Source organism: Colossoma macropomum, unplaced genomic scaffold (genome assembly GCF_904425465.1).
Source record: "Colossoma macropomum unplaced genomic scaffold, Colossoma_macropomum, whole genome shotgun sequence".
NCBI lineage: Eukaryota > Metazoa > Chordata > Actinopteri > Characiformes > Serrasalmidae > Colossoma > Colossoma macropomum.
The window spans coordinates 14,802,152-14,906,350 of record NW_023494809.1 but is presented as its reverse complement, the minus strand read 5'-3'; the positions used below and the strand labels follow the sequence as shown (position 1 = coordinate 14,906,350).

Sequence of the window (104,199 nt, the reverse complement as noted above, 5' to 3'; positions counted from 1 at the left end):
TGCAGGGATCAACACGCTCACCCAGGGGTCTACAGCCACACTCCGGGGGTCTTTACTTCACTTTCTAACCCCCCTCTCCGTTCTCTACCAACAACAAACTGCGGCACATCTGAATACAGTTGCAGTTTGAACACCTACTGCTGAAGGTTTTTTATTTTAACTGCTTTCCACATTTCAGAATAACATTTCAGTAAAACACCAACAGAGTTCAGAAGATGTAAACTGTCAGGAGCAAGTGTAGCAGATTGTGGTTGGAACTGGACTCTGCATGAAGATGTATCTCCAGGATCAGACCAGGGGAACATTTTATTGCTCAAAAATGTTGATATGTGACATCTCAGGAGACTCTCACTATGTTTCCCTTTTTGAGCATAAAAGCATCTGGTAAAGGAATAACTATAAATGAATAAATATAAACGTAAATTAATAAATGAGTTAATGTTGTATGTTGTGTTGGAGGGTCAGTGCTGTTTGCTCTGTGCACCCCACAGCTGTTAATATGTTTAATCCAGTAAAAGACTCAGGACTAATTTAACTGAAGCTTCTTTGCCACCCCCCCAAGAGCACCACCAGCACTAAAGTCAGAACACAGTGAGTCTAGGAGCGGCTCTAAAGTCATTTACTGATGAGACCGCGGCCTGTAAAGAGAGACTTTGTGTTTTCTTGTTGTTTACAGACGCTTTATTACAGTAAAAGGGTTCAGCTGATTATACAGACGTGCAGACGACGCTTCATTAGTGATTCCTGTAAAAGCTCCATCATGCTGAGATGTTTAACAGTAACAGCGTCTCCTGAAGGTCAGCTCCGCTGCCCGAAACTGTCCGGTTAAAATACGGCTCAATATCAGTAACTACACTAAAGTACAGCATTGACTGTCCTCACAGCCACAAAAACACATTTAAAGGGCCCATATCTCACATTTTTCTTTTCTTTTATTTTTCTATTTACAAAAACTGTCATAATTCATTTCTACATGATCACTTTGCAACCTTTATTTATCCTTTTAATATAGAATTTCTTTAACATTGAATATCTCTTTAATACAGAATTACACAACCTGTGTCTTTAAGACTGATATAAATAATATGTAAATGAGCTCTGTTCTGATTGGCTGTCCTTGTGCCTCATTTAAAAAGCTGGCTGGCTGAGACACTTCTAACTTTTGCTAAGCAGCTAAATGTATGTAAATGTGTTGGGTTTTTGTGACATCACAAAAAAAACAATGAATTCCAAACAGGCTGTATTTATGTAGCTTAATTTTTATATGTGGACTGTATGGACTGGAGAGTGAAATTTTCTTTAATATGGGCCCTTTAAAACATCAGCTAGGCACTTTTATCAGAAATGCTGATTACTAAAACAGTAAATTACAGGATGCCTCATCAAACAGACAAACTCTCAGATCCATACCTCTCTGAAACTTATTAACCCCATTAAACTAATTATAGAGGTAATAAACTTTGTGATACACACAATTTATCTCACTTAAATATGGGTTACCTTACCTAATGTCCAAATCTGCTCCTAAACAGGACTATTTCTTGTTTAGGGTCACTTGGGGCTCTATGAGTATCATATTTTTACTATATTATTATTCATTTTCAGTCATTGTATTGGCATTAAAAGTATCATATGAAGAGATCACTGATGGCTTTGCTTCCAAAAAATCAAGACAGCAGAAACTATGCACACGTCACTTAAACACATTTTGCAATTTTTAGAGACAAAAAACTTTTCCTTAAACTGTTCCTTAAACTTATCAAACTTCAGTATTAGTATTAGTGTTATCCATTTTATTCTTGCATCCAATATAATATGATTGAAGTCAGTTGGCTCCCCCAAGTGTTTAGAAATGGCCCTCTCGCTTTCATCATTGCCCATCTGTTCAACTTAAAGGGGAATTCCACCACTATTACAAATTTTCTACAAAATGAAATAGCTGAAATGAAAAAAAAAAAAAAGTAATTCAAGGCGGTTTGGTGCGAAATGTTCTATTCTAGAGACACTTACAGATTTAAAGTGGTTCACAGTGGTGGTGATAGGAACCAGACGTCCACCTCTAAAAGCTCCCTCGCAAAAAGTTATTACATGACATTGTTATATATACGTTGTCTGAAACATTTTTACGATAGTTTTGGTCTAAAACATTTTTAAAATCCATGGTGGAGGCTACATGCAGGTCATTGTGAGGCTAAATAGTCCCCGATTCAGATTTTAACTATTGTACAATCATTATTACATATAAAACATATAAAGGAAGACACCTGTTCACCGGTGGTTTTGGACGGTAAATAAAATGTCTATATTTGTGCTGTACACATCGCGACCCCTGGTTCTCTCACCACCACTGACTTTACAATGAGTGTCTACAATGAACCATTTCACACCAAACCACTCTGAATTACTTTGTTTACGTCTCAACTGAATTATTCAAGAATTTTGAAATATCGGTGGAATTCCACTTTAACCAGTGCTGTTTACTGAGCCACCCACGCTGAGTGATAGGATTGCAGCGCCATCTGCTGGTTAAAATACCGCTATTTCGTGTTGACAGAAACACATTAAAATTAGGCACAAAATAATCACATACAAACTCGCTCTTACGTTTGCTGATTTATATTCTGTCGTATTATAATGCGATATGCGATAAAAATGTGATATATGATGTGGTAAACAACATATTGAGTCAACAGCATCAACAATGACAACAGAAGTGGCCTAATCTTAACATAAATGCTCTAAGTTATGGTTAGGAGTAACTGTGTGGGAAATTTACAAGCAACTCTTCATGCCTGCTTAATTAATTCATTTGTTTACTGAAAATAAAACATTCTGTAGTAATCATACACCACAAAAACCTCAATGTGGGTTTTATTTTACAGCCCAATATGACATGTACACTGTAAAAACATGATTCTTTACACTAAAGTTTACCTTATCTTGATATGTGATGTACCATCTGCTGTGTTGATCTGCTCGTTTCCCATTAAAAGGTAAAAAAAAAATCGCAACGTAAAATCTTACGGACCGTCTCGCGTGTCCTAAAGCGTGTGCCGTAGTTCAAGATGGCGACCACCGGTGTTCATAACGTGAGTATTGTGTGGATAAAATGTTTATTAAACTTCGGATTTATACACTAAAAAGTGCTGATTAATAGTGATGGGTATAATAAGCAGCTAATCTATTAAAATTTAAGAAGACAGTTCGAATAACAAGCACGTAGCTGGAGACCCCTTCTTATTTGTATTTTCCGTTCCACCTTAACAAGGGCCATAGTTACATACTGGCGCCTGGAGTGCCATACGGTAACCGTTGCACCATTTAAGGTTAAGCCAACTTCAACCCCGTAAACAAGCCAGCTTTAGCTCTTTTGTAGTGAGCTTTTTAACTTTTCTGGTGGATAATTGTCGTATTCATCTGTGATTTATTTTGGATTTGGATTTGGATTTGGATTTGGATTTAAACAAGACAAAACAAGAAATGTGATAATAACTTTATTCGTTTTATTTTTTCAGGACTGCGTTGATGATGATTTGCCCAAAGCGGTTCAGGTGCTCAACAAACTCACTGAACAGGTCTGAAAAAGCTTAAAATTGAAGTATGAGTCTATAAGCCTTAAACGTTTACAGCTGAAATATTAGTTAAATGTGCTAAATATACAGTTCTCTAAAGATCATCTTATGATTGTGCAGTTTTTTCACTTTATTACTATTATTGAGTCAGCCTTTGAAGGGATAGTTCACCGATAATTCAAATCCAGTTTGACTACACTTGGGATAAGGAGGAATCAGTGAAAACATTTTGTGTCTGACGTGTACTTTTTAAAATTTTGGCTGAGCCACGTTTCAGTTTCTATAAGGCTTAGGTTTTTTTACGTAGTAGGCTTGAAGTAGGTGTTCAGGTGAATGTTCTTGTCTCTAATTTCAGGTGGTGTCTGTCACAAGCCATGTTCGGGACCTAATAAAGAAAGTCCAAGAAAAGGAATATCAGACCTCCAAGGTTAGAACAGAAATCTTCTTGATTAAATACTTAAATACCTTCAAAGCTAAAAGTTCTCTAATTGTACTTTTTTGTTTGAAGGGTTTGTCTTTTTTGGACCTGAAATACCACCTTCTACTGTTTTACCTCCAAGATGTTACTCATCTGATGTGCGTTAAGACAAATGGACAGAGTTTGATCGACAGCGCTGCCATCCAGAGACTTGTCACCATAAGAACTGTAAGATTTTCACTGAGTGTTTATAGATACAGTGAAATATAACTCAGAAGAGACTGCAGCAGTCTGATTACTGAGTCTTTTCTTTTTTGTTATGACAGAGTTTTACATCTTAAAATTCAGATCCATCAGATTTGTGCTCCTCTAACATGGCCCTAATATTAGTTTGCTTGTGAAATTATTTTCTCTGCAGATTCTGGAGAAGATGCGTCCTCTGGATCAGAAGTTGAAGTATCAGATTGATAAGTTAGTGCGAACTGCTGTCACCGGAAGTCTGTGTAAGACTTATTTTTCATTATAAAGGTTTGATGCACTGGAATATCAGGCTGCTGCTATTCATCAATGTAACTGACTACACGGAGAGGCTGCCCCCAACACCTAATATATAAAACCTAACGCTTAGACCCAAAACTCTCAAATAAATACTAGATCAGGGGTCCTGCATTATCCACAAAGGTCCGATGTGGCTGCAGGTGTTCATTCCAGCTAAAAAGGAGCACCTCATATAACTATCCAAACATTTAAAGATGGGGAAGAAGTTGAATCAGATGTGTTTCTGCTGCATTGGAATGAAAATCTCTAGCAACACTGGCCCTTTGTGGATAAGATTGATAACCCCTGTACTGGATCCTAAACCCAATTTACTAGGCTCTAAACTTTAAATCAGAGGTCTTTAAATCCAGACCTCGAATCCAGTTTCCAGTTATGGACTGTGTGGATTGAAAAATCTCTGCCCTAAATACTATTCTCTGAACTCTAAATTCTAGCCCCTGCCACTGAACTCTAATCTCTAAATCCTTAACCCAAAACCCTAACTCTTAAGTTCTAGATGCTAAATCCTGACCCTTAAATATTAGGCCCTAAATCCTAGACCCAGATCCTAAATGTCAATCCTTAAATCCTACACACTAAATTCTAACCCTTAAATCTTAGACCCTAATTGCTAACCCTTGAATCCTAAACGCTTAGGTCCTAAACCTTAATTATTGGAAGCTTAATCCTAGACCCTAAATCCCAGCCCTTAATTATTAGACCTTAGGTATTAGATACTAAATCCTTTCCTACAGCCTCTTAATTAATATTCTGAGCTGTTTTTTTTCCAAGAGTGGAGTGACTAACATCCTGATGTTTCTGCTCAGGAACTTGTAGGCTAACAGAGATCTCTCTAAGGTTCAGTAGTTCTTGCTGCATGATTAATAAATCAGATTAATAAAATGTGTAAAGTTTTCTCTGTTTATTAATTCTACAGCTTACTGTCGAAGTAGTCTGAATCTGTCAGGATGTGCTGTTTTTGTTGATCAACTTGAATGTAATTACAACTTTAGAATCACTTAAGTCTCAGTTTATATTTGGTGAGGGATGTTCTGTGTGTTTAAGCTCCAGCATGGATTTATCTAATTAACAGTTTGTGTTACTGAAAAGCATCCCTGTTTCAATGAATTGTTGGAACTGCAGTTAAATGCTTTAGTAAGTTTATTAATTGCATCAGTAAAATAATCTATAGATTGTTTACTGACTAATGCTTAGCAGCCTTACTGTAGTTATATATGTGATGCTACATGTTTACATCATTACTGTGGTCTGATTCTGTCTAACTGTCGAATTTTATACTTTGTCATAGCTGAGAACGATCCTTTACACTTTCGTCCAAATCCTGAGAATCTTGTCAGTAAGGTAACAGTCATTCCTATCATTTTAACTTATTAATCTTTAACATTGTAAACATTTGTGTTTCATTGTCAGTGGTTGTTCTTTTACTTTTTCAGTTCAGTGAGCATGAGGAAGAAGATGATGATGATGATGACGATGAAGAAGATGGAGATAAGAAAGATTCTCAGAAAGCAGGGCTCACTAATGACAGGAAATATAGACCACCCAAGATTGCTCCAGTTCATTATGGTAAAATGTTTATGTACATATACACAAATATATATATATATATATATATATATATATAGTATATATATATATATATATGAGAGAGAGAGAGAGAGAGAGAGAAATTATTAATGATGTAGTGACTTTAATTGTGCAGTATGTTTTTAATAATTAAAAACATTTCATCTAGTTTCTCATGAAGATCAGACATGCTTATAGAAGCTTCATTAGTGACACTGAGATGATGATGATGGGTTTGAGTTTTGCTAGTGATTTTGTGCAATTCAGTAAAATTCTCCTGCGTGTTTCACAGCCGGGGATCTGACAGAGGCAGACAGGCAGAAGGATCTCGCCGATAAACAGAAGAAAGCGGCTCTACGTAGCTCTGTCATCCAGGAGCTCCGGCAGCAGTACAGCGACGCTCCTGAAGAAATCCGAGACCGCCAGGACTTCCAGACCGATAGAGAGATCCGAGAAGAGCAGCACAGGTGAGAGAGAGAGAGAGAGATGTTTGTTATTCATCAAATTAACAGTAATTGTGCCATAAAATGTGCAGAAGTATGTTCTATGTAGAGGATGAGTAAACATATTTGCACTTCAACCAAATCAACCAAACATAAAATTCAACCATGAAGTTTACTCACTTAATGGGATTTCTAAACAAAAAACTTAACCCAGAACTTTTTTTAAAGGAATCGTGTTGAGAAAAATGTCTCTTCAGCACATATTAATACTAATAACTCTTGCCATGAGTTTTTATTAGAAACAACAGAGGACTGAATACTTATATAAATTAAAAGAACAGTGAAATAAAGAGCTTTGCTTAACTTTTCACAGTTTAGTTGTTGATTTTGGTGTTGTTTATATTAATGACTATAAAAACAGCATTGCTGTCCTTGTTACCGTTCCTGTCCCTGGCCCATCTTCTTGTCCCTGCTCATGTCCTTGGCTCTGTTCCTGGTTACTGGCCCCTGCCTCATCTCTGTCCCTGCCCTGTCCCTGTTCTTGATCATTTATGCCTTCCTTTCTGTTCTTTATTTCCTAAGAAAATACTATGAGGAGTCCATGATGGTACGTCTGAGCCTTACACGAGACCAAAAGGCCAAAAAGAGGCGGATGGTGGGAATGACCACGCAGCTGGGCAACATCACACACTTCAGCGACATCACGGCACTGACCGGCAGACAGGCAACGGTAAGGGGGTGGGGTGGGGGGGATAGCAGCAAGCTGTGCCTTGAACCGTATACACTAAATAATCAGAACAGTTTTCCCTGTATGAAGCCTGTATGCTGTATAAGTAATGTACACTGCTCTCTGGTAGAGAATAGACTTCAGACACAGATTTAATCATAGTCCTTAGTTGAATGTAAAACACTACAAAGAAAAGCTTGTTTACATATCAAATTATCTAATTTACTATTGATTTTTTTTTTTAAACGTCCATGGCTATTTGACTTTCACCCATAAAAGCTCAGACAGACTTATTAAAAAAATTTTCATTAGTCTGATTGTCAAAAACTAAAATATTGTCTCTGTGTTTTATTTTAGGACTTGGACAATACCAGACCCAAGAAGAAGAAGAAAGTGATGAAGAAGAAAGCTAAAAAGAAAAGTAAGACTGTTTTCAATGAATATTCCACTTACTGTTTTCACAAATAACACAGTTTTTATAATCATAAAAATATTTATTTAATCATTGATTTTGTGGTACTTTTACTTTTCAGTGTTCAAGAAACGCAAGTAGGATTTTTCAACATCAAGACATCAAATATCAGTTCCTCTGGTTCACTTTTCTTTATCGTTTCAGAAATAAAACAATAATAAAATGAACAAGCTGTAATGTGTTTATCTGCCTCTAACTTTTTTTATCGATTTTTGATCTTCCACAGTCATAAGTGCTGTGATTAGCACAGGATTCCCAGCCTTAATCCTGGTGATATCAGGCTCTGCACAGTCTTCGGCTTTCTCTACTCTAACATTTAACTAATTAACAAGCTCCTGTTGGGCTGGGTGTGTAGAGCATGGGGTCAGTAGGACTGGGATTAGGACCTCCTGGTGCAAACACCAGTTCTGAATGTAAAGCAGTGCAGAACACAGACAGATGCTGCAGACTGTATGACTAAATTACAGACACGATACTGTACTGTATAGATTAGCGTAGCAGTGCATTCACACAGAGAAACACAGCAAGGTGAGTTAAAGGGCAAGTCCACTGATTTTTCAGAATTCTCCCATAGGTCAGTGGTTGAGATGGAAACGAGTCAATCAGAGTGGTTTAATTAGTGAGACTGGAATACATCTTCTGGCTGTGTCCAAAAACTTATAAAAACTTCATTTCTATTTTTACCTGATCTGGTAAACATGTGGATCCATAAACCCCTGAAGGGAAATTCCACATTTTTTAATTTCTGCATAATTTAGTGGTTGAGACGTAATCAAAGTCATTCAGAGTGGTTTGATGTGAGTCCATTGTAAAGACTCCAAAACCACCAGTAAACCTACACGTGTCTTCTGAGTTTTTATGTGTAATTTTTATGGTAAAATAACAGTAAATTAACTGAATATGTATTTTCTTTGGGAACTAGTTTACCTTTTTTAGGCCAACATCTCAAAACTACTGTAAGACAACGTCTCAGGCATCAGGCAGTGTGTTCATAACCATTTCATGTCATTCATTTCTGTAAGGGAGCTTTTAGAGGTGGATGTCTGTCTGGTTCCTATCACCACCACTGTGAACAATTCTTTGGAACAGAGCATTTTACACCAAACCACTCTGAATGACTTTGTTTACATCTCAACATGTCTTATGCAGACATTTTGGAAATCAGTTGGAATTCTCCTTTTACACCTCCTGTAATGCTGAAAGGGCAGATGCTGCATCATCACCAGGCCAAATAAGGTTAAATTTCCAAAACAATGTTGCATCTTTAATCTCCCATTCAGGAATCCTGCATCAGCTGTAATGTGAACACTGCATCAGTCTGTAAGGTTCATGCAGGAGAACACTGAGAGAGCAACACTGATCTTTTAAAACTCCACCATAAATGAGTAATAAAAACATCACTATACTCCCACCAAGTACAAAATAAACTTAATTTTTTAACTTTATGGATTTTGAATCACTTGATATGGATTAAGGCTGATCTAGGACTACATTTTAGTGTCAGTGGAGAGTTTTCAATGACATTTTTTTCAAGTCTAGGTTTAGGCTTGATCTAGGTCTGTTAAACTGGCCCACAATCTATTAGCACAGTATTCAATAGATGCTGAAGTTACCACACAAACATCAAAATCAAACTGCAAATACAATCAATTTGCTTCATAAAAAGAGTCTGTTGTAATTGTGAAGATCTTATGAAATGGTCTCCAGAAATATTTTACCAGCTGCTGTATTCATGTTGTATTCACTCATAACTGTCTTCTTGGCCAAAATGAACCTCTTCAACCTCCAGAGTGGCTGTGTGGTGCAGTAGAACTAAGAACTTTGCTGGACTTGGAGGTGGTTGGTTTGTTTCTCTCTGTGATCCCAGAAGAGAGTGTATTAATTAAAGGTTAAAGAGGGCCCATATCCTACACTGTTATTGTATTTAATTTGTGAGGGTTTACATACCAAAAACAGTAGTAATAATTCTTTACATGATTATTTTCCATCCTCTCCTTATCCCTTAGAATTAAACAGGCTGTTTTTGTTTCTGTGTCTTTAAGAGTGGTATATATGTAAATGAGCTCTGTTATGATTGGCTGCTCTGTATTGAAAAGGCAGTCCAGGCTGAAACCTTCCTTATAACTTCTGTGTGAATGGACAGGGCTAAAGCTAAATTGCTGTAGGCTAAATATGTGGATATAATTTAATGTAAAACAGTAAATGTAGAATGGTCTTTAGTATAAATATGTGGTCTGGAGAGGCAACAGTACGTTTGGAAACTTTAGGAACATTCAGTTTTTCATGATGTGGGCCCTTTAGTGTAGATCAGTGGTTGCCTCATCTAGCACAACTGATTGAACTCATTAACAAATTAACAAGCTCTTCATGCGCTGGGTCAGATGTGTAAAGCAGGAAAAACACAACAATATACAGGATAGTGGGTACTCCAGGACCAGGGTTGAGAACCTGTGGTGTATATGATGAGATCATGTGCAATAAGCTTCACCAGTTTCACCAGGACTGGTTCCAGACATCTTCTCCCACCAAGTGTTTTGGAGGATATACTTGGTTCTTTCCCAATTTAGTCACTGTCAGTTTGCTAGCTTTTCCAGCTGCTGCATGAGAAACATCACTTGAGATGGTTCCAGAGGAGAATGGTAACTGTCCAGCTCTGTGTACATGAGCCAGCAGTGAACTGCGAGTGAAGAGTGGAGCATGTCTCAGCTTCCTAAAGAAAAGTCTTGCTGACAGTAGATAGTATTTGACAATAGACAGTATGTCATCCAATTTTTCACAAAGAAAGGTGAGTGTAGTCCATAAGTAAATTAATCTGTTATCTCAGTCCATGGCCTGGTTCTGCTTCCTGAACATAATTAACTTCATATCTTTATTGGCCAGGTTTGCTTACACATACAAGGAATTTAACCAAAACCAAATTCCTTGTATGTGTAAGCATACCTGGCCAATAAAGCTTGATTCTGATTCTGATCTTCACAGTGTTTCACAGAGTAAACACATTTCACTCCTCTTGTAGCCAACATTTAATCAACTCAGGCAACCTTAGCAAGTTATTCATACTAAATTAGTTGTCCCTGCCCCTGCCTGGTGCCAGGCCCTACAGATGCAGCTTCAGGCTCAGCAGCCCTGTCTCCCCATCCCCACACAAATCTGACACACCTAATAAAGACCTTCAAAGGAACCTGGTGTGGTGGAACTAAACTCTGCAGGACGGTTGATCACCAGGACCAGGGCTGGATACTCCTTCTCTAATTCAGGGGTTTCCTGCAGGGAAGCACTAGACTGTCCAACACACCAAACTACACATACTATATTGCTGCATGTACTATCAATGGTGGTGTACTATTTTTACATACTATTTAGTATGGTAGTATATGGTAGTATTTAGAGCACAGCCTAAAATAGGCAGTCACCAGGACTGAGAAATCATGTAATTCACAAGCTTATCCTGAGTTACAATGCGAGAGAGCAGGAAAACAATAAAATGTGCAGAGCTGGTTAAGATCCTGCAGTCAAAAGTGACAGTTATTTCTGCTTAAAATTGATTTTATAGTTATTTTTTGATTCTATATAATTTTCATATTTTCACAGTCTCCCATTCAAACTGAACCCGACACAAACCCCTACCCCCAAACTACGAACTCCTCCTGTTAGTTAACATAGTTAGCTATCTATAACACCTAATGTTAGCTATATTAGCTGCTTCCTTTAGAGACTTTCATAACACCGACTCGGACAGAGACCACTGCTTACCATTGATTGGTGTCTGTGCTTACTCACCTGTTCGTTGCTGTTTTTGACGTTCTGGTCGGAAATTAGCATCTAGGTCGTGACAAACGTGCAGTCCACTGAGACTTCACAATTTAAAATATCCTTTAAAACATTTTACATACCCTTACAGTGCCCTATTATAAAAGTCGTCTTTTTCAGCAGGGGTAGATTGATTTTCCAGGGCTAGATAAAGAAAAATATATTTTGATTAAAAACTCATGTTGAAAACGAATTTTATTTAAAATATATCGTTCTTGGTTAGTTTAAAAACAACGAAAGCTTTATTCTGACTTCTTTACTGATGATCTGCGTAACGGCTGTGGCCTCTCCTTACACCACAGTTGTACGTATGGGAGACCCAAAACATATATACTATCTAGTGCTATCTTCACGGGCGGCCTCTGTGTCTGTGACCGACGCGCGCTCTCGCGATAGCGGGTCACGTGACCGGCGGGAGCGAGCATCGGTTCATAAACAACATGGCGAGTTTGGGACAGACAGATGTGCTTTTAAAAACAAATTAGACAAACAGTCAAGCAGAAAAACAGTTCAGCGGAGATTAATATCTGTGTATAAACTTTGTCATAGCGCTGTTGTTCTGTGATAAACGTCTGAGCGGAGAGCTGAGAGACTGCAGAGTTACGGTAGGCCCATTAGCATTCAGCTAACGCACAGCATAAACAAACATAAACGTCAACGATAAACGCTAATATTACGCGTTAATGAGGAACAGTAGTTATTAACATAAGTCATAAGCTTTATATTTAACAGTCAGCTATAACTCGTCGGTTGTCCTGTCGAATTTAATCTTGTATATAATGTTGTCAATAATGTCGGTTTTATTAAAGCTGTCAGTCTGTCATGACGTCCCATGTCTATTGAGTATATACAGCGTATTGTTTATGTTGGTATTGTAGCTATATTAGCAAACCAAACTGTCTACATATGGTTAGATAGGAATTCTGCACATTACATTCTATAATTCTGTAATAATTCTGTACTTTTGCTTCATAAATGAAAAACAACTGTGCTTTTGCCTTATAAATGCTAAATCAGTCTGTCCAGCTCCATCTGCATCACAGCTCTGCTTTGTGCCTTTGACAGTGGTGGTGATAGGAACCAGAAAGTTGTTACATGAAATGGTTATGAATATGTTATGGTTATGATGTTGGAGACATTGTTTTATGTTAGTTTTGATAAGGTTTTGGACTGAAACCTAATTTTAATATTTCTTAGTTCCAAAATAAAAATAATTCCCAAAGGAAACTTTTTTTTTCAGATTTACCACTATTCTACCTTTATCAGCATTACATATAAAACTCAGACGATGTGTACATTCACTGTTTTTTCTGAATAGTAAATACAATGGCTATATTTGTGTCCTTTATAGTAGTGGTTCCTGTCAACACCATTGTACAGAAGATCTGGGTTGGTAAGTGTCTTTACAGTTAACCATTTCATTGAATGACTCTAAAGCAGATAAGGACAGACTGAATTATATCAATGACTGAATTATGCACAAAACTTAAAAAAATAATGGAATACCCCTTTAACTAGTCACTAGGCTATATTGGCAGATGGAGAACAGGGGAACTTGTCTGTATTTTTAAGAAAGTGTCTTAAATAGCCATTGTATCATGCCTGATATTATTTATTATTGAAGATTATCTGCTAATTTTGTGACAGGTACTCAGTCTATGGGCTCTCAATCCAGTTCTGGGATGTCCGGTCGGGGTTCCAGCGGTAACCCAGACCAGTCAGAACCAGAATCCAACCAGAACTCCAACCAGAGGGGTCGCCGACAGTCCGACAGGCAGACAGAGAGAGTGACAGCGTCCGAGGAAGACGTAGACTTAGCACAAGTACTGGCGTACTTACTCAGAAGGTAAGCTAAAGCCTGTTATTATCAGTAGTAGGGGTATATAATTGCAACATAATATAATAAAATATACCAGAGATGACACAATTACTTAGTTAAACTCAATTATTTGATTTAAATAATCATAAACATTCACCTTCTTGATAAATTAATAATTACTTGGCCGTCTGCATGGCTTCCTAGTTTATCTTTTTCCAATTTGGGAAGTTTTCAAAGGTTCTGCATGCTTCTTGTTGTTCAGTGAAGTCAACATTTGTCATCAGATTATTTTTAATTATTTTTTCTACTCAATTAATTGTCCAAATGATTAGTAGATTACACGGCTACTGATATAATCAATAGCAGCAGTCTTAAATATAACAGTGCATATATAACATATGCATTGTTCAGCTTGCGGAAAAGCAGGTTAATGAAGTGTTAGAAGCAGGTATTTTGTGCTGTAATGTAGTTCTGTGCTCTATAAGGTGTGCTCTATGTTTACCTCTGCTGTAGGGGCCAGGTGAGACTGGTCCATGGCAGCGGAGCGACGGGGCTGCAGCTGGTCCAGTCTGTCTCAGACTCGGATGAGGACAGTGATGGAGCCTGGGAGGGACGGCTGGGACACCGCTATGATCCTCCAGGTAAATATACAAATAGATTCCATTCATTTGTTGGTATGGTAATTGTGTTGTTAGAATACTGTAATTATACAGACTTTTTTTCTCTGTTTGGGTGGGTTTCTTTGCTGTTATTGATCCAACAATTCTTTGTGTTTTAGTGGACTCCCACCCAGACACACAGGAAGTGGACCGCAGTGAAATTCGGACGCAGATCCTTCTGGCCACAGCCTCTTCAAACTTGAAGGGCAGACATAGCTTCACTCATATGCTGGCTCAGGTGTTGAAACAAAACATCACCCACCACTTATGTGCTCATATCTGCTCAGTAGAACACTCACACTATCTCAGGTTACCTTTCAGCCAATCTTTTAGAGCTCAGAACAGATCTTCAGAGGTTATGCACTGCGTACATAATTCCTGTTCCACCTGTTTTCCAAGCATCCCTGATCTTGAAACAAATGTAGATGACATGTTGTAGAAGGTGGAAACATTAGTGGATATTGCTTAGTTAGGGACAAGGTGGAGCATGAATACAGCACTTCTACATAAAATCTAGATGCATGATTTAAATAAAGTAGTAGTATGGATAGTGTAGTATAAATGTCTTGAAATTAATGGTCAGAAATGTTGCAGGAATATAATGTTCTCATTTGCCACAACTTGAGCTGAAAAATTTTCATGAATATAGAGATGATGAACATCTATCCTTACTAAAATCTGATTTTTGACGTGCAATTTGAGCAGGACAGATTTTTTGCAGTCTGAACAGCAAAAAGCTACTTGAAATCTGCATTTTCTAATCAAATTCAAGCCATATTTGTAGGTGATTCTGACTCAAATCTGATTTCTGGATATGTGACTCAGTTTGACCAATCAGATCAGATTTCATGTAGGTTTTCTTTTTTTCCTGTCAATCGGAGCATGGCGGTTTATGAACTCAGAATGTGCAATGAGAAAGTTGACCATGCAAATTCACATATTATTATGTTGTAGTTTACAGTGACTACTTCACTAAATGATTTGAACTTAAAGCTTGTCTCTGAATATCAATATAGAAAATATTATTGTTTCCATAACTAACATAACTAAATTAGAAACATTAAATGTTCTTCTTAAAAACGTCCTTTGGATCGAAGCGTAGCTGTTGTGTTCTGCAGAATGACTATATGTGTATATGCGTTACAGAGGGAGCAAGGTCGGTGTCGTGGATCCAGTTTCTCTCATGGAGAGTGCAGCCGTATTCGCTCACAGTGAGTTTGTTTACATGCACACACTGCTGTAGACTCCTCAGCATTTTCATTCCTTTTATTTTTATTGATTAATTTGACAGGGACAGTACAGATATACATTAAGTCAAGATGCAACAGAAATGTATATAGTTTGGGCATAACAATACACATTTTCATGTTTGATATGATTTTCGATTCTGTGGTCAAGATTAAACTCAATTTTTTAGGTGTTAAAAGTGTTATTGACTCTTCAGAGCTCTAATTCTATTTTAGACATGGGCACAGTGTTTAGTGTCTTTATGTTGCCAGCTGTTCAACACTAGGATCAATATACATTCATAAGATGATTAGCTTTCATTTACTGCAATCAGAGTATCATACTGTTTTTGCTGGCTGCAAAAAAGCATGTCCCAATGATTAATGCTAGTGACTGAATTTTTAAACTAACCAATTTTCTGAAAAAAAATCACAAATCTGGCAAACCTGCACAAGAAAAGAACCAGTGAATGAAACAAATGCATATTGGAAAACAGCAGTTTTTCTGGTTGTCATAGCAGCCCTGCATGCAACCGTTTTCAAGCTGTTAAATGCAGGTTCACTATAGCTTTTCTCAACCTTTGCACTGCCAGACATCTGAGCATGGATGTGTCCATAGCACAAGCCCCACCCTTCACCACACACGTTTCTCTGATAGGCTGCACCAGATGTCTAATTTTAATCATTGACAGTGGTTTCAGTAAATGAGATGCTCTGTAGAGAGTTTGGGTTGATTGAGACATATAGCTTTACGTTTATGTTCAGTGTTTTGTTCATAATCATTTATATTGTTTATTCGTAATGCATTGAAATCAGTACAGTCTTAAAAAAAAAAAGCTAATTTGCTGAAATAAGACTGCATGTACAGTAAAGGTTTGGTTGTAATCCATGTTTCAGATTGTTTCTGAGGTCCAGCATTAGCCTCATTTTGAACTGAAGATACATTATAGAAGATTTTCTGTTAAAGATTCATGTTTCTTTGTTGTGCCTTGTTTCTTATTTAAACACTTAATGTGTTCTTCAGTTTTCTGCCCAACTTTGTGGCCCATAAGGACACTTATCAGCAGAAAGCTTTCTGTGGAGTCTACAGTGATGATGGAAACTTGTTCCTTTCTGCATGTCAAGGTAAAGATGAAGCTCTACACTGTAATACTGCAGGGCTGCATGATATAGACAAATCAGTAATGTGACATGGTTAAATACTGCCCTGCATGATTTTAACCAACATAATTTCCTGTTGTTGGTTTAAAAGCAGCACATCCACAGAATCTCATCTGGAGCTGTGATTGGTCAGGATGATCTCAGCACACAGTAAACAAGCACTGTGATTGATTAGAGGCGTATTTGTGTATTGCGGCTTTCTGCAATATCAGTATTGACAGTATTAAAATAACATTTAACAAATGATATATAGTGCAGCACTGTAAGAATGTTTATTTTGTTTAACACACTGTATCCAAGCTGTGCATTTCTGTATATTAATTATTGTCACTGTCATAAGAAAGCCTTATATAAGAAAACCACACGTTTATCTCTGAAATGTTAAATGAGAATTCTAGCACTACAAAGAAATATAACACTTTATTTCTGTAGAGTTACAAATGCAGTAAAATGAATAGTGCAGTAACCCAGTGTTACCTAACATTCTGCTCAGATGTAAACATCCAAACAACGATGGCGACGTGATTTCAGTTTCCTTGTGCATCCCTGGTGACTTTATAGGAGAAGGAGAAAAAGTTCATTACTTTAATGTACTTCAGTATTTTCCAGTTAATTCTGGATCATTCCTATTGGTCAATTATTAATGTAAAGGGCAGCTGAAGTTTACAAACAGAGTGAAAAATTAAAACAGGAAAAAAAGAGACAATATGTAAAAGTGTTTATTAATGTTTCTCCATCCTGTTTTCCACTAAAGTGGTTTGTGTACTGATGAGCTTGTTTGTGTTTAGATCAGAATATCAGGCTGTACGACACCAGCAGAGGCGGGTTTATGCTGAAGCGGACAGTAAAGGCGAGGGACGTGGGCTGGAGTGTGCTGGACGTGTGCTTTACTCCAGACTCACGATCTATCCTCTACTCCAGCTGGTCTGACTACAGTAAGACACTCACATACATACATAGTCAGGTCAGCTGAGCTCAGCTGTTGCCCCAACACCACCTGATACACAGACTGAACCTGTAGCACAGACAATTCTAGCTCCTTTTAAATGCACACTAAACAATATTTGAATAGAATTTAATTAGGTATACATTAGGCTTAAGCTGATTGACAATTGTATTCAATCTACCAGTGATGGCTGTCGAGTTTTACGGTTTAAATGTAAGAAAACTGTGGTTTTAAGGTTCCTAAAACTAGACTAAATCATTCTGGTCTCAAAATCTGTGTTTTACTTTGTAATCCATGTTCTATACCAGATTTAGCAGCAACAGAACAGGTCAATAAAATATTACTCTATAGCGGTGTGCCAGTTTGAGCTAAATCAGATCAAACCTGTGCTGAAAAACATGAGCTCAAATGATTTTGAAGTTTAGGTCGCATCAGAATTATTAGACACAAACCCTATTTAGAACAGAAATAGGCTAAATAGAAATTTAGAGGGTAATTCTACTGATTTTTTAAAATTTCTGCATAATTAAGGGGTTAAAGTCATATAGAGTCTGGTATGAAATGCTTCGTTTTAGAGAAACTGAGTCAGAATTGTGCACAGTTGTGACAGAAACCAGACATCCACCTCTGAAAGCTTCTTTACAGAAAGTTATTACATGAAATGGTAATGAATACACTGCCTGATATCTGAGACATTGTTTTACAATATTTGTTTTTTTTATACTTATGTTTTTAAAAAGGGTTACATGCAGGCATTGTGAGGCAAAATAGTCCCCAAAGACAACTTATTCTTTCTGATCTACCACTATTTTACATCAACATTACATATAAAAACTCAGACAGTCTACTCAGACAAACAATGCTGACTTGGTACACTTCTAACTATTTAGTAATGCCAGATTTTTTTAAAAATTGGAGGAATTCCTTTTTAATGCATTCTAGCCTAGAAACAACAGGCTGTAGTACCAGTAATCAATAAGATAAATTAATCATCTGGGGTCTACGATGTGTCAAATTTGATGTTTCTATGTATGTTTTTTTTATCTTTGTGATAAAGCAGCACAGGAACATCATTCAAACATTTCCTGAATCTGTAGAGTCTGTCCTTTCCGTTCCATCTTATCACAATCACAGATGTACGTGACTCACATCCAGAGTTATGAGGCTCTGAGAAGGGGTTGAGATACACATCATCTGCCTCTTACCGTGTGTAATCGGTGGATTTGTGTGTCCATCTACAATCTGTGTGGAACTGACCAATGGGCACTCAGGCAATCACTAAGGACCCATCACACTGGAAACCCTTGTCTAGGGGAGAGCGGGGCACAATTTTTTGGTTTTTTGTTTGTTAAATAAGTTGAAAAGTATTTGAGGAATATTTTTATACAAGCAACTTGCACGTCTCTGTTACAAATGAAAACATAAAAATTGTTTGCAGCTCCTACTGTTTCTAAACATTACAGCCATGGAGCTCTCAGATTTTTTACTTGGGGTCCTTAATTCTAACTGGGTTTAGGTGGTAAACTAACCCGTTTTATGGAGGCTGTACTTTAGCCTGGCTGGCTCTCACTGTGAATTGTTTATCTGTTTCTAGATGGTGCTATATTACAGCCACCAGGAGGGAGATTACAATAATATAGGCGTGAATTCCATGAACTAAATGAAAACACTTTAAATGAAAACAGTTACTTTTGTTGCTTCAGAGTGAATCTCGAGAAAAATCAGTCTCACTGCTGTTAAAATGACAGATGACCCTGCGTTGGTTTGTGCCCTGCTCAACCTTAATCACTAATAATCACTGTTACCACCTCAGGGAAATTTATTTGGAGATTTAGATATGACTTCTTTTTTCCACTTTGTATTTTCTCCTTTCAGTCCATGTCTGCAGCATAGATGGTGAAAGTGAAACGCACACCGCTCTGGACCTCAAGTTAGTGTTTCCCTCATAGTACATTATAGCATTAAAACGCAGGTAATCACCTTCACAGGTCCTTTACTGTGGATGAGTGACAGTAGAGCACATCACCATTAAAACACATCCTTCATTACATTCATCACCTGACTGAGCTAGCCAATCAGAACACACGCTGGCAAAGTGCTTCTGCTGTTACTGCACAGGCTGGAAAAAAGTTCAAGTCATTAGTACAGGTTTAGTGTAGTTATATTTTCAGTGCTTTGCTGAAATACAATTTACCAGGAATCTTCTAGACAGTTTTATATGTAAAGGTTTAAGTTTTGCCAGTGTTTTTCTGGTCACCACTGTTTCTCAGCATGTTCCTGTAAACATCTTTAACGATTTAACTGAATTTGTACTTGAAATTACATTTGTTTTTGTGTCTTGTTGGTTTTAAGCTGTTATCAAAGGTAAACCAGTCTGCACTTCATGTAAAAATGTTAGTTCAGCTGAAGTATTCAGCTTGCTTGACATGATCAGACTTGTTCTCATAACTCAGTGTTTACAGAAACTCTGAGATTACAGCTCTGTGGAAAAACACCATTTAAAAGCATCACTGCAAAGCTTCAAAAAACTAAATATCATGATGCGTATTGTGTGTTGTCATAATGTCTCAGGTCACTGGTTTGAGACTAGTTAATGGGCAAAACACTTGAGGTGGTTTATTATGGTAAGTATGTTCACAGCTGTGATTTGGTTAAAGTTGATTATCTTAGCTCTGATTTTATTCATCATAAAATACTATAACCAATGTTCTTCTGCTTTAATACAACAGTTTTAAACAAGTGAATCAAAGAAACCCTGAATATTGTTTCAAAAGTATGTTTTTAATTTTGTTCCAGCAGCTTAGCGAAAAGCTACCATTATTGTTACTTAGAAACCAGGGGTGAGTGGAATGATACAGTGATAGTGAAAAAAAACCTGCTGTTGTGGGACACAACCTGAGTATTTCTAGCAAAGAAAACTGCCATGCAATAATGTCTTCCATGTTGTTCAGACACTAGAGGGTGCTCCTGAGTGAGTCCAAAATAAATGGGTTTCTAAGGAGCTTTCTTGATCATTCTTACACAGGAAAAATGCACTTGTTTATTTAACGCAAAACATCAGATATTTTTACACTGCTGAACTGCAGTAATGAGACTTTATAACAGCATCTTTTGTACCTTTATGACATTACTGAGTGCAAGCTGCTTTAATCAGTCAATGAACAATCAGCACTGAACAGCATTATTTCCAACCAAATAATGCTTACTAGCAGTAATGCTAACCAGTAAGTACTCGGTAGCAGTAATGCTAACCAGCGTTTCACTGTTCATTTTTAGCCATTTGGCTCCATTCACACTGATTCATTAAGGAGTTCTACAGTCATGTTTTTGGTGTAACAGGTCACACAGGAAGTAGCTCCCCTTAAACTAGCTCTGATTGAGCAACACAGGTAAAGCACCTTCCAGCCTTTCCGATTGAGCTAATTGCAGTACATAGTTTTCTGGCTATGCAGTAAAACAAAACATATGAGCCCACACCAGAAAAAGTCTTTAAAGGAAAAAGAAGATGCATAATTTTCATTTTGTTTATTCTACAAACTGGAAGAATATAATTTTAAGAAAGTTAGCAGTGAACTTTGCCAGCGTGTCCAGCCCATAATAACCGTTATATGTTCTAAACATCACCACCCAGGCTATAGATGGAGCCAGGGTTCATCTGCATCATTTTAGAAGCTGGACTACATGTTTAATGTTCAGGACTGGATGGTGATGTGATGATGATGGTGTTGATCATGTGAAAAAGATCATTTCTAGAACTCTGAAACCAAAAAAAAATAAATAAATATCCAGTGACAAAACACTGTGTGAATGTCATATTTGTTAGCTGTATGTATATTTTTTAGCAGTTTTATCTTGCTGGTCTTTCTCTTTTAGTCTTTATTATCCTTATTTTTCCCTCTCAGTCCAGAGGAACGGAGGTTCTGTGTGTTCTCTCTGGCAGCATCCACAGATGGGAGAGAAATTCTAGGCGGGTCAGTAACCTTCACCTTTTCTAATAATAATAATAATGCTCTGTGTAATGTGTGAGACAGATGAGGGTTTTTTCAGATGAGGGCAGTAAGGTACGTTTTGCTATCACTTCCACTGAGGAGTGACCTGTACCATACCTGAGAACCTGTTAGGAGTGGATATTTATTGTTATTGTGTTAATGGACTCTTTTCACATTTCCGTATTCAACTCAGCAGAAGTCATCATAATAGAAAACATTACAGCAGCTGCAGTGTTTCTGAATGAGAATATAGAGGGAGTCTGATGTAGAGGAGTCATTTATTTTAATGTTCTTATTAAGGAATTGACTTAATTTTTACACAAAAGATTTTGTTCACTTGGTGGAGCAGTTTTATTTTTTATGTGCAAGCTTTAGAAGGGCTACAAGCTTTTCTTTGAGAATTACCTGCTTGACCACAAAGGTAAATAAAGGATCTCATGACAAGTTACCCAGTGAGGTTAGCTAAAGTTAGCTGCTAATGTTTACAAGAATATAGTCGGTGTTGTGCAGGTTGGAAGTTAACACAGTCAGTTATAGCTCATCGACTGTTGGTCATTTTATGATTTAACTTTACATTTTTACACTTTGCCCTGTTTAATGTTAATGCTGTATTCCATACGTTTTGTGGTGGTACGAAAATTCACTGGCACTAGAATGTAACTGCTGCACTGTTTAAGGTGAGACTGAAAATTCAAAAAGAAGCTGGCTAATAAGAAGCCAACTTCAGCCTCATACTAATGTAGAAATTCACTGTGAAAAAGCGTCAGAACATGCCGATCAACACAGAACCCTGTTGCCAGTCCACACAGTTGGAAAAGTAAATAAACATCACCAAAATAAGGTAAAGTAAATGAGTCCTATTTGTTCTCATTTGTAAATGCTGCCGCTGCTGTAATGTTTTTTCTGTTATGACAACTTTGGCTGCGTCAAATATGGAAAAATTCGAAAAAAAATTGGAAGGTTGCAAATAGGTCACCAACTTCGGTTTCATACCAACGTTAGCATTCACTGTGGAAAAGCATCAAAACATACTGATCATGACAGTCAGCGAATACAACCCCTGACTGGTGGAAAAACACCTATAGATTGCATTTATTGATTGATATTTTGTGTACTGTGTGTGTTTGTCTATAGAGCGAACGACGGCTGCCTTTATGTATTTGACCGTGAACAAAATAAAAGAACTTTGAAGGTGAGTCCACAAGACACCAGATCTTAAAGCCACAAAAATTAAATTCTCCAGTCCCTGCCTGCTTTTGTGTCTGAAGATGGATAAAATTCAGGTTTCAAGATAGCCACTACTGTTTTTAGCCCTGCTAATGTACTGTGTTTATAGATAACAGTGGGTCATACAGTGTAAGAAACCACGTAACAAAAAACTGTTAGAGATTTACATGAAGGCACAAAGCTGAAGTTGGCTTCTTATTCACTTGCTTCTTATTCAGATTTTCCGTTCCACCTTAAATGATGCAGCAGTTACATTCTGGCACCATTAAAGGTGGAATAGAATTGGAAGCTGTTGAATATAATGGCAACTTTACTAACACGTTTGAGGCAAGTGTGTTATGATGATGGCATGCAGTTAGCACCATGCTAATCATATAAATAGAAAAGAAGTTAATATAGCTTCCATTGCTTGTTAGTTACATTAGCCTCGTAGCTCCAGTGCTAAAACTAAAGAAGCAAATTTTAGGCACCAAACATATCTTGGCTGATGGACTACATTTGAGGTACGGGGATAACTGGGCTAATTCGATTTTTGGCTATACTGTTGTTTTAAAACATCACAGTATGGTATGTATGTGTGTGCATTATTCCTCTCTCTCTTAGATTGATGCTCATGAGGATGATGTAAACGCAGTGGCATTTGCGGACAGTTCGTCTCAGCTGCTATTTTCGGGTAGTGATGATGCTCTGTGTAAAGTGTGGGACAGACGTACGCTGAGAGAGGACAGACCACAACCTGTGGGTCATCTTGCCGGACATAGAGATGGAATCACATTCATACACAGCAAGGTAAACAAAACGGAACATTCAACACACAAAAACACACAATGAGTCAAAATATTCACATTTTTGAACAGTCATGAAAGTTTAAAATACAGAATAGTAAATTGGCTATTGATAAGCATCACTTTAGCTTCTCTCTGACTTTATATGTTCTCATATTTAAGAATCCTGAGCTGTCTAAACTCTGTCCTCCACTAGAGAGCAGTGTAGAACTACTTCTTATGTTTTGGTCAGAGGTTCTAATTTGTTTAGTCTAGTGAAGGAAACAGAAAGAAGCCATCAGGCTTCTAAAGGCTGCTGCACACCAGACCAGAAACTCCACACCACACAGCAGATAGTACAGAGCTCAGCTATAGCACAAGGAGTTTAGTATCAGATAACTAACTCTTCACAAACTCGTTGTTTTAGAGCTGAAGAACACGTATTTCACAATATCAAAAATATACTGTCATGTTGCGCACCCCTTTTCCACAGTGTGATATGGAACTGAGGAATCCTTATAATATGATAGATGTGGGACTTTACTCTGTGTTGTAATGTTATGTGTGTTTGTATGCTTTACAGGGTGATGCACGGTATCTGATAAGTAACTCTAAAGATCAGACGATTAAACTGTGGGATGTGAGGAAGTTTTCTCCTAAAGAAGGTCTCGCTGCCTCGCGGCTTGCTGTTACTCAGCAGAACTGGGACTACCGCTGGCAACAGGTTCCACAGAGAGGTGAGGGAGAGAGATTAAAATTGTCATATAGTTATATAAACCCCTAACAAATACATCACTGGGATAAAAGTAATATTAAAAAATGCTGAAATGCAGAGCTGTTTTGAGTCTCTGCTTACATATTACTATGGACAAATTTTCCAGTATGCAGCCAGAGCTATCTTTACAATATACTGCATCCCATAATGGAATGTCATCATTTCGGGAGGACATAACCACTGATGTAACTGCCTGGTTTGCTCTGAACAGTTTAATACCCGGGTTTCAGTCTTATTTGTATACATAATCAAGTGAAAGGAAATAATTTAACCTGCTGCTGCACTCAGTGCAACACTGAAGCTCCATCAGGTTTCTCTGCAGTGGGTTCTTGCAGTGGGTTCGATTACTTAATGTAGTTAATAAAGTTAACTTACTGCATAGATGACATGGCTAAAACAGTAACTTACTACTTTCCAGGCTAACACTGCTTAATATACAGTCAAACTAGCTCGCGTTACCAACTACGAATGTAATGAAAATTAAATGAATGGTCTTTTAGCAAACAGAAGAAAACACAGATGTCCCTGGAAACAACAAGGGGTTACCACAGTTATTTTTGGCGTTTGGGTAGAAAATAACACCCACAACTCTGTTATAGTATATTTCAGAGCTCAGCAGACCTCTAACCCAAAATATATCCACATGACCCGAAAAGCTTGACTATCAAGGTTTATTAGAAGTGATTGGATGGCTAAGGAAAATGGAGAGGGTCTTGAAAAGGGTCTGATTGGCTCAGTCCCTGATGTTGGCAGGCTAGTCATGCCCCTGCTTGTATACGTTGTACAGTATGTATACAGGATATTATACTGTATACTACTGATGAAGAGTAGCATGCACTACACAGTAAATGCTGGTGGAGTATACAGCACACAGTATGCTATTTCAAATACTGCAAGAGTATGTGAGCTGTGATGGGTAATTTATCCCATTAAGCAGCCAGGACCTGCTGTCCAAAAATGTTGTGCAGTTACGTTATCATACAGAGACCAAAAAATATTGCACGGTCTAAGTATCGCACAAAATCCAAAATATTACACAACTATTACTGAGTACTGTACAGTTCAGAGTACATGATGTTAAGGGTATTTGGTCACATTATTTGTGTGGATGTTCAGTAGCTTAAAGGCTAGTGGTGCCTGGTCCATGTAGATGGAAGTAATTCAAAGGCACTGTGTTCTGCGTGTGAGCAGTCCTCAGTAATTTTCCCCACTCTGTTTAGCTTAAGTGTCCGGACAATTCGGTGAGTTGTCAAATGCATAAAATATAATACTTTATGGTTTCTTACAGACATCTATTGCTGAATTCCAGAGCAAGTCCTCTATAATGATGCATAACAATCATTTAGCCCATCTTGCAGTCTCGAGTTTCTCCAGTAGGGGATGTTGCTAGGGCACAAGTTACGATGAAACCAACAGGAGAGATTGCAGTAACAACTTTCAAAATGAAAAGTCCAGTAGTTTTCAAAAAATGGTTTAGTACTTTCAATATTATTTTTTTTAAATGTGTGCTTTTAATTAAATTATTTAATGTTTTAAAAATAAGCTAAAAATAAAATAGATTGTAAGTCTAAGCTTTCTGTCAAATTGTGGAATTACAATAGAACAGACGTCCTGAGAATAAATAACATAAAAAACTAAAATAAAAAGTTCCTGAATCTACCATAAGCCCCAAAACATAGGATCAGAATAATGTGATATTTTCAATGTCCTGCATGTAACATTCATTTTTGTTTGCTGTTTACTATTTGTCCCTCTGTTTGTTTTCTGTGTCTGTAGCTTTGAAGAGACATAAGCTCACTGGAGACACATCGGTGATGACCTACAGAGGTCACGGAGTACTGCACACACTGATCCGCTGCCGTTTCTCTCCGGAGTTTAGTACTGGTCAGAGATTCATCTACACAGGCTGTTCAACTGGAAAAATCATCAGTAAGTGTTCAGCAGAGGAACTGCTGTAGAGATGGCTTCATTATTTACTTAATTTATCTTAATTCTCTCTCTCTCTTTCTGTCTTTGTCTCTCACTTACTCTCTCTCTGCAGTCTATGACGTCTTGACCGGCCGTGTGGTGTCCAGGCTAGTGGGTCATGATGCATGTGTAAGGGATGTCAGTTGGCACCCGTTTCAGGACAACATCATCAGCAGCTCTGTGAGTGACCACTGTTGCTCTAATCCAAGAACACTGTATATCTGTATCTGCTGAGGGTGGAACAATAAAACAACAGAAATCTTTCAACGTCTACTATAATTTTTTATATCCACTTTGAATGATTGTGTTTACTGTGAATTATTCAGTAACTACAATAAATTATTTAGCATCTACTAAGAATTATTCAGCATCGACTGTGAGTTATTCGTCATCTACTAATAATTATTCAGTATCTGCTATTAATTATTCAGCATTTACGATGAACTATTCAGCATTCAATGTGAATTATCCAGTATCCACTGTGATTTGTTCAGTATATTCTATGAGTTGTTCAGTATCCACTATGAATTATTCCTTATTTTATATAAATTATTTTTGTGTTTGTTATTTTTAGTGGGATGGTGCTGTGCGGCTGTGGGAACACAGACAGTCTCACCTACTGGACGAAGAGAGCGACAGGCCGAGAGAGTGGATAAGCAGCCTAGGAAGAGAGGAGAGGATAGAGTGATGATGGAGAGGAGAATAAATATGGCAGAGGAAATCGTGCAATTTCACTAAACTCATGACATGGCCGGCGGTGTGATTTTTGAGTGATACAATATTGATTTTTTTTTCTTGTTGGCCAAAAGTCACTCTGAGGGTAAAAGTACAGAGTAATTAAATGTCCAGTAAGAGTTCATTCAGAATCAAAGTTCAGAGTGAAGGGCGAAATTTTCTGTTCTTGATGTTGAAAGTTTTCACTGATAGTTTAAATGCAGCTTGACTGTTAAACGACAGTTAGACACAAAACAACTGCTTCACTTACTTCACATACAGTAATAATAAGACGTATAATAAATAATAATAAAAAATAATAATGCTTTCTGTCCATGTGACAAAGCACTGTTCAAATGATCACATATTGAGAATTGAGATAAAATGGTGATATTTACAGGTGCTCTACAGAATGCTACATAATGTAAGATATTTTACTGCTGTTCATGTTCATTATTAAAGAGGAAAATCTTATTTTGTGGTTTAGTGTGAAAAGATTTGTGTTTTTGTTGTGAGAGTGAGGGTGAGAGTGTGTGTTGTTGCACAGATTTTGTTTTTGTGGGTCTTCTGAGTGAATTTGTATGCTTATGTCATTCATCCTGTCAAACTAAATTGTTTTACAATGTTAATTAAAACCCTTTTCAGTTTCATAATTTATTATTTGGCCTTGAACTCCTTCCAAGAGAATCAGAGCTTGTTTTATTTCACAAACAATAAATGACCTCTTTACTAAATTGTGGCTGTTTTTTCCTGTAGTTGTCGTTGTGGGCCGTCAGTTCTGCCTGTTATAAAAAATACATGACTATGAACAGCCAGAGAAAGTCCTTAGTGGATTGGGGGGGGTGGAAGGGGAGGATGTCACTACCCGATCTGTGTTTTAATTTTACAGCACTTTAGACTGTAGAGCATAAATATTGCCAGGAGAATAGTATCACGAATAGTTTCACGAATGTAGAAGCCATGATTTCATGATCTATGCAGTGCACAATATAGGGTTTTTGTCCATATCTAAATATTTTCGTTCATAGAAAGAAACTCCTAATATTAAACATGGAAAGAGATCAAGGCTGCTTATATCGTTTCAGCCTTAAAAACAGCTAATTTACTAATATGATGTAAAAAGACAGGCATGTCGGGTAGTGGTACAGATCGGGCAGCATCATAAAACGTAATGTGGTATATGCATGTGTGACAGTGGTGCACATGCATAGGGCAAATGGGGCAGACTGTCCCAGAGAATTTGGGTCATTTGGAATCCACGCTTTATTTTTTAGACTCATCATGTCTTTGACTGCCAGATTCTCCTGCTGTGCCTTTCTCACGTGGTGGTAAGTGATTGTAGACACACCTAGGGGCAGTATTTTATCAGCAGATGCCCCTTTTGACTTCTCTGTTTAACTGCCATTCTGCAGTGATACAGCTTTCTGTATATTCGCCAATGTTATCATTAAGAGAGACAGGGAATTGAGGAAGAGTATCAGCATCTACATTTGCCTTACCAAGATGATATGTAGAAATTAAAATCAGTCAACTGTCCAACCCAGAGATGCTGAACTGCCTCGTCTTGCCGTGCTGAGAATGTAGGTGAGAGGGTTATTATCTGTACATACAGTGTAAGTGGTAGAGGTAGTCTCTACATTTGTCACAGATTGCCTATTTTAAGGCTAAGAAGCCCAGCTTGCCAAAGTGCAGATGGTAATTTTTCTCAGCAGTCATGAGGGTCCTAGATCCATAACCGATTACACAAAGTTTACCTTGCTGATGTTGATAAACAGCTGCCCTTCTTTAGACGTATTTGTATGCAAGACACAGGACAGATTAAAGTCTGGGAATAGGCGGGTTGGTCAGCTTTTCAACAAGCCTTGTCACAACAGCACTGTGCACTGAACAGCATTCCGCAAACCTTCCAGGTCACCTTCTATGCATCCTTGAATCGCTGCCGGTGCATTACTTAAACCAAATGGAATCTAGACCCACTGGAATAGGCTCCACAGGGTGCTAAAGGCAGTGCATGGCTATCTTTGTGTACACGTTACGTACTCACCCCTGGTGCTTGTTGCCTAAAACCTCAACTTGGGTCTCATCTGACCATAGAACACAGTCCCACTGAAAGTTCCAGTAACGTTTGGCAAACTGTAGGAGCTTGAGTTTGGTGGTCCTTGACAGCAGAGGCTTTCTTCTGGCAACCTCCCAAACAACTTGTTATACAGGTGGTGTCTGATTGTAGTTTTGATGATGTTTTGACCTAACTAATTTCTGCAATGTCCCCATCTGAGATCCTTGGAGATTCTTTGTCCACTCTGACTATCCTCTTCACAGTGCGTGGAGTCAGTATAGACATGGCTCCTCTTCCCAGCAGATTCTTAAAATTTGCAGTTGTTTTAAACTGTTTAATTATTGCCCTGACAGTGAAAATGGGCATTTTTAACTGTTTAGCTATTTTCTTGTAGCTGTTTCCTGATTTTGCAGCTCAACCTTTTGTCACACATCCTTGCTGTATTCTGTGATCTTTCTCATGGTGATGGATGACAGAGGGAATTTGGCCTGTGTTTCATCTCATATACACCATAACATTATGACCACCTCCTTGTTTCTACGCTCATTGTCCATTTTATCAGCTCCACTTACTATATAGGTGCACTTTGTAGTTCTACAATTACAGACTGTAGTCCATCTGTTTCTCTGCATACTTTGTTAGCCCCCTTTTACCCTGTTTTTCAATGGTCAGGACCCCCACAGGACCCTCACAGAGCAGTTACTATTTGGGTGGTGGATCATTCTCAGCACTGCAGTAACACTGATGTGGTGGTGGTGTGTTAGTGTGTGTTGTGCTGGTCTGAGTGGGTCAGACACAGCAGTACCGCTGGAGTTTTTAAACGCCTCAGTGTCACTGCTGGACTAAGAATAGTCCACCAACCAAAAATATCCAGCCAACAGCGTCCTGTGGGCAGCTTCCTGTGACCGCTGATGAAGGACTAGAGGATGACCAACACAAACTGTGCAGCAGCAGATGAGCTGTCGTCTCTGACTTAACATCTACAAGGTGGACTGCCAAGGTAGGAGTGTCTAATAGAGTGGACAGTGAGTGGACACAGTGTTTAAAAACTCCAGCAGCACTGCTCTGTCTGATCCACTCGTACCAGCACAACATACACATATAGTAAGTGGAGCTGATAAAATGGACAATGAGTGTAGAAACAAGGAGGTGGTCATAATGTTGTGCCTGATCGGTGTATATTCCTTAGTGAAATAGAATATCAGAGCACCATTCAAGTGTTACTAATTACTGAGGTGAACTTAAAAACATAAAATCTGAGTGGGAATATACTTCAGTTAGATTTCACTCTTAAGAATTCATAGGGGTGCCAACAATTGTGGCACACATAGATTTAAGAAAAATTAATTCATGACAAGATTTAATTTTTTGTTTCAATCATTATACCTTAAAAAAAGGTTAGATTTTTGCTAATATTTTGAAGTAAAGATCAAAAGGACAAGTAATTAAGAATATTTTTTACAGCTCATTTTGCTCTTGATTACCAGGGACACCAATATTTGTGGAGGGCACTGTAGCTAGCTCAAAGAACATAGCCCCCCTGCAGACCAGGCCCTTATTTTGCGTTTTACTTCACAAACCTGACCAGCTGGTAAGACCTTTCTACCCCACTTCAATGGTGCAGAAAATGGCTTTTCTTCCATGGGTTGTTTTTGAACAACAGAGACAATTGTTTTATCAGCATGCTCACTTACATTCAAGGCTTTACTCAATAAAGAGCCTAAAATAAGGGTGTCGGGTGTTTTACAGGTCTCCCGAATCAGCTCTACCATTCAAGGCTCAAAGCAGTGGGCAGTCGAAACAGCTGTGGGAGACTAAATAAGGATCTTAAATGGTTATTCAACCTTGATTTATACTTTCAAGGAACACATCTATCCAGTCATCAAATGGAATATTTGAGCCTCTTGCTGCAATCACATATCGGGTTCAGAGAGCAAACCGTCAAGAGGCTTGATCTCCACATCTGGCTAGTTAGTCTTCAAACAGTATCTCCCAATGATGCTGACTTGGGCCCCTGTATTAAAAAGCATCTGTGTTTAAACCCCGGTGGCAACACATGAAACTAGGCATTTACGTCCGATCAGCTGAGCTGTGCACGGTACATAAACACTCCTAGACATAATAGCAATACTGTTGGCTTGAACTTTACTATAATCTTTGACTGCTGTGGCTGACAGGCTGCTGAGTGGCATTAACTGTGACTGGTCTACGTTTTGTCAGGGAAGAAAAATGCTTTACCCTTTCTGCTGCCTTACTAGTTGACTTCGTTATCTGCTCTAAAGTTACAATCTGCAACCTGAGAATCAGTGAGGTAAGGTTGAATATCTCAATGGATATTACTACTTTTTAAATGTATATCCTGTTAAATTGTGTAAAGACATACTCCCTATTCCTTTGTGAAGCTAGCAACACAAGTTGCATAAGAGCCTATAATATTCTATACACAACTGCTGTGGTGTTTCTTTATCCTGCTGCTTTGAGTTACTTTAATTCTTGAAAAAGTTCTGTGCGGTGCTACTTTTATATGTGTGACATAATAAGCCCTTTTTAATTCTCTTACTGTAAGATCATCTTTATTGGTGAGCAGAAAAGCTGCAACATCAGTAAATCTTACACTCGATCTGACACATTAAAGGGGACCCATCATGCTCATTTTCAATATTCATATTTTTATTTTTGAGGTCTAGAAAAGATTAACATGTTTTAATGTTCTTAAAACTCATTTTTCTCACACTGTACATCTCTATTCACCATCTGTAGTAAAAGTAATAACATTTACACACAGTAGTAAAATAGAGTGAAAGAGACTGACTGATGCACACAGTTAGAGATGAAATAATAATAATAATAAGAAGAATAATAACTGTAATTATTATTATTACCATATAAATTTGCATATGTGCCACAGCTGAGCTTGTGCTTCTCCTGGTCCAGCGGTGGGGTCAGTATTGACTTCTGGGCCAAAAGCACTCAATCGATTGCTCGCCCAGCAGACAGTTAATAAAGTGATTGACTGAAATGAAAAGTCAGAGCGAGCGGCTGTGTGCAGCAGGAGGAGTACGGTTTTACTCTTTGGAGGTTTTAACTCAATTTTGGCAGGTTAAAGCTGAAGTCTGCAGGATGTTTCGCAGTGAGGAGATGTGTCTGGTGCAGCTTTTCTTCCAGACTGAATCTGCTCACACCTGCATTAACGAGCTCGGCCTGCTGGGACTCGTCCAGTTCAGAGACGTGAGTACACACCTGAGCAGACTTGTTTGATTCATATTTGTGGTTAATGTAGCTCCTTTATCAGTTTCAGTATGTAAAAAAAAAGGTTATTTAAGTGATCATTTGATGAAAAACTAATTTTAACACTTTACTCTCTTTTAACAAATGTAGCCATTCAGCCAAGACATGTTTTGTGTTTGAAGTTTGCTTCTTTAATTTTAGCTCTGGAGCTACGAGGTTCGTGCAGCTATGTAATCATACACCCCACCAATTAACATGGTGCCTCAAACATGTTAGTGTGTCTGGCTTTGTATTTGGCTGTTTCTTATTCGAAGGTTGTACTCCACCTTAAACGCTGCACTGTTGAAGTTGGAATGGAAAGTTTGAATAAGAAGCTGCTTAATGGGAAGCCAACTTAAGCTTTGTGCCTCAAACCATGTGACTTGATTATTTGGTTTCAGTCACAGTAAGACATACTGTTATCTATAAACATGAACCAAATAAGGCTTCCAGGTGGCTGCTATTGTTTTTAGCTATGCTAATGCACTTCAGCCCATTTTTTGACTCCACAGTTCCCAGTATGAGCTGATATGGCAGGAGTTAATGTTAATACTTTGTTTTGTTTTGTTTGAAATGTGAATATTTGTATCTCAGTTGAATCCAGGTGCAGCAGCTTTTCAGAGAAGGTTTGTGAAGGAGGTGAGGAAATGTGAAGAGATGGAACGAATCCTTCGTAAGTCTGATCAGTTCACATCTACACTGCAAACAATACTATCTTGGCATGTTAAGATAAAATATGTAGTGATATGTAAAGTTAATATGTAAAGTCATGTAATGATTTAGGATTTTACCCTTTTCCTGCTGAAAAAAGCAAGTCAGCCCAAAATTCTTTCTTTAGAAATAACTGATTAAGTTAAAACTAACATATTAAACCACTTTAAGCTGGGTTGACAAAGCCATTGCTATGAAATCCCAAGGTGTTGCCAGGTTATTGCTATGGAATCCCATGTGGATGCTAAGGTGTTGCAGTGGTCTCTGAGGGGGGTGTTAAGGGCATTGCTGTGGGATCCCAGGTGGTTGCTAAGGTGTTGCTATGGCATGTTCCCTTTGACATGATCCACCTGTTTTTTTTCCACAGTTAAAATGACAAGTTATTCCACTTATTGGGATTAATACTTTTACATATAGTATTACAGATGTGTTTCTCAGTGCTACAATATTTTAATATGTGCTCCAACACTTGCTACATGCCTAGCACCAGTGGTCAAAAGGTTTACCTGCAGAGCAGATTATAAAGTGATTTTATTAGGTATAATTTCTCAAACAAATGTATCTGCCAAAGGAATAGGATAATTTAGTAGATAAAATAATTAAAAGTAAAAGTAAAAACATCTAAAAATAGGTTGAATAATCTCATAATATTCCTACAGCAATCTCACAATGAGAAATATTCAATATATTCTGGTGCTTTTTATGTTTTAGGATTTCTTGAAGCTGAAATCACTCGGAGCAATATTCCGGTCTCAGCGGTGGTAGACAGTGGGGGGGTCTCTTGCCCACGAGAGCTGCTAGAACTAGAGGTGAGAACACTCTCACGGATTATCCATACCAAAATATAATATTTGACAATATTCTGCTTCTCTGAGTATGCTAATTCAGTGCGTACGTGGAAATAACTCATATATCTGCCCATATGACAGAAACAATAAACTTTCTCACTTATATGAAAAGACTTTGATATTGTATGTAGAAGTTGTTCAAAGGGGGGTTTTCAGTTGTAGTTCTGGTTTCCTAGTTTTTTCCTAGTTTATTTTTCTTAGTGCAGTTGTTTGATATCTCTCGGATTCCTCTTTTGTCATTACAGCAATAATAAAACTCACATTTGCATCCTGCGTCCTTTTTCTTTACAGCAGTACACTAAGACACTGTAGCATTAAAGAAGATTTCCACATATAATTCTCTTTCTCTGGGAGTTTATAAAATTTATATGATCTTTGTGGTTAGAATAATTTTGTCTGTACAGCTGACTAGATTTCTGATTAATTTGTGTAATAATCTGTCAGCAAATCTTGATTGTAAATAGTTTTCCATGTCTGGTGATTGTTTTGTTTGTTCATGTAATGTATTTATTTTGTTTGTTTATGTAAACTACAGTGTAAAATTAAGAAGCTGGAGGAGGAGCTGAAAGAGATCAACGGGAACCATGATGTTTTAAAGCGAAACTTTACTGAACTGCTGGAGATCAGATCTCTGCTCAAGGTCTCCACAGACTTCTTTGAGGAGGTACATGTACACACACTCAAAGCAGATGTGTTAAGACAATGTAGTGTCCATACAGGAAAAATACACCCATTTTTAAAAATATTTGCATAATTAAATGGTTCAGATGTAAACAAAGTCATTCATAGTGGTTTGGTGTGAAACGCTTCATTCTCGAGAAACTTATTGTCAGAATTGTTCACAGACTTGAACAGGAACCATATGTTCACCTTCTAAAAGCTCCCTCACAGAAAGTTATTACATGAAATTATAATATTTATGCTGTCTGATGTCTGAGACATCGTTTAACAGTAGTTTTAAGAAGCTTTGGTGTAAAACATATTTTTAACTCCATTCATTGTGGAGGAAATCTGAGTCACTACAATGAACATATTCACACCAAACCATTCTGAATGACTTTTTTTTACCTCCAACCATTGAATTATAGTTTGAAAAATCTGTGAAATTCCCCTTTGATGTGCTTGTATTTCTCAACAGAATATGTAGAGTTTTAAAGTGAGTTCATGTGGGTGAAGTGTTTAAGGCCCTACAACAGTGGGAAGTTTTTATGAAGATTATAAAATTTCATGTTATCATATCACCTAGAAGAACCAAATCAAACATGTATAAAATGTTGATATTTTTTTTTAAATCAGACTGGGCTCAAATTAACCCCAAAGAATGCCAATGTAAACAAAAGGTGTAGTATGTTGAAAACATATCATCATGTTATGTTTATGCTCACCCAGTTGTCCCCATTAAATTACAAAAAATCATTAAATATATATTAAAAAAATCTCATTTTTTTAAGCTGTGAAACACTGAATAGGGTCAAATTGACCCCAAAGATAATAGTAGGGTTAACTTTTACCGTTACACTGTCTAGCTGATTCCCATTATGTTACAGTTCAACCAGCCAATTAAAAAAACAAATACAGCTATAGTTAACTCATTTCACAGCAGTGGTTAATGACTTTCTCTCTTAATCCAGATTTAGATCAATCCTTGTGTATGTGCACATGAAAGCGTGACTTATGATAACCAATTGTGTGAAACATGAGAAGGAGTCACCAAACAAGGAAAAAGAAATCACACTGCCTAAATTTGTAGAAAGCAAGATGAACAAGCAACAATGTCGCCACTGCCACCAGGGTTAGATCCAACTTATCTTAAAGTTAGCTGAGTAAGAAAGAAATACTGAGTCATGAGACAGATCCCTGGATCAAGAACCCTGAGAAAATCTGTTCAAGCTGTAACTTATTAGAACCCCAAATGAGCATCTGTTCATCAGCGGTCAACAAATTAGCCGTATTCAGACAGTTTGTGGTAGTCATTGTTTTAGTAAGCCTCTAATTTTACAGTATCTCAGCTAGCAAGATGGGGAAAACTCCTGCTTAAGGCCCCCAGAAGACTACAGCCAGGCCTGATTGTTGCAGTGTTAATGGCGCAGTACAGCAGAAAGCACAGTCTTATTCAGTGTGTGTGTGTTTACTGGTGTAACTTTAGGCGGAGTCCCAGTTGTCCTGTTCTGAGCTTCCATCTGAAGATTCTGTCTCTATAGCAGCTTCATCCCGTACCCTCAGCCGCAGGAACAGCAGCATCAGCACCAATGGACCACAGAAACTCGCGTAAACCAACTCTCTCTCAACCCCATTGTCCCACACATATTGACTGGCCACAGAAGCACTGTCAATATGAGAAGAGCTGCAGGCTTTTGGGCCCATAAATCATGAACAGATACAAGCACGTGTACCAATAGACCTGGGGGGATGGGAGGGTGCTTGAGCCCCTGCCCTTTTGTGCTTGTGCCCTCTTTATTGACGTGTATACTAGCTGTGTTTTATATGGCCTCAGTCTTAGCCAGCAACAGAGCTAGGTCACAGATACAACATTACCACAGCTCTGAAAATTCCACCAATGAAACACAATGTATACACACACACACACACACACACACACACACACACACACATATATATATATAAATTTTATATAATAAAATCCTTTAGAATTTATCAGGCTGTTTTTGTTACTGTGCCTTTCAGATTGATATATGTAAATGAAAACTAATCTGATTGGTGCACTGTGTTATAAACAGTAAATTCAAAACAGCTTCTGCTTAAAACGGTTTTGGTTTTCCATAATTTGGGCCCTTTAAGTAAAATTACAGCTGAATTACACACCATAGTGGGTAATGTTACAGTCTTGTATGCTGGAGCTTGAGGTTTAAATCCCTGCTTAGTCAGTAATGCTAGTGTTTTTGCCTTCCTTGGGAAAAAAACTCTTGACTCTGCATTTGATTCCCTCTGAAACATCAGTACACTGTCTGTCTGCATAAGAGTGTCTGCAATATGCTGTAAATTAAGTTTAATTTAAGGCCTGAACAAACAGTTTTCTCTGATTTTTTTCTCTTTTTCTTTTTCCTTGTTTTCTTCTTTTTTCTTCTTGCTTCTGTCTCTCTCCTCTGTTGCTCACTCTCAGGTTTATCGCTGGAGTCATTAAGCAGGATCGATTTCCTGCCTTTGAGAAAGTCCTATGGCGTCTTTTTCATGAAAACTTTATTCTGCGTCATGCAGAAATTCAGGATACTGAGCAGCAGACGGAGGTCAAAGAGAATCTCTCTGTAACTCAACCTATGATATACTTTGCACTTTTCTAATCTGAGAATCTGACATCGTTCTGCTCTTTCAGCAATGCACATTTCTCTGCATCACAGTCAGTATAAAGGCCTGTGTTTATTTATATAGTTTAATAAAGAGCATGTGAACATCGTGGTTGGATAAAAACTAATGAATAATACGTCCATTCACTTTACACCAGCAAGTATTACATCAAGGGTTCAATAATGATAATAATAATAATAATAATAATAATAATAATACACCTTGTTCATAGAACACCTTTCACACAGGCAGCACAAGTGTTACTGTCACAATGTTTCAGTGAAAATATATTCAGGTCCTTTCAACTGAAATCTCTTCAGAAATGTTTTGCTTTTACAGGACAGAAGGATGAAGAAAGATGCGTTTGTTATTTTTGTCCAAGGAGATCAAGTGCAGGGAAAAATAAAAAAAATCTGCAACGGGTGAGTAAAATAAATATCAGAAATGGTGCTGAATAGTTTGTGAATACATCATAATGTTCAGTTGATGTTGCTTTACATCACGGCTGCTGTTCCAGGAAATCAGTTCCAGTTAAATCCTTCATTTGTACATACTGTCTGTTCTATTTCTGCACGTGTTCCATTTGTATGAATACATAAAAGTGTGTTATATTTGTCCCTTTATAGTTTTCGTGCTAATCTGTACCCATGTCCCAACACCCTCCACGCACGAGAGGAGATGAGGCTGAACGTACACGCTCGAATCGAAGACCTGCGAATGGTAAAACAATTTACACACATTTATTGATGATTTAATACTGATCACAGCCTTTGCATATATATTATTTTAATGATCATTTTCACACTTCCAGCTTTTCCACCACCCTCCTTAGTGAGGCTAGCAGAGTTTTTCCATCAAATTTATCAAATTCCCCACCACATGCTTTCATCTGCATGATGTGTGGTGGGGAATTTCATCTGCAAGGGTGATGTATAGTATAAATGCAGATTATTTGTGTGACCAGATGTTAGATATGATATTGTTAATAGAGGAAAGGACCGTTACCAGATTGAGTTCCTAGGTTTATATCTTATCCAAACTCCAGATAAGAAAATAGTATTACAGAAACATCCTAACTAAACAAAAGTTCCTAAATGCTGTTCTAACTTTAAAATAAAGCCCAACAGTGTCTTAACTTCTGTTTCAACCTTCTTATTGAACCATTTGTTATTTTACTGAAAATAATGGGCCTCATTCACCAATATTCTCCTAAGTTTTTTCTTAAATTTGTTCTTGAAGAAGGTCCTAAGAAAAAGTCCATGTCAGATTCATGATGTATTCTCAAACCACAGAATTGTTCGCACCTTTGTGCTCTTGAGTGTGCGCAGATTCAGTTTTTACCTAAGAACTAATACCAAATAAGAAATCATTGGTGCATGTCAGAATCTTTGTGCATAAGTGGGTTTTAGGAAGAAATGTCTTGTAAAAACGGTTGGTGAATGAGGCCCAGTGTTAGTGTTTTTAGAAAACTGTTATGGGCATCACAACAGGCTCAGTAACATTAACAATAACAAGCATAATGGTGTTACATTTGTTCATATTGGAAAACAGTGGTTTTACTTATAAGAGTGATGTTTAATATTGACTCTGTGGTTAAAACAATCACAGTCATTCTTCTCCATTCCCTCTCGTTACCTGTACCTTTTAATGCTAATGAAAATTGGCCAAACAAAATATTACACCTATGGCGGTAAATAAGGAGGAGAGTTGAACATGTGGCTGTTTATTAGAAGAATAACGTTAGCACAGAGCAGGCCCACATTGTCAAACTGCCGGGGGGGCGCACTCACATGATTGTTATCATTGCTTCAAACCTCTAGTTTATCACACTTTAGTTTTGAATTTAAGTAAGTTGTCTAGCTAATGAACTTATTTTTATGTTATTTTGATTACATTTTCACGTTTCAGCTGTGTTGTGTGTGTATCATCTGTTGCTAGGTAACAGATATAACAGTTCAATATCGAGCTCAAATGAGTAGGTTAGAATTTCATAACATGCCCAACATCACTACCCGACCTCCCTAATGCTCTTGAGGTTGAATGCAATAAAATCCTCACACCAATGTTCCAATATCTAGGGTAAAACTTTCCCACAACATTAGAGGCTGTTACTCCAGCAAAGGGGGATAAACTCTTTATTAATACCCTTGATTTTGGAACATACTTGGATTAAATGCTTGGATGTCCACATACTTTTGGCAACATAGTATATGATGCCTTCATAACCCACTTATCTGCTGCAATTTTTATTTGCCCTTGGTCCACCACAGATAATATATCATCACAGAAGCAAATGGATAAAGCAGCAGTTTACAATGTATTGTTCCAGATAAGCAGCTGTAAATGAGTATAACTGATTGTGATTTTTTTTTCTGCTGTGGCTCTGCAGGTTCTGAGGAGAACAGAGGAATTTAAAGTCACAGTTTTAACCAAAACAGCTGCCAGTATTCACCAGTGGGTCACTAAAGTGAAGAAAATGAAAGCCATCTATTACACACTCAACCTGTGTAACATAGATATCACCCAGAAGCTGATAGTCGCGGAGATCTGGTGTCCAGTTTCAGATTTAAACTCTGTCCAGAACGCTCTGATCAAGGGCTCAGTGAGTACAACTGATTATATATAGTCTAATACTCTATATATCTTACATCACTCTCTTATTATTTACATTTATGACAGATTACCTGTAGAGCAGGGCTGCAAGAAGTTGGCCTCTGAGGATGTTTCATTGTAACCTGCCAAAAAGTTACTTTAATAATATGTTTATATTATAGATATCTTATTCAAATCCTATTTTTGAAACATTTAGTAATAAATTATTAGTGTAACAAAACCTTCTGTATATTTATTTATGTATTGTTTTTGGACAAATATTGCACTTAGACCCTCCTAAACAAAAACTTTGGAAACCCTGTGTGTGTGTGTGTGTGTGTGTGTGTGTGTGTGTGTAGGAGCAAAGCGGTTCCACTGTTAGTCCGGTCCTGAATCGGATCCAAACCCAGCAAATTCCCCCAACCTTCAACAGGACCAATGAGTTTACTAAAGGATTCCAGACCATAGTTGATGCTTATGGAGTCAGCAACTACCGTGAGATCAATCCAGGTTTATTTTTTATATTTTTTCATTGGAAGAATCTGTAATAATTCATTTATGGCCCTGTTCACACCTGGCATTAACACACATCTAGGGTGACCGGTTCTAACAATTTGTCCTACCCATCGAGTGGTCCTACTGAGCATGTGCATATCATTTCTATAGCGTAGTAGTATAGCGTTGTGTTTTTAATGTTAATTTTACAGACTCAACTTAATATTATGACTTACTCCCTGATAAAAAGATTACCACTTTACTGTAATGTCTTCTGGGTTTCTGAAACGCTAGAGGACGCTCCCGAGCGAGTCAAAGATGAATGGGTTAAGATGCCGCATTTAAACAAAATCATAGTTTATAAATGCTTAAACATTTTAAAAATGAAATAATACATGAATTTCCTGAACAAAGAACGGCATAAAACATTTTAACACCTCTGTAATATTTTTGAGAGCTTTTGAGTTCGAGCTGTAGGAGTTTGTTGTAAAACGTAATGCTAGTGTCCTGTTGCCCAAATCCTTTGCTGTAGAAAAAAGGACATATACAGGTATGTCTTCTTTGCTTTTTTAGTGAAATACATATTTCTACTTTCTAAAATTAAAAGAAATGCAATATTCAAGTTATTATAAACTATTTTAACTTTTCATTTTTAGCATTTTACAGTCCTGTTTTGGATATAAGAGGAAAATAGGAAGTGGCCAGGCTCCTCATAAACTGGCTCTGACCTGATCTGAAAGGAGCAATACATTTGCCTTATATGAAACAACCACTATGGCAGTGGACTTGGAACTGTATACTGACACCTATCGGCGTGAGTGATAGGGAGGGTTTATACTGCCCCTGGTGTTGTGGAGGGGCAGTCGCCCTCTCCTCAATTATTAGTAGAACGAAAGTCAGCGGCTGCGTTATCAGCGTTGTTCAAAAGTTGTCAGAGGTAAATTACTGGTAACTATAAGGCTTGTTTTGAGATTCTGTGTAGTCAGTAACTGACATGGCTGTTGTCATAAGCAGTTTATGGTTATGGTTTAACTGGTAGAGATATTTCTGACTTCAAATGTAAGTCACTCTCTGTCTTTGCTGTCATTTGCAGTTAAAGTTGATGTTACTGAGAAAGTGTGAGATTGATGGCAACACGACTTAGTGAATTATTTACTCCTCCTAATTAAGACCAAGCATTACATGAATGCTAAGTGCTGCCAAATCTTTTTAGATTTTTTTTAGATTGAATGTGTTCACTCGGTATGTAGCAGGCATATTTGTAGCTTGTATGCTAGCACCAAAATACTGTTGACGCATATTACTTTAAAAAAAATAAATGGTGTAAATTTTTAGTCACGTCAAAAATGCCTGACAACAAATAAGTCCTACCTTTCCAGCAGAAAATAAGCAACTTTTGCATCACTCTGAAGTACTCTGTTCTTCATGAGGGCTTCCAGTTGGAAAATGTGACACCGATGTTTATCCTGGTTCTGCAGCTGACGCTGGTCTCTTATGCTGAATCTCAAACTGCTTTCTACTCCCTATATAGTGCACTGCATTGGTCATGAAACTATAGCTTCTGCACCCAAATAGTGAACTAAATGTTAGTTAGATAGTCATACAGCTTATGGCTAAATATAAATAGTCTTCTGTTGGACATTTATTGTGCTATTTGGGTGTAGAATCCATTATTTCTTGACCTTAAGAGTGCACTACACAGGGAGGAGGGAGCCTTTTAAGATCCAGCCTTAGTTTTAGTAAATAATCAACAACAAATAAAATGAATGATAAATAAAACTTATTTTTATTCATCAAATATTATTGGAGTAATACTGTAGCACTCACCGCTATTAAGAAAGACACTGCTTTCACACAACTCGTGGTGCTTTATTTTCCAGCTGTTGTTGGCCACAGCCACACCGTACATAAGCAGAGTTTTTCTCTAACTGCTCGCTCTCTAACCAGCTCACGTCTCTCACTCTCTCTGTTCACACACACATATACACACACCCCTGGGGCAGTTCCTAGCTCCACCCTCTACAAAAGAGCCCACAGAAAAATGAATCAAGTGCAATAAATGCATGAGAATGCATAACCCAAAACTAACATGCCAAAACATTTCTTGAACACTCTACAATACAGTAAAAATTCATATATATCAAATTTGACTGAAATGCCTATTTCTACTTTTTCCTCTCCTCATCCGTTTGTTTGAGTTGTGTTTGTGCTCCTTGTGATGTAAACATGTAAAACAGCTCATGCATTTATACCAACAAGGACTCACAGCACATTACAAACACAGACAGAGACTGATACTGTAAATGTGGGTGGTGTCCTTCCTCCATATACCAAATCAGATCGTAAGTGGTCACTGGAGACTAATCTGATCCACTTATTTTCAGACAATCCAGTCACTTGAGACAAATGTTAGTACCAGGTGTGAACTTGGCCTATGATTGATTCAGATGGTTAAAATTCTTAATGTGTATTATGTTTCAGCGCCCTACACCATAATAACCTTCCCCTTCCTGTTTGCGGTGATGTTTGGAGATTGTGGACATGGGCTTATTCTGACACTGCTGGCAATTTGGGTGATAAAGCAGCAGGAGCAGCTGAGCCGGTGGAAGAGTGAGGTACAGAAGGTGTTCAGAAGATTATTGTAGGGTATAAAAAACAGCCCATTATTATTTATCATTCATCACTTGCAGTAAACATCATCTCAAACTTAAAGTTTCCCAATGCAGGTTTTGTCCACTGGGTGGTGACAGTGAACACTTTAACCTCAGGGTCAACAAAAATCAAATGGTCTGTTTTCATTTTCAGGAACTCCTTAGTTCATCTAGCGTCTATTAGCATAGCAACTAAAGTTTGTCAGACTCTTCTATTGCATCACTGTGGTCTAAAATAAAATGCTAAAGCTCAAAGTTAGAGTTGTAAGTAACAGTAAAGCAGTTCAAGAGCTGAATGAAATTAACACCAAAAAGTGCATTAGGAACTAAACGTTAATGACAAAAATAAAACTGAGGAAAAAGAAGGTCAATTAAAAGTTAGCATTTGAAAATACTCAGGAAAGCACAAATCTATCAAACCTTTTCTGAGAGACTTGGAACTGAGTAAATGGAACTGTGCATTTATGATCTGTTCTGCTGGTGCGAGTGTTTACTGGTGTTGTTTTTTTACAGCTTTGGGCTCTGATTCTGCAGTAAAACTTTTTATTTTCCTCCAGTTTGTGGATGTTCTGGTTGGTGGACGCTTCATCATCCTGCTGATGGGCCTGTTCTCCATTTACACTGGCCTGATCTATAACGACTGTTTCTCCAAATCTTTCCGCATTTGTCGCTCGTCGTGGAGTGTCCGGCACATGTTCCAGCCCAGTGGACCCTGGAGGTCAGCACAAACACACACACATGCTCATACAACTAATACACTGAGAGCAAAAAGAGAAAAATAGGCTGTAAAAACACATTTGAAGATACAATTTGATCAATCCATTTAAATAATATTCATAAAGTGTGTTTTTATTTTTTTGAACCCAATAACATTCTCAGCTATTTTTAAAGATATGAATGAAAAGTGGTGTAAAGTTTGTATTGTTTATATTTACTATTATCTACTGTGTAAATAGTTTCTCCACTTACATTTGTGTATTCAGTGCACTATTAAACATAATTTTGAATGGTCCAAAAATAATTAGGGATGCATCGAAGCAGAGCAACAGTGAATATTTTGGCCATATGGAACTATTTCACGGTTTCTATGATGAACATTAGATACAAGATTTATAATCTCTGTTCATACATAACATTAAGACACTGAAGAACTTCTCCACTACAGGTTTGATAGCACCTGACAACACAACTTGATACGCAGAATACAGCAAAACAACAGAAGCAGAAAGGAATGTCCCTGTGAGCACGGCAACACCATCTGTACTGTTTATGAAAGCATTCATAAACTACAAAGAAATAACAAAGAATAACTAAAAATAATGGAGTTTATTGACCTGGATAACCAACTGTTCTCTGTTGTTGAGTACTGTCTATCTTTTATATCTACGTCTAATTAATTTGTGCTTTTTTACAGCAATAAAACTCTGCATGCTTTTGGTCATCTCCATCTGGACCCTGAGGTCCCTGGAGTTTACTCTGGCTCTCCGTACATGTTCGGCATTGACCCGGTCAGTTTACACTCCACTACAACACAAACTCACCTGATAAATAAAACTACGTTATATTGCTTTTGTATTGAATTATTCAGTAGTGTAATGTTGTAGTTCAATATTCTGTCCTCAGCACATTTATATGTTTGATTCTGATTTCTTTACAGCCAAACTGGACTTTTTTTTTTTATTAAGCTGTCACTGTGTGGGGTAAATGAACACATGTAGCACACTAACACATTTTCACAACTTTAGTCCTGTCACAATAATTAACAATATTAACTCTTTAATGAGCCAAAGTGATATTGTGAATTCTTAAATGGTCAATGATTTGCCAATTTAAATAACATGATTATAATAAAGAGCTCCATGTAAAGCTGTGATGTTTCGGTTCAGATTCAGGTGTAGCAGTAGCTTTCAAATACAGCACGGTTGCTCTTTCCTGCTCTTAAATACCTTCTAAACCTGCAACACAGATCTGGCAAAATAAAAACAATAAATAATAAACCAGATGACTGTGTGTTTAGAGCAATCGTTCACCCTGTTGTACACAGTTACAGGAAAGCAGCTTTTTGACCCACATAGAGCTGGACCACTTGCTGTGTTGCTGTTTTGCTGTGTGCCCACTAGATGGAGATACTCCAGTCAAATTTGCCTTGTTCCATATAACTTCATTATTTCTGTTTTACCAGTGTATTTTTATTTTCATTTACAGGTGTGGAATATAGCGTCGAATAAGCTTTCCTTCCTGAATTCATATAAGATGAAGATGTCTGTGATTTTGGGGGTCAGTCATATGCTCTTTGGGATGGCCCTCAGTTTGGTGAACTACTTGTATGTTTTCATTTCAGTTATTATGAATAATGTTGTGTTAAACTGGTGAAGTTTTACAATTGAGAGATTTTTAAAGTAATTCACTGTTACTTTGTTTCTTTTAAAGGCATTTCAGAAATGTCCAGAATGTCCTGCTGCGGTTTGTCCCAGAGCTGGTCTTCATGCTTTCTCTTTTCGGATACCTGCTCTTCCTCATCCTCTTTAAATGGACTGTCCGGCTGCGGGCAGAAACAGCTCCCAGCATCCTCCTGATCTTCATTAATATGATGCTCTTCAGCTACCAAACCGATGATAAATTCCTATACAACGGACAGGTTTTACTCCCTTCATACTATACACTAAGTATAAACTATTAGTTCATTTATACATCAGATCATATACTAATTATTATTACACTGTTAGTTTATTTACATGTCCAGTAAAGCACTTATTATTATTATTATTATTATTACACTGTTAGTTCCAGTAAAGCACTTATTATCATTATTATTATTATTACACTATTAGTTCACTTATAAATTAGGTAATATGTGGATTATTGTTACCATTAATAGGGCTGTCACGATTATGAAATTTTAGCTGATGCTAAATTGTCATTTGAATAGTTATGATTAACAATTTATTTGTTTTTTCTTGTTCATTGTTTGCAACTATTAAAACTAAGGATGCATCGTTACCATTTTTTCAGACCAAGTACGAGTACATATTTTATAGTAGTCGCCGATACCAAACTGAGTAACCTGTGCGATTTTAGAAATCTTGTTTTTTGGTGAGCCACACTGTACATTCGAATAGTCCATCATGTACAAACAAAGCCTGTGGTTTATATGCTCAGACTGTGTGAACAGGTTCTGTCTGATTGACATGCTATGCGAAACACAGCTCTTACAGAAAGATGGCTCTGTCTATGAACAATTTCAAGTATAGCTTTTTCATTCAAAATAACATGCTGCGCACCAAGTACTGAGCAAAGAGAATCTGAGGAGCGTTGCTAACACTGAGCACTGAAGCTAAAAGCAGGCAGTGATATACACGGTAGGACAGTACGGTCTGTCTACAGCCTATTTTACAAAAAATCACTGTATTAACACGTCACTCAGTCAAACAGAGTAAAGTTTGGCTTATACAGACTTTGGAAGCAAATGTTGACTTGTTTCTGCCTCCATGTCTCCATCTATATTCTCTGTGTGAACAGAGCCACCTTCACTGAATTGGTTCATTAGCGCAGCAGTGTACGCTCAGCTTATGTCACACCGTATCGGTGGGTATCAGAATGTTGGTATCAGTGAATTTTTAGGAGTATGAGTACTCACAAATACATGAGCAGGGAATCGGCCTAATACTTGATACCAGTATCAGTATTGATACATCCCTAATTACAGTTCAAGCCTAAAGGGTCCATATTAGCTAATTAGCCACCTTAGCTAGGTTTACTTATTAGCTAATGCTGACTGTGCTGTCAAAAATTGTCTACAGTTATACAGGATTATGTGTATGCAGGATTATATGAGTTAAGCAAAGCAACACATTCTTTGCAAGAGTGAAAATATAAGTATTCATTCTGTTAGCATACATGCTAAAGCAGTTAAATAAACAAACATTACTGATGGCTGCCCTCTAAACATGTTAAAGCAGCAAATTAGAAGTTGTTTTTCGTTTTCATATGTCCAGTGATGTCTCATTTACTGCTTTCTTTTATGTACATTTGTTTGCCTCAACCCAACACACCCAATTCACATTTTTTTTGTTGCAGCATAATATGAGATCTATTGACTGTGGGAGATGATTGCAGTCAGTTTAAATAACTGCGATCATGACAAACAATTGATTAGATGATTAGACGATTCTGTAATAACTGTAACAGGCCTAACTCCTAGTTAAGTTATAAATCAAATAATAAACTTTTATTAAAGTATTATTCATTAATAAATCATATAATACACTACTTATTGTTACACTATTAATTTATTAATAAGTAAAACTGTGTCTGTTTTCCAGAAAGCGCTCCAGATGTTTCTAGTTCTCCAGGCTATCCTCATGGTTCCAGTGATGCTGCTGATAAAACCGCTGCTCATTTACAGACACAGAGTTGAACTCCAGCAGCAGGTGCGCTGAAGTGTGTGCATGACAGGTTGTGAAAAACTTGCTAGAAAAGTCTCAGTGGTGATGTTGTACCATCTCAAAATACTGTTAGCCACATGAGAGAAAAATATTGATTCAGATATTGTCCATCCACAAAAAAATTGAAGTACAACCCCAATTCCAAAAATGTTGAAACGCTAAATGTAAATAAATGTAAATAAAAACAGAATGCAATGATTTACAAATGAAATGAACCTTTTAGTCAACTGTGTCTGAACACATCGGAATTAGACTTCCACATTTAACCCATCCGTGCAGTCAAACACCACATACACACTAGTGAACACACGCACACTGGGGGGCGATGGGCAGCCCTATCCACAGCACCCAGGGAGCAGTTGGGGGTTAGGTGCCTTGCTCAAGGGCACTTCAGTCACGTACTGTCAGCTGGGGGGATCGAACCGGCGACCTTCCGGTCACAAGGCTGGTTCCCTAACCTCCAGCCCACGACTGCCCCAGTCTCATAGACTCATTTTTTATTTACAATGGAACATAGAACACATATCAGATGTTAAAAGTGAGACATTTAACCATTTCATGAAAAAACATTAACTCATTTAGAACTTGATGGCAGCAGTGTATCTCAAAAAATTTAGGACAGGGCAACAAAATGCTGGAAAAGTAAGTGGCACTAATAAAAACAGCTGGAGAAGCAATTTGCAACTAAATCTCATGACTGGGTATAAAAAGACCATTTTAGAGAGTCTCTCAGAAGCAAAGATGGGCAGAGGTTCACCAATCTGTGAAAAACTGCATCTAAAAATTATGGAACAATTTCAGAAAAATGTTCCTCAACATAAAATTGTGAAGACTTTGGATATTCCATCTACATCTACAGTGATTCAGAGAATCTGGAGAAATCCCTGCACACAAGGGACAAGGCCGACAGACAATATTGGATGCTTGTGATATTCGGGCCCTCACGCGGCACTGCATTATAAACAGACATGATTCTGTACTGGAAGTGACTGCATGGGCTCAGGAACACTTCCAGAAAGTGTTGTCTGTGAACACAGTTTGGCGTGTAATCCACAAATGCAAGTTAAAGCTGTATCATGCAAAGAAGAAGCCATATGTCAACACAATCCAGAAACGCTGCCGTCTTCTCTGGGCCAAAGCTCATTTAAAATGGACTGAGGCAAAATAGAAAACTGTTCTGTGGTCAGATTAATCAAAATTTGAAATTCTTTTTGGAAACTACAGACGCCGTGTCCAGCACACTTAAGAGGAGAGGGACCATTCAGCTTGTTATCAGCGTACAGTTCAAAAGCCTGCATTAGTGCCTATGGCATGGGCAGCTTACACATCTGGAAAGGCACTATCAATGCTGAACAGTATTTTAGAACAACATATCGCTGTTGTCGGAAGAAAACCTCCAAAATCTCCAAAATGGTAACTTTACAGGAAAAGGAAAATATCTACTTTACTTTTAATGTAAGTCAGTGGGAGCAAAGTTATTTTGGGCCGTTTCTTTTGGTCCATTCATCATGAAATTAACACACAATGTAATGGGTAACAGGTATTTTCAAATTATGTCAAAGACTGAAAAACAACAAAAGTGGAAATACGAGGTTTTCTTCCGACAGCAGAGATATGCTCCCATCCAGGCTCTTTCAGGGAAGACCTTGCATATTTCAGCAAGACAATGCTGAACCACATACTGCATCCATCACAACAGTATGGCTTCACAGAAGAAGAGTCCGGGTGCTGAACTGGCCTGCCTGCAGTCCAGACCTTTCACCAGTAGAAAACATTTGGCATCATGAAATGAAAAAGACCCAGGACTGTTGAGCAGCTAGAATCCTACATCAAGCACCAATGGGACAACATTCCTCTCCCAAAACTTCAGCATATGCTTTCTCAGTTCCCAGACATTTACAGACTGTTGAAGAGGGGGTGCTACACAATGGTAGACATGGCCCTGTCCCAACTTTTTTGAGATGTGTTGCTGCCATCAAGTTCTAAATAAATTAATATTTTTTTATGAAATGGTAAAATGTCTCACTTGCAGCATCTGATATGTGTTCTATGTTCTATTGTGAATAAAATATGGGTCTATGAGATTTGCAAATCATTGCATTCTGTTTTTATTTACATTTATTTACATTTTACACAGCATTTCAACTTTTTTGGAATTGCAGTTGCAGTTAAACTGGAAGACGGTAATGTGTTGATTCTGTTTAAATAAAGTAGGTCAAAAGCTGTTTGTTTCAGTGTGTGAGTCATCATAGTCACTCCTTTTCAGTTCAGCCACTTCTGAGGAATAGTGTTAATGAATGGAAATCATGTGAAGATTCCGTTGAGGCAGATTTTACCAGTAGGCGTGTAACATGTTTTAATGTATTCTGCCACTTCCTGCAGGCCGCCGCACCTAATAAGAAGGGGAATCAGCCTAATGAGGTACGCCAGTTTCTTCATAACTCAGTGAAAAACATCTTTCCCAGACATTTTGTTGTTCCACCTGGATGACACCAAACCAGTTTAACTGCATCACAGCTGCTTCCCGCCTGCTTTAAAAAACATGCCACTTCCGGACTTTTTGAATAAACTGACACGAAACTGAATAAAGAATGAGCTTTAGCCTCTTAAACTGCCGCCTTATTATTCAGGCATTTGATGATAAGACCTGTTGTTGTGTAACAGCTATGAATTATTCATTAACAGTTATGAAAGTAATGCATAATGTTGCATAGTTATGAAAGATAACTTAAGTGCAGAGTCATAAAAAGTTTGAGAGTTTATGAAGTTAGAGTTTTCCAGAGAACCGTTTTCTTTTTCTTTCTTTCTTTCTTTCTTTCTTTCTTTCTTTCTTTCTTTCTTTCTTTCTCTTTCTTACTTTCTTTTTCTTTCTTTCTTTCTTTCTTTATTTATTTCTTTCTTTCTTCACATACATAATGCTCAGTTGCTCAGTGTGTATTTTTCCTAAAGATTTGAAGAGCCTAAAAAGAAATAATTAGCGCCACTATCATCAGTCATTATATGACAAGAATGAATTTTCAGAATCTGAAACTGTGAGATGTAACCCAAAATACTGGATGTTTTAGCATCTCTGTGTTCTTAAGCGTGTTTTTAAAGATATCAGGTTGGATTTGGGTTTGTGCCGAGTTAAATTCTGAAATCAGACTCCTTTCATGACATTTTAGGCAATGTCATGATATTTTATTGCTGTCGTGAAAAATTATGTCACAATACGCTTCTCTGAGCATATTGTGAAAGTCATCAGTACTTAAAGAAAACTAATTAACTCCATGTTTTATTACAAAGTGAGTACAGCCTGTTTAATTAGATTTAGTGCAGCATAGTTTGTAAAACACTAAATAAAAATGACTGTAGTAGGCTTATTATTATTATTATTATTAGTAGTAGTAGTAGTAGTAGTAGTAGTATTTTTGTTGGTGTTGTTGTTATATATTTTTTTAAATATGGCACTTCGGGTTCTATTTTGTCTTTTCCAAATTTTAGAAAAGCTAAATATTGTGATATATATCGTATGTTGTGAAAATGTCTTGTGTATCGTGGTAATATTTTTGCAATGTCTTCAACCCTTATTTTCAGGGATTCAGTTGAGCTAAGAAGTCAAACATTCATTGGATTAAGCTGAAGCCCAAACAGGAACAGAATTCTGTACAACGTGCACTATACTACACTGTTCTTTGCTATACTTTATTTTAGGGTTTCCACAGAAAAGTCCTATAAACACATATAATAGATAATGTAATGTCATAAAATGTCTGATGTCTTATTTCTTACAATTAGACGTATTAAGGTTAAGAATGGCCAGGTATATTTTAATGGATCAGGTCTCAACTAAAATAAGCCTGATCTAGTTACAATCCTTTGTTTCTGTTTTACGCTTTGAAAATAAACTCTACCTGATCAAAAACTAAACTATTACAGGAACGTTCTGCCTTACCCAGTGACCTAGTTGTGGTTTAAACTGGTATAAGCAGAAACAGAGCATTGAAAACCAAGTGAACAGAGCAGCTACTTCACACGCATTAGTGCAAAAATAAAATCATAGTGTATTCATCTCACTATATAATGATTTTTTCACATAATAATAAATCCAACCTCATTTCCAAAAAAGTTGGGACGCTTTGCAGAATGTAAATAAAAATAGAATGCAGTGATGTGCAAATCATTTAAACCATATTTTAAACGGAAATACTGAGAAATTTTATTGTTTTTTGCCAACAACATGTCCCAGAAAAGTTGTGACGGGGCATGTTTACTACTGTGTTTCATCACCTTTTCTTTTAACAACAATCTGTAAGCGTTTGGGAACTGATGAGACCAATTGCTGTAATTGCTGTTTTGAAAGTAAAATGTTTTCCCATTCTTGTTTGATACAATATTTCAGCTGCTCAACAGTTCTGGGTCTCCTTTGTCGTATTTTTCATTTCATAACGCACTAAATGTTTTCAGTGTGGCCAAGGAATCTCCAAAAAGCTGGGAAATTGCAGACTTTAGTTTGGTCCTGGAGTCAGAATGTCTTCAAACTACAATAAGACACCACCTACATAAACCACAAGCTGTTTGGGAGGGTTGCTCAAAGAAAGCCTCTGCTATCAAGGACCAATTCGAGACACTCAAGCACCACAGTTTGTCAGACGTTACTGGAACTTTCAGTGGGATTTTGTTTAGTGGTCAGATGAGTCCAAAATAGAGCTTTTTGGATGCACCTTATGGACCCGGCTTGTAACTCACTCACTCACATACTCACTGACATACTCACTCACTCACGTTTAACAAGGTTGTCCACAATGGGGAGCTACTGCCACTCTAGGGAGAATTCCCTAGAGAGTAAGAAAGAATGGAAGAATATATGCGAATTTGTTTCTAATGCACTATATAAAAGGAATGGAGACCATCTGGGACAACAGCATGCAAAGAAACAAAAATACATATATGAACAAAAATTTGAGGGGCTATGTAATTGTATTACTGAAATAATTGTCCTAATGTCGATTTGGATGTAAATACCCTCATATTAAAGCTGAAAGTCTCCAAATATTCATGGACCTAATGCTATACTAAACTATTACTCAAAACTTTATTATAATACCACACTGTACTACACAGCCCTGTATTATATTGTCCTACATGATATTCCTCTGCTACACTGTACTGTGTGGTGGTCCACACAATTAAATTGGACAGCAGTGATAAAAAGCTGTTATTTTACCACACTCTGCAGTATACTGTACACTCCACTACACTGCTGTACTATGCTACACTATATTGTGCTGTACTGTGCTGTAATATGCTACAAAATTACACCACGCTGTTCTGTACTACACTGTTTTATGCTATTTTATTATATATTACACTCTAATGAAAGCTTACTGAAAACCAGACAGGTATTTCAGCATTTGATCGGCTTTTCCCCTCAAACTGCATTTCCTTTCGTATCCTTTTAGATGTCGGTGAAATCATCATCTAGTATAATAGTCAGTGTAGTTACTTTAAAATAAAATATTCCTTTTTTCTTCAGTTTAGCATGGGTGATATTTTTGCATATCAGGCCATCCACACTATCGAGCACTGTCTGGGCTGCATCTCCAACACGGCCTCTTACCTGCGACCTTGCACATACAGCTGAGTCCCCCACTGTGTGATGGCTTAGCCATGCAGTTAGCACCATGTGAATTGGTGTACATAAGTTACTTGTTTGCTACATTAGTCTCATAGTTTGAACTATGTATAACTCGACATGGTTTGAGGCACAAAGCTGAAGTTGGCTTCCTGTTCTCCAGCTTCTTATTTGAATTTTATGTTCCACTTTAAATGGTGCTGGAGTTACATTCTGGCATCTTTATGAAGAGTTGCCTTAGAACTTTCTGTTCTAGATGCATCTGTATTTGTGTTTGTGCAGAGTTGTCGGAGGTGTTATGGCAGATGCTACTGCGGGGGGCTCTGAGATGCCCTCCCGGTTTTGGCTCATTGCTGCTGGCGTTGGTGTTTTCCTGTTTTGCTCTGCTGACATTTGTGTTGTTTGTCATGGAGGGGCTTTCTGCATTCCTGCATGCTTTGCACCTGTACTGGTAAAAATAAATGAACTGTGCCTCTTTAGTGTAGTGATATTCATACAAACTGCCTTATTTCATTAAGGAAATTAGATTATCTCCTGGATGTCATGTAGGAGAGAGCAGGGCACAACATATTTGGCTTTTAGTTAATAATTTTAATAAGAATAATAAGTATTGGAGCAAGACTGATTTTTTTGTACAAGCAACCTACTCTGCTACAAATCTCCTACTGTTTGTGAACAGTTCACTTAAAAAAAGTTGCAGGAGTGCTAATTTTGTAACTCACATCATGAATTACTGAGAGGGGAGAACAGTCACTAAAAAGTCTGATAAATGAATTTAAAACACATGTAATGCAATACAAATCTATGTTGCTTGAACTAAAGCTTCACAAGCTAAACCCATAAAAATGTATTCATCAAAATAAATATGATTAGCGAAAAGACTATAACATATTTTATTGACAGATGAGATTTACCTACAGATAATATCTGTAGTACATGAATCTGTGCATAAAAAATATGTGCATGCAGAGAGATGAGTTCTCCAGTTGTTTACTTTGGGGGTCTTAGTTGTAACAGTGTGTTAAACTATCCCTGCACATAACGTTACAGTGACCATTCTATTATCTGTGTTGTGTCTTTTTCAGGATTGAATTTCAGAACAAGTTTTACCAGGGAGCTGGATTCAAGTTCACTCCGTTATCATTCACCAGCCTGTGAAAAACACAGCCATGACACATGATCCAGAAGACAGCAGTGAGTAAAAGATATTTTACTACACTGACTCTTTTTTTATTAGGGCAGCAGTGAGTCAAACCGCAGACCCCCACACAGCAGCATCTGGCATGAAGCCTCTGACTGCTCTGCACTCTTTTTATTATACATTATTTTTTATACGTTATGGACTCCTGTGCACTGCTGGTTTTACCCTTTGGAATCTGTATCCATAAAGCAACATAGACGTCCTAATGACTGTTTGATTCCTCCAATAAAAGAAACTTTGTTCAAAAAGCAGATTTTATTTGCTCAAACAAGGCCCAGTCACTCAATCAATTAAAACAAAAACAAACCTCCTCACCTCTGAAACAAACATCAGCTCTGACACAAACCTCATCAGCTCCGAAACAAAACAAGGCCATGCCAGCTTATTGATTGTAGTTAAGTCCGCTACAGCTTTAGCACAATGGATGAATGCATCTGAATTTCAGAATGATGTCTAAATGTTTTTACATTTTAACAGAAAACTCAGTGCTTTCACTACTCTTCATACAAATAGTTCAAATTTACATTGAAGACTGCAGGAGGTTGTGCTTATATTATGAATTTCCACTTAATTCATTATTATTATTATTATTATTATTATTATTGTTGTTGTTGTTGTTGCTGTTTTCTGAATTTTTATTAATAAAGCTTCGTTTGTACTTCCAAACTGCAGCTTTCAAGGTGTGGTTTTATTTCTGTGCTGGTTCAAGACTTAAACAGAGTAAACAGAGAGAATTATGTGCAGAGGTTTTTTAAATGAAGCTAGAAATAAATCTAGAAATAAAAGGTCACCTTTTGTACTTTCACATCATGTTTATCTTTTCATCAATAATCCATGTAGTTTAAATACTTTGCTGTTTTTTGTGTTTAATTTCATTCTGCTGTTGGTTCAGCTCCTGGACTGCTTTACTGTTCCTCACTCTGCTCTCTTTGAAGCTCTGTCTTTAACTTCTGTGTTTCTTAAAGAATCCCCATCTACTACACATATCAGCCCAAGGCTTCATACGGTTACCCATGTAGTAGAAATATGCTCACTTTAAACATTATATCATATTAATTAAGCAGCTGTGAAGTATTTCCTACTACAGTGATGCGTTTCTAGCTAGAAAGCAACTGTAGAAGAATCAGTTTGAATTGATTCATGTTCACTTAGTGAATATGCCTCTGACTAGTGGATCAGATCTGAGAGGTATTTTAATGAAACTTAAGAACAAAATTTGCTCTTTTTTGATTATTCTTATTTAAATAAATAAGAATATATTTAATAAACCACAAGTTGTCTAGGAGGGTTGCTCAAAGAAAGCCTGTGCTATCAAGGACCGGCTCAACAAACTCAAGTTCCTACAGTTTGTCAGATGTTACTGGAACTTTCAGTGGGATCTTGTTTAGTGGTCTGGTAACTCACTCACTCACATACTCACTTACATACTCACTCACTTATGTTTAACTAGGTTGTCCACAATGGGGAGTTACTGCCACTCTAGGGAGAATTCCGGGATTCCTAGTGAGCCGAAAAAGAGAGAAATACATGGTTGTTTCTAATGTACTATATAAAAGGAATGGAGACAACAACATGAAGATAAAGATATGAAAATACACAACATGTTTGTATGTATGTGTGTGTATGTGTATATATATATATATATATATATATACACAACAAAATTCAGCAAAATATTACTGTAATAATTGTCCTACTCTCGATTTGGCTGTAAATACCCTCAAACTAAAGCTGAAAGTCTCCAAATATTCATGGACCTACCGCTATACTAAACTATTATTCAACACTTTATTATAATACCACGCCCTACTACACAGCACTATATTCTGTCCTACATTATATTCCTCTGCTACACTGTACTGTGTAGTGGACCACACAATTAAATTGGACAGCATAAAAAGCTGTTATTTTACCAACTCCCTATATAGTGCACTGCATTGGTCATGAAACTATAGCTTCTACACCCTAATAGTGAACTAAATATTAAATAGATAGTCATACATATCTTATGGCTAAATATAAATAGTCTCCTGTTGGACATTTATTGTGCTATTTGAGTGTAGAATCCATTATTTCTTGACCTTAAGAGTGCACTACACAGGGAGGAGGGAGCCTTTTGAGATCCAGCCTTAGTTTTAGTAAATAATGATCAACAAATAAAATGAATGATAAATAAAACTTATTTTTATTCATCAAATATTATTGGAGTAATACTGTAGCACTCACCGCTATTAAGAAAGACACTGCTTTCACACAACTCGTGGTGCTTTATTTTCCAGCTGTTGTTGGCCACAGCCACACCGTACATAAGCAGAGTTTTTCTCTAACTGCTCGCTCTCTAACCAGCTCACGTCTCTCACTCTCTCTGTTCACACACACATATACACACACCCCTGGGGCAGTTCCTAGCTCCACCCTCTACAATAAGAGCCCACAGAAAAATGAATCAAGTGCAATAAATGCATGAGAATGCATAACCCAAAACTAACATGCCAAAACATTTCTTGAACACTCTACAATACAGTAAAAATTCATATATATCAAATTTGACTGAAATGTCTATTTTTCTACTTTTTTCCTCTCTTCATCCGTTTGTTTGAGTTGTGTTTGTGCTCCTTGTGATGTAAACATGTAAAACAGCTCATGCATTTATACCAACAAGGACTCACAGCACATTACAAACACAGACAGAGACTGAACAGGGCCTGTTCTCCATTTACACTGGCCTGATCTATAACGACTGTTTCTCCAAATCCTTTAGTATTCGTTGCACATCGTGGCGTGTCCAGCACATGTTCCAGCCCAGCAGACCCTGGAGGTCAGCACAAACACACACACATGCTCATACATCTAATACACTGAGAGCGAAAAGAGAAAAATAGGTTGTAAAAATACGTTTGAAGATAGATACAATTTGATCAATTAATTCTGATCCATTTAAATAATGTTCATGAAGTGTTTTTATTTTTTGAACCCAATAAAATTCTCAGCTATTTTTAAAGGTAAGAATGTAAAGTGGTGTAAAGTTTGTATTGTTTGTATTTACTATACTATGGTACTATAGTACTATATTTACTATCTGCTGTGTAAATAGTTTCTCCACTTACATTTGTATATTCAGTGCGCTATTAAACGTAATTTTGAATGGTCCAAAAATAATTAGGGATGCATCAAAGCAGAGCAACAGTGAAACTTATGGAACTATTTCACGGTTTCTATGATGAACATTAGATACAAGATTTATAATCTCTGTTCATATGTAACATCAAGAAACTGAAACTTCGCCACTACAGGTTTGATAGCACCTGACAACACAACTTGATACGCAGAATACAGCAAAACAGCAGAAAGGAAAGTCCCTGAAAGCACGCCAACACCGTCTGTACTGTTTATGAAAGCATTCATGAACAACAAAGAAATAGCAAAGAATAACTAAAGTTTATTGACCTGTTGCATAACCAACTGTTCTCTGTTGTTGAGTACTGTCTATCTTTTATATCTATGTCTAATTAATTTGTGCTTTTTTACAGCAATAAAACTCCGCATGCTTTTGGTCATCTCCATCTGGACCCTGAGGTCCCTGGAGTTTACTCTGGCTCTCCGTACATGTTCGGCATTGACCCGGTCAGTTTACACTCCACTACAACACAAACTCACCTGATAATTGAAACTACGTTATATTGCTTTTGTATTGAATTATTCAGTAGTGTAATGTAGTTCAATATTCTGTCCTCAGCACATTTATATGTTTGTGTTAGTTTTCTTTGTCTTTTTGCTCTCAATAGTTGGATGCTAGTGATGCACTGATCATGAATTTTAATGACAGATTCAGATTCTGATTTCTTTACAGCCAAACTGGACAATAAATAATAAACCAGCTGACTGTAATTCATCCTGTTGTTCACAGTTACAGGAAAGCAGCTCTTTGACCCATATAGTGTGTTGCTGTTTTGCTGTGTGTCCACTAGATGGAGATACTGTGGTCAAATTTGCCTTGTTTATGTCAATGTTGCTTTCATTATTTAACTTCATTATTTCTGTTCGATTCTAGGTGTGGAATATAGCGTCGAATAAGCTTTCCTTCCTGAGTTCATATAAGATGAAGATGTCTGTGATTTTGGGGGTCAGTCATATGCTCTTTGGGATGGCCCTCAGTTTGGTGAACTACTTGTATGTTTTCATTTCAGTTATTATGAATAATGTTGTGTTAAACTGGTGAAGCTGCGGTCAGAAACAGCTCCCAGCATCCTCCTGATCTTCATTAATGTGATGCTCTTCAGCTACCAAACCGATGATAAATGTACAGGTTTTACTCCCTTCACACTATATACTAAGTATAATCTATTAGTTCGTTTATACATCAGATCATATACTAATTATTACTATTATTACACTGTTAGTTTATTTATATGTCCAGTAAAGCACTTATTATTATTACTATTATTATTATTACACTATTAGACCACTTATAAATTAGGTAATATAAAATATAAGGATGCATCGTTGCCACTTTTTCAGACCAAGTACGAGTACATATTTTATAGTAGTTGCCGATACCAAACTGAGTAACCTGCTTAGAATTAAGTAGTTATTAATGTAAATGAGTGCAATGTACCTTAAAAATAAAATCATTAAAATCTATCTGAAAAGTGCTTCTGTACAGCTGTAAGTAAAGTACGATTTATAGTTTTGCTCCTCGTCTGTCTCTTTCAACAGTCTCCGTAGCACAGTGATAGCAGGAATCACATGCAAGGAGCTCACTTGTGGAGTTTTATGTCTTCTCAGAATCTTTTGTTTGGCTGGTGGAGTTAATATCCTCTAAAGCCAGACATACACTGTGAGATTTTAGAAATCTTGTTTTTTGGTGAGTCACACTGTACATTCGAATAGTCCATCATGTACAGACAAAGCCTGTGGTTTATATGCTCAGACTGTGTGAACAGGTTCTGTCTGATTGACATGCTATGCGAAACACAGCTCTTACAGAAAGATGGCTCTGTCTATGAACAATTTCAAGAATAGCTTTTTCATTCAAAATAACATGCTGCGCACCAAGTACTGAGCAAAGAGAATCTGAGGAGCGTTGCTAACACTGAGCACTGAAGCTAAAAGCAGGCAGTGATATACACGGTAGGACAGTACGGTCTGTCTACAGCCTATTTTACAAAAAATCACTGTATTAACACGTCACTCAGTCAAACAGAGTAAAGTTTGGCTTATACAGACTTTGGAAGCAAATGTTGACTTGTTTCTGCCTCCATGTCTCCATCTATATTCTCTGTGTGAACAGAGCCACCTTCACTGAATTGGTTCGTTAGCGCAGCAGTGTACGCTCAGCTTATGTCACACAGTATCGGTGGGTATCAGAATGTTGGTATCAGTGAATTTTTAGGAGTATGAGTACTCACAAATACATGAGCAGGGAATCGGCCTAATACTTGATACCAGTATCAGTATTGATACATCCCTAATTACAGTTCAAGCCTAAAGGGTCCATATTAGCTAATTAGCCACCTTAGCTAGGTTTACTTATTAGCTAATGCTGACTGTGCTGTCAAAAATTGTCTACAGTTATACAGGATTATGTGTATGCAGGATTATATGAGTTAAGCAAAGCAACACATTCTTTGCAAGAGTGAAAATATAAGTATTCATTCTGTTAGCATACATGCTAAAGCAGTTAAATAAACAAACATTACTGATTGCTGCCCTCTAAACATGTTAAAGCAGCAAATTAGAAGTTGTTTTTCGTTTTCATATGTCCAGTGATGTCTCATTTACTGCTTTCTTTTATGTACATTTGTTTGCCTCAACCCAACACACCCAATTCACATTTTTTTTGTTGCAGCATAATATGAGATCTATTGACTGTGGGAGATGATTGCAGTCAGTTTAAATAACTGCGATCATGACAAACAATTGATTAGATGATTAGACGATTCTGTAATAACAGTAACAGGCCTAAACTTTTATTAAAGTATTATTCATTAATAAATCATATAATACACTACTTATTGTTACGCTGTTCATTTATTAATAAGTAAAACTGTGTCTGTTTTCCAGAAAGCGCTGCAGGTGTTTCTAGTTCTCCAGGCTATCCTCATGGTTCCAGTGATGCTGCTGATAAAACCGCTGCTCATTTACAGACACAGAGTTGAACTCTAGCAGCAGGTGCGCTGAAGTGTGTGCATGACAGGTTGTGAAAAACTTGCTAGAAAAGTCTCAGTGGTGATGTTGTACCATCTCAAAATACTGTTAGCCACATGAGAGAAAAATATTGATTCAGATATTGTCCATCCACAAAAAAATTGAAGTACAACCCCAATTCCAAAAAAGTTGAAAAAGTTGTAAAATGTAAATAAAAACAGATTGCAATGATTTGCAAATCTCATAGACTCATATTTTATTTACAATGGAACATAAAACACAGATGTTGAGAACTCGATGGCAGCAGTGCATCTCAAAAAAGTTGGGACAGGGCAACAAAATGCTGGAAAAGTAAGTGGCACTAGTAAAAACAGCTGTAGGAGCAATTTGCAACTAAATCTCATGACTGGGTATAAAAAGACCATTTTAGAGAGGCAGTGTCTCTCAGAAGCAAAGATTCATCTGTGAAAAACTGCATCTAAGAAAGTGTTGTCTGTGAACACAGTTTGGCGTGTAATCCACAAATGCAAGTTAAAGCTGTATCATGCAAAGCAGAAGCCATATGTCAACACAATCCAGAAACGCCGCCGTCTTCTCTGGGCCCAAGCTCATTAAAAATGGATTGAGGCAAAATGGAAAACTGTTCTGTGGTCAGATTAATCAAAATTTGAAATTCTTTTTGGAAACCACAGACGCCGTGTCCAGCACACTTAAGAGGAGAGGGACCATCTAGCTTGTTATCAGCGTACAGTTCAAAAGCCTGCATCTCTGTTGGTATGGGATTGCATTAGTGCCTATGGCATGGGCAGCTTACACATCTGGAAAGGCACTATCAATGCTGAACAGTATTTTAGAACAACATATCGCTGTTGTCGGAAGAAAACCTCCAAAATCTCCAAAATGGTAACTTTACAGGAAAAGGAAAAAACCTACTTTACTTTTAATGTAAGTCAATGGGAGCAGAATTTCTTCCAAGTTATTTTGGGCCGTTTCTTTTGGTCCATTCATCATGAAATTAACACACAATGTAATGGGTAACAGGTATTTTCAAATTATGTCAAAGACTGAAAAACAACAAAAGTGGAAATACGAGGTTTTCTTCCGACAGCAGAGATATGCTCCCATCCAGGCTCTTTCAGGGAAGACCTTGCATATTTCAGCAAGACAATGCTGAACCACATACTGCATCCATCACAACAGCATGGCTTTGCAGAAGAGTCCGGGTGCTGAACTGGCCTGCCTGCAGTCCAGACCTTTCACCAGTAGAAAACATTTGGCATCATGAAATGAAAAAGTCCCAGGACTGTTGAGCAGCTAGAATCCTACATCAAGCACCAATGGGACAACATTCCTCTCCCAAAACTTCAGCATATGCTTTCTCAGTTCCCAGACATTTACAGACTGTTGAAGAGGGGGTGCTACACAATGGTAGACATGGCCCTGTCCCAACTTTTTTGAGATGTGTTGCTGCCATCAAGTTCTAAATAAATTAATATTTTTTTATGAAATGGTAAAATGTCTCACTTGCAGCATCTGATATATGTTCTATGTTCTATTGTGAATAAAATATGGGTCTATGAGATTTGCAAATCATTGCATTCTGTTTTTATTTACATTTATTTACATTTTACACAGCATTTCAACTTTTTTGGAATTGCAGTTGCAGTTAAACTGGAAGACAGTAATGTGTTGATTCTGTTTAAATAAAGTAGGTCAAAAGCTGTTTGTTTCAGTGTGTGAGTCATCATAGTCACTCCTTTTCAGTTCAGCCACTTCTGAGGAATAGTGTTAATGAATGGAAATCATGTGAAGATTCCGTTGAGGCAGATTTTACCAGTAGGCGTGTAACATGTTTTAATGTATTCTGCCACTTCCTGCAGGCCGCCGCACCTAATAAGAAGGGGAATCAGCCTAATGAGGTACGCCAGTTTCTTCATAACTCAGTGAAAAACATCTTTCCCAGACATTTTTTGTTCCACCTGGATGACACCAAACCAGTTTAACTGCATCACAGCTGCTTCCCGCCTGCTTTAAAAAACATGCCACTTCCGGACTTTTTGAATAAACTGACACGAAACTGAATAAAGAATGAGCTTTAGCCTCTTAAACTGCCGCCTTATTATTCAGGCATTTGATCATAAGACCTGTTATTGTGTAACAGCTATGAATTATTCATTAACAGTTATGAAAGTAATGCATAATGTTGCATAGTTATGAAAGATAACTTAAGTGCAGAGTCATAAAAAGTTTGAGAGTTTATGAAGTCAGAGTTTTCCAGAGAACCTTTTTCTTTCTTTCTTTCTTTCTTTCTTTCTTTCTTTCTTTCTTTCTTTCTTTCTTTCTTCACAAAAATACATAATGCTTAGTTGTCAGTGTGCATTTTTTCCTGAAGACTTGAAGAAAGAGCCTAAAAAGAAATAATTAGCGCCGCTATCATCAGTCATTATATGACAAGAATGAATTTTCAGAATCTGAAACTGTGATATGTAACCCAAAATACTGGATGTTTTAGCATCTCTGTGTTCTTAAGTGTGTTTTTAAAGATATCAGGTTGGATTTGGGTTTGTGCTGAGTTAAATTCTGAAATCAGACTCCTTTCATGACATTTTCAGGTAGTGGTAGGCAATGTCATGATATTTTATTGCTGTTGTGATAAATTATGTCACAGTACACTTCTCTGAGCATATTGTGGGTATCATCAGTACTTAAAGAAAACATTAAACTAACTAATGTTTTATTACAAAGTGAGTACAGTTAGGCCTGTTAAATTAGTTTAAATAGATTTAGAAATAGATTTAGTTCAGCATAGTTTGTAAAACACCGAATGAAAATGATTGTAGTAGGTTTATTATTATTATTATTCTTATTAGTAGCAGTAGTAGTAGTAATATTGGTAGTAGTAGTAGTAGTATTTTTGCTGGTGTTGTTGTATTTTTTTAAATATGGCACTTTGGGTTCTATTTTGTCTTTTCCAGCTTCTAAAATTTTAGAAAAGCTAAGTATTGTGATGTATATCATGTATTGTGAAAATGTCTTGTATCACCTATTTTCAGGGATTCAGTTGAACTAAGAAGTCAAATGTTCATTGGATTAAACTGAAGCCCGAACAGGAAAAGAATTCTGTACAACGTGCACTATACTACACTGTTCTTTGCTATACTTTATTTTTAAGTCCTATAAAGTCATAAAATTGATAATGTAATGTCATAAAATGTCTGATGTCTTATTTCTTACCATTAGACGTATTAAAGTTAAGAATGGCCAGATATATTTTAACAGATGAGGCCTTTACTAAAACAAGCCTGATCTAGTTACAATCCTTTGTTTCTGTTTTACACTTTGTTTACTCCTCTGTTGTAGAGGAGCCATAAACTGACATTATCCAACGTGAGACGTGTTTTCAGGTGATAACAAAGTAGTTTAAATGTTTGTGGTGTGAAACCATTTTAACATTGACAATGAAACAGAAAATGTCTGCCGTTTCTATTGTTTTTCAATTAGTCATGTTTCATCAAAACATGGGCGTGCAAAACTGGAGTCTACAGCTAGTGAGATTTTTTTCTGCTGCTTGTTCCATGACATTCTGCCAAAACCATGTCGCAAATAAACTCCACCTGATCAAAAACTAAACTATTACAGGAACGTTCTGCCTTACCCAGTGACCTAGTGGTGGTTTTGAACTGCAACACAGCATTGAAAACCAAGTGAACGGAGCAGCTACTTCACACGCATTAGTGCAAAAATAAAATCATAGTGTATTCATCTCACTATATAATGATTTTTTCATATAATAATAAATCCAACCTCATTTCCCAAAAAGTTGGGACGCTTTTCAGAACGTAAATAAAAATAGAATGCAATGATACGCAAATCATTTAAAATTTTTAAAGGAAAATACTACAAAGACAACATATCAAATGATGATATTTTCTGCCAACAACACATTCCAAAAAAGTTGGGATGGGGCATGTTTACTACTGTGTTTCATCACCTTTTCTTTTAACAACACTCTGTAAGCGTTTGGGAACTGATGAGACCAATTGCTGTAGTTTTGAAAGTAAAATGTTTTCCCATTCTTGTTTGATACAGGATTTCAGCTGCTCAACAGTTCAAGGTCTCCTTTGTCGTATTTTTCATTTCATAATGTGCCAAATGTTATCAGTGGGTGACAGGTCTGGACTGCAGGCAGGTCAGTTTAGCACCCGGACTCTTTTAACACAGAGCAATGCTGTTGTAATACATGCAGAATGTGGTTTGGCATCGTCTTGCTGAAATAATCAAGGCTTTCCCTGAAAAGGTGTCGTCTGGATGGCAGCACATGGTGCCAAAACATGTATATATCATTTGGCATTATTGGTGCCTTCACGGATGTGCACATTACCCATGCCATGTGCACTAATGCACCCCTATACCATCATGAATACTGGCTTTTGAACTGTGCACTGATAAAAAGCTGAGTGGTCTTTAGCCCAGAGGACACAGTGTCCATGATTTCTAAAAAGAATTTCAAATGTTGATTTGTCAGACCACAGGACACTTTTCCACTTCCCCTCTGTCCATTTCACGTGAGCTCGGATCCAGAGAAGGCGGCAGTGTTTCCGGATTCTGTTTATATATGGTTTCTTCTGTGCATTTTAGAGTTTTAACTTGCATTTGTGGATGCAGTGACGAACTGTGTTCACAGACAGTGGTTTTCAGAAGTGTTCCTGAGCTCATGCAGTGATTTCCTTAACAGAATCATGTCTCTTTTTAATGCAGTGCCACCTGAGGGCCCGAAGATCATGGCCAGTAAAAACTGTTTTTTGGCCTTGTCCCTTGCATACAGAGATTTCTCCAGATTCTCTGAATCTTTTCATGTTATTATGTACCATAGACAATGAAAAGCAAATGTTCTGTGCTATTTAATGTTGAGAAACGTTACTTTTGAATTGTTGCACTATTTGCCCACACAGTGGTGAACCCCTCCTCATCTTTACTTCTGAATGTCTCAGCCTCTCTGGGATGCTTTTTTATACCCAATCATGTTGCTGACCTGTTGCCAATCAACCACCAGGTGTTTGTAATGTAGCATTACACAACTGTACCAGTCTTTTGTTGCCCCCGTCCCAACTTTTTTGGAACATGTTGCTGGCATCAAATTCAAAATGAGCATATGTTTTTCAAAAGACAATACAATTTCTCAGTTTTAACATTTGCTATGTTGTCTTTGTACTATTTTCAATACAATTTAGGGGTTAAATGATTTGCACATCATTACATTTACATTTTGCACAGTGTCCTGTGTAAAGCAGGAAACAGCTGCAAGAAAATAGCTAAATGCCCTTGTCCACTATCAGGGCAATAATAAAGAAGTTTAAAGCAAGTAGGGATGTTACCAACCTCCCTGAGAAGAGGACGTAGGTCCATATTGACCCCACATACATTGAGGATGGTGGTTTGAGTAGCCAAGGAATCTCCAAAAAGCTGGGGAATTGCAGATTTTAGTTTGGTCCTGGAGTCAGAATGTCTCCAAACTACAATAAGACACCACCTACATAAACCACAAGTTACTTGGGAGGGTTGCTCAAAGAAAGCCTCTGCTATCAAGGACTAACTCAAGACACTCAAGCACCACAGTTTGTCAGACATTACTGGAACTTTCAGTGGGATTTTGTTTAGTGGTCATATGAGTCCAAAATAGAGTTTTTAAGATGCACCTTGTGGACCTGGCTTGAAACTCACTCACTCACATACTCACTAACATACTCACTCACTCATGTTTAGCAAGGTTGTCCACAATGGGGAGCTACTGCCACTCTAGGGAGAATTCCCTAGAGAGTGAGAGAGAGTGGAAGAATATGTGCATTAGAAACATGGTTGTTTCTATTGCAGTATATAAAAGGAATGGAGACCATCTGGGACAACAGCATGCAAAAAAAAAACAACAAAAAAAAGACAAAACGTATATGAACAAAAATCTGAGGGGCTATGTAATTGTATTACTGAAATAATTGTGGTAATATTTTCTATGAATGTCACCTTTGTAAGCATCTATAAACACATTTATAACATGTTATAATGTATTCATAAGGCATTATAAACATGGTTATAAATATTTATAAAAAAGAATTACACTGAATTAAATTTTATAGCCATGTCTATTATACATTATGCATTGTTAATATAATGCATTATAAATAGGGTTAATAACATGTTATAATGTCAGTGCCAAAGAAGTCAGTCCCAGCTTGGAGAGCATAAAGTAAAGACAAATACCAAGCTAACGGTGGTGTACATTGACTTTCCCACACTGGGTAAAACACTGATGGCAGCACTAGATTAACCCTGACATTTGAAGCCTGTAATGTGCTTTATTGTGTTTTAGTGTTTCAGTAAATCCTTCAGTAAATGCTTCAACTTGAAGCCTCACTCTTAACACTGGAGGTGGCTTTAGTAGAGTATGCTTCACTTTACTTAGAGTGGATAAATACAACTTATGAGCTCTTATAATTTGTTATGATCAGTACTTATAATGTATTATGTTAACAATTCATAATGCATAATAAACATGGCTATAATGTATAATGCATTTTTATCAATATTTATAGCTATGTTTATAATGTCTTATGAATGCATTATAACATGTTATGAATGTGTTTATAGATGCTTACAAAGGTGACATTCATAGAAACTGTTACCATAATTGTTCCACTGTCGATTTGGATGTAAATACCCTCATATTAAAGCTGAAAGTCTCCAAATATTCATGGACCTAATGCTATACCAAACTCTTATTCAACACTTTATTGTAATTGTCGGAGGTGTTATGGCGGATGCTACTGCGGGGGGCTCTGAGGTACCCTCCTGGTTTTGGCTCATTGCTGCTGGTGTTGGTGTTTTCCTGCTTTGCTCTGCTGACATTCGCTGTGTTGATTGTCATGGAAGGCTTTCTGCATTCCTGCATGCTTTGCACCTGCACTGGTAAAAATAAATACACAATGGCAAACACAGACAAACTGCCTTATTTCATTAAGGAGATTAGATTATCTCCTGGATGTCATGTAGGAGAGAGCAGGGCACAACATATTTGGCTTTTAGTTAATAATTTTAATAAGTATAATAAGTATTTGAGCAAGACTGATTTTTTGTACAAGCAACCTACTCTGCTACAAAGTTTCCAGCTCCTACTGTTTGTGAACAGTTCAGTCAAAAGTTGCAGAAGTGCTAATGTTACAACTCACATCATGAATCACTGAGAGGGGAGAACAGTCACTAAAAAGTCTGATAAATAAATGTAAAACACATGTAATACAATACAAATCTATGTTGCTTGAACTAAAGCTTCACAAGCTAAACCCATAAAATGTATTCATCAAAATAAATATGCTTAGCGAAAAGACTCAGTTTCTTTTTGAACACAAAGTAGAACAGCAAAAATTAGCACAATAAATTATATTTTATTTACCTACAGATAATATCTGTAGGACATAAATCTGTGCATAAAAATATGTGCATGCTGAGAGATGTGGACTTCTCCGATTGTTTACTGTGGGGGTCTTAGTTGTAGCAGTGTGTTAAACTATCCCCGCGCATGACTGTAAAGTGTGTTGACCACTCTATTATCTGTGTTGTGTCTTTTTTCAGGATTGAATTTCAGAACAAGTTTTACCAAGGAGCTGGATTCAAGTTCACTCCATTATCATTCACCAGCCTGTGAAAAACACAGCCATGACACATTCAGTTGGACAGCAGTGAATAAAAGATATTTTACTACAGTGGCTCTTTTTTAATTAGTGCAGCAGTAGGTCTAACCGGCTGACGCCTCCGAAACCCACACAGCAGCATCTGGCATGAAGCCTCTGACTGCTCTGCACTCTTTTTATTATACGTTATTTTTATTATACATTATGGACTCCTGTGCACTGCTGGTTTTAGCCTTTGCAATCTGTATCCATAAAGTAACATGGACATCCTAATGACTGTATGATTCCTCAAAGAAAAAAAAACTTTGTTCAAAAAGCTAAACCTCATCAGCACCGAAACAGATTATATTTGCTCAAACAAGGCCCAGTCACTTCCAAAAGAAACCAATTAGCTCTGAAACAAACCTCATCAGCTCCGAAACGAACCTCATTAGCTCCGAAACTTACTGATTGTAGTTAAGTCCGCTACAGCTTTAGCACAATGGATGAATGCATCTGAATTTCAGAATGATGTCTGAATGTTTTTACATTTTAACAGAAAACTCAGTGCTTTCACCACTCTTCATATAAATAGTTCAAATTTACAGTGAAGACTGCAGGGGGTTGTGCTTATATTACAAATTTCCACTTAATTCATTATTATTATTATTATTATTATTATTATTATATTATTAGGTTATTTAAATGAAGCTAGAAATAAATCCAGAAATAAAAGGTCACATTTTGTTTTTTTCACCTCATGTTCATTGAAATTTGTAATCCATATAGTTTGGATACTATATATATATTCTATGCTGTAGAATACTTTGATGTTTTTTAGTTTAATTTCATTCTGCTGTTGGTTCAGCTCCTGGACTGCTTTGCTGTTCCTCACTCTGCTCTCTTTGAAGCTCTGTCTTTACCTTCTGTGTTTCTTAAAGAATCCCCATCTACTACACATATCAGCCCTAGGCTTCATACGGTTACCCATGTAGTAGAAATATGCTCACTTTAAACATTATTTCAAATTAATTAAGCAGCTGTGAAGTATTTTCTACTACAGTGATGCGTTTCTAGCTAGAAAGCAACTGTAGAACAGTCAGTTTGAATTGATTCATATTCACCTAGGGACTATGCCTCTGACTAGCAGATCAGATCTGAGAGGTTTTTAAATGCAACTTAAGAACAAGACTTGTTGTCTTCATTTGTTGCTATTTTGATTATTCTTATTTCAATAAAGGATCTGCTGAGGGCAGGATATAATGGCTGTGTGGCATGCGCCCGCCCCCCGGGCCCCGACGATGAGGGCCGCGAGAGCTGGCAGGACGAACTTTAGCGAGGACAGCAGGGAGAGCCGCGAGTGGGGAGGGGGCGGAGCGCAAAGCCCGATCTCCGCCTCCCGGGCCCCGCCCCCTGTGCCGCAGCGAGGACGCTTCAGGATACCTTACGTTCTACCCGGGCGGCTGCGCTGCAAGCTGGGGGCGGTGACGGGGAGGCGGAGCAGCGAGCTTTGCGCTCCGCCCCCTCACCACTCGCGGCTGTCTCCCTGCTGTCCTCGCCAAGGTTCGTCGCCGCTGTGTGTTCGGGCCCCGCCTTCTTGCCGGCTCTCGCGGCCGTCATGGTCGGGGCCCGGGGGGCGGGCGCGAGAGCCGGGGGGCAGGCTGTTTGAAAAGACCAGAGAACGAGTGGAGGAGACCAGAGAACGAGACATCGTAGAACTTCTCTTGCCGTTCATCACAATCCACGCACACCCCCAGTCTCTGAGCGGTGCAGTCTCTAATAGCGCTGAGATCATCACCGTGCCGAGCCGTCACATCTCCTTCATCTGACTCCAGCGCTATCCCTGCCCAGAGGACATGCCCCCCACCTAGACCTTGGAGAGACATGTGGAAGAGCCTTTGAGAGAAACATCAGATCCTTCCTCTGAGACCTTCAGTTCTTTGTGTTCCAGGATCAAAAAGAAAATGTATCTCCATTATGACTGTGTTAAAAACTTCACACTGTAAATGGTGGAGAGATATTGGCAATACTCACATTCCCATGGTCGAGGCAGAAGCTCCCTGTTCTTCTGGATGATTTTTTTGACAGACTCATCCAGATCATAAAGAAATATAAAATAATATGCCATAATTGTCTTCATAGTTTATTTCACTGAATTTAGTGTGCGGCTGCTTGACCTGTTAACAAGAGCACTGAAATGAAAAGTAAGCATGAAGTGCTGAGGCAGTGTGTGTGAAACAGGCCAGAAGTCATTTTAGGGTCTTCCACAGACCTGGTCATTATTCTAGACACATCTAACATGCTGTGTTTACAATATAGCCTATATTAGACCTTTGAGAACAGTAAGAAAGCTTTTTGTTACACTGTACTGACATAATGACAAAGTTGAAATGATTTTTTTCATTTTTATTTATAGCTTCATATTAATCATTTATATAGTATGACAATGTAGAGTAGAATCATTATACATACACATTCACACACACCTAAGGGCAATTTTAGCATGTCCAATTGGCCTGACTGCATGTTTTTGGACTGTGGGAGGAAACCAGAGTACCCGGAGGAAACCCACACAGACACAGGGAGAACATGCAAACTCCACACAGAAATGACCCTGGTCTCCCGGCCAGGAATTGAACCCAGGCTATTCTTGCTGTGAGGCGACAGCACTACCCACTGCACCCCCATGCCGCCTGAATATTTATATAGCAGGAAGTTATTTTAAGCTCTCTGTTACCTGTGTAACTGAGTCATACAAGCTTCCTGGAGAAACTTGAAGGTTTCTGAGGAGAAACACTCGAAGTCCAGGAGTTTCTCAGAGTGACCATCAGTGCACACCCTACAAAAACACAACAATGTCTTGCCTTTCAAGGATCATTACTATTTTTTTTTGTTTAAATTATTTAGTCTAAAAACATATCAGTCTGTAGATTTTTCTTATAAAGGTTTGTTTCAATGCTACTGTCACTGATGAAGCATGATTGGTTAAAAAGATACAGTTGAAATGTTCGATGGTCGAGCCAAATGAATGTCTGGTTCAAGAAAACCAAGAAAACAATAAAATAAACCTGCTTAATCGTGGGGAAAGGAGAAATCTCTTGACAAGTTGGGAGAATTATAATCTTTCTTTAAAAGATTCTGTATGTATTAGAATAATTTGTTATTATTATTATTATTATTATTATTATTATTGTTGTTGTTGTTGTTGTTGTATTTTTTAAATATGACACTACTTCAAGTTCTAATTTGTCTTTTCCAAATTTTAGATTTAATTTAATTTTTTCATTTAATTTTTAATTTAAATTTTAGAAAAGCTAAATATTGTGATGTATATTGTGTGTTGTGAAAATGTCTTGTATCATGGTGATATTTTTGCCATGTCTTCAACACCTATTTTCAGGGATTCAGTTGAGCTAAAAAGTCTAACATTCATTGAATTAAACTGAAGCCCAAACAGGAACAGAATTCTGTACAACGTGCACTATACTACACTGTTCTTTGCTCTACTTTATTTTAGGGTTTCCACAGAAAAGTCCTATAAAGTCATATAATAGATGATGTAATGTCATAAAATGTCTGATGTCTTATTTCTTACCATTAGATGTATTAAAGTTAAGAATGGCCAGGTATATTTTAACGGATGAGGCCTTTACTAAAATAAGCCTGATCTAGTTGCAATCCTTTGTTTCTGTTATACATTTTGTTTTCTCCTCTGTTGTAGAGGAGCCATAAACTGACATTATCCAACGTCAGACGTGTTTTTAGATGATAACAAAGTGGTCTAAATGTTTGTGGTGTGGAACCACCCTAAGATGAAATGAAAAATATCTGTATATAGTCATGTTTCATCAAAACATGGGCGTGCAAAACTGGAGTCTACAGCTAGTGAGATTTTTTTCTGCTGCTTGTTCCATGACATTCTGCCAAAACCATGTCTCAAATAAACTCCACCTGATCGGTATTAGCAGAAACAGAGCATTGAAAACCAAGAGAACAGAGCAGCTACTTCACATGCATTAGAGCCAAAATGAAAATCATAGTGTATTCATCTCACTACATAATGATTATTTCACATAATAATAAATAATATGATATTAAATAGTCCACAAAGCAATAGATATATCATATGGGAGTACCAATATGTATATATCAAGGATTTTACTGCAGAATATTTAAGCATGCTACTATTATACTGTAATACAAATATTGCCATCGCCCAGAAACATGAGCAAAATGGGCTGTAAGAAACATTCTTTATTGCCTGTCCTTTTGAGCTTTTGTTAAAAAAATAACAAAAATCAGAAAATTATGTTATCATATTTTTTTTTGCAAATTTATGTGTTCCACAGTTGTTGGCATGCCTAAAAATTCTTATGAGGGAAATCTAACTGAAGTACATTTCTACTCATATTGTATGTTTTAAAGTTCACCTGAGCAATTAGGAAGACTTAAATGGTCAGCCAAGACTTCCTGTTTTACTGGGGTATAAATAAAAGGTGACACACATCCATCACTATGAGAAAGACCAGAGAATACAGCAATAATGTGCGATAAAAGGTTGTTAAGCTGTGTAAAGTAGGAAATAGCTACAAGAAAATAGCTAAATGCTCTTTTCTACTATTAGGGCAATAATTAACAAGTTTAAAGGAAATGGAGATGTTATAGATCTGCTGAGAAGAGGATGTATGTCATACACACTGAGGAGGGTGAGGAATCTCCAAAAAGCTGGGGAATTGCAGACTTTAGTTTGGTCTTGGAGTCAGAACATCTCCAAACTACAATAAGAAAGACACCACCTACATAACCACAACTTGTTTGGAAGGGTTGCTTAAAGAAAGCCTCTGCTATCAGGGACCAACTCAACAAACTCAAGCGCCTACAGTTTGTCAGACGTTACTGGAACTTTCAGTAGGATCCTGATTAGTGGTCTAGTTACTGGCTCACTCACATACTCACTAACATACTCAATCACTTATGTTTAACGAGGTTGTCCACAACCCTGTACTCTCCTGCACTATGCTACAAAATTACACCCCATTGTACTGTACTACACTTTTTTTGTACTATTACAATATATATTACACACTAATGAAAGCTTACTGAAAACCAGACAGGTATTTCAGCATTTGATCAGCTTTTCCCCTCAAACTGCATTTCCTTTCATATCTTTTTAGATGTCAGTGAAATCATCACCTAGTATAATAGTCAGTATAGTTGCTTTAAAAAAAATATTCCTTTTTTTCTTCGGGTTAGCATGGGTGATATTTTTGCATATCAGGCCGTTCGCACTATCAAGCACTGTCTGGGCTGCATCTCCTTGCGCATGCATGTGAGTCCCCCACTGTGTGATGGCTTAGCCATGCAGTTAGCACCATGTGAATTGGTGTACATAAGTTACTTGTTTGCTACATTAGTCTCATAGTTTGAACTACGTATAACTCGACATGGTTTGAGGCACAAAGCTGAAGTTGGCTTCCTGTTCTCCAGCTTCTTATTTGAATTTTATGTTCCACTTTAAATGGTGTTGGAGATACATTCTGGTGTCTGAGGTTTATGAAGGGTTGCCTTAGAACTTTCTGTTCTAGATGCATCTGTATTTTTGTTTGTGCAGAGTTGTCGGAGGTGTTATGGCGGATGCTACTGCTCTATATTATTTGAACCAAAACTTTCAAAGCTGAATACAAAAAATGTATTCATTTAAATAAATATGATTAGTGAAGAGACTGTATTAAGTTTATTTTTGACCACAAAGTAGAACAGCAAAAATGAGCATAATAACATTATAAAATATTTTTTTTACAAAAGATGTGCATAAAAATATGTGCATCCGGAGAGATGTGGAGTTCTCAGATTGTTTGCTTTAGGGGTTTTAGTTGTCTTAAACTAACCCCACCATGTAGAGGTCTGGCTAGTGCTCACTGAGTGCTGATTATCTGCTTATAAACTATGCTATTGTACAGCCCCCAAGAGAGAGATTAACATAATTTCAGAGTAAATTCTGTGAACTCAGTAATCAAAAACACTTATGATAAAAAAAAAGTTACTCTATGGTGCAAAAGCAGTTTTCTGGGTAAATCATGATCAAAAGTCACAGATTACCTTGTACACGAAAAGCATGTTCTACTGGAATCTGTTTAACTGCATAAAATATCCATCTTACATTTTACCCCATGTTAGTTTGTGTCCCTTTCTCCTCTTTTATGCTGTTGAGTGCATGACTGTACGGTGTGTTGACCACTCTGTCATCTGTGTTGTGTCTTTTTTCCTCTGAAACAAACTTCATCACCTCAGAAACAAACATCAGCTCCAAAATAAACCTCATCAGCTCAGAAACAAACCTCATCAGCTTCGAAACAAAACAAGACAGGGCAACTTACTGATTGTAGTCCGCTACAGCTTTAACACAGTGGATGAATGCATCTGAATTTCAGAATGATGTCTAAATGTTAAAATTTACAGTTCATTTACAGCACATTTACGGTTCGTGCTAATATTACAAATTTCCACTATATTCATTATTATTATTATTATTATTATTATTATTATTGTTATTATTATTATTGTTATTGTTGTTGTTTGTTGTTGTTGTTGTTGTTCATATGGTTAACCATGTAGTAGAAATATGCTCACTTTAAACGTTATTTCAAATTAATTAAGCAGCTGTGAAGTATTTTCTACTACAGTGATGCATTTCTAGCTAGAAAGCAACTGTAGATCAGTCAGTTTGAATTGATTCATGTTTACCTAGGGACTATGCCTCTGACTAGCAGATCTGATCTGAGAGGTTTTTTAATGCAACTTAAGAACAAAATGTGCACTTTTTTGATTATTCTTATTTAAGTAAAGAATCTTTGATTTGCCCTTATAAAGCTTATGAAAGAGAAGTAGTACTTTATTCTGATTATCCCAAAAATTACTTGACAAATGAAGAATCACTTTTATTAGGAATAAATAATTTTTTATTAAACATTTTTGCCACCATTTACACAAGACAGTAGCTGTCAATAACTAACATAGCAAGCAAATTACACATTACAGTGAAAAGAATTATTAGCTACAGTATTAATCAAATGCAATAATAAATATAATTAAATATCAGACAATGTTGTAATAGCAAACCAAGTTTGAGAAGAAATGCATTGTTTCAAGCTTAAAGCATTTTTACCCCCCACTAAACACACTTACTGTTTAATGGATTTGCTATCATCTTTAAGGAATTACAGAATTATGTGTGAAACAGGACATACTCTGATTGTACACAAACCTTTTGTATTAAAAGTTTCCCAGATCACTGCACTGTTCTAACACTGATGATGGGTTCTGTATGTCCTGCTATTGGTTCTCGGATTCACTAGAAACTCCAGATTTTGCAGAAGCTTCAGATTTTACAGAAGCTTCAGATTCTGCAGAATGTGTAGAAGCTCCAGAGTCTACAAAATCTCCAGAGTCTGACCCTTCACCACTGTGGCTGTATTCACTTGCTTGAACATTATGTTGTTGAAACTGATCATATTCCTGCATCATCCTGCAGATTTTAAGCTGTGTGGTGCTTTTGGCCTTGGCTCTGAGGCTGAAGGCAGGATGTAACGGCTGTTTGGAGAGACCAGAGAACGAGTGGAGGATGCACCCCGTAGCAACATTGTAGAACTTCACTTGCCGTTTGTCACAATCCACGCACACCCCCAGTCTCTGAATGGTGCAGTCTCTGATGGCACTGAGCTCATCACCGTGCCGAGCCGTCAGATCTCCTTCATCTCACTCCAGCACCCAGGACTTACTATCCCTGCCCAGAGGACGGTCCAGACTGTTCTTCTCCCAGCTCTGCTCCACCACCTCCACCGCCCAGCTCTGACTGCCCCCCACCTCCACCTCCCAGTAGTGCTGACCTTCCTTGAAGTTCTGAACTGCAACGATGTTGGACCATGGTGCTGCCTGACACTTGGAGAGACATATGGAGGAACCTTTGAGAGAAACCTCAGATCCTTCCTCTGAGACCCTCAGGTCTTTGTGTTTCCTGTTCTTATTGAAGGTGATGGTCTCTGAAACTGTTAAAAAACAATCTTCATTATGACTGTGTTAAAAACTTCACATTTTAAACTGTAAATGGTGGAGAGATGTTGGCAATACTCACATTCCCATGGTCGAGGAAGAAGCTCCCTGTTCTTCTGGACATTTTTTTGACAGACTCTTCCACAGCTCTCATCCTCTCACCATCAAATTTCACTTTGTTCACAGAAGAATAGAAGTCCTCCATGGTCGTCAGGCTGGAACGAGAAGAGGAAAATGTGGTCAACATCCTGTACCTAAATGTATATATGTCCATATGTATGTACGTAAATGAACATATGTAAATTGTGTATGTAAATTAGCATATGCAAAAGAGTGTTCTCACCTCAGATCCATTGCACGGATTTCCTCCTGTGTAGATCAGGAAAATAGTTTTAGTAATTAGCACAGATGTTACTGTTCACAGTCACTCTTTCCAAATTACAGTGTGTCTGTTAAATCCTGTTCATCTGCTGCAAACTCATACATATGTAAATGAAGCTTTATTAATCCTAAAGGAAATTACTAAATTTATGGCAAAGAACCTAAAGCGGGAACTTACCAGCAGATCTACTGGGTTTTCTGTTTCCCTTTTTTCTTTAAGCTCCTTAATATCTTTCATCACTGTGACTAATTTCTGCTGATAGTTGTTTTCATCCTTCTCCAGCTGAGTCAGATTTTTGTTGAGAGTTTCTATCTCAGCCTCCAGTATGAATGAAGCCTGCTCTCGGTTCTTCACCAGCAGAGTCCACAGCTCTTCATACTGACCAAGTATGGCCTTTTTGATCTTACCATACATGCCCTGCATGAACAGATGTAAACGCATTACTGAACAGTTACACAATAATGGCTTTTCATTGAGAGCAGTTGAAATGTGATTATTTAGATTATCTTTGTAAACTTTCTAGCATTCTAACAACTTTCTAACATGTTCTTACAACAGTTCAGATACATCAGTACATATTCTTTATCTTACTTATACATCAGTTTTTTATTGGTTTCTCACCTCTAGTTTTTCTTTAGCTGCTGTAATCTGTGGTTGAACGTTATCAACTTTTCTCACTTTGGGTTCCAACTGTCTTGGAGCGGCTTCTGATGTTCTCCTGTGAAACATAAAAAAACCACAAAAATTTAAGACATGAACTTTAATATTCAATTCAGGAGACATGTTTGGTGAGTAATTTCTATGAAACAACAGCCTTTTATTATCTCTAATATCTCTAACACTTCAAGCCTCAAACACTAAAGCTGTGATCTTAGTTAACCTAATATCCTGGCTGATGCTCTTCAGTGAACTTGAACAGTTTTCATTATAATTTTGATAGTTTTACAAATTCTCAATATCATTTTGTACATTTTTTTTCAATTTCCAAATTCTTATTAAGTCATACTGACCAGCTGCTGGTTCACTGCATCATGCAGAGTGATGTAACGGTGTTTGCGATGAGTGTCAGTCAGCAGGCATTTGGCACTCAGCGTTTCCTGGCAGTTTGAGCAGTAGAGCACTGCGCTGCTGGACTGCCGATATGTGGGACATGGAGTCATTTTGCTAATAGAGCGTAGAGTGACTGACAATGCAGCAGTGCTGTTTTTATTGACTCAGCAAGTCCTGCCTACTGAGCTGGGATTGGCTGGATGTTCAGCCTAAAAACATCCAGAAAAACCTGTTGCATAACTGTTACACATCTGAATTTCATTCTTTATGCATCCCTGTTGCATAAAGATTAGAGTACCGAATCTCAAGCTGAATGAGGAGAAAACACAGGAAGGCTGTTCTAAAGAACATGCAGAATGTTTGGTCCTCATGGTGTGGGCTGTGTCCAGCCCAGTCCTGCAGATTTACACTGGAGTAAAAGGTCACAGGGCTGGGATGGACAAATAAAAACCTCTGTTCTGTGGTGTGTAAGCTATTTTGTGTATGTTACGGTGTTGCAGTTGTTTGTTGTGTATTTAGAGTCTGGCCACAGTGAACAGAACCTGTGTTGTCCGTTGGTATTGGATCTGAAATCATTTTGAAATAGTTCAGTGATGAAATGGGTTGAAGCTGTTGTGTAGGAGCAGATGTGATAAACCGGAGCCCAAATAATAAACTTACATAAAAAGACCTTCAACTGGTTTGATATTTTAAGACATTTATCAAATGCATACATTATTGGACAATCACATCGCATTAAGTGCAGTTATTTTGTGTGATAATAGCTTCATATAATGTGAACTGAAATACTAGACAAGATTTTTGGGAAAATCAAGAAGTTATTAAATAAATTATATATATCATAATTGTCTGGTTTGGTTTCTGTTGTTTTCATTAGTTTTCATAGTTTATTTCACTGAATTTAGTGTGCAGCTGCTTGACCTGTTAACATGAGCACTGAAACGAAAAGCAAAACATTGCACATCGCTCATGAAGTGCAGAGGTGTCCAGGTCTGAAGACGTTTCAGGGTCTTCTACAGCTCTGGTCATTATTCTAGTCACATCTAACATGTTGTGTTTACAATATAGCCTATATTAGACCACTGAGAACAGTGAGAAAGCTTTTTGTTACACTGTACTGACATAATGACAAAGTTAAATGAATTTTTTCATTTTTATTTATAGCTTCCTATCAATAATTGGAACAGTATGACATTGTAGAGTAGTAGAGTAGAATCATCATAATAGCATCATTTTATCATATTATTCAAAACTCTGGGCCTCATTCAGCAATATCTTCCTACGATTTTCTTAAATTTGTTCTTGAGGAAGGTCCTGAGAAAAAGTCTATGTCAGATTTGTGACGTGTTCTTAAACCACAGAATTGTTTGCACCTTTGTTCTCTTGAGTGTTTGTAGATTCTGTTCTTTCCTAAAAACAAATGCCAAATAAGAAAACACTGGTGAATGTCAGAATCTTCATAAAAACTGTGTAAGTGGGTTTCAAGAAGCAATTTCTTCTTAGTAATGGTTGGTGAATGAGGCCCATTGACTCCAACATTTTTGACCAGTAGTGTATGTGGAGGTGTCCACATACACTATAGTGGAAATTATATTATTATCATTATTATTATTATTATTATTATTATTATTATTATTACTACTACTACTACTATTTTTATCATTTTTACAACCCCATTCCAAAAAAGCTGGGGTGCTGTGCAAAATACAATGAATGGCATTGACAACAGAATACAATGATGTGCAATCATTTAAACCCAATATTTCATTGAAAATAGTACAAAGACAACATATCAAATGTTGAAACTGAGAGACGTATTTGCTCATTTTGAATCTGATGCCAGCAACATGTTACAAAAAGTTGGGATGGGGGCAACAAAAAGCTGGTAAAGTTGTGGAATGCTAATTGGGTATAAAAAAGCATCCCATAGAGGCGGAGTCTTTTTAAAAGTAAAGATGAGGAGGGGTTCACCACTCTGTGAAAGAGTGTACGATCAAATAGTTCAATAATTCAGAATAAAGTTTCTCAACATAAACCAGTATTTGCTGGCCATGATCTTTGGGCCCTCAGGCGGCACTGCATTAAAAACAGACATGATTCTGTAGTGGAAATCACTGCATGGGTTCAGAAACATTGAAAACCACTGTCTGTGAACACAGTTCATCGCTGCATCCACAAATGCAAGTTAAAACTCTAAACCGCAAAGAATAAACTGCACATAAACAGGATCCAGAAATGCCACCGCCTTCTCTGGGCCTGAGCTCATTTAAAATGGACTGAGGGGAAGTAGAAAAGTGTCCTGTGGTACGACAAATCAACATTTGAAATTCTTTTTGGAGATCATGAACATTATGTCCCCCGGGCTAAAGACCACTCAGCTTGTTATCAGTGCACAGTTCAAAAGCCAGTATTCATGATGGTATAGGGGTGCATTAGTGCGTATGGCATGGGTGACATGCACATCTGTGAAGGCACCATTAATGCTGAACGATATATACATGTTTTGGCAACATAATGGAAATCTTATGTTAAGCAAGAATGGGAAAACATTTCACTTTCAATACTACAGCAGTCGATCTCCTCAATTCTCAAACGCTTACAGAGAAAGAGAAAGAGGTGATGAAACACAGTGGTAAACACGTCCCAACATTTTTGGAATGTGTTGTTGTCATCATATTCAAAATGGGCATGTATTTTTCAGAAAACTATAAAATTTCTCAGTTTCAACATTTGATATGTTGTCTTTGTAGTATTTTCCTTTAAAAATATGGTTTACATGATTTGCATATCACTGCATTCTATTCTTATTTACATTCTGCACAGCGATGCCAACTTTTTTGGAAATGAGGTTGAATTTATTATTACATTTTTATTGTTTAGAATTACTGATTTCTTTGCTCCCTGTTAATACAAAGTAGACCGTGTTGGTGTTTTAGATCTGAGCTCACACCAGTTACACTTCAGTCCTCAGTGCTGGGTGAAGCCTAACTCTGACTAAGCCTCCTGTGAATAACTTTTGGAGAAACCAACAAAGAAAACAAAACAAAACAAAAACTGGGATGGGCTACTTCAAAGTAAAAGTCACCAAAAAGAGGAAGTAAAGTTAATGGTCATCTTTTTTTCACATTCCAGTGTACGTGAAGAATAGAGTCAGCATATCATGAATATTTATATAGCAGGAAGTTATTTTAAGCTCTCAGTTACCTGTGTAACTGAGTCATACAAGCTTCCTGAAGAAACTTGAAGGTTTCTGTGGAGAAAAGCTCAACGTCCAGGAGTTTCTCAGCGTGACCATCAGTGCACACCCTACAAAAACACAACAATGTCTTGCCTTTCAAGGATCATTACTATTTTTATTTTTTGTTTTTTTAGTTTGAACTATTTAGTCTAAAAACATATCAGTCTGTATATGTTTCGAACTAAATGTTTTTCTTATAAAGATTCATTTCAACACTACTGTCACTGATGAAGCATGATTGGTTAAAAAGATACAGTTGAAATGGTCGATGGTTGAGTCAAAGGAAAGTCTGGTTCAAGAAAACAATAAAATAAACCTGCTTAAATGTGGAGAAAGGAGAAATCCCTTGACAAATTAGGAGAATTATAATCTTAAATCTTAAAAGATTCAGTTTGTATGTTTGCAGTAAGTCCTTAATTCTAAACTGTGTGCAGTTTTTTACATTTCTTTGAAAAAATTCTAGTCAGAAGTTCAGAGACAAAAATCAAAGCTGATTTGATTTCCACTGGTTTTCACTGGTATGTATTCATTTAAGCTGGTGTGCATTGATTTACACTAATTTGCTTTGATTTACACTGATTTACATTCATTTACATGCTTTTGCACTGATTTACGAACGAGTTGACAGGCTGTTAATTTTCCACACTAATTTCCTGTTAGTGTTAAAATAGTGACACAGTTCTACAGAGATTCACTGAGATTATGTAGTAACACATTAATTACCCTCAGCCTCTGTACATGAAATTTCACTTAATAAATGTGTAAAATGGAACAGATTATCGTTCTTTTAACTACCTATTAGAGCTTCAGTGAACTCATGTAAATTACTATTATATATTAAAACGACAAATGTTTCTTACAGTGTGCTGTATTTTGTATTGTAAAATGGAGAAACTAACTGCAACTAACTTAAACTCTTTTAGACACCCACTCTGGAGATGTTCAGTAAAATGAGTCAGAGATTGAAGTGTTTACTGTAGATGGCCTGATGGAGTGGTAACTGAGAGATGACACGCCTACAGTAACTTCACCAGAACAGTGACGACACTCTATATTTCTGCTGAAGATTGACTTCACTATATTCACTTCTAAGCGTGAATAATACATACGATTTTTCATCAGTTTTGGGTCAGTGGCGTTGATTGTCATGGAGGGGCTTTCGCAGTGACTTATCTATCTCGCCTCTTTAGTGCAGTAATATTCATACAATCTGCCTTATTTCATTAAGGAAATTAGATTATCTCCTGCATGTCATGTAGGAGAGAGCAGGGCACAACACATTTTCCCTTTTGGTTAATAATTTTGAAAGTATTTGAGCAAGATTCATGTTTTCATTTACAACAATTCAGCCAAAAGTGGCAGGAGTGCAGATGTTACAACTCTCATCATGAATTACTGAGAGGAGAGTAGCAGTCACAACAAAGCCTGAAAAATGAGGGTAAAACAAAATTAATGCAATACTATTCTATGTTGTTTGAACCAAAGCTTTCAAAGCTAAAAAATAGTTATTCTTCAAAATAAATACGATTAGCAAAGAGACTCTGTTCAGTTTATTTTTGACCACAAAGCAGATTAGTAAAATTTAACACAATAACATTATAATATCTTTTATTTACATAAGATCTGTAGTACATGAATCTGTGTATAAAAATATGTGCATGCAGACAGATGTGGATTTTTCCAATTGTTTACTTTGGGGGTCTTAGTAACAGTGTGTTAAACTAACTCCACCATGTGGAGACCTGGCTAGCGCTCACTGAAAGCTGATTATCTGCTTCTAAACTGTGCTATTTTACAGCCCCCAAGAGGAAGATTAAAATAATATACCAGTGAATTTTTTTTAACTCAGTAATCAAAAACACTTATGATGAAAAAAGCTATTTTATGCTATAAAAACAGTCTTCAGTCTAAATCGTGTCCAAAAGTCATAGATTACCTTGTTATGGGAACAGGAAAGCGCATTCTACTGGAATCTGATGAACTGCGTAAAATATCCATCTTACATTTTACCCCATGTTAATTTGTGCCCCTTTTTCCTCTCTGTTATGTTGTTGAGCACATGACTATACAGTGTGTTGACCACTGTATTATCTGTGTTGTGTCTTTTTAGTCAGGATTGAATTTCAAAACGTTTTACCAGGGAGCTGGATTCAAGTTCACTCAGTTATCATTCACCAGACTGTGAAAAACACAGCCATGACACATTGAGTTGGACAGCAGTGAGTAAAAGATATTTTACTAGACTGACTCTCTTTTTGTTAGTGCAGCAGTGAGTCAAACCAGTTGATACCTCAGACCCCAACACAGCAGCATTTGGCATGATGCCTCTGACTGCTCTGCATTCTATTGAAGCAAAAAGCTATGGAGTCTGTGCACTCCTGATTTTAGCCTTTGGAATCTGCATCCATAAAGCAACATGGACGTCTTAATGACTGTGTGACTCCTCAAAGAAAAGAAACTTTGTTTGAAAAGCTAAACCTCATCAGCACCGAAACAGATTTTATTTGCTCAAACAAGGCCCAGTCACTTCCAAAAGAAACCAAATTAGCTCTAAAACAAACCTCCTCAGCTCTGAAACAAACATCAGCTCTGAAACAAACCTCATCAGCTCAGAACAAACCTTATCAACTCCGAAACAAACCTCATCAGTTCAGAACAAACCTCATCACCTCCAAAACAAATATCAGCTCTGAAACAAACCTCATCAGCTCCGAAACAAAACAAGACAGGCCAGCTTACTGATTGTAGTTAAGTCCGCTACAGCTTTAGCACGGTGGATGAATGTGTCTGAATTTCAGAATGATGTCTGAATGTGATTATTTTAACACAAAACTCAGTGCTTTCACTACTCTTGATACAAATAGTTCAAATTTACAGTGAAGACTGCAGGGGGATTGTGCTTATATTATGAATTTCCACTTAATTCATTATTATTATTATTATTATTATTATTATTATTATTATTATTGTTATTGCTGTTGCTGTTTTCTGCATTTGTATTATTAAAGCTTAATCTGTACTTCCAAACTGCTGCTTTTAAGGTGTGGTTTTATTTCTGCGCTGGTTCAAGACTTAAACAGAGTAAACAGAGAGAATTATGTGCAGAGGTTTTTTAAATGAAGCTTGAAATAAATCCAGAAATAAAAGGTCACATTCTGTAATTTCACATCATGTTCATCTTTTCCTCAATAATCCATGTAGTTTAAATACTTTGATGTTTTTTTGGGTTTAATTTCATTCTGCTGTTGGTTCAGCTCCTGGACTGCTTTACTGTTCCTCACTCTGCTCTCTTTCAAGATTTGTCTTTAACGCCTTTGTTTCTTAAAGAATCTCCATCTACTACACATATCAGCCCTAGGCTTCACAGAATTAACCATGTAGTAGAAATATGTTCACTTTAAACATTATTTCAAACTAATCCAGCAGCTGTGAAGTATTTCCTACTACAGTGATGCATTTCTAGCTAGAAAGCAACTGTAGAACAGTCAGTTTGAATTGATTACCTGTTGTTTACCTAGGGACTATGCCTCTGACTAGCAGATCTGATCTGAGAGGTTTTTTAATGCAACTTAAGAATAAAATTTGCACTTTTTTGATTATTCTTATTTCAATAAAGAATCTTTAATTTGCTCCTATAAAGCTTATGAGAGGGAACTGGTATTTTATTCTGATTATCCCAAAAATTACTTGACAAATGAAGAATCACTTTTATTAGGAATAAATAATTTTTTATTAAACATTTTTGCCACCATTTACACAAGACAGTAGCTGTCAATAACTAACATAGCAAGCAAATTACACATTACAGTGAAAAGAATTATTAGCTACAGTATTAATAAAATGCAATAATAAATAAAATTAAATATCAGACAATGTTGAAATAGCAAACCAAGTTTGAGAAGAAATACATTGTTTCAAGCTTAAAGCATTTTTACCCCCCACTAAACACACTTACTGTTTAATGGATTTGCTTTCATTTTCAAGGAATTACAGAATTATGTGTGAAACAGGACATACTCTGATTGTACACAAGCTTTTTGCATTAAAAGTTTCCCAGATCACTGCACTGTTCTAAACACTGATGATGGGTTCTGTATGTCCTGCTATTGGTTCTCAGATTCACTAGACACTCCAGATTCTGCAGAAGCTTCAGATTTTACAGAAGCTTCAGATTTTACAGAAGCTTCAGATTCTGCAGAACCTGTAGAAGCTCCAGAGTCTACAAAATCTCCAGAGTCTGACCCTTCATTGCTGTGGCTGTATTCACTTGCTTGAACATTATGTTGTTGAAACTGATCATATTCCTGCATCATCCTGCAGATTTTAAGCTGTGCGGTGCTTTTGGCCTTGGCTCTGAGGCTGAAGGCAGGATGTAACGGCTGTTTGGAGAGACCAGAGAACGAGTGGAGGATGCACCCCGTAGCAACATTGTAGAACTTCACTTGCCGTTTATCACAATCCACGCACACCCCCAGTCTCTGAATGGTGCAGTCTCTGATGGCACTGAGCTCATCACCGTGCCGAGCCGTCAGATCTCCTTCATCTGACTCCAGCGCCAGGACTTACTATCCCTGCCCAGAGGACGGTCCAGACTGTTCTTCTCCCAGCTCTGCTCCACCACCCCCACCGCCCAGCTCTGACTGCCTCCCACCTCCACCTCCCAGTAGTGCTGACCTTTTTTGAAGTTCTGAACTGCAACGATGTTGGACCATGGTGCTGTCTGACACTTGGAGAGACACATTGAGGAACCTTTGAGAGAAACCTCAGATCCTTCCTCTGAGACCTTCAGGTCTTTGTGTTTCCTGTTCTTGTTGAAGGTGATGATCTCTGAAACTGTTCCAGGATCAAAAAAATGGATCTTCATTATGACTGTGTTAAAAACTTCACACTTTAAACTGTAAATGGTGGAGAGATGTTGGCAATACTCACATTCCCATGGTCGAGGAAGAAGCTCCCTGTTCTTCTGGACAATTTTTTTGACAGACTCTTCCACAGCTCTCATCCTCTCACCATCAAATTTCACTTCTTTCACAGAAGAATAGAAGTCCTCCATGGTCGTCAGGCTGGAACGAGAAGAGGAAAATGCGGTCAACATCCTGTACCTAAATTTATGTATGTACATATATATGTATGTAAATGAACATATGTAAATTGTGTATGTAAATTTAGCAAATGCAATGTGTTCTCACCTCAGATCCAGTGCACAGATTTCCTCCTGTGTAGATCAGGAAAATAGTTTTAGTGATTGACACAGATGTTACTGTTCATAGTCACTCTTTCCAAATTACAGTGTGTCTGTTAAATCCTGTTCAACTGCTGCAAACTCATACATATGTAAATGAATTGAAGCTTTATTAATCCTAAAGGAAATTTCAAATTTATGGCAAAGAACCTAAAGCGGGAACTTACCAGCAGATCTACTGGGTTTTCTGTTTTCCTTTTTTCTTTAAGCTTCTTAATATCTTTCATCACTGTGACTAATTTCTGCTGATAGTTGTTTTCATCCTTCTCCAGCTGAGTCAGATTTTTGTTGAGAGTTTCTACCTCAGCCTCCAGTATGAATGAAGCCTGCTCTCGGTTCTTCACCAGCAGAGTCCACAGCTCTTCATACTGACCAAGTATGGCCTTTTTGATCTTACCATACACGCCCTGCATGAACAGATGTAAACGCATTACTGAACAGTTACACAATAATGGCTTTTCATTGAGAAGAGTTGAAATGTGATTATTTAGATTATCTTTGTAAACTTTCTAGCATTCTAACAACTTTCTAACATGTTCTTACAACAGTTCAGATACATCAGTACATATTCTTTATCTTACTTATACATCAGTTTTTTATATTGGTTTCTCACCTCTAGTTTTTCTTTAGCTGCTGTAATCTGTGGTTCACTGTTATCAACTTTTCTGACTTTGGGTTCCAACTTCTTGGAGCGATTCCTGATGTTCTCCTGTGAAACATGAACAAAACAACAAAAATTTAAGACATGAACTTTAATATTCAATTCAGGAGACATGTTTGGTGAGTAATTTGCTATGAAACAACAGCCTTTGATGATCTCTAATATCTCTAACACTTCAAGCCTCAAACACTAAAGCTGTAATCTTAGTTAACCTAATATCCTGGCTGATGCTCTTCAGTTTTCATTATAATTTTGATAGTTTTACAAATTCTCAATATCATTTTGTACACTTTTATTAAATTTCCAAAGTCTTATTAAGTCATACTGACCAGCTGCTGGTTCACTGCATCATGCAGAGTGATGTAGCGGTGTTTGCGATGAGTGTCAGTCAGCAGGCATTTGGCACTCAGCGTTTCCTGGCAGTTTGAGCAGTAGAGCACTGCGCTGCTGGACTGCTGATATGTGGGACATGGAGTCATTTTGCTAATAGAGTGTAGAGTGACTGACAATGCAGCAGTGCTGTTTTTATTGACTCAGCAAGTCCTGCCTACTGAGCTGGGATTGGCTGGATGTTCAGCCTAAAAACATCCAGAAAAACCTGTTGCATAACTGTTACACATCTGAATTTCATTCTTTATGCATCCCTGTTACATAAAGATTAGAGTACCGAATCTCAAGCTGAATGAGGAGAAAACACAGGAAGGCTGTTCTAAAGAACATGCAGAATGTTTGGTCTTCATGGTGCGGACATGTGTCCAGCCCAGTCCTGCAGGTTTACACTGGGGTTAAAAGTCAGGGGGCTGGGATAGACACTTGTTCTGTGGTGTGTAAGCTATTTTGTGTATGTTACGGTGTTGCAGTTGTTTGTTGTGTATTTAGAGTCTGGCCACAGTGAACAGAACCTGTGTTGTCCGTTGGTATTGGATCTGAAATCATTTTGAAATAGTTCAGTGATGAAATGGGTTGAAGCTGTTGTGTAGGAGCAGATGTGATAAACCGGAGCCCAAATAATAAACTTATATAAAAAGACCTTCAACTGGTTTGATATTTTAAGACATTTGTCAAATGCATACATTATTGGACAATCACATCGCATTAAGTGAAGTTATTTTGTGTGATAATAGCTTCATATAATGTGAACTGAAATACTAGACAAGATTTTTGGGAAAATCAAGAAGTTATTAAATAAATAATATATATCATAATTGTCTGGTTTGGTTTCTGTTGTTTTCGTTAGTTTTCATAGTTTATTTCACTAAATTTAGTGTGCGGCTGCTTGACCTGTTAACATGAGCACTGAAATGAAAAGCAAGACACCGTACATCGCTCATGACGTGCAGAGGCAGTATGTGTGAAGTCGTTTTAGAGTCTTCTACAGCTCTGTTCATTTTTCTAGACACATTTTACATGCTGTGTTTTCAATATAGCCTATATTAGACCACTGAGAACAGTGAGGAAGCTTTTTATTACACTGTACTGACATAATGAATTGAATTAATTTTTTTCATTTTTATTTATAGCTTCCTATCAATAACTGGAACAGTATGACATTGTAGAGTAGAAGAGTAGAATCATCATAATAGCATCATTTTATATGTTTATGTGAAACAGATTAGTTTCATATTATTCAAAACTCTGGGCCTCATTCAGCAATATCTTCCTATGAACAAATCCCAAATAAGAAAACACTGATGAATATCAGAATCTTCATGAAAACTGCGAGGTGAATAAGTGGGCTTTAAGAAGACATTTCTTCTTAAGAATGGTTGGTGAATGAGGCCTGAGTATTCCAAACTTTTAACCAGTAGTGTATGTGGAGGCGTCCTGAGTGGAAATTTTATTATTATTATTATTATTATTATTGTTATTATTATTACTGATTTCCTTGCTCCCTGTTAATATAAAGTGGAGCATGTTGGTGTTGGTTTAGATCAGCTCACACCAGTTACACTTGAGTCATCAGTGCTGGGTGAAGCCTAACTCTGACTAAGCCTCCTGTGAATAACTTTTGGAGAAACCTAACAAAGAAAACAAAACAAAACAAAAACTGGGATGGGCTGCCTCAGAGTAAAAATCACCAAAAAGTGGAAGTAAAGTTAATGCTCTTCTTTTTTTGATATTCCAGTGTACGTGAAGAATAGAGTCAGCATATCATGAATATTTATATAGCAGGACGTCATTTTAAGCTCTCAGTTACCTGTGTAACTGAGTCATACAAGCTTCCTGAAGAAACTTAAATGTTTCTGAGGAGACTCACTCAAAGTCCAGGAGTTTCTCAGCGTGACCATCAGTGCACACCCTACAAAAACACAACATCTTGCCCTTCAAGGATCATTACTATTATTTTTTTTAGTTTGAACTATTTAGTCTAAAAACATATCAGTCTGTAGATGTTTCAAGCAAAATATTTTTCTTATAAAGGTTCATTGCAACGCTACTGTCACTGATGAAGCATGATTGGTTAAAAAGATACAGTTGAAATGAGTCAAACGTAAGTCTGGTTCAAGAAAACCAAGAAAACAATAAAATAAACCTGCTTAAATGTGGAGAAAGGAGAAATCTGTTGACAAATTAGGAGAATTAGGAGAATTATAATCTTTCTTAAAAGAAATTCAATATGTATGTTCACAGTAACTCCTTAATTCTAAACTGTGTGCAGCTTTTTACATTTCTTCGAAAATATTCTAGTCAGAATTTCAGAGACAAAAATCAAAGCTGGTCTGATTTACACTGATTTATACTGGTGTGTATTGCTTTAAGCTGGTGTGCATTGATTTACACTAATTTGCATTGATTTACATTCATTTACATGCTTTTGCGCTGATTTACGAGCGAGTTGACAGGCTGTTAATTTTCCACACTGATTTCCTGTTAGTGTTAACATAGTGACACAGTTCTATAGAGATTCACTGAGATTATGTATTAACACATTAGTTACCCTCAGCCTCTGTACATGAAATTTCACTTAATAAATGTCTAAAATGTAACAGATTATTGTTCCTTTAACTCACTATTGGGCAGGTAAATTACTATTATATGTTAAAATGATGATGTTTCTTACGGTGTGCTATATTTTTATTGTAAAACAGAGAAACTAACTGGTTACTCTCTTTTAGACAACCACACTGATGTTACACTTAGAAAAATGAGTCAGAGATTTAAGTGTTTACTGTAGATGGCCTGTTGGAGTGGCACGTCTACAGTAGCTTCATCAGGACAGTGATGACACTCTGCATTTCTGTGGAAGATTGATGGCATGAACTCATTAACTTATCTAGGACCGATAAAGATCACTAGATTAAAAAATGATTTTACATGTTGTTCACTGTGATGCTAACGTTGCATGAATTTCAGGTGAAGTACAGATTAAAAACATTAACTTCACGTGTCAGTTTCCCAGGAGAGAATTAAGCCTAGTCCTGGACTGCACAGGATTTTGAACTGAGATTTTCCAATAAAAGAAAAATATAGTCCTAGGCTTATGGCTAGGATTGATCCCAGTCCAGAAAACTGACAGCAAAGTGATCAAGAGACTTTGAAAAGCTTAGATAACAAAACATCACTTAAACACAGGAAAAGATTCTCAGTTAATTATGGCAACAAGGAAACCAGCACATGAGACAACGCTTCTATAAATATTAATGACAGAGATGACTCAGAGCTCAGTGTTCCAGTCGAGCGTCGCCAAACATTCCAGCAAATCAGAGCAAGAGGAGCATATAAAAGGAGAGAAAACGAAACTATTTGGCCAGAAGCTGAGAGCTCAGAGCACTTGAGTCAACATGAGTGTAAACTCAGCACAGTCACTTTCCTCTCTCCAGTCCTCAACTTCATCACTCCATTCTTCTTCCACGGGCGTCAGCAGCTCCAGCAGTGCAAGTGCACCCGCTCAAGTGAACCATGCCATCGCTTTCTGCGAAGACTGCAGAGAAGTCGTTACAGATGTGTGCTTGTCTGAAGGAAAACACAGAAACCACAAACTCTCTGATCTCCAAGAAGCTGTTGTCAGTCAGAGTGTGAGTAGTCTCCACATCCATATAGTACTGTTCAAAAGTCTGGAATCACTTAGCAAATTAATACTTTTTGGTATTTCATGTACAATAACTTGTGCACTGAGAATTAATAATAATAATAAAATACAGTTCTTTGGTTTGATTAGATCACTTTTGAAATATGATGAATCTTAATACTAATTTCATCTTAACGCAATGTTCTACAGCTTTCTCTGCAGTTATAGAATCATCTACAGCTCTGTTCATCATGACATGTCTAACATTTCTTGTTCTACTGATTATCTAAATCCGTTAACTTTTTCAGGACAAATCACTTTGTACATGTATCTAAAACCAGATTAGTTTTACAGTATTGAAAACATTTATTCCAAACTTTTAAATGGCAGTGAATGTTACTGCTGTTTATTTATAACACACCTTAAAAGATGATCCTTCAAGGGTTCTTTAGTAAAGGCAAGGGTTCTATTTAGAACCATAAATTCCATATAGAAACATTTCAGCCTTAAGTGGTTCTTTCCATGTTAAAATGTTTCTTCAGATTGAAAGAGAATGTGTTGAATATGGTTCTATATAGCACCAAAAGGGTTCTGCTATTGTTATGATGTCAAGTTTTAACAGAAGAAGAACCTGTTTAGTGCTATAAAGAACCATATACAACACATTCTTCATCAAGAACCATTTCACCATGCAAAGAACCATTTAAGCATGAAAAGGTTCTAAATAGAACCACTGCCTTTACTAAAGAACCCTTGAAAACCCTTTAAAATAACTCTAAAACAAAATATCTTGCTGTGGTATTTAATTGCTCTGTAATTGTATTTCTTTCTCCCCTCAGGAGAGACTGGAAAAAAAATTGAAACATCTGAGGAACACAGTCAAAAAAACTGGGAACATAAAAGGGCAGGTGCCGAAAACGAAGAAATATTGTAATGTAAATCACCTTTAAACACTTACTGCTACATAATCATTACGGTCTGAAAAATAAGGTTTAAAAATTGTTCTTTGGCATTAAATCATTTTTGGTTCCTTTAAAAAAAATTTTGTGGATGGTTGGCATGTGAAGAACCTTTGAAGAAACTTCACATTATGTAAAGTTTCTATACCACTTAAAGGTTTATCCTAGGACTGTATGTCTAAGTCAAGAACTATTTAGGAACCTTTATTTTTAAGAGTACTGTGTTTTCTTACTTTCAATCCCTTAAACTCTCAAATACGAGAAAATCTGATCAATTTCAACCAGCAGGTTTTGTTTTAATTGGGATAATCAAACCTTTTGTATGATTCCACAGGACACCCACAAAAGTGTTAAAGAAAACATTGATGGTCTGTACAGAGAGCTGTGGGAACTGCTGGAGCAGAACCAACAACAGGCTTTACGCTTACTGGAGACTGAAAGAGAAACTCTACAGAAAAGTCTGAATCAGCTTGATATAGACGGAAACCACCATCAGGAGAGATTAACGGACATTCAGGAAAAAATTGAGCAGCTAGAGACGATACAGGAAACACAACCAGAAAACCTGCTGGTAAAGTTCTAAACCTTCTCTTTCAACAGGTTGTTTATCGAGCAAATAGTGGTAAAAATGAACAGGTTTTACTGGTCTTTGTTTTACTGTGCAGTCTTATAATCATAATATTGAGGGTCTCTGTTGTAAACCTTTCAAATAACATTGAACAGAGAGTCGTGTGGAAAAGATTTGATCAGACTTTCTTTTCTTCATAGGAGGAGATCAAGGGGCATCTAGAAAGGTAGATGATTCTCATCATCAGTATGAATTGTTCATAGATAAGAATTCTGAACCACTCTATCTTTGTTCTATTCATAATATAATCACACAGTATTTCAGCACATGCACTTTGTTCTTTTCAGCCTGGAGACCATGGAGGAGTTCTATTCTACTGAGAAAGAACAGATAAAATCTGATGCTCTGGAGAGAAAAGATAAGTTTGATGACATGAGGCTGAGAGCTTTAGAAGACTCCGTCAGGAAAATCGTCCAGAAGAACAAAGAGCTTCTGCCTCTGCCGTGGGACTGTGAGTATGAGTAGTTTTAATTAAGTTCTTAATTCTTAAAGACAAACTCACAGCAACTTTGACAATGCTTTTCAGTTTACATCCTGTTAATGAGACCAATTAGAGTTAACCCTCACTCTTAACTAACCCTAGAGTTTTGTCCTCTACAGTTTCAGAGGCCATCACCTTTGATGAGAGTAAAAAGCACAAAGACCTGAGCATCCATGAGGATGGAACGGTTTTCCTCCGAGGCTCTTCTGCCAGAAAGATGAATAAACACACAGCCTCGTGGTACAGCGCTGTGGCGGCACAGAGCTTCAGTGAAGGTCAGCACTACTGGGAGGTGGAGGTGGGGGGCAGTCAGAGCTGGGCGGTGGGGGTGGTGGAGCAGGGCTGGGAAAGGAATGGTCTGGACCGTCCTCTGGGCAGAGACAGGGAGTCCTGGGCTTTGGAGTCAGATGAAGGAGATCTGGCGGCTCTACACGGTGATGAGCTCAGCGGCATCAAAGACTGCGGCACTCACAGGCTGGGGGTGTGTGTGGACCAAGATAAAAGCAGAGTCAAGTTCTACAACGCTAACTCAGGGAAGATTCTGTACGTGTTCTTCTCCAAATTCAAAAGTGCAACTTATCCCGCCTTCAGCATCAGGAATACTGGCCACGGAAAGACTTCAAAACTCATCATCTGTAAACTCTTTCCTAGATCTAAGGATGCAGATTCAGAGGATGGTGATGCTGAGAACATCAGCTGAGAACTGAGTTTCAGAACTTTCTGCTTCTCTTGAGCTCCTTCCACCAAACTTTGGTCAAATCTTTTCATACTCAGCATCTCTTCTGCTCCTTTGTTTAATATGGTATTGTCTTTATATCATACCTGTCCTATATCTCTAAAATGGTCACTTTACAGGTGAAGGAAAACGTGATGCAGTTTAAATCTGTGTCTTTTTGGAGCCTTTTTTATTTTGGTTCATTCATCATGAAATTATCACACATTGCTAAAGGAAAGCTGATGTGTGTAAATGATATGGAAAAATTAAAGTTTGATTAAAATAGACATGGGAAATGAATGGGTCAATAAGTAATTGTATGTTGCCAAGTTTGATTAAACTGCGTGTGGTATTCTGAATGTACTGTAGTATTTTAAATGTTTTCATAGGCTTCCTTCTTATTTATCTTATACTTCTCCTCCTCCAACACGTGGCTAAATCATAACTTTCCTAATGGTCAGAACAGAAACTACTCTGTAAAATGTATTATTTATTATATTTGTATAACTGTGAAGGGAATTCAGCGTAAATCTTTCTATTCAGCTCTCATGCATATTTCTTAAATAAACACTGACAACAACTGCTTTGTATGCTGTCTGTTTTAGAAATAAGTGTCAGAACATTTGCAATATACCTATTGTTTGTTGATGGAGTTTAAATAACAATAAAACAAATCATATTATTACAACACTCAACTAAACCCATTCATTAACAGGAAAAACCTGAACTCCATCACAACTGAGGTTTTACAACACCCGTTTGCAGCTGCTGAATGTTGCTAGGGTTGCACATGTCGAGGTTATTGTAAAAAACTCGACTAAAAACACGAAAATGACTGTGTTAAACCCTTCTGCTAGCAAACAGGGTGACATTTTTACAAGGGCACGCAAAGCAGGTACGGAAAACTCTAAAACTCCAACTACCAAAAACGACATGGCCGCCTTGGCTCAGGTGTTAGCGGAGCACAAGACACACCGCTCAGAGTTCAGCATGGAACTGAACGGCATCGAAGGACATCTAAAGTGAAGTCTTTGGACACTACCTTGTCGAAGTTAAACGAACAGTGAAGTCTAACTAAAAAAGAATAGACGAGGCGGAAGGTTATATTGCAGCAGCGGACGATTGAGTGGAGAGGACAAACTCCTCTCTGATGGCAGTTGTTACCAGACCAACTTACCTGGAAGCGAAGACCAAAGACCGCGGTAAAGTTGGTTTTATAATCGAGATTAGACACACATTCGCACTTCCGCTGTCAGTAGCGTTAAGAGAGAGCATATGACGAGATTTCCACTTACATACTCCTTCTCCAGAGAAGACAAGCTCAGGACTACACTATTTATTTTTACTTAATTGCTTTTTGTAAGAAATTCTCAACATATTTCCACAATAACTTCTTTACTGTAGGGCTCAAAATTGTAAATCTAAACGCATTAAAAATTATTTATTTGCTGTTTTCATAGCAATTAAGACCATACTGTAATTGTAACTGTGATGTGTTTTATGATTAATATTCTATACACATAAAATAAAAAAAAACAATAGGTTCTTTATTGTAGGGCCCAAATTTGTCAAACCAAATGCAGTTTTCTATAATTGTAACTAACTGCAGCAAGCAGAATTCAAATTAAATGTTGCGTTGAATTTAACACAATATGAATAAAAAATCAACACAACACTTACTTTATATTTTGCTTGCTATAGTTAGTTCCAACAATAGGTTGCTTTTCACTGTATTTGGTCTTCCAAATTTGGGCCCTTCAGTTAAGAAGCTATTGAATTTTTTGTTCATGAAAAGTTTATTACAATTTAAAACAAGGCTCCTCAAATTTTATGTGCTGCAATAAGTTGTAATAACTATAAGCTCTGTAATGCATTTGGTTTCATAACTGTAGGAACTATTCCTAATTGTGTGTAAAAATTCAATAGATTTTTGTTCAAATTCTATATGTTGGGATAAGCTGCATTACTATGGCAGTCTTTAATGCACTTGGATTGAAAATGTTAGATGCATTGCAATGCACTGGGTTTTATAATGTTGGCTTCTACAGTAAATAAGCTATAGATTTTTTTGCCTATAATAATAGTATAAAAACACTAAGTTCTGCAGGCTGTAGCTAGTTACAGTATGCTACTCTTCAGTGCATTTGTTGTGACAAACTTAGGTCCTCCAGTAGTAAGCTATTGAATTTTTCGTTCATGAAAAAAAATATCATAATTTAACACTGAATGCTATTCAGATTTTTACATGCTGTAGTAAGTTGTAATAAATATAAGCTCTATAATATATTTGGATTTAAAATGCAAGGCCTTACCGTAAAGAATTGATGGAATTTTTGATGTTTAAAACATTAATTACAACTAAACCCAATTTAGCTTGCTGTAGTTAGTTGCAATAATAAGGCTCTCTTTAAAGCATTTGGTTTCACAATTTTGGGCACTACAGTTTAAAAGCTATTTTTTGAATATAAAATATTAATTATAATTCTGCCTCCTGAAGAAAGCTGCAAAAAACAGGGAATTCTTTATTAAGTTTTGGGCCCTACAGTAAAGAAGCTGTTGAGTTTTTGATGTTTAAAACATTAATATTCAACACAAAGCTTTCTTCAAATTCTGCTTCCTGTAGTAAGTTGCAGTAATAGGGTACTGTTTAATGCATTTGGTTTTTTTGTCTCTCACTGTAAAGAAGCTATTGAATTTTTGGTCTATACAACAGTTGTTGTAGTTAGTTACAATAGTAGGATACTCTTCAAGGTATTTGGTTTGACAAATTTAGGCCCTTCAGTAAAGAAGCCATTAAATTTCTTGCTCAGCCAAATATATTATAACTTAACAATAGACCCTATTCAAATTGTCTTGCTGTAGTAATCATAACTACAAGCTTCACAATACTTGTTTTTTTAATGCTTTATGATATTTTGCTAGAGTTGTTTTAGTGCTTATACATCTGAGCATCTTTATAGTTCTAGATAAAGGTCACAATGCTCTATCGGTTATTATGAGCTTCTTCACTAAAGAGTAAATCACATGCACACACACATTTTTAGACATGTCAGCCAAGAGTCTGGGGTGGGTGGGCAGGCAGGCAGTTTGATCTAGTAGTTTGATCCGTTCCTCTGTAGTTAAGATTGAACACCCCTGTTGTAGTTCCATCGCTTTTTCCACTTTGAATCTCATAAAACCCTTTAGAAACTTCCAAGGGTCTCAGAGTCCTAACGATACTCACAAACAAGTCGAGTGCTGATAACGTACTGAAGCAACTGCGGATAGCAACACTTGTTAAGTGATTGGAGGGTTTAGAAAATAATACAGAGCTTGGCAGATTTTGATTGGCCATAACACAGTGCCAGTGCTCAGGGAAAACAAATCACAGCCAAATAAATCATATTTTTATAATATCATTATATTTGATTGGGTAGGCCTGTCATACTGTGGCTCCACCCCTGAGTAGACTGCTGTTTCTCACTAATGGAGGAAAGTGAAAAAACCCTTCTGAAATGTCTGGACCTCAGTGTCCTCATAGCTAGTTACTGCCATGACTGCAAAGTGTTAAATCTGTCAGAATATTTACTATAAAGGAAGCACCTGATAAGCCTCAGTTCTGATACTGCATAAAAATGCATGCAACATCAAGTACTGATTGTTTCTTACTATTAACAACATTACATATAAAATATCAGCAGAGATGTGTAGGTTAACAGGTTTTGGATAGTACATAAAATGACTGTAGACATTGTGACACCTGGTTCGTGTTATGACCACTGTTGAAGAAAAACTCGGAAAATCTCTCTACAGTGAACCAGTTTAAATAAAACCACTCCGAATGACTTTGTTTATATCTGAGGGGTTTAACTATGCAGAAATAAAAAAAAATCCTTAAGTTAAATCTTAAGTTATGCAGCAAGGTTTAGTGAGTCTGTGCTATAGTCAGTGAACTAGTCTCAAGTCTGAGACAAGACTCTCACAATTCAGCAGTAAGTCCGAAACATCTTGAACAAAAGTCCCATGATTTTTAGAAATACCTGAATTCACATGTAAGGCGGAACTTACTGGTTACTGTCTGACGTAAACTAAAATGTAAACCACAAAGGTAATTTACTCCCTGCTATTTCTTCTCCAATTGTCCATAAAGTTAAGAATAAGAAAGCAAATAATAAAAGTCAACAAATAATCTACTTAAAAATGTCTCTTGAGCAATTACAAAATTAATTAGGTTTGACTTTGTCAGTCCTGTATTACATTAAATATGGAATATTTACTGATATCCAAAAAGACATAAAACAGAAGTAACACTGCAATGAAAGAATTAGTACATAAGAAGACCAAATCTATGAAACAAATGAATATTTTATTACTATTTAATGAGCATTCTTAAAATTAGAAGAAAATAAGAATATTTGTGAGCTGGCATGAGTGAAGGATGAAGTAGTTCCTATAGACAATGTGTTGCTTGTTGTCACCCTCTGTGTAAAAACTGAAGAAAGAGGAAAAAAGACAAAAAGACCAAAAAAGATTAGTGTTTCTTGATTAGACAACAGATGCATGTTTTTCACCAATTGAACACATCTGTGTCTAATTAATGTTGTTCATATAAAATAATCCTTTAGAAAACTTTTATCTTACCTCGTCACTTATGATGACAGTACAAGAGCCGGTCCTTCTCCTGGTCTTGAAGATGATCTTGTGCCAATGAGGCTGATGGTACACTCTTAGAAAAAAAGCTATGAACCTGTCACTGGGGTGGCACCCTCAACGGTACATCTCAGTACCTTTAGTCAGGGAACCTAATTGTACCATAATCCATTGAAATTATATTTTTTAAGTTGTACTGACTCCACACACCCTGTCCAGTCTTCAGGCTTTTTATTTGATTGTTCTCTATTAAAACATTGGGGTATGAAAAGGTACAATTATATACTTTTCACCTGGGAAAAACGTATTTAAGGTACACAGTTGGACCTTAAAACTACTGTTGTACGTTTGTAGGTACATTTACATTGTACTTTGATGAATGAAAAATGTACCTGCACAGTACCTTTATTTCTGTATGTGTAATGAAGAGTTTCCTGTATGAAGTTCAGTCTCAAAACTCCATCACACAATCGTACAGACAGAAAGAGAAATATGGAATCAGGAACACTGAAAGTGCCGTTCAGATCTTTATAGAGATTTTAGTATGGGAAGCAGTCTGATAGGAAATAGCCGATTAAGTGAATCATGTACTTACAGGCCAGTCAGTCCAGCAGAGTCACCACACTACTGGACTGACTGGAGTTTCCTACTAGATGGTGGCATGATGGTCAGCATTACTGGAATGAGCTCCATAACCTAAACATGACGAGCAGTAAGCCCTGCAGAAACAGACGAGAAGAGATGATGAACCGTGTCACACACACATAAAGTATAACTTCAACTCAAGTCTTCATCTCCACTGTGTCTTACCTTGTCTCACATCGACTGCCAGCAACATAAAAGACATAGAACACAGTATTAATTGTAATGGCTACAAACAACAAAAATGTTATCAGTAATTTGAGTACCTCGTTCCTTGGTCTTGATCAGTGCAGAGTAGAGCTCAAGCAAAATGTATATACAGATACTGAATTTTCATGTTTTATCGCATCTAATTTAATCTTTTACATATTAACTCATCACGGTTCTGCTGCTTGTGAGCACACAAGATAAAGAAGGCTGGGACTGGAAAAGACCCTGTTTTCTACATACTCTACATTTATTTAACCTTTCGGAAAGGCTAGTAAATGATCGCTCTACCGATGTTTAACACTGATTTTCTTTTACAGTACAGGCATATTTTACAGGTACAAATGTAATATTTTAGGGACACAAATAGCGCTTACTGTTCAAGAGCTTGAGGTACTGAATAAAACTCCTGGCTCATCACTTTGTCTATTTTTTATTTTTTACTTGTTAATTAAAGTGAGACGTTGAGCTCAGTTTAGAAACATTTAAACGGCGAGCACAAACAGAAGGATGCACGAACAGCAGGTCTGCGCTTCGTTTAAGGCGATCGCTTCTGCACCAGACTAAGCTAGCAAGCTTTTGAGTAGAGATGCATTTGTTTCTGACTGACCTATTGCTCGGAGATGTGAACCCAAAATCTGAACACAATTTTGGGTTCACATCTCTGCAGCTCATCTCTCCACACCTCCGATTTTACTCCATGTACTACTGTTTGTGAGGCGCGATCACGTGACAGACAGTGGGGCAGAGAGGCGCCAGGACAGAAAGGAATGTTGATGTTTTAATATCTCACTCTCATTAGTTTTTTTATACCTTTTAAACGTAAGCACTCACTGCTTCGCCTTCTGATTGGTCAGGGGCTCTAACTGTCCCAGACCAAAAAAACATCACAGAACATGGAGACAGAAATTATAGGAACAGCGCAATGTAGCTGTGAATTAATACAGATACTGGCATATAAATATAAGGAATGAAGTAAGGAAGAACGAATAGTTGGATGGATTGATAATTAAATAAAAACAGTGAAAGAAAACACGACTGGACAATTCCTACAGCCAACTTTCACCCAATTTTAGCTAGCAGTTAGCATAGCTAGCCAACACTAGCTAGCCTAGCATGCTCGGTTAGATATGGGTTAAAAAGCGAGCACAATAAGCTAATGAAGCTCTCTTTGTGAATAATTCGTCAGTTAACTTCAGTTAACACAGTTAGTGAATATGTTAATGACTCTCTCTAGTGGCTGGTCTGTTATCTGTGTGTCCACCTTCAGGCTGGGTTTGGAAGGAGCTTTCCATCGCTGTCCGGCGCCACTGTCGATCTTCAAGCCTGCAGTGAAGATAAAAGTCCTGCGATGGTGGTGGCCGCTGGGGCTACCAGCACCAGAGCAAATATTAAATAACAAATCAATCTTAAATAATAATCATAAATGCACCAAAAATAAAATATTTTTTACAATAATCACAGTATTTATTACTTATCAATTTCAATATGGGTAAACATTTTTATTTTTGCATTTTTATACTATATATATATATATATATATATATATATATATATATATATATATATATATATATATATATACACCTTTATAAATTGTTAAATATTTTAATTGCAATTTTTGAAATTAAAGTTATTTATTTTCTTCAGTGTCAAAAGCCAGAGAGGCGCTGATGTGAAAGTTAATATTATACTAGTGTAATATATTATACAAAACTAAACAAAGTTCACATTTCATTGTAACTTCATTTTTGTCTTTATTGTTTGATTATATTTTTCGTTTTTCATGCTTTTTGTTGTTTTACTACAGTTGTTTTAGTGGTTATTGATCTGAGCATGGGGGTTGGTGCCGCACCTCCACAAGCGGTGGGGCAAAACACCTTGTTTCAAAAATAAAAGAATAAAAAAAAGCGGCTGGCTGACTAAAATCGCCTTTCGTGTCATAACATTATAAACCTACTCAGGGGTGGGTAGTAACTAGTGACATTTACTGGAGTACATGTACTTCAGTAAAATACTGATGGATTTTTACTCTCCTGAGTAATTTTCCAATCGTATTACTTTTATTTCAACTGAAGTGAGTAAAGGAATCTTTTTACTCTTTTGCTTTTTATATATTCATATTTAGATACTACTTCCATTTTTTATGTACGTTTAGTTTGTTTTGATGGTGGCAATATTTGTACTGCTTTGTGATTGGTTACATCTCCGACTTTGGAGCCTCTGTATTTTAGACCAAAAGAATCCCGAAAAGAGAAGAACAGAGTCGCACAATCTTCAGTTCCAATAAATACTGGATGTAGTAGAAGTTTCACTGCAGTACTAAGTACTTAAGTAGATTTTTAACCTGCTTCTTTTGTATTTCTACTCAAGTTGTTTTGGGAAGATCCTTTTACTTGTGTAATTATTTTATGCAAGTATCAATACTTTACAGTTTCAGTAGCTGCAGCTTCGGATAGCAATGTTTCTTAGCTAACATCTATGAAGAACATCAGGCTGTTTTCATGCCCAGTTCATTTTCTGAAGACCCACCACAGTTTTTCGTGATGTTGTATCTCTTTCATTTGGTTCTGATTGTGGACTGTAAGGGCTAAAGGGGAATAAATTACTCATGTGTGTTTGTTAATTGATCAGTTTTTCGGCAGGGATGTAAGCGCTCTGTTACTCTCATATTCACCACCATGAACACTATCTATCTATTTATCTGTCTGAGAAACAGAAAATAGAGACGCCTATGTGTGATTACCAGTTCACCCGAGTTTAACAGATCAGGTCGCTGATACTTGGCTAAAAAAGCTGCTTCGGTCTATGTACCAAAATCTAACGCATATCATTGCTTTAATGCTTGTCTCTGGTCATTTACCGCAGCTCGCAGTGCAGGAACGATATGAGCGTCTGTAAAGAGTGAAATGTTAAAGCAGCAGTTCAGCGAAAATGTGCAGTGGAAAAAACGTGCTCTGGTGTTGAATTCCCTCCAGACTTAGCGCAGTTCAGCTGTTTGGTGCAGCCTGAATTCGGGTGGAGTTTCGCAGGTCAAAACCGGTGTTACGGTAAATTCAGTTTCCCCTTCGTCCTATTCCTCGCGGTGAATTATAACGTTGTTTGTAGAATGACTTGTAGTTAAACGCGTTTTAAAGTATAAAATGTGTTGTTAGCAGATGTTTTAATGCTCAAACACTACGTGGGTTATATCGCTAATGCTAGCTTTGACTCCGTTTTCAACTACTCCGAGTAAAAGATTCATTGAACCATTTCTAATTTAATTACCGTACATGCAGACACATTCTGTTGTTCAGATTTAAGTGATTTTTAAGGTGTATTTATGTGCCATATCCTCCTCAGTCTCACTAAGTTGTGTAAATAGATTTGAAACATTTGTTTCTGAAATAAATAAACTGCATTACACAGCACAGTAATTAGTCTGTGTTATTATTGTTAGAATGCTTATCTCAGTGCACCTAGGAAGTTAGTTTCTCTATAGTCTTTGAAGCAGACAAACATTTACATGTAGTTTACTAAATTTTACAAATGTATTAATTATCTCAGAACAGGTGTAACCAGTTAGTACTCAGGCTACAGAGAGCGTGATTGGAGCAAGATGGAGGACTGAGAATCATGTGATAACTCTAGGGATTCTGGGAAATGGAGTCCCTAGAGACCTCTGAGCCTGAGGGATGCGTGACACTACCCCCCCAAACAGTCCGGGGTGGCCTCGGAACGAGGCCGGCCAGGACGACCACCACATCCCCGACTGGAGGCCTGAACAGGAGCAGACCCAAAGCTGCCGCTGCGCTGGACAGAAGGGGACTGTCTACGACGGCCCCTAAGATGAGCGGGGAGCGAGCTGGACAGCGCTTTCCTAGGTCAACCCCTGGGACGAGGAGCAGGCTTAGCGGGATGCTGACTATGAAAATCAGCAATTAGACCAGGATCCAGAATATCTGGAACCGAGACCCAGCACTGCTCCTCTGGGCCGTGCCCCTCCCAGTCAACCAGATACTGGAGCTCTCTTCTGCATCTCCGTGAATCCAGCAGCCGATGGACAGCATAAATGGGTGCTCCATCTATCTCCCCCGGAGAGAAACAACAAAAAGCATTAAAAAAGCGAAAAATATAATCAAACAATAGAGTAAAAAGTTACAATGAAATTTGAACTTTGTTTAGTTAGTTTAGTTAGCTTTCACATCAGCACTTCTCTGGCTTTTGACACTGAAGAAAATAATTAACATTAATTATAAAAAATGTAAATATATATGTGTATATATATATGTATATATATATGTATATATATGTATATATATATATATATATATATATATATATATATATATAGTATAGAAATGCAAAGATAAAAATTGTTCACAACACACATATTGAAATTGATAAGTAATAAATACTGTGATTATTGTAAAAAATATTTTATTTTTGGTTTATTTATGGAGATATTTATTCATTATTAAATATTTGCTCTGCTACTCCTTGCAGGAGCGGCCACCACCATCGCAGGACTTTTATCTTCACTGCAGGCTTGAAGATCGACAGTGGCGCCGGACAGCGATGGAAAGCTCCTTCCAAACCCAGCCTGAAGGTGGACATACAGATAACAGACCAGCCACTAGAGAGAGTCATTAACATATTCATTAAATTCTTGTTTCTGTGTTAACTGACATTAGCTGAATCATTCACAAAGAGAGCTTCATTAGCTTATTGTGCTCGCTTTTTAACCCATATCTAACCGAGCATGCTAGGCTAGCTAGTGTTAGCTAGCTATGCTAACTGCTAGCTAAAATTGGGTGAAAGTTGGCTGTAGGAATTGTCCAGTCGTGTTTTCTTTCACTGTTTTTATTTAATTATCAATCCATCCACTATTCGTTCTTCCTTACTTCATTCCTTATATTTATATGCCAGTATCTGTATTAATTCACAGCTACATTGCGCTGTTCGGTCAGTTTCCTATCATTTCTGTCTCCTTGTTCGGTGATGTTCCTGTTTATTAGTGTCTGATAATTAAACAAAACCATGAACCATATAATATTTTTGGATATCACACGTGGACAGTTTGAGCCCCTGACCAATCAGAAGGAGAAGCAGTGAGTGCTTATACATCTCAATGGTCAGTTCTTTATCTGTACATGACTGAGATCAGTGGAACGTTAAAGGTATGAAAAACTAATGAGAGTGAAATATTAAAACATCAACAACCTCAGTCCCCGCGTCTCTCTGCCCCACTGTCTGTCACGTGATCGGGCTAAAATTACGGTTTTAAGGCACGCGCGTCATAAACGGCACACGCATCGTAAAGGCTCGCGCGTCATAAACGGCACGCGCATCATAAACAGTAGTATATGGAGTGAAATCGGAGGTGTGGAGAGATGAGCTGCAGAGACGTGAACCCAAAATTGTGCTGAAAACTAACTCAGCATGAGAGCAACAGGTCAGTCAGAAACAAATGCGCCTCGACTCACATGACCGCGCTAACACAGAGCTAGGCGGCTATTTCCG

At 37.3% G+C, this 104,199-nt stretch overlaps 3 protein-coding genes and 3 pseudogenes across 4 annotated transcripts; 4 read left to right on the top strand and 2 right to left on the bottom strand.

Moving 5' to 3' along the window:
• The first annotated feature begins 3,048 nt into the window (after nucleotides 1-3,048).
• ngdn (neuroguidin, EIF4E binding protein) lies at nucleotides 3,049-7,933 on the top strand. The gene is made up of 11 exons (XM_036558880.1): nucleotides 3,049-3,089; nucleotides 3,516-3,575; nucleotides 3,928-3,999; nucleotides 4,081-4,218; nucleotides 4,409-4,493; nucleotides 5,837-5,889; nucleotides 5,982-6,114; nucleotides 6,407-6,581; nucleotides 7,140-7,287; nucleotides 7,642-7,705; nucleotides 7,818-7,933. Exons 1-11 carry the CDS (start codon nucleotides 3,066-3,068, stop codon nucleotides 7,835-7,837), a joined length of 972 nt encoding a protein of 323 aa, XP_036414773.1. The 5' UTR covers nucleotides 3,049-3,065; the 3' UTR covers nucleotides 7,838-7,933.
• Nucleotides 7,934-11,965: 4,032 nt separating this feature from the next.
• On the top strand, nucleotides 11,966-27,467 carry dcaf11 (ddb1 and cul4 associated factor 11). Of its 2 annotated transcripts, XM_036558099.1 has the most exons (16): nucleotides 11,966-12,171; nucleotides 12,918-12,959; nucleotides 13,214-13,412; nucleotides 13,899-14,026; nucleotides 14,164-14,282; nucleotides 15,191-15,255; nucleotides 16,295-16,395; nucleotides 17,220-17,366; nucleotides 19,253-19,307; nucleotides 21,280-21,348; nucleotides 22,501-22,558; nucleotides 23,197-23,382; nucleotides 23,941-24,094; nucleotides 25,909-26,061; nucleotides 26,174-26,280; nucleotides 26,675-27,467. In XM_036558099.1, the coding sequence occupies exons 3-16, from the start codon at nucleotides 13,225-13,227 to the stop codon at nucleotides 26,786-26,788; spliced, it is 1,644 nt and encodes a 547-aa protein (XP_036413992.1). In that variant the 5' UTR covers nucleotides 11,966-12,171; nucleotides 12,918-12,959; nucleotides 13,214-13,224; the 3' UTR covers nucleotides 26,789-27,467. The 2 variants fall into 2 exon arrangements, with proteins under 2 accessions (XP_036413992.1, XP_036413993.1); XM_036558100.1 differs by lacking the exon at nucleotides 12,918-12,959.
• Nucleotides 27,468-29,075: 1,608 nt separating this feature from the next.
• On the top strand, nucleotides 29,076-69,141 carry si:ch73-173p19.2 (V-type proton ATPase 116 kDa subunit a1). The gene is given in 25 exon segments (XM_036557922.1): nucleotides 29,076-29,141; nucleotides 31,970-32,098; nucleotides 32,732-32,810; nucleotides 33,560-33,657; nucleotides 34,232-34,360; nucleotides 35,843-35,964; nucleotides 36,818-36,959; nucleotides 37,339-37,421; nucleotides 37,626-37,719; nucleotides 39,389-39,601; nucleotides 39,951-40,101; nucleotides 42,568-42,701; nucleotides 43,295-43,455; nucleotides 44,152-44,245; nucleotides 44,943-45,061; nucleotides 45,168-45,375; nucleotides 47,060-47,167; nucleotides 49,565-49,603; nucleotides 52,647-52,805; nucleotides 53,003-53,012; nucleotides 53,079-53,247; nucleotides 53,882-53,950; nucleotides 57,528-57,621; nucleotides 62,025-62,063; nucleotides 69,046-69,141. Coding segments are annotated over 25 exon segments (2,805 nt in total).
• Nucleotides 69,142-73,790: 4,649 nt separating this feature from the next.
• Nucleotides 73,791-77,541, bottom strand: LOC118798542 (annotated as a pseudogene).
• A 6,539-nt stretch (nucleotides 77,542-84,080) lies between these two features.
• On the bottom strand, nucleotides 84,081-86,943 carry LOC118798539 (annotated as a pseudogene).
• A 3,266-nt stretch (nucleotides 86,944-90,209) lies between these two features.
• LOC118798538 lies at nucleotides 90,210-97,000 on the top strand (annotated as a pseudogene).
• Nucleotides 97,001-104,199: the final 7,199 nt, after the last annotated feature.

Excerpts from the sequence above, each read along its gene's own strand:
- dcaf11 (XM_036558100.1), top strand. The coding sequence starts at position 13,225 with ATGGGCTCTCAATCCAGTTCTGGGATGTCCGGTCGGGGTTCCAGCGGT. Across the intron at positions 13,413-13,898 it reads CTGGCGTACTTACTCAGAAG|GGGCCAGGTGAGACTGGTCC; the intron begins GTAAGCTAAAGC and ends CCTCTGCTGTAG. Across the intron at positions 19,308-21,279 it reads CACACCGCTCTGGACCTCAA|TCCAGAGGAACGGAGGTTCT; the intron begins GTTAGTGTTTCC and ends TTTCCCTCTCAG.
- ngdn (XM_036558880.1), top strand. The coding sequence starts at position 3,066 with ATGGCGACCACCGGTGTTCATAAC. Across the intron at positions 4,000-4,080 it reads AGGAATATCAGACCTCCAAG|GGTTTGTCTTTTTTGGACCT; the intron begins GTTAGAACAGAA and ends TTTTGTTTGAAG. Across the intron at positions 5,890-5,981 it reads CTGAGAATCTTGTCAGTAAG|TTCAGTGAGCATGAGGAAGA; the intron begins GTAACAGTCATT and ends TTACTTTTTCAG.